General features: G+C 47.1%; 1 protein-coding gene across 1 annotated transcript; it reads left to right on the forward strand.

Annotated features, from left to right (window-relative positions):
* Positions 1-30,917: 30,917 nt before the first annotated feature.
* LOC119387412 (transcription factor Sp9) lies at positions 30,918-99,510 on the forward strand. Its single transcript, XM_037654799.2, has 5 exons — positions 30,918-31,472; positions 66,166-66,299; positions 92,848-93,106; positions 94,230-94,752; positions 95,502-99,510. Exons 2-5 carry the CDS (start codon positions 66,252-66,254, stop codon positions 96,076-96,078), a joined length of 1,407 nt encoding a protein of 468 aa, XP_037510727.1. The 5' UTR covers positions 30,918-31,472; positions 66,166-66,251; the 3' UTR covers positions 96,079-99,510.
* Positions 99,511-144,179: the final 44,669 nt, after the last annotated feature.

The following is a 144,179-nucleotide window of genomic DNA, read 5'->3' on the forward strand; positions in this document are numbered from 1 at the left end:
TCGCGCTTAATATTCAGGGCAGCGCATCCGTAAATTTACGCTCAAGAGATATATTTTGACAACACATTTTACTTTCATGACACCGAATACGTTTTCTGGCCAACTATTGTATATAGAAACACACCACGGCCATTACTTCATCGCCAGCCCACCATCTTGAATATTCCTCTTTCTTATTCGATTGGCTGGAATACCCGAGTTTGTGTACCATAGCCAAGCATTCCCAATTGGCTGTGGTGACTGCTCCGACCACCTTGATTACTTAAATAGATAAGCCTTGTCGGAACGATTCCTGTATAACTTGACCGTGTCGTATGTTTTATTTATTTATTCTATTTATTGAATACTGCAGACCAAGAACTGGTCCAAGCCGAAGAAGGACACAAAGAAATGCGACCCCATACTCGTGTATGAAGTGTTTGCTAGGTGCTCATCGCTAAGCAATAAAAAAGGTTGAACTCAACGCAACCATGCTTGTCGACTAACCGAGGGCGATCTAAAAATGAGCAGCCGGGGCAGGATTTATCCCAAATAGCCCGCACACAATGCAGCCACTGACCTTACCGCGCGGACCACTGAAATGTGTGGCTATATACATGCACGCTATACATGCAGTGGTCTGGACTCGCTCTAATGGACCGCGCATCGTTCTTCCCCCGCCGAGTTTCTTTCCTCCCTGGCTGTTTGCACTGGTGGCAAAACTGCTTGAGCGCGAGCGAATGAGCCGCGTAAGTGGACGGCGCCGCCATTGCGCACACACTGAGGCTTGATGGAGCGACGGCAGAAGATGAGGAAGGGGGAACAGGGGGGTGAAGGAGGGGGGGGGGGGTGCAGGCTCCATTCACATGCAAAGCGCGCGGCGCTGGTGCCACGAGACGCGGGCAGAGCGCGCTGCTCACCCATCCGGAATACTAAGTGGGCCTCTCCAGGCGGGGGAGCGATATTCAACCGCATCGCGCGCGCGCGCGCGCCTGACAAATGGTCCTCGTCTTTAATTCACTTTGCGGCCGCGCCGTGTCGACAGGGCGCTGCCGTCGCCGCCGTCGTGTCGCCGTGTCCCCGCACGCTGTGTCTGCTTGTCCCCGCCGCGTCGTGCGTCATCGTCGTGCTGTTGGCGGCCTCTTCTCTTTTTGCGCGGTCACATTGCAGCAATATATACAGTCGCGCTCCCACCAACAACCATGCGCTGAACCTGCACCCTCTTCACTGCCTTATTATGCACAGCGTTCGCGCCATGTGCTCGTGAAAGCACTAACAAAAGCTATAGTATACCCGCCATAAAAAGAAACAAAAAACAAAATTGTACGATTACAGTCTGCGTGGAGATTAATAAGAGATGAGAGGGGCGTTGTTTAATGATAAGGAGGAGTGGTTGAGCTATAGACCAGCTTGAAAGCCTATATCTACTGATGTGCATTGCGATCAGGAGTTAACGCAGGTAAAAACGTGCAGACGAATACAAGGACGTTTGAGAGCACGCACGCGAACTCGAGGTGAGCGACGGCGCCTGCCTGAACCCTTTGTTCCGCAAAGTAAGCATCGCTGCATGTCGTAATCGATATAGTCAATATGTCTGACACATTTAGTGCGTTGTCGTTCTTCATAAAGAAGCATGAAGTGGTGATAGGACCACTTTCGAAGAGAATGGGTGCTCAAGCGGTGCTGTATACGTTGAGTATCTAGCACCGTTTGTCTCCTTTAGAGATCAGTGCAATTCTTCTTAAGCAAAAAATGATGACGTCTTATAGTAATCACCACATCATCACCCGTCTTTCACATTTTGCGCGTCTTGTGTCCTGTCCCCCTTCTTTTATATATTCCCTCCAAGGTTCCGCTACAGATAAAGTACTTCATGTAGGTACATCACAACTACGATTTACCAAGTCGGATAAATTATCACAAGTGACTCTTAAACGGGTAATAATATAGGCACAATGCATATTGCTTTTTCTTTTTCCTTGAATTATCACCTATTCGCTTTAAATTTACGCCGGTGAAACATTACGGCATGATATTATAGGTGACAAGTTGCGGTCTGTGTTGTTATATTACCTGCAGAACAAAGTTGCACTAGCGTTACATTTTTATTGACGTATAACGCTATTAAAAATCCTAGTTTCGGCTCGAAATGCCGTATACAGTGCCAAGAGAGGTGTGCAGTAACATACTATATGCAGGATGAAAGTGGTGGGTGTCCACTACAAACTAGTCGCGCACGAGTATACAGTAAGTGCGCAAAGCACTATAGTGTATTTTCTTGTTTGTTTGTTTGTTGTTGTTTTTTTTTTCGAGTCGCGCTGCATTGATTTCTGCACGCAAGACAACTGAAAGCTCTCGCACTATGTGGGTCACGTCATGGCAGTTGCTGAATGATCACGCGCGCACACGTAATCACCGCGGCTAGAAGGTTTTAGAAATTATACAAATGTATACGTGAGGCTCAGATAGACAACGTAAAGCTTTTCGAAATTCTATTAAGTTTGGTTTGCCGCAATGCATCAGCCAAGTTCAGGGGCGCAGCCGACGTTTCGATAACGGACTGAATTTCCATAAAATGACGAAAAATATATCGATGCCCTTATTCATTCCTGTTTCTCAGAGCATAAACACTATTTCGGCAAATGGGCAACGCGAAAAATCATCGTATACTTATAGCGAGAGGACGTTTCGCGCATTCATGGCTCGCGTTAACGAAGCTGGAATACCACTGGCGGGAAACAGCACTGGATAGTTTATGGAGACAGTAATACTGGCTTAGGTGGACAGTTCACTTATGTCTATTGCCGTCTCATGCTGTCATACACAGAACCGCAGGCAGCGCTGTATTACACTGATATATCGATGTACCCCGGAACCGGCAAGTATACTTACACGTTGCTAAAGCGTGTGAACTCTGAGGACAACGGGACCTCATCTTTGACTCTTCCGTTCTTTTCTCCACTTCGTTGTATTATGAGTAGAAAATACGGCATCCTTTGAAGTGAGCATTCTATACGCGTCCTCACGCGCGCGGGAAGAGTCACAGACATTGATGTGACAGATGGCCCGCAAGGCAAGGGTGCACGGCCATGCCAGAAAGGCTTGCAGCAGAAGCCCTTCGGCATGAGCGGTTCGTCATTTGTCGTTGCGGACCTCGTTAGCCCTTCTATGCCGGCTCACGTGGCGTCCCGATGGTCCTTGATGGCGGAGACTACGCGAATAACCGAGAGCCGCAGTGTCGGGGAGGTTGGGGGGATCTGGGAAACGAAATCTCTGCCCGCGAACACGACCACGCATCGAAGGAAGGGCAGGCAGCGTCGGCCACACACACTGCGGTCAGACGTTTTGGTTTGTGCCCCAGGTCTGAGAGAGAGGAGGTGAAATGGGCACTGGGCAGCTTCGAACCTTTCCCCGTGCACGGCTGATTGGGTTTCCGCGGCAGGCCGCCGCGGGGTGATCTGACCGTCGGGGTAAGGCACCGCGTAACGAGAAAGTTTTGGGCACATGCTTAGTTGCTCACGTGTTTGTTGATGGAAACAGACCCGCCGATTTTGCGTCTGCATGCCTGTGCAGACAGTCACGTCCTCTTTCTGGTAGCACAAGTGAGGCCATGCGAATCGCGTTTTGTTTTTTGCGCGGCGGAGCGTTGGGAAAGCACGCGTAGGCGAAGTCTAGGTGGCCTGAAACATAATCTATATGGAACGTGTAAATATATAGGATGGCAGAGCACTGAAGTTTGATCGGTAAGATTACGGTCGATTTTATCAACATGCGACGTTTATTCTTGACGTTGTTATTGTGCGGCTGGTAGCGAAATCAATAAGTTCACAAGTGCGTGCAGTTATAGTGTTGACCCGGAATGTCTTCCACGTAAGGAAAAGCACATATGTCACGATGCGATAAGATGAAGTTGAAGGGATCCCTAGGAATGTGCGAAGTGCATCTTAGCGCAAACGCTGCATTAGTTAACTAGAAAATTATTACTTCGGACCAAAGCACGAGACAGATTCACAGCGTAAGGTTCGAAATATACATACAATTTCTTGCATCGAAAACAAGAGGATCTTTCATGCGAGTATAACGCGTGTCATGTCAGTGTTTTCATAACAGTGATGTATATAAACAAAATGTTTGTGTGGCTTCTTAAAGAGAAACACATAATTCACTTGCGTCTATGTTCCGTAACCGCGCGCAAACAATTCGACGCGTACTCTTTATCGTCTGGGTTATAGTAAACATAGCAAAAGCGCATAGCTATCGGCAAATCTCTCGAACTTCCACCGAAATATCTAACTCCGTCTATCTATGCCGAGGTTCCTTGTTTAATTTTGCCAGTCTATGTTTTCTCTATCCATTCCAAAGACACTGCATGCCAGACCGCGCGGAAGAAGTATGGACTTCAGCGAGCGGCATTCCCGTATGCGTAACGGCGCGACAGAGGTTGTTCGTTGCCGAGCCGGAAGAAGATTGCAGCAAAGATTTTGGGATTCTGTGCGCATGCAGGCCGGCGCGGTAGCGTCGTGGCCCTGTCACCGCAGCGGCGGACACGTGCCGGAGACAGCGCCCGTTCTCTCGATTCTGTCGCGTCGATCAGACGCGGTGGGATGGAGGAAGAGGAGGATGGGCGATGGAACCCGGGGTTCCCGCGACATCAGAAGCGGCGCGTTGGCCGCGCCGCGTCAAAGACAGGCTCGTCGTCGAGCGAGGAGCCGCCGCCGCCGCTCCTCTTCACGCTCTAGCCTTCCTCTTCTTTTTTTGTTTCATCCGCGATCTCTCGGTGCGCGCGATGCGGATAAAGCCTCCTGGCGCGTGCATAATAGCTCCTTGGGTTTCGTTACAGCGAGCGCCGGCGCTCGCTTCCTGACAGGCGCAGCGCGACGAGGAAAAGATAAAAAGAAGACGAAGAAGCACGTCGAGGCTGCCAGGGGGCGTGGCCGCAGCCGTGGAGTGGGCGTGGCGGCGGACGCCAGTTTCGAACTTGGCACTTGACGCCACGCGCATGCGCGCGGTGTGTATACGCACCGCCGCGGTCCCTGCGGGAGCGCTGACGTACCGCCACGTGACTGGCGAGGGGAGAACCTAGCGAAAAGACGAAATCAATGCCCCTGCCAACACGTAACTCGCACAGATTGCGAGCACATCATGGAACAAACGGAAACGCAGCCGGATTGCCTTTTTTGGGCCGCGTATTCCTGCGAACGCTTGCCGCGAGAAGCGCTGGAGCTGCCACTTGATATCTCTCTGCCCCCCTCCTTCGTCGGCGACACGGGATGGAATCTGTACTCGGCAGACGCTTCTGGAGGGCTTATTGGGTCCGCCCACTCCGATTTCTGCCTTGCTATACCTTGGAAGCGCTGGGATTCTCTGTGAAACGAGAACGGATGCAGATGGATGTTTGCAAGGCGAAATGCGGACGGGCTGAGGAAGCGATATTTTGCGTATTGCCGCCAAAACATTTGCATACGGTAATAGGCGCTGCAAGAGGGATATCTTTTAGGGAAAAGCGAATAGCACGTGATGCCAAGTGCACGTGTTTCTCTTGAGGGTTAGCCTTGTTTTTGGCTTCTCGTTTTGTACGAGCCGGGCTCTTTTCCTCGTCTGTGTTTCTGGTTAATCAGTGTAAAAAATTGCTCTCAGGTACGCGTCCGGCGCACATGGCGATGGACGCTTCCGCGGAACGCTCTCAGTGAGCAAGCTTAATTCGCGGTGGTTTAATAAATATTGTCCTATTCTAGGAATAGGGCCACGCAGGAAGCACAGACAATCCATATCAGTAGCTCTGTGTAATGAACTAACCAGAAGAGTTGTGTAGAACAACTCAGAAGGCAAGAAAATTGACTAACCACAATTAACTCACATGTGTTTCCGTTTAACCTCGGGCATTATACTCGGTCACGTTGAGCGGTCACATTGAGGGAGCACTGTTTCAAAATATCTGCGACGTGAACATGCCTATAGGCAAGGGACGCAACAATGAAACGTTAGTCTAAAGATATCTTGCTGCTTAAAATATATATATCAGTAAGGCAACGAAAGTGGCTATAGTTAAAGATGTATACCTTAATAGATTGAAATGAGTGACTTCTCAGGCGTCGCCATGGATGGACGAGACGGCGACTTTAGAAACGCCCGCACGCGATGACATTTCTCCGAGGAAGCTGCTGAGGTGAAACACCGCGAGGGAGCGTGGATCGATAGAACCAGCATCAAAGGCTCCCTCCCGGGGCGCGGAGCTCAGGCATGAGAGTTGAGGAGGCTAGAGACGTGGGCTGGCCGCTGAGAGCCGTGCTGGTGTGGGACCAGCCGCTCGTAAGAAATTCCATGGTGCTGCAGAACAATTCTTTCCACAGCCAGCAGAGCGAGCCTATGAGGTGACGAATGAATGAATGAATCTGACCTTTATTGAAATAAAAGGACGACTCTTGGTCGCTGTTGGGGATAAGGTGGGAAAGGGGTAAGGGGATTAAAGGGTGATGAACATCTTCACGTCACGTCCTCGCTCAAGTTAGCTCCTATACCACCAATACGGGAGGTGACGAAAAGCTTCTCGCGCGCAAGTTATTAGAAACGGTGGGGATCGCTCCATAGCAAGGCATCGCTAGTGGATAACGCGGCATTTTTTCTTGCGTAGAATGTGATGAAACTTGCATCGAACTCAGTGTGTAAAAATACAGAGGCAGTTGGCGAATGTTGCTTTGCGAGTGCATGGGATGAAGAAGACTCAGCAACAAGACGAAAGCGAACGCCACGTGTACTCGACGAAACGCGAGTCACGGCCAGCGGATGAAGTATATAAAATGGCGGCTTGCGGAGCACAAAGAGAGATGTCACGGCACGTAGTTGATGAAAAGGCTGTATACGAGCAGTGGCTGCGTACAGCACGCGCGTTGATCGAGAGAGAAGGAGCGCGCCGCGGCTTTCCATTGTGCGAGACGGGGCGCTGGCCGAGAGGAAGCCGAGGAGGACAAGAAAGACTGGTCGAAGAAGGTAGAGGACGGGGGTTCGGTCCTCGGCTGTGTCCGTCGTCCGCTTCCGCAGCCACGCCCTCCCGCGGTGGTGGCGGCGGCGGCTCACGCACATCCGCAGATGAAAGAGGATGGAGAGCAGCAATTGGGGAGCACCAGCCCAAGGAGGAGATGAAGCAACCGGAGGGAGATTCTGCTGCTGCTGTTCCTTCCTTTCCGAGAGAGAGAAAGTGGGAGTCTGCCTGCTGGTGGCCGGAAAGAACGTGCTCTAGCTGCCTCAATCTTTGGACCTTATCCAGCTCTTTGTGTATCTCATTCGCTTTCCTTTTTGTTCCCGTTTTTCCCCCGTTTTCCCGAGAGCTGCGCAGCGTCCTTACCCGTATACCCTGCCCGGAGCTGCTGCTGCCAGTGCGGCTGCGTTTTCCCCGTCGGAAAGCCCGCCATCTCGGCGGGTGCGCGCGGCAACGCCCACTACTTTTGTGCCAGCGACGTCCTTTCTTCCATCACTTTCCCCTTTTTGCTTCGCTTTTTCTCCACCTCTTTCTGACTATATATATATAAGGATATATATAGCTCCGCAGCTTCTTTCCCCCCTTCCTTATTTCGAGCCACGTCTCGCTTCATCTCTCTAGATATACGTTAGTTGTCCTTTTTTTTTTTTTTCCTAAGCCCCTCATCTTCCCAGTCTTCACCTCCCGGTACGTGTGCAGTGTTCTCCTTACTGTTTCTCAGTCTCCGTCGGCGCCGTGGTTCTTTGGCGATGGGCGCTCCTGCTGTGTATACGCTGACCGTTTCCATTTTTTTTTATCCCACAATTTTGCTTCTTCCCTTGCTAAGCGCACAGGAAGCAAGCGGTGTACTTCGTCTCGCGTCTTGCTGCAGACAGGCGGCTACGCCTCATCAGTCTCGCGTTTCTTGTGTAGTTTGCTGCAGTAGACGTCGCGTCTTGTAGAGTCGGTCTTTCCATTCTGTATGTCGGTGTCACGCTTGTTTCGCGGAGTTTCTGCGGTTGAGACTTTGGCGCAACCCGAAATATGGTTACGAGATCAACCGTAACAGGAAAATATCATTTTAATTTCATTTATTGTTTTCAACATGTTACACGTCAAGGGAGGGTGCTGATAAATGCAGATTAACTGCCTGAGAATAGCCCTACCACCCAAGCACTATTCAACAGTCGCGTTAACATCTTTAAGAAATTATACAATAAAAAGTGGGAGCACTGAGCGGAGAAAGAATTTGACTTGCACCATTACTGACAGTTGATCACTCACACAAAAAACCAATTCAATAATTTTTTTACAAACATCGTAAACCACGTGGTGTTTGAGGTCTTGCTTATACTACGCAGATACACAGGTCAACAAATCGGATTTAACAACACATTTAAAAAGACGTTCACATGTGTTCTTTCTCATTATTTAGAACTTGCGGTTGTTGGTTTAGAAAAATGGGTATTAAGTATTTCCTAATACCTAATACCTACTTTAACCGTTAGTCATCAGCTACTACTGCCGCACCTATCCTATGTTTCTTGTTAGTTCGCAAAGTTTGCTCTTAAATGCTCTTTAGGAACAGTGATGAATAAAATCTGTCGATAATTATTATTTATCTTGATTTTACTCCACCTTTCCTTTTCTTTACATATTCATCACTTGATTCTGGTGGTTGGCCAAAACATGGTGAATTAAGTGCAGGTGCCTGCTCTTTCATTATTAACTAATGTAATTTTCTTTGAATTGTAGTAATCAGCGTCATATGTAAAAATATATCATTACCGATGTTGAAGGAAAAATATTTCTTTATTTAAAAAATGCTCATTCCCGAAGACAGTCAAAAAGTTGGCTTTTCCACATGCATACTGCTACCGTGGAGAAGCCAGCTTCTGGACGTAAGAATAACGAGTCTTAAAAGTTACGTCCAAGGTGGCAATACAAATACAGCCCGTTAGACCTACCGAACCGATTGGCCTCAGTGGCGCAGCGGCTAGCGTGTCGTGCTCGGAACTGCGAGGACGTTGGTTCGAACCTCGCTGCTGGTGGTGTTTTTTTTTTTTATTTATTTATTTTTTTTTTGTCTCAGGTGTTGCTGAAGTCTGTTGCCAGAGAAGCGCGACGCGGCTCTTGGGTTACGTACGCCTCCGCCTGCCCCGAAGGGGCAGGCTGCGCGGGCTAAACAGCGCGTGGCCGCGACAGCGGCCAGTAGCGCGTGACCGTGACCCTGCCAACCGGCCATTGAGCGTTAGCGAAATGGCCGCACTCGCGAAGCGAGGGCGAAGCCACGATTAGGTTGCCGCGCCCGAAGGGCGCAGAGGGCCTTCACTGAGCAACAGGAAAATAATTTACTCACGTTTGTGGAAAGCCACATGACTAGAGTCCCTAGATTTTTGGGAACTGCGCAGCGAGCCCACGCACGCGGTGATCCTTTATCATCAGGGAGTTTTCGAATAGGGGCCCCGAACGTTTTAAAGCCACAGTGAAACAGTGTCGAAGGCAGTGCGCATGCGTGAGACCCACCCAGCGTTTGGGTATTGCATCTGGCACGAATTTAGGGGGAAACCCCGAAACGTGCCCCAGAAACTCTGCATGGCAGTGCTGATCAAAGCGACCGTAGAAAAGTGTCAAGGATATAACACGACAGGTAACATATTCTACTCATTGTGTAGGCGGCCACTACTCACAGCAACTCTTCTGAATATACCTCAACGTTGTCGTCACAATTTGCGCCCTAGGTATGCAGTTATGGTTAGGTTATCCCGCACGGAAACGCCAAATTTATGTTGCTAAAAAGCAGTGGATGTGCCTTCGAGTATTTTTAGGACAAAGGTGCGCATAATTTCTGCAGCGGAGCTCTTAAGTGTGCATTGATGCAACAAAAATCCCCCCCCCCCTCCCCGCGGGAAAAGAAAAGGAGTGTAGGCGGCAGCACAAACATTGCTCGTGTGACCTCCAAGCTTCTGTATTTATTTGATTGGTCGAGAACTACAAGTGATGGCCAGATGACGCTTGGAGGGAATATGAATAAAGCTACGGGCAATGCATATACAAACCTACTAATGAAGGTGGATGGAACTGGGGTAAGTTAATAACTTTTCATTGCGGTAGCGTGCGCATTTCAGCTAGTTGGTTCATGATTTGCTGTAGGAAAAAAGCAGAAACAACATGATATTACAAATAATGTATGACTTCCCTAGCTAGTCTCACTGGCCTCGATTTGATCTTTTTTTTCGCGGGCGCGTGTCATTTCACGCCTTGATGACACGCATTGCTTGAGGTGTCACAGAAAAGAAGGGGAGCGGGGGGCTCGCGGGTATTCATTTATTTATATTATTCTTAGCTCTTGCTCTCGTCTCTGTCTCAACTGCATCAATACGACCCTGCGCTTGGCTCCATGGAAGCTTACAGCCACCCCGCAGCCCACTCGAAACTGCTTCAACGAGAACACACGGATCATTGCACCGCTCTCACGTTTCGGGGTCGGGCAACAGTTTCGCCGGCTCCTTTGACACTGCATTCATCATATTAGCGCGTCACACACACCGCGCGCACGCCGCTGGCAGCACGGGACGACCTCCCGAAAAGTGTCGTGCAATTGCTCGAAAGCGACAGGGAGATCATGCTGACGCTGCCCTTCCTAAAGCAGTCAACCCCCTCCCATCCTCCTCCTTTTGTGAAGCGGAAGCATGACGCCCAGCCGCTTGCGCGGATGGATCGTGTGACAATGAAGGGCACTTTGCTCCTTCACATATAATTTGCTGGCGCTTAATCCTCTCTATGAAGCATCCCCGTCCCCTCCCGCTCTTCAGATTAGCTTTGACCCTCGAGTCTTGTTTGATCTTGCATAATCCGGCGCCCCTTGATCCGCTAATCGGAGGGGGATTGATCCGCGTATAAGCTGTCCTGCCTTTGGAAAGCGGGCGAGACCAGTCGGTGTCCTTTGACACTCTTTGTATCCCTTAGTTTGCGTACGTGCTTGCGTGTGTCTATCTGGTGCACGTCCGTGACGGGGTTGAAAGGCAGTATTAGCAAACAACGTCGGGACAACGAGACAGCTTCATAAACTTGAAAAGAATGCATGTTGGTATATGTTAGAGCCCTCGAGTAGCTCAGAAAGGTTGGAAGCGGAGCTCTGAACATGATTATTCTTGAGGCCTGAATGATAAATGGGTGATGCAGATAGGCTGGTGAAATTTCATGAACTATACTATCGTTTTAGGAGAAAGGTACATCCCGTAAATAAAAAGATATTTAGTCACTCCTAGCACACTACGTGCTAAATAAAGTGAACATCTGGTTTCTGGTTGTATATCTACTCCATATCACTTCTTTCCTAATGTCCCGCAGGAAGAATGTCATTCGAAATGTGCACCTTTACTTTATAGACTTTATATAGGGCACCACGTCACGTTTCAATGGCTGCCAAGTCACTGCGGCGTCATAGGGAACGAACAGGCCGATAATGCCGCTCGGACAGCTCATGAAAGCACACAGGAAGATACCATCCCACTTTCAAGGTCTGACGCTGCCAGCAGTCTTCGAGGCCTTGCACAGGAGATCACGCTCGCTCTATGGTGCCCACCAAGCAGCCAAACCAACCGGACTAATCGTCAACGCCACCTGTCCTCTTTGATGCATATCTGTATGCCAACTGGACTCCGCCGAAGAGAGGCCACACTGCTTTATCGCTTGTGGCTAGGGGTGGCATTTACGAAATCCTATTCCTTTCGAATTGGAATGGCCGACAACGCTCTCTGCGATGCCTGTCGTTGCGAGGAGACGCTACACCACGTCCTGTGCGACTGTCCGGTATATAATGCTCAGAGACAGTCATTGGCGTCCGTTCTAGCGCGCCTTGATAGTAGACCAATGTCTGTTCAAACAATACTTGCATGTTGTCAACAGAAGACATCACAACTGAAGGCGACGAAGGCACTGCTGAGGTTTTTGAGAGCGACGAACTTGGCCAAGCGCCTGTGACAGAAATGTCGCGTACCACGCAGGAGTGACCAACTACCACGCAAGAGTGACCGACTGTTTCTATGTGTGCTATGCTACCACGCAAGAGTGACCGACTGATTCTATGTGTGCTGTGTCGTGCTATCTTTTTATCTTTCTCTCTCTCTCTCTCTTTCCTCTTCATCTTTAAATCTCCCCCACCCTGTCCCCATGTGTAGGGTAGCAAACCGGTTGTCCTATACTGGTTAACCTCCCTGCCTTTCCTTCTCTACTATTTCTTCTCTCTTCTTTTTGCATGTTATAAGGTTCTATATATGTTCCCATGAGACAACACGTATAATCTTAATGACGGCTAATGCAATAATAGGGTTCTTTAATCCACAACTGTTGCACTACATGGTTGTCTTGCCATATAGCTTGCTAGGTCAACCAACTAAGCTACTAATGCTGCGATTACCTGAGAGAACAACAGACGCTATATGCTTAACGATTGTTACTATGTACTTTCGCATTTGATACAACAACAGCGGTTTTCTACGGAAGCCACGCCATGCATGTTGGTCGTGGTACGTTATAGTTGTGCGCGCAACGCTATATTGATTGCAGAAAAAAGAAAAAAAATACAAGAGGCATGCGAGAACTGCGCCTTTTTCACTCTAATAATATCTGGGGTTTAACGTCCCAAAACCACGATATAATTGTGAGAGATGCCGTAGTGGAGGGCTCCGGAAATTTCGACCACCTCGGGTTCTTTAACGTCACCTAAATCTAAGTACACGGGCCTCAAACATTTTCGCCTCAATCGAAAATGCAGCCGCCGCGGCCGGGATTTGATCCCGCGACCTTCGGGTCAGCAGTAGAGCGCCATAACCACTATAGACCACCGTGGCGGGGCCTTTTTCACTCTCTTCACCGTTTTTGTATGCGTATACTTGCAGGACTTATGTAGAACAGATTACCCCCGCCCAATTACGAAACGCGTTTCCTCTGTTCTAAGTTCATTTCGTGCCATCCTGGCGTATCGTAAGCGCATTCGTGACAGATTGCACAAGCGAAATCGAAGCGATCGGTTGTTCATATAATTCAGGGTATCTGTCGATGCCTGAAGTTTAAGATATGACTTCATTCAGTAATTGTGGCAACCATCATTTACATTACCGGGGAGGAGCTATTTAAAAAAGGGAACAGCAAGAATTACGATAACGTTGCTTTCAATCGCTTGCAGAAAGTGTCGTTGTTGACTTTTTCGCTGCAATGCGTGCACGGTTACCTCTTAAAGGAGTATTGTCTGCATGCATGCCTTGAGAATACGCTACAGCTTCCGTGCTTTTATCAAGTGAATGAACAGGAGTGACACCTTGGGATGCCCTATCAAAAGTATTTAAAAAAGGCAAAGTGTTTTAGTTTTTTTTTTTCAGTTTTGACGTTTCTCTTCTGTTCCTTAGTCGAAATTTTAGTCAGATTTTCTTCTCTCAATATTTGGGATGGACCCAAGATAAGAAGGTAGTCAGTATGACTTGACTTGATATGAGGCCACAACATGTTTAATCATATGGTATGTAACATGGGTGACATACTTTAAAATATGCATCGAAAGCTCACTAGCAGCCACACAATTTATCACAGATCTCTTTTCTCATCTTGCAAAGGGATGTTGGCAGCATGCAGCCGAGAAATATACAGCGTTCTTGCGTTCGAATACTTGTACCCCATCTGCAATAGACCCTATAGACGCAGCAACATTCCGCACCAAGCATCCTTCAGTGCCCATAGACAGTCAGATCATATTTCATGTTTTCATGCCTTTCCACGAGTCACAAATGAATCTTGACGTCGTAAAAAAATAATGGAGACTTAGTTCTCACGCTGAACCCCGCAGACTTGTTTTGTCTGAGGTCAATTTCGACGCGAGGTTGACTCGGGCACTCATTTGCGAAATAGTGTCTACATTAAACATCGTTCATCCGGATATGCTGGCACCCATATGGCAAGGATATGGCGGCAGCATACAAGACTCTCGTCCGTTCCCAGACACTGTATACACATATATGTACGCATCGCTTTGACCGACAAATGACCCTGAGCGCGTGTGATCTGCATCCTAAAGAAGGGCCTCGCGGAACTCCTGCGCTCATTAGCGACGCCCTCTCGTTCGAATGCGCGAAACACCACGGCGTTATACATTTTTACATTCCCGGTCAATGTAACGCTTGCAACAAGATGGGACCAAGGATGAGCAAAACACGCTGTGAATGAGTTCCAGCACATGAAATTATTTTACCCTTGTCGCGATTGCACCTCATAGTAAACTACGGTAGAACGTCATTAATTGTAAAGTTAAGGAAACACAAGAAATGTGTTCATAAAGAGAAACCTTTTGAAGTCTGCGCTGATTGCCTCATTCTACATCAGTGGCCACGTAGTTCTATATATCCATGTAGTTCTGTAGACCATACAGTTCTATATATAGTTGATATAATTACTCCACGCAATTTTTACCAAAATCGTCTCCGTTTCCCTCCACATCATGGTACCCGTTATTTTCTTATAGGAAGCCTTCGTTGATCTCTTTACATACTATATCTGATTGCCCCAACTACACAATTTACGATAAGTATAAGCTATACAAAGAACACCATACGTTTACCTCTGCTCAACTTTGCATTGTGTTTATTTTTTTTTTTCATGTGCCACTTGCAGAAACAACGTCGTCATTCGTTCGAAAAAACTGTGTTGTGCTTTGCCTTTTGCGATGAGTCAACTGATGCGTTAGCCTGTTATTTGATTAGCTGTTGGGCTATGTATACGAGAGAAAAGCCAACGGTATATTGCGAGCAGCAATACTTACAGGATCTAGGTGGAGTCTTCCGCTTGGCGCTATAGTAGGAAAGAACAATCGCGGTTGCAGGCGGGCCATCTGCGAATCATCACATACTGTCGCTATCATTGCAAAGTTGGACAGCTCTACAATTTTCATCAAAGCATTTGTCCAAAAAGTTGCGGAGACGGGGAATTAAAAAAATAAACATATATAGGAATAGTTTCATCTTCTGCGTATACATTTTTTTTTCGCTATGAAGGCTAGAATGCTGATAAGGAAGAGGCTTAGGTGGAGAATTTCGCGCCATGATTTCTAACACTCCTCGTTGTTCCATCTTATCATCTCACCGTTGTGCGCATCGATGTAGACAGCTTGTTTTTTTTTTTTTTTTTACAGCACTTCTCAGCCATCACATTTCATAAATCTATATTGCAACAATATACATAATTCAACAAAACCACAAACACAGTATCAGGAGGTAAGCCTTAATACGGGGCCCTTGAATGCAATTCAAAAAGACAACGAAATGACAACTTATTGTTATTTTTGTGTTTTCCTTGTTGCTCTGAATTTTGGCATTTTCGCGAATACGCGAGAACGGCAAACCAAATGCGATTTCACCCGAGAACATTCCGGCTATTGGATGCTCATTTCTTTTTGCTGTAAGCAAAAAAAAAAGTACAAAAGCGTAAGGAGGTGTAAGGAATGGGGCTTGAGCTAGAAAGGCTTTTTTATAAGGTCGTGTTTCATTCTTGCGGCGTCGCGAAATACAACTCCGGCACGGAGATAATACACCTCGAATTGCGTGCGTCCCCCGGTGAGACTCCGCGTTTATTTTCCTTCCATTTCCTGTTCTTCATCGTTTTTCAAACCACCTCCTCCTATTATTACACCCCTTTTTATTTATGTATATCTGATGAAGGTAAAAGAGAGAAAAAAAAAAATGAATCGGCAAACCCGTGGCGTTATTTTGCAGCGGTATGTAAACGCCCCCGCGGCACGGCACGCCTTCGAAACGGAGCGACTCCCCGAATGCACTGAGTCAATTCTTTCCATTCCCTTTCTATATCCCGTTGATTTTTTTCCCCCTTTAGAAAATGGTGAAAAAATAATACAGTATCCTACGAGGAAAGGAAGGACTCGAGCGTGCATCAATGGCGTTGCACGCCGTTCTGTTTTATTTGTCTTTTTTTATTCCGTGTACAACGATTGCCTATCAAAATACTTCGCTCCCAATTCTCCCGTTTTTGTTTTGTTCTTTCAGTTCCCCTCCATGCTCCAGGACGAGGCTGCAACGAAACGAAATCAGGTTCGCTCTTGTTTACGCCTTTTCTTTTTTATTTCTCTTCGATGTCTCATGTTTTAGTTTTGAGAAAAATAAAGCATCAGACACGCCATATATAAATACGACCGCGTCGCGAAGTGGCCGAGTAGAATGGAACGGCCGCAAAAAAAAGAAAAAAATGGCTTTGATTTTCGGTTGTTGAGAATATAGTCGCGTGAGTTGCCCGTTTGAAAAATGAAGTGCGCCACGAAACTGCCGGCATTCGTTATTCCTCCAGAACTCCGGCGCATGGTGGGAAGAGTGGGGGATGCCCGTATAAAATAGAAAGAAAAAATGGAGGGTACACGGGGATGGGTAAGGAGGACATGGAATCGAAGTCGGCGGGAGCGCACGACTTGGAGGATGGCTCGTTTCGTGGCACTCGATCCGACCGACTCCCATCCCCGACCACTAGCTATAGTTTCTTTGTCGATTGCCGTTCGTTGTCGATGCGCAACAGTAACCTGCTACGCTCTCTGCACGCTCTGGCACGCTCATTATCTTGGCGTCTTTTCCCCCCAGTTTCCTTGTTTTCTTCTGTCTTTTTTTTTTAATATCTTGAGGGTTAACGGACCAGCCAACAGGGTAGATAGGAATCAGAGGACCCGACGTTTGTGAGGCGTACTTATTTGCGCCTTTAATTTATGCCTGGCTCACGCCGCCCTGATTTACGGCCGCAGTGAAATATGGGGTGAGCATTGTTCGCAATGTTTGCTTATTATTTCTTCCGTATACACGTTCGAGGGAATTCAGTGCGCGCGCGTGTGTGTGTGTGTGTGTGTGTGGATAGGGGGGAGGGTGTGTTGCTTAAAGTATTAGAAGAACAATAAATAACCAACATCAGATTAATGAAACCTGAGACGTCACGTTATTATTAGCATCCTGTTGGGGAAATCGCCCTGAGAGCATTTCCTGCGCCCCTCATTGCAACCTTGTTTCACTTTCAGGCTGTAACGTTGCAACTGACTCGTTGCATTTCTTAAGACCATTACAGAAATGATTAATTGCACAGAAGTTATCCGCTACTTTAATTTCTTCGTTTGTTATGTACTCTTGTTTACCGGGCGAATGCTCACATGCTTGTAGGTGTCATCAGTTTGTAAAGTCGTCGCAGCGCAGTTTGTAAAGTCTGTTTCTTTGCATAACTGTCATAACTTGCAGAGAAGCGCGCTTGCAGAAGCCGCCATGTGGAATAAGGAACGCTAGAGACAGAAACAAAGTGAAAGAAACTCCCAGAACGATTTTCAGCTAGACCGATAGATAGAACACTAGACAGATAGCAAATAAAATATACGGTTTACTACCATAAACTTGAGGTGACGCCAAAAATTTCACTGAAATGTACTCATAGCTTTTTAGCTAAAAAAAAGAGACTATTAACTTGTTTTATTAGGTGCGAGCGCTTTATGGAAGTGCATATCGTTAATATGTACAAAAGTAACCAGGAGGTACTAGACGCAACGAACAGAGATAAAAATACAAACAATGCACAGTCAAGCGCGATGAAACGACATATTTGCAGTTTAAGCCACCGCGGTTACGGCTATGTTAGATGTCAACTAGTTACATATGCTATACATATGTGGTCTTCAAGGTTAAGATAGCACTGATGGTAATGAAAACGTGATGCTAGCTACGCAAAATACGCTTTCGCGGATGGTTTGTGAACACTGGCGGCCACGAATTTCGCGAACAGTCACAGTCAGGAAGCGCATAATTACCAAAATATTTTGATTAATTTTTTGTGCACTATTCAGAACGTAGGTGTATGCTTCTATTTGAAGCCTTTTTAAGATAATTTGACTTTGATTTTCTTGGAGCGCTTTTCTTCCGAGACATTCACGATTATATATATATGCAGTTCACATTGAAGAGCGAGATCTAAGCCCCAATGTATAAGATCCAACCCCCTGAATGTTAAGCCAATTTTGCATTCAGGGGCTTGTATCTAGACACAACGTCAAGCGTCCATTGTGACTTTCATTGCATATATTATATGTAGGCTGGACGAATGTGATAACCCTTCCACTGCTTCTCTCGGCTCGCTAAAATCAGCTTATTGCCTAATCAGCTTAATTACTTGACTCCCCCCTCCCCTCTTTTGTTTTTCTCTCACGCTGTCGTCCTCTCAGCGCTTAACGTTGTGTCATGTTATCCACATCCACATCCCTGAACACGACATCAGCTTAAACTGCGAAAAGTGTTTCTGGTCGAAGCGCATAAACCGTCTTGTATCGGCAGATACTGCGTTTTTAGTAAACGTGCTGTTAAATTAGTTTTAAAGATTATGTTACAGCAATAGTGCTTCAACGAAGCAAAATGGTTAGACAGCATAGTGCCTAATAATTGAAAACTGATAGCATCAACACAATTCCGGCAGCAAAAGTAAGCGCAAAGCCGCATGCTTAACGCGCGTGGAAGAGCTTTCAGTAAGTGTATATATATGGCAAATATGTAATACAGGATGGTTAGGAGATCTTCAGTCACTGATTCTTTTTCGATTTTTTTTTTTTTGGGGGGGGGGGGGGGATGTTAGAACCGTCATATACTAAACGGGGCATAACAATTTCCGCACAGAACAGAAAAAGAGGAAAAAATAAAGCAAGACCAATAACTTAATCTTGATATCGGTTCACATATGGGCATTAACTGTTCTTTAGGGAAGAACTAACCCCTGTTTATTTTCTTTTTTACAAAAGCATAGATATATTTGCGGAGCTTGGATAATCATCTTTCTTGCATTATAATATGCAAAAGTGGCCTTACATCAGTATCATCGAAATTAAGCGCAATCACTTCGACAACCGAGACACTTTTAATCGACATTTCTTCCTGGCTCCGGCAGTGACAGCTGAATCACGTGTTAAATGGAAAATGACAGAGATAAAAGAGGTTCATAACTGCACGTTCTAAGACAAAAAATGCGCATCTGCGGTGTCTTTCTGCCACATTACAATAATCGTCATCTATTCGTGCTTTCTTTTCGTTATCACCGCAGGCCCGGTACTTCTCCGCCGCGAACGGCTTGCGGCTATCAGCGTGACTTAGTACCCATTAAGAAAGTTGTGAGCGCACAGTTTTCGTGAAAAGAAGCGCAAGCAAGCCCCATGACAATGATCGCTGTGCGGCAGAAAGACGCCCCAAATTCTTCCAATTTCCTTAGCGTTTAGATAATAACGAGCACAAAAATAAAGATGAAATTACGAAAAATGCAGCCTTGATATCTCAATAATATAATAACTGATGGGGTTTAACGTCCTAAAACCACGATATGATTATGAGGGACGCCGTAGTGGAGGGCTCCGGAATCTTCGACCACCTGGGCTTCTAACGTGCACCTAAATCTAACTACACGGGCCTCAAGCAATTTCACCTCGATCGAAAATGCGGCCGCCGCGGCCGGTATTCGATCCCACGACCTTCGGGTCAGCAGTCGAGCACCATAACCACTAGGCCACCGTGGCGGGTAAGCCTCGATATCTACCTCTTTTCGTTCGTCCGAACACGTCGAGTCCGCCTAATATTGACTCGCACTGCGGTGAAGCCTACTTTGCGATGCAGCACGCCGCGGCGGGAGCGCGGCGGAGTCACGCGCGCTTCATATCCTCGCGCTTCGTAGTCTCGTAACTCCATCTAGCGGAGCTTAGAGGAAACTCTAAGCTCCGCTAAATCTTTTGCGCGCGCTCAAGACGAATGCAAATATCACGGTTCCGCGCGGGCATTCGGGCATTCCTCCTGCAGTAGGCGCCAGCTAGCGATGCCAGCATTGTATAACACACGCTCCAGAATGTTTCGCACTGCCATTTAGTTGAGTACGTTTTTTGTTGTTGCTGTTGTCGTCTCCGCGCAACGTATATGTATAATCAGGGAACAGTCACAGTCTCTATTTTTTCTTTTTTTCTTTTCGTGGCGCCACGCGAGGGATTGACTGCGCCTTGTAGCTTAATCACTATATATACGGTATACTAAGCTTCACGAGTTGTACAGTTGGTCGTTGCTATTCCAAGTAGTAGTGATAGTGTTGGGATCAGGTTATCAAATAACAAAAGAGGTGCAGTACCCCCCCCCCCCCCCAGAGAAAAAAAATGAAAAGAAAAGCTAGCCTTATTTAGTCGCAAACGCGCTCAAGATTTGATACACAAATTTAAGCTTGATCTATACATCGAATGTGTGAAAAGCTATATTGAATCATCGTTACGCGGAAAGTGGGAGGAAGTTTTTTTATCAGGTGACGGTTTATTTTCGCGTCAAGAGATTTCGCACAAATTTTTACTGTAGTTAACTACGCGTATGTACATTAAATTTACGAATTTGAAACCGGCAAAGACCGCTTCTAAATCATAACAGAAAACTTGCTGAGACAGCAGTCGCAAGAGCACGGTGAAGTCGTCGTGCGACGAGCACTGACAAGCTTCAATGTATGTAACCGATTCGTAAAGCATGTCTTGGACACAGCATACGTCAACCGTCATCATAATTTTATTATATGTGTATTTCGCGTCATTTACTGCCACTTTATTTTAGGCAACCATACAGCCATGTTACGCTACCATCAATATTCCACTATCTCAATGAAACTTCGTGATTACTCATTTACTCGCGTTCTAGGGCCAGACATTGCTTTTGCGCAGGCAAAATCCACGCATCATTATCACGAGAATGAAACGCACGATCCAATAAAAGATTCTCTGTTGACTTTTCGACGTTTGCGCCCGCTTTGTACTCTCTTGATTCGCGCTGTAATTTCAAGTCTGGATTACCAACGCGCTATGAGTGCTGTTCTTTTGGAGGCACAACTGAGTTGCACGAGAGTGGCACCTTTTTTGGCCAAACTGGAGGTTTCCTGTAACCTGGAGTAGTACGATGCCATATCTCCTCAGACACATTAGGTGTCAGCTCAACGTGAAAAATGTAACCTTGGTAAGTACTTCCTCAGTAGGCGAAAAACGGAACTGCGAAATGACTTTATCTTCCTTACTTGTTCAATACATTAGGGAGTAAAAAGAAGAAAAAAGAGAGGACAAAGCGCGAGTCTTTCACAGAAACGTGGCTTTGTGGGTGTACGCGTGCACCTCAGAGAACCCGTGTACGCCAACACGAGAACGTACACTGAGTTCCGAGTAGCGAACCTATATGTATACGCCAAGGTGCACAGCCGCCAAAGAAGCTATATAGTCTCTTCTTCACCGGAGGCATCAGTTTTCCCCGTCATTCTTGGTCCTCCCGCTTTTGTTCTCCCCCTTACTTACGGTGTGTAAGCTGTGTGCACGGGCCGCTGCCGAGAACCGCGTTCGCGCGCGCGCCCCAGAAAGCGGTTTCTTCTCCTGGCTCGCGTTTGACAGCAGTTCGGTTCATTAGTCATTGTAAGGCACAACAGAGCACGGCACGGCCAGCTGCCATAGCCACGGCGGGGAGGAGGATGGGAATAGCGCATGCATGAAGACTCCAGCGAGAGAGAAAGAGAGAGAGGACTCGAACTCCGGGCTAAGCTATATACACGAGAAAAGGGAGAGGAGTCAACATAACAAAAACTATGGGGATCACAGAAAGTGAAGAAAAGTTCAAAAACAAAAGATCATGAGTTTAACTAAGCCGGGTGTTCTCTATCTTGGTGCTTCATTCTTTCCAAGACGTAAAAGAAAGGGGGGGGGGGTGCTTCTGGAGGTTAGAGCGAAGGGGGGGCGGGGAGTTGGCAGGGGGGGGGGTGAAAGGAGGAGGAGGGAGGCGGGGGGTATTCTCGAGCGAGAGAAGCTAATTACTGCAGCTGTAGCGGGCGCTTTCCTGAGGCGTTGTAGGACCTTATAGACGCGCCGCGTTTGTGTTATTGGTTTGGTGTTGGCCACGAAGAAAAATTTGTTTTTCGCGTCGACCCGGAACCTGCTCCCAGAATGAACTCGCGTTACCCTCGGATCCTTTTCGGCGCGCGCGGCCCTTTTGCAGGTTCTGCTGCTGCTGCTTTGGCTTCTATGTAGCAGCAGTAGTCGAGGAGGATTGCTCATCTCTCCCGTCCTTGCACGTGAGAGCGTGAGTTTTCTCGGGAGTTAAAAACGAAAATGCGAGCACTTGGCCTCTGACCCGGAAAGCTTGTCTTCGCCTGCCTCGGCTACGTATAAGCGACTGCGGTGGTTTCGTAAATCGGTATTTGTCTTTGACAGAGGCGGTAGTTAACTCTTCAGTCTTAAGTAAAAAGCCTGGCCACCCCAAACCCCTCACCTTTCCTATTTTGTGCGTTCGAGCTGCTCTCGTTTTCAGTAAGCTTCCCTTTCTATATCTCAGTTTTCTTTTTGAGCTGTCGGAAAGATCTACGGCACGCCGTTCGCGGAAATATTTCTTCGTTGATGAAGCTATAGCCAACTACACGCTGCGGCGGCGCAATCACTGCATCGCTTTGCAGCTGAATGTGAGGTCGCTGCAGTGGTTCGAGTCTCAACTGAATTGGCTGCACTTCAATTGGGAGAGATACGATATAATGCTCGCGTACTTATGTTTAGCTCAAGGTTAAAAAAAAACCTCGAGTTATATAATCAAGCGACGCAGTTACAACGCCCTCCGTGGTATTGCGTGCCGGATAATCAAATTTTGATTTTGGCATGTAATTATAATTCTGGTACGTGATGACGCGAGCGTTGCTGAATTTCGACAACGTTTCTAAATGCGACCACAGCTGCTATACCTCGTGCTCGGCGCGTACTCACGCTGACTGGCGCATGTGTCATCGCCGGCACGGACGCGGGGCAGAACGAGCAATACTCCAAGTTATCCGTGGTGGCTTAGTTGAAGTCATCGGCGAGGCACGGGTATACAGTTGTTCTACGGACTCTCTATGTCTATAGCGTATAGTGTCCTTAAATAAAGAGAAGTAGGTGCAAGTTTTCCACACAGAGGACCTGCCCCCCCCCCCCCTCCCCGCTATTTCTTAATAACTCACTTTCAATCCATCAGTGCAAGTTAAAAAAAAAAATGCAGCAGTATGAGCGGCCTCGTCCGGGCATTTCTCTGGCTTTCTGACATGCGTTGAACTCTCACGCGTAGTCTCGTAGATATATACCAACGTCAGACGAAGGCAAGAGGAAGTCGCTTTGCGGTGAGTATAGGTATCCTTCCACGTCCTCGTGGAAGGCCAATTGTGAATGGCTGTTCTCCTGCACACCGATTCTCAACCGCAGACCGCTGCAACGAACGGGTACACGTATCTCCGAATATTATGACTTGGCTTCGTGTGTAGCATTCGTGGAGGAGAAAGACACCCACTATTTCAACGGCCCTCCTGTATACGGCATATCGTATATATACGCGGAAGTGAACTATACGCCAGGCAAGTGCGACGCTATGCGGAGAAATAACATAGAAACGTCGCGGCTTTTGCAGAGGAAAGGCGGAGTGCGAACGGACGAAGTGGCGAAGATTGTGCGTTATGCTTCTTATATATAGCTGCTGCAAGTTGGCCCACGGGGTGGCGATACTTGGAAGCATAGGAGAATATACGCAATAGGCGAGCCGGCTTCCTTCCTTGACGAACAATATCAAAGTATAGATAAAGTAAATCGAACAAAAGAAGCGAGAAGTTCTTTGTACGTGCATCCATGCGCAGCGTTCCCCTCAGCAGCTCTCTGACTGGCGCCATTGTTGTATAGTTTTCATCGGCGCGTCCGCTTGGAAGATGATAACGGTCTAGAAGATATGTGAAGAGCTACAGCGCGGTCTGTACGAAATGTGGTGCGAGAAACCGGCCGGAACCGGATACGCTCTACACAGCTTTCAGTGTATACACATACGAAGTCGGATTGCAGCACCCGTTGCGATCGCGAGGCAAAAAATAAAAATAAGATAAAGATCGTGCGAGCTCTCAGATCTCCCTCTTTCTCAGAGCTTCAAGCGATGAAGGGTTTGCAACTTTGCAAGATCTTTTTGAGATCACACTTCGAGCGGCTCCGCTTGGCTTGGCTGGCGCGCCTTGGTCCAACTCAGTGAGATGGGTGTGTATATTGCACCCTCTCACTTTCCCACCCTCCCTCTCTCTCCACCCACTTGCACGCTTCCTTCGTGTGCGGTTCCTGGCGGGTGATTATTGTTGTTAGCTGTGTCGCTTTGAGATTAGTGGGCGGATGAGATTGCCGCAGCACCTTCGGAGACGCTTTCAGAGACTCGCGGAAATATAGCCCGATGCTGTCGGCAGGGTAGACGTAAAGATCGCGCGGGCGGCTTTTTCCGTGTCTTCGATGTATAGCGCGCGAATGTTCACTGCATGAACGGGACCCGAGCGGGCCACGGAGCTTCACCGCGCGCATTTCCGTCTATCTCTCCCATTGAGCGGTGTTCTTTGTGAGTGAAGTCGGTTGAAGTGCTATAGTGATTGGAAAAGAGCGGGGTTATCTGACACTTCGTACACGGAAAGCTCGGCATTGGTTTTTGTCTATGTAGGTGGGCAACGAGCTTTATGGGCTTGTTGTTTCAATGCCCTATGGATAAATGAGAGCGGGAATGAAAGTGGGAGACCATCTTTTTGTTCTTTCGCGAATTGCGATAAGAAGGCAGAAAAGCGTTTAAAAAAATTAGCGCACAAATGTCATTAATATACATAGTGCACACTCAAAGGATAAATAAATGAAAACATTATAGTAGTACCAGTGTGTACACACACACACACACACACACACTATATATATATATATATATATATATATATATATATATATATATATATATATATATATATATATATATATATATGCGGCTAGGTCTCGGGCTTGTGAGCGTACAAAAAATCCGTTTCCAAAACTGACGAGAAGCTCGAAATAAGAACCACGTATGAGCCAATGAATCAGAAGAACAGGTATACAAGAAGCGGAGCGAAGCGCACAACGAGAACGCACAAGTGAAGCTCGGGGCTAAAGGTTCGCGTTGCAGCCGCTCTTGAGACGCCCTCCCCTCCTTCATCCGTGTCTCACAGGCGATCGACGCATGGTCGTCGACTCGAATGAGTGACAGTTTGACTGGCGTGCCGGCCTCGCTTCGGGAGGAATCACGGCGCCACGGTCGTTTCTCGGGGGTTCGCCTGTCGGCCCACTCGAAGCGAACCGATTCGCGACAGCGCGCGCCGATGCACGGCAAGGTGCCCGTGCTTACCAGGGTTTATCGCCCGGGGCCGGCAGTGCATGCTCGGTCGGAGGGGGTCACTCGCGTATTTTCTGCACGGAATTCAGCGGCCGTGCATGCTGCGTGGATGTGCGCGATCGTGTCTGTGCGTGTGTCTATGCTTGCACGAACGCAGGTCAGATAAGTTCCGAAGCTGTAAATGCGAAAGCCAAGGTATGATTATGAGGCACTCTGTAGCGGAGGACTCTAGATTAATTTTGACCACCTATGGTTCTTCAAAAGATACCCAAATCTAGGTACAGACGTCTTCTTGCATTTAACTCCCATTTAATTGCTGCCACCACGGCAAGGAATCGAACCCGTATCCGTATCCTTGAGCTTAGCAGCGCGACACCTTACCAGCTAAGCTACCGATGGTTAGTGAAGATCAGTGTGTGTGTGTGTGTGTGTGTGTGTGTGTGTGTGTGTGTGTGTGTGTGTGTGTGTGTGTGTGTGTGTGTGTGCGTGTGCGCGCGCGCGCGCGCGCGCGCGTGTGTGTGTGTGTGTGTGTGTGTGTGTGTGTGTGTGTGTGTGTGTGTGTGTGTGTGTGTGTGTGTGTGTGTGTGTGTGTGTGTGTGTGTGTGTGTGTTTGTGTTATAAACGAACTTTTTCAGTAAAGTTGCTGCTGCTTATGCCTTGGTTGGCGATGACCTTCGAGCGAATGAAATGACTCAAGGAAAAAAGGAAGATAGGCGCGCATCCGCCATGGTCGTCGGTCCCCTCATCCGGTGACTTCCGTGCCTGACGCGACAATCATTGGATCCAAGCCGTGTCAGAGTGATTAATACGGCAGGCGCGAGACGTCGACGTGCGCTGACGCAAGAGTGGCACTCCGTGACGTGAAGGCGCGACAACTCACTCGGGCCAAGGGCGATGACCGCACGACGGGCTCCGTTTGCATGGCTTTCAGGCATGCTTCGCTGTAGTGCAACAAAGCCAACTTCACCTGACGGTAGGGGCACTATTATAGCCCATCATAGGCGGGTGCACAGGGGGGGGGGTCACACCTGATAATGTAAGGGGGCTTGCTAAGTCTGCCACATAGGTTTACTCAGTCATACTTGTCCTACCATTCCCAGGAAAGCGGGGGACCATAGGCAGGCCGTTGTGAGAAACACGTCATAGCTTTATTTTTATTTTAACGTACATTGCAGAAGCTTGATTCCTTTCGGACTCGACCAAAGGGGCGTGGGGGGGGGGGGGGGGGGAGCAGCTGTAGGTGGGACTTCGATCCCCCTAATGTAGTACCCTGCGCACGCCTGTGTAAACCGTTATCGCTCCATTTTGCACCGAAAGCGAAGAACGTGTCTGGTTCTCTCCTCTTGTCTCTTTTTCTACACGCCTCACTAATTTTATCATGAAATAGCTCTGAGCAAGCCGAAAGCGTCATCCTAAAGAAACGAAGCAAGCCATTCTGGCTTCTTTATGTCACTGCTATTAAAACGCTCTCTCAAACGCAGCGTCTATACAAGACCACGCGCTGCCGCATACAGACCTTCCTTCTCGCGGCCAATGGGTGTGCGTGCGTACAGTGTCTGCGTGTGCGAACGCTGCCCACCTTTCCAAACTGTCACGTTTATATGCGCGAGAACAACATCAGGAAAAAAAGATAGATGTTGCCGTCTCGGCGCTGACAGCGAGACTAATGTGCTCAGTACGCGTGTAAAACAACGCGTATACATAAAGCATAAACAAAAATTCGGAGGATACGTTGCCGAGGTTCTTTTCTGTCTTTAATTTTTTTTCTAAATGTTGATGTTTGTTTCGTTGCCGAGGACGTGCACCGCGGCTATCGGGTGGCAGCCACGCGCGAGTGTGCATAGCGTGACTTTGCAACAAACGAGGCGATTATTAATAGCCTCGAATTTGACACCGCCCGTCCAACCCTCTCTCTCATGGCTCTCGAATCCCGGCGCCACCGCGTGCTTGTGCGAGCATGCCCTGAGGACAGGGTTACGGAGTGCATGTTCCTTCCGAGGGAAGCTATATAGCTGTGGCGATGCCAGGAGAAGTGCATGGGTTCGTGCGTGTGTGTCGGGCGTGCTTCGGCGCGTCGCGTTACACAGGATACACGAAAGCGTGCGCCTCCCTCGATCCATGGCGTGATCGCCCGCATCGCCTGCCGTGTCAGCGCGTTCTCGAAATCGGCTCGAGTGAGCTCGCGAGACAGATCGAAAGAGCCGCTCTGCCGAAAATCTATAAAGAAACGAACTTCGAATAAAGTAGATGCGGGGCTCAAGTGCGTGTTCTGTATATTGATGCACCTTCCTTTTTCTATATTTTTTATTAGCAATTAATGCGCTCTGAAACCACGCTCTGGAAAAAGCGATGCAGATACGCGAGCCACGCGGTATTCGTTGCATTTTGTGACCTTCTGAATACTCCTTTGTTTTTTTATTCTTTGTTGTCGCTTCCGCCCGCTTATATGCTGTTGCTGTCGTTGTTTATGTTGCCGTTTCCGGCGACTGGGCGTGGCTGCCGACAGCAATTACCTCCGTCCGCTCATTAAATTAACCTTCGTGCTGCTGCATCGGGTCATTAGGTTAACGCTGCCACCCGTAGCGTTGCATACGCTTCAGTATACACCTATATATACTGCAATGCTGGAGACTCACCGTGCCATGCGTTGCATGTTCACCGCGACATGCCTGCCTCTTGCGTGCGGACTCGGCTACAGCTTCGGTGACGCACGTGCAAATGCACCGCGGCGTCCATCATTTTTACTTCGTGGTGTCCTTGGTGTGGTGTTTATTTTTTCGTTTTTTTTTTTGTCACGAAAACACGTCGGCCGGTGCGAATCGTTATGATGCGCCCGGTTTCGCAGTTTTGTATATTGTTATTGCCGAGGTCATGCAAACGTTAGCTGGCGTGGTCGCCAGAGCCTGTAGGTGTCTCGCGTATACATCGCTGGTGCCGTAAGATTCGCGTCACGCGCCCCCCGGAGATGAAGCTATATGATGCGCACTGCAAGGAGAGAGAGAGAGAGATAAATTGATGATGGACATTTTAAGAAAGTGGCATGTATATATCAGACAACGGAGCTGGGCAGCCTTCCTCGTTTCTCTTTTTTTATTTTTTCGTTCTTTCTTCATCTCTTCCCTTTCTTTCTCTTTCTTTCTATGCTATATATGCTTTACTCTCTCCCACCCTCCTTTCTTTCCTCCTCACGCTCGCTTCCCGTTCGCTCTCCCTTGCAATACTATATACTGTACAACTAATACGAGGCTAGGCTTTGCTCTGCTATAGGACAGTCGAGCGGTTACGATGCTCGCGATCGGATCGTAGGAGCGCGGGTTCGAATCGTGCCTCGCCAAGAAATTTCTTGTCGCCAAGAATTTCGCTCTTTTCTTTCCCTCTCTTTCTCTATCTCCCTGTTTCTTTATCTACCTATGTACCCGCTCTCTCGCCCATCCGAGTTTTTGCATCCCACGCCGGACAAATCAGCGCAGCGGGAGAGCGCGCGCGCCGGGCGCACATGTTCGGGGAGCGAAGCAGAAGATGAGGAAGAGGACGAAGAGGGAGCGCGGAGGTCCAGTTATTGCGTTGCACGCGCTAGAAAGGTATACAGGCCATTCATGATTAGGACAGTTTTTCGTAAAGTGCATTACGCCCTCTCAGGTGACATTTCTAAATCAACACGGTGAATTCACTTCAATACTATTATTTTGTCGTGTCGTTGCCATAGCGATTTGATGATGATAGCTATTTAGCATGGCTCATGAGTTTATGCATTGAGATGTCGGAAGGCGTCATAACTGTTGGCGCTGTTACAGCTTACAGCACTTTCTATACTTCCCGCTCGTTAAAAAGGGGGGAGGAGAGAATACAATCGGTGACAACAATAGACGCGCTTGTCACGACGGATATGAAGTGCCAGTAAGGCCCTTACGGGTATAAAGTGCATGGGACTCTACTTTCTCTCACTCTCTCTGTATATTTTTTTATCTTATTTCCCTCGCCCCGTTTAGGGTAGCAAACTGGACGTAGTCTAGTTAACCTCCCTGCCTTTCTTGTATTCGTTTTCTACCCAGAAGCCCTACTAGAGAGTTTACACTATACATTTACTGCATAGGCCTATGAGAAATCGTTGAACAGAGAATGTCGCTGAGGCCAGCGTTTCGACAAGAGGATACGTTAGCTTCAGCGACATTCCCTGTCTAATGATTTCTTGTCGCTTCAACGGACCATCTTTCCATCAACTTCTGTCTTGTTTAGATTAGTAATACCATAAAAAACATATGGAAGGAAGATTTGTAGATAGATAGATAGATAGATAGATAGATAGATAGATAGATAGATAGATAGATAGATAGATAGATAGATAGATAGATAGATAGATAGATAGATAGATAGATAGATAGATAGATAGATAGATAGATAGATAGATAGATAGATAGATAGATAGATAGATAGATAGATAGATAGATAGATAGATAGATAGATAGATACCGCGGAGGTTGCATACCCATGCTTTTTTGGATAACCTAAGCATTGCTCCCTTCGCATGATGTGACCATGAAACTATATGAGCATATAGTGTGGAGGTTGACGACCCAAAAACCTTGTCCTGACAAATGATGTGCATGAATTCTGCAGGGGAGGTTAATCGATCACTATGAACGCCTTATAAAGGACTTCAAGTAGCCGTTCGAATGCTACAATTATTTTTCTTGGTGCTCGACCGAATATTGACAGAGGCGGGAAAAAAAAGAAGAGAAATATCGACATATTATCATAGTCGGCCTCCAGCAGGATTTGTCAGTCACTTTTTTTTATCGGTCTTTCTGGGCGTTAAGACATTCTACGGAGAGTCATGGCCTAACGACGATCGAAAGACGTGCCACGAACATTTCGCTTCTCAACCGCTCGTCGCACCCCGGGGAATTCACCTTTTTCCTCCGTCCCCGCGGAGTTCTTCATTGTCTCACACGTTTTAGCACATTACTCCCGCTAAATTGCCTCGTTTACGAAAGCGGCGGCTCGCGGAGTGCCGTAGCACATCTCCTGCAGACACACCACTCCTCCCCGTCGTCCTCCTTGCGTCACGAGTCTTTCATTTTTCTTTCGTATCTTTCTTTTCTTTCGTGCAGCTCACTTTTACTTTCTCGCCAGCACATAGCTCGATTCGCTACATCTGCGTGCGTGCTCCTTGCTGTTCGCTTTCCCCTCAGCGAAACGTCGAGCGCTTGGTGCGTGCGTGCGTACCGGTGCGTACGTGTGTTTGTGTATTTATTCTTTTCCCTGCACCAGCGGGAGTCAAGAGGGAGGCGAGGAAGGAGGGCTGAACGACCCCGCCCTCCATTGGTTCCCGTTACCGCCACTAGAGGCCGGCAAAATAGCCGGTGGAAAGGGGAGCGGCAGCACCCGTCGGTTCACCTCTTCGCGCTCTCTCTTCCCCCTCATGTCCTCTCTCTCAGGCTCCTTCCTCTTTCGCGCTTTGGTTTTCTTCTTCTTCATCTCGTTGTGTCCTTTTGCTTCTCTTCCCACCTCTCCTCCCCGGATCCTGCGATGCGAGGATGGGCGGGCACGGCCTAGCGCAGGCCGCCGCCGCTAGTCAAACAAAAGGAAAAACTACACAGAGCAACAACACAAAGATGGCGCCCGCCCACAAGGCTCCGCCCCGGCGCTGCCAACGCGTGCGTGCGCCGACATCTCATTGTGTGAGGGGTCTCTCCGCGTTGGCAAACAGCGTGCCGTGCTCTCTTGTTATGGTGTTGGTCGTTTGACTGCCGCTGCTGCTGCCGCTGCCGCCGATTTCTTCGGCGTTGCTGCGGTGCGTCGTACTTTCGGCACGCGCGCTCCCAGCGAGCGCTCGCCGCGCGGGCAACCGCCGCGCCTTGTAACACGAGCTCGCGATTAGCTAGCTCTTCGACGGTACTCGCTCTTAGGGCCGACGACCATGTCGGTGCCGGCACGACGAGCTCGCGTTGCCGGCAAGTGATGCAACAACACCGGTGCCACCGACGGTAGAGAGAAAGTCTGTCGAAGGGCTAGCGGGCGAGAGCTTCTTGTGTTGTTCGGCGCGAGCTTCTCAGTCGTCGCTGTTCGTTTCGTCTTCCACACTGCTACAAGATGGACTGGAGGCCGTCACCTCATCCGACAACTCGGCGTCGGCGTGTTCAACGGGGTGTGCGCGAACGTTGACCGATTGTCGCTTTCGTTTTTCCGTTCTCGTGCCGGTCATCCCGACCATCAGACCCGATACAGTGATCCTCCTCCCTCCAACTCTTCTGCTGGTTTGGATTGCGACAGGCGGCAAGCCCGCGCGGACCATGGCTCGCTTGGCACGCCAGGTAAGAAGAGGGCGCTCGGCCCGATTTTCGGACGCAACATGTGATTTCAGTATACAGACGCGTGCCTCGTGGATGTCCTGGCTTTCCAAGCTACTTGCATTGTCCTTGTTCCATTACTTGTTTCGAATCAGCCAAAACATCTAATTGACATTGCACGAAAAGAAATGATTCGCAACTCACGTAAATAATTGTAATCCACTCCTTATAAGACGTAATGAATTTGGAACATTGATATCAATAAGAATTTCCCTTCCTTCGCAACCCGGACCTCTTATATTTTAGTCTTTCCTTCGTCGTTGACGTCGTTACAAAGCTATGCAAAAAAGAATAAAATATAAAAGGCGGTCCGTTGTGTTATAATAGAAACTGCTGATGTTTGCTCACATACAGAGAAGGATTTCAATCATGTTTTCTTTTTTAATGCTAGAGCTGAAAGCACACCGGGCGTTTTAGTATGCACCGCTCTTAGTTGTCAGTAGGCCTATACCCATAATACTCCACCTACAAGTTAACATCGTTTCCTCTCTCCACAGAATTTTCTCACGAACTTCTTCATGTCACACGCACTGCAGCATGTCATAAGGTAGATATACCGAGTCAGCAGCCACTCCGTCAACAAAATGATGTCCACAATCCTTCTTTTCCCCTCTTTTTTTTTTTTAAACAGCGAGACAGGGGCAAAAGGCATTTTGCTTATCGCACGCTGACTATCAAGACACGTAACGTACATTTAGACAATCACGCTGCACAAGGGCATGAATATTGGGTAATCGGGATATATTTGCCGATAGTGTACAACCGTACGGTGCAGACAATGAAAATCATTCATTATTCTCCTCGTCGTAACACAAGAAAAAAATAAATAAATACGAAAACTCTATCGAACAACAGCCGGATCTCGCTCTCGCGCAGCTGATCCTTTCGTGCGGCACGTGTCGAAACAGAGCCCATATGTCGTCTTGAAAAGAATTTCATCTATCGCGATTTCTCCTCCGGCGTCCGAAAAGAACATCGTATTCTTCATTTCCCCAGATTCTAAATCGCTAAATGCTTAGCACGACGCTTAATATCCACACCGTCTTGGTAGGCGATGTCGCTATCATATTCAAGCGGTCGCACATGCCTTACTTACGCTCAATAATCTCATGAAAGACATGTTTTAGCATGCTTGCATGGACCTGCGTTTAACGCCGTAGGCATAGATGCGTGCATGGTTGTATTCGCGTCACCTGTACAAAAGAATAATCTTACCAAGCCCAGATCCTTGCCGATTATTATCAAAATTCTTTTATTATATCTAACTTTTAATATGTACATCTTTGTTTGTATTATTTTTCACTGTAGCTTTCGCTAAAGAAGCAGTTAATGAATATATGCATAAAAATTAGCGAACGAAGACGTTTAGCTACTTCTGTTAGTCTGTGAAAAGGCGTTGAAAACACTGTGTTGTTTATGACTATGCTTATAAGCAAGAAACGTTACGTTCAGTATAGACAATGGCCGACCATAGTTAATGATTCTCATAGAAAACTTGACACAACGTTTCATCATCGTGCATTGTGTGTAATATTTGCTCTTGACAAGCAAACTAAATTTAGATTACTCTGAAGTTCGATTTATCACTGTTTCACCACATCAGTTTTTCTCACCTTTCATGCGCCAGTTGGTCGTGTCGTGCATTGACATTACAGGCTTTTGAACAGTGAAAAGGTCCGATTATTCTGTGCATCAGAAGCTGAAGTGGCACTATATACACCTCACATATTGCACCACCATAAATTATTGTGGATAACACAGATTAATCTCACAAGGATGTATAGAGCTACCGCCTTTCAGATACTGCGGCAGTATAAACTTTGACGCGAGTGAAACCCTGTAGTCTCGAAATTTCATTACTTCGGTTGAACACGTTACGGACGCTTCACAAGCGGTCACCATGCGCTGCAGAGTTGAATAATATATGCGAACAGGAAATTTTGAGCAAGCGGATACGAAAGAGATCTATTTCAATAAAAGAAAGGTGTATCACACATCGCGGTTATCTATGTACAATGATGTACTTTGATTACCTCAAGTACAATTGTTCGGTTTTGTTATTCTCGCTTCATTTCACCGCCTCAGATTTAATTAGTCCCCGACAGGACGTATACTTCTTCGAGGCGGGCTGAAACGTGTCTGCGCATGTGTAACATTGCCCTTTAAAGCTGTTTTTGCCACATTAAGATGTTTCATGAGGAGAAGCTTGCCTCTGGAGTTGCATTTGTTTGAACGCGATAGCCATTACCACTGAAGCTGTGCGTATACATGCAGATATATTGCGCTGATACGAAACTGTAAGAATGTACTGCGCGTACGACGTGACGTGTTCTCGCAACTGTCTAACAGAGAGGTTTAGTACTGGGGATCACGAGGCGTTGGGGCCCCAAGCTTTATTTCTCCGGCCTGCTCTATTTCTCCGGCCACCCGCAGGGGGAGTACTAAAGAACGGAAGAGCTTGGGTACACAAGCCACTTGGGGGCCCCACCACTAAAGTTACGTACACGAAACGTCTGCTAGAGTATAGTCTCGAAAGACAGCTTAACCATCCAAAAATGATGCTTACCACTATCGAATCCAGAGAGATGGCGCCACGGTATTCGACTGACCTCGCGGATCTGTTCACCGGCACTCCTTCTTTCTTTTCTTCCTTGCGTCCGCACGTTTGTGTGTGCATGTGTGCGTGCGTGTGTGTGTGTGTCTGCGCGCGTGTGTACATATGGCGACTGTCGTCATTGAACTGCCTAGCGAGTATATGCAATGTCCCGAGTATGAGCCCTCCGTTATGACACTGGGACCATTGAAATCCACTGAAGGTGGTCTCTACCCATATGAGACGTACTTGAACATTATGACGTGGCATATGCTCGTTTTCATTATTTTATATGATTCATTAATATTGTCAGCTCTGCCGGACTATAAAAGGGGTGGACATCAGGGTTGAACATACAGCCGCCATTATCCGATCAGCACTAAAACAGCACGAATTGCTTGTACACATATTAAAAACAAACAATACGAGTATACATTTCCAGAATCGCAACACTCTTGCAGGTAAAGTCACACTCAATATGACTTGCGACACGGGAATGCGTGACCTCAATACTTAAAAGATTGCGCATGGCTTTAACATGCCCTCATTTCCACAACTAATTGCTGATCTCTCACTTGGGGATGGTCCTAAATGAGAAAGTATTGTTCAGTTTAGGAAATGAGGGCGAGTTGAAGCCATGTGCAATCTTTGAAGTATATATAGTGAGGCCACGCGCTCCCGTGTTGCAAGTCATATTGAGCGCTACGTCTCTTAAGATGGCTTTCAAGTAAAGATATTATGAACAGTTTTTTTTTTTCTAGGAAAATTCAATTTCGCGAGGAACGTAATGCAAAATAGGCCAACTCTTTAAAGCTTTTGGAGGAAATCCAAACAATGCTTAAAGCGATCTTCTAATAGCACCAGCATTGAAATGTCATAACGTGGCAATCTCTGAACATTTCTTTGCACTTAATTTGCATGTGCCTACCCTCTTTATGCACAGTTAAAAGCAATAATTTCAGTCTTTCACACAAAGGGCTGGAATGACGGGAGGCAATTGAGATCGAGAAGTTTGCAAAGCTGTGTAGTTGAATCAACTTTGGTGAAGCTTATTGCAAACGAATTTGGGCGCTAATTATCAAATTTTGTCTGTTTCGACGAATTTCTTTGAATGTACAGGTAACAAGCAATGTTCACGTATTCATGGGCCTGACCAGACTTTTATGAGCAAGATATTTTATTTTAGGGATCACTTAAGTTTCACCGTAGACACCACAATGCTTTGCTGGCTGTGATGTGAGCATTCTAGCGAATATTGGCGATGAAAGTATTTACATCCAGTGACTGTAATCTAGCGCTAACCAAACACAGTTTCTGTAGACCTCGATAGCAGTATATGTTCATCGGGCTGTGTGAAACACAGACTCAGTGACGAGGCGCCCATTGAAGTCGGAGGTATATACATTTTGGGGGCTTTGCCGCTTAATGTACTATCCCCTAATGCGCTTTACAATAACGTATATAATACCAGAGTGCAGATCATTTCAAAAGTGTTTAAACTGCATCACGTCGTGGGATATATACGCCGAGCTGCATGCTACTCTAAAATACGAGACTCTCTGAAGAACTTTCGGCGCTCGCAAATGTGAGTGAGATTAACAGTAATCCTCCTTGTTCTGAACTTCTAATAACCAGAAGCATTACTGGTTGGATTGAAACAGTTCGGTTGAAACTGCTGACAGAGACAGTATCTGTAACGGTGTGGTTTAGACATATTATTTGGGAGCTTTTCGAAACTGCCAAGTATCTGAATATTACATTAATAGTTAACTCTACATCTATATGTGAAAATGTGCAATACGCTTTGTAATTAAGAATTGAGAATAGTGTACGGATGTTTAATACGGTAACATATACATGAGAACATGCTTTTACTGGCTTATTACCACCTTTTTTTTGTATTAACAAAGTCTTCCGGTCTTGATGAACGAGACGGTACGTGCCAAAGAGATAAAGAATAAAACGTCTTCTTACGAAAGCAGCCTAGTTTTCTTTAGGACTGCCTTGCTCAGGCGAAAGCCTTAAATGCCTCATCAAACGCGAAATTTGAACGTCGGCATCGGCATCCCCCGGCGTCGGGAACGAGTAATGCAAAAAATCATCATCACGCGATGATGTCACCATATGACGTCACGATGACGCCGCAGATCGCCAAAATTTGTGACGCCATTGTGACGTCCCGTGACGTAACGTCCCCACGACGTAGTAGCTTGGTCAAAGGTTGTCCGATCACGGAGGCACTGCAAAATCAGGTGATGTGCCTCCGATCCCGGAGGCAGTGCAAAACTACGTTAGGTGCAGAAGGCTTTCGGAGGGATGGAGGGGCGGGATCAATACATCGCCTGAGAAGAAAAAGAAAATGGTTTTCGCCTTCGAGTGTGCTTAGGTGAATGCACAAGGGACCCCGTGAGTTTTATATTGCGCTTACACACAAAGTAAACGCATGCGTTCGCAAAGGCTATACAAGCCACAAACATAATCACCGTAAACAATTGTGGTATTTCTATGAATGTTCGTTAATATAGTAGAATATAGCTTCGAATTCGTACACACACGAACAAAGGCATGGACGACCAAGGAGAAAGAAACTATACGCAGTATCAAGTACGACTATAAAAGCGGCGATTCGTCACATGGGCTGTCAGAATTCAAGAATGTGCGATCCATGTTACGCACGTGTGTGCTATATATAGTATAAATAGTAGATAATATCTGCAATGTTTCATTTGAACGTTTCCCTCGGCCATAGTGCTTCAGATTCATAGATATTAGTTTTTATCTTTACAGATTGTTACCGTATACGTTACCCAGACATCAAAAGCGTATATACGACGCATATCTTTAGAAAGGGAATCGGCGTACTGCCTGACCATCATGCAAAACAAATTTTTTGCCAGTTTTTAGAAGTAATCGCCGTAACTTTCCCGAAGAGTTATGCAGACGGTACAGCTGTGTGCCTGCTGTTCGCTCACGCTTATACTAAGAAGCCTTAATAGAGGAGCGAACCTTCTTAGCATTTTAATAGAGTGCTCCAGGTGCGTCGCTTCTCCTCTCTTTGAAGTAGATCGACCCTTTTTATGCATGCCGTATCCCGCATACTGATACGCGTGGCAGGTCGCTTTATCGAAAAAGAAAGAAGAAGAAGAAATGGGAATAGAGAGATTCAAGTTTTTGGAATTTAATTCGCGATCAGGCATACATGCACGGCTTTCGCCAAATCCCCCCTATGGATTCCTGGACTGACTAAAAATATTTTAAACATAGTAACAGCAGGAGTTTCTTATTCTGTGCTCATTTAAACAAAATTGCGTCCGCTTTCGTGCTGCTATATACAGTGAACTCCTTTTTGACTGCTTCCTGTTTGGTACAGCATGCTTGTCCATGCATGTGGCCACCATTCTTCCCATGAATGTTTTTCCATCTATGTGGAGCTGTTCAAGAAAATACGCGCTAGACACACTTAGTTTTACATGTATCAGAGCCCCTTTATGTTCGCGTGAAAGAAATTTGAGATCACCTTCACAGACCGTTCATCTTGCGAGTTTAACATGCTGCGGGACTTGAGCATGCATGCCTCTGCAGCAGAGTCTGTATTTGCGGATCGCAGAGTTCGTTACAGACATGTTAAATAGTAAAGGTTACGTCATCGACCTCAGGTTGTTCACTTACTGGTGCACCTGATAACGTGTTTTTCTACGCGAAATGTTTGATAAGAACCTCTCACTTAACAGTGCATCGTCATTCCAGATCTATGATGCTAAGTATGCGCGCTCATGTTTCTTACTCACATTTTGATATGTATGACGATTATTGCAACTCTTGCGATACTCTGCAAGTCACCGTCAGTGCTGTATGTGTGCCTGTTCAAGGCTGCGTGGATCTGCTGGAATTTCTCACAAATATCCCTGCTTTGGCAGGAGTCAAAGTCAGACTAAAGAGAGCTGGCACTCGGAAAAAGCCGCTAAAAATACCACGCATCTCCACGATGTGAATCATGACGAGTGGGCGACGCTCTGGGTATCGTATACGGGTGAGTAACCGTACGTTACCCGAGCGTTGCCCCATATAACGTAAACTGAGTAACATAAAGTGACATAAAGGGACATAAAGTGACAAAGAGTCGACGACAAAGCAAGGTCCTAAGGTCCATAATGTCTACATTAAAGTTGCGGACTAGTATAAAGCGTTTGTGCTTGTAAATGTTTTATATTGTTCTGTAACAATACTAACTGATGTTCGTCTATTGTAAACCTTTTTCTTATTCACATACACACATATATGTTTCGACTATAGCAACGGTTTTCTATTACCGTGACAGCGGAGTGAGAATCGACGACAAAGCTAGGTTCTAAGCTCCATAATGTGTATGTTGAAGTCACCGACCAGTGTAAAGGGTCTGTGCTTGCAGGTGCTTTATATTGTTCTGGCCAATTATTATTAGTCTATTGTTAGACCTGATGTTTCGATTTTACACGGTGCTGTGCCATGCGCACGGACGCCATACGGACAAGCCTCGGCCTTAAGGTGCTTCGCCCCTAAAATTGCAGTGAACAGAAATTTCATGAAAACATTGATACATGTATAGCGAGTCACGTGACTGCTCTCACTTTCATGGATGCACCATACGTTCGGCCATAAAGTTTGTGTATGATAAAAAATATAATGCTATGCAACGGCGCAAAGACGCACGTCACAACGCCTGCGACGTTTACGCGTCTCTTTAATCTGTGTTGCGATTTGAGCTCAACTACGTTCGTACGCTACAACTCAATCTCTTTACGCATTTGCGGCTACAGGAACACGCTTCAGCGTTCATGCGGGGCTACGCGTCCTGACAACGACGCCGTATGCAACAGCTTCAGTCGTTATCTCTTCGAAAGGAAGCAATTCACTGGCACAGCTAGCTGCGCGGCTGCCTCGTGGCACAGACAGCGCGTACCTCGGTGGTGGATTAAGACCGCACGCGTGGGTATAGCTTTGTTTCACCGCCTGAAGCACGCACGCACCGCCGCCATCGCATTCAGACTGCGCAGTGGCACGCCATGCAGATAGAGAGAGGAAAGTACGACTGCCACTGCCGCCTTGGTCAGTCGGCCTGACAGCTGCAGGTCCATCGGCTTGCGTCTCCGAGAAAGCCATCGCCCGGAGGGTCTGCGTGAAGCAAGGGGCACTGCGTACCCCGACGGCGGAAGGCGCTCCTCGCCCACGCCACTGCTCTCTCCCTTTCATCTGTGCCGTCCAAGTATACACTGTGACGGATCAGATGTGTGCAGCATTGATGAAGCCGGGTAGCTGCAGTGCCAGGTACTTGTAAAGCGAATTTTGCAATCGTCACCGTGTCCAAGAGAACGACTCAGAGAGAGGCTTTGCCATATATCATAGGTCTGGCAATCTTAATTGGTCCGCGATGATTCATTTCTGAGCGCGAGCTCATTTGCGAATTGTATTCTCCGCATAACATCTCGGGGCAGTGCATTCAGATTGATCTTTCATATGTTAACTCTAGAGCGAGCCTTATATATGTGCATGCCACGCCCTCTCTGTTGTAGACCTCAGCTATATTTTATATTTGAGTCATTAGTGACAATAAAGACGACGATGGCGATAGCGATGACGCAAGCATCGTCTTTAAAGCAGAGGGGTGGCATATTTGAACGTAATTACATCGCATTTTCCTCACTTACACGCAGATGCTTAATTCGAACGGAAATTAACGGAAAGAGAAGAACGAGCAGCTGGACAGACATAGCGTAAGTTCCGGATTCCCAGGGCCGGGTCACTGTGCCGATCTTTCTTTTTTTTTTCAATTTTTTTCCGCTTTTCTTTTTCCGCTACTTGTGCGTGCCGATATACAGTGCTGTGTAATGGAGGTTAACTTTTCTGTTACTATCGTCCGCATTTTCATGAGCCGTGACCTCTATGATAACGGTGTTGCGCCGATACCGTGTACATAAACAAAGGGCGAACTGTTGGCTTTGAGTCAGAAAGGAATAGTTAGAAAGTATTTTGCGCAGTTCAAGCGGTTGACCCTACAACAAGAGGGTTACTCCAAAGCCATGAAACATGGAACTTTCGGGAGCGAAAACAAAAACAGCGGTATGAAGAAATAACTTTAACGAAGAGGTGCTCAGTTCAGTGCACTGTCGGTAGAAAACTGGACGCAGTCTAGTTAACCTCATTGCCTTTTTTGTATTCCTTACTTCTTCCGCATGCTGTGCACCCAGTTTCAGTACGCCGTGCCCAACGTATACGTTGGTAAATCATATGTGTACAATAATAATAGAGTGCACAATGTCAACATGATATAACATGATATAGGTACACCACGTGCGCAGGGACGATACAGACCAGTGTATATACCGGACATCTCACCAATACCGAGTCCGCAATAATTTTAGCCTTTCTGTATTATGACAGATTCAGTTAAGGTAACAATATCACATATGGTAAAGAACTCCCGTAAAGAATACTTTGCAAACCTCCGTTTTATATTTAAATTGAAACATGCACTCCAAATGTTATCTATGAGGTGCCTCCGTTATGCGCACATAGTCCGAGATGAATGCATAGCAGGAATATAATCGTTTGTCCTGGCTGATTATAGCCGACACGTGTCTCGCCTTGCGTAGTGTTGCACACATTTAAGAAGGGCCACATAGAGGGTGGCGGCGGCATCGCTGCCGGAATGCGCGTGTCCAATTGCCTCAGCGGGACACCGACAGCGGCGAGCCGCCGCCATCATGTGCACAGCGTGCGCATGTGTATGTGTGTGTGTGTGTTTGTGTGTATTACATACGTGCTGGCGCACGCGATATATATGCTACTGACTGCGCGCTTGGCTACCGTGCTACATCGCTTCGCCGTCGGCGCCGCGGGACCCTCGTTTGTTGCATGACCTCCGACACAGCTGTGATGGCTCTTGCACATATATCTGAGGACGCTCCTTGATTACTGTTTGGAGAAATACTGCACGTAGTGAGTTCGGCATCATGTTATTCTTGCTTCATGCTTGAACACACACACACATACTATATATATATATATATATATATATATATATATATATATATATATATATATAATATATATATATATATATATATATATATATATATATATATATATATATATATATATATATATATATATATATATATATATATATATATATATATATATATATATATATATATATATATATATATATATAGTTAAAAAAAAGTCAAGCACGTAGGAAAAATTGTGCAGTAAAGGACTGACTCCGACGAAGGCCGGTTCCGCGGCCGAAACGTCAGTCCTTTACTGAACAATTTTTCCTAAGTGCTTGATTTTTTTTTAACTTTTACTTCCGGGTCCTTTGTTAGCACTTCATTGTTTATATATATATATATGAAAAAGAGAAAGAGAGAAAGAGATAACAGTTGTATTTAACGCTAACCTCATTCCGAGTCCGCTGAGACCTGAGTCACATTAATGCGCTCCGGACTCATTGCTGGGTGTTGGTCATTAGTCATTGACAGAGCTTGCCTACTTGGTATTTTTCACGCTCAGATTAAATTTCAGCTGTTGCCGGGCCGCGACATGTACTACTGCCGACGTTTGATGAAGGATTAGGTGATGACCACCGTGAATGTATTATGATGTATACAGAACGAACAACGGCCAAAACGCAATAAATGACCTTTAAAGGGGTACTGACTAGAGCACTGCACGGGCTCGGGCCTACCCGGAAACCCGGGCCCGGCCCGGCCCGTGGGCCGGGCCGGGCCGGGTAAAGTAGTTCTCACGGCGGGCCCGGGCCGGGCTCGGGCCTGAATCTCTGGGCTTAGGGCCGGGCCCGGGTTTGAGGTGGCGGGCTCGGGTCGGCCCGGGCTTGGACTTTGCTGGGTCCTTAAATGGACACTACAGTGAAGCACTGAATCGGTTTAGAATGATAAAGTTGAGTCTAAGAACTCGAATTTCATTCATTTCACCATCATAAATTTATTATCAGGTGAGAAAATCAAGGTCAAAATTCCATTCATTAAATTTCGCGGCGAAATCTCCGAGCGTGACGCCACGTATTTCAAACTGTATTTGTCGTATTTGGGGACATTGGCTCTATAAAGTTTCCTGGGACTTGGTATGTTAAGTCCATGGCCCCTCAGAGGTCAATGTACTTCATTTTTAGTTATTAGGAACTACGTAGGACCCATTAGACGCCGTCACAATCTAAGATGCCACGGTGTCTGCTGCGCGAACCTAAAGGGGGCGTCGCCACCCGCATTTACGTTTTTGCGCGTTTGCTCACTTACCGAGAGTCTTGCACCGGCGAGCGCGGTGATTTAGGAATTGCTAAAGAGTAATTTACTGATAATAGAGAAATTGTTTTTCTTTCTAGTGTCCCTTCATGTTTGTTCCACATACGTTGTGCATACATACATATATGTTTCACATTTTCTCTCGAAATAAACGCTTTTTTTATGTGGGGCAAGCCATTTAGAGAAATTTTATTAGAGACAAGTATACTAAACTTCATTGCTCCTTGCATATGGGGCTACATGATTTATCTTAAACGGGCGAGCTAAAAGTAGATATACCAGGCGCTTATATAGTTAAGATGTCGTTATTCTGTGCTTTATTTGCATTCGTTATGATTTCATATCCGAACTGTTATTCTGTAATCGCAGTAATAAACGTAATATGATAAATATATACCTGTAACTTATCGCAAGAGCGATCATAGAGCTCCAAAGCGAGGAAACGTTTCTGAAGTTTCCAGCCCTACACTAAAACGAAAGGACTGCACGGAGTCTCGTTACGTAGAATTCCTATTCAGAGACATTCTTTTTCCGTGGCTTCGTCACGGCCCCAGTGGTCATGTGACGCGAGATGGACGTGCGCAGCCTGCTTGGTGGGCCCAATTTGTTAACATTTGAACTTTCGCCTTTTCCCGCTATATCGGAGGTGTCAAACCCACCTAAGGTAACGGGCCGAATCAGGAAAACTTACTCCCGCGAGGGCCAGGACAGCAACGCAGCTAAAAGCGCGAAGGGGGAGGGGGGGGGGTGTTGAGGGGCTAGGTCGTACCAAATGTCAGCCAACGTTGCCATTTAAAAGAACAACTTTCCCATATGTCACATATGTGTCGTTTCTGAAGGGTATTTGGCGGCAGGATTCCAACAACATATCGATACCTATCTTCAACATGACTAAAATCAGGAGGCCTATTTTGAAATATAGAGCTTTGTTTCACGGTTAGGTATCAACACATGGTGGCCGCAGGGGATGCCTCACGACAAAAAAGCTTTAGACCTGTCATGCCTGTGTAGCTTAAGAACATACTTATAAAGACAATGAAAAACTGGGACGAAGACAGTCATGTGCGGGCCGCGGGCCTCTATAGGGAGAGGCCCACGGGCCGCGTGTTTGGGTCCCCTGCGCTCTACAGAAGTGTGAGAGTTACATGACACTGCCACAACACCGTTGGAATGTGCAGGAATAGCATATAGGTTCAAACAGCATAAGGCGTGAGGCAAAATATATTCGGTTGACGAAATATCAGGCTTGAAAAAAGACAATTACGATTTCCTTGCCGGTTGATGTCCCTTTACCTCGAACCGTAGGCATCCAATGAGTAAACGTCGAGAAGCTTATTCGCGCCTTTATTACCAAACTGTAACGAACACCAAAAATAGATCGAAATCGCTTCGTCCACCTCCATCCAGTCCGATCCGCGTAGTGCAATGGTGACCTTCTACCAGTACAACATCGTTAGGAAGGCATAGAGCATTATGATACGCAAGAAAAGAAGAGCGCGGTGCAAGCCGTGCATTACATACACTGCTGAAAACTGCAAGCAGAAGCCCTCAAAGAGCAGTTTTATAGGTGATACTGAAGAGTGTCACGACGGCAACGCTCGGGAACGATAGAAATGAATGGATAAGCTGCACAGCTACGTTCATTCTGCACAGGTCCACAAATACATCCTAAATTTGCTTCAGTGGTGGAAGAACAACGACTGCCTGCGCCTTCATATTTCGCAAGGCAGATGTGCACCCCTGCGGAGCGCATGCAGTGCGAGATAGCGTGGCAGGATATGTAATACAACGTTGGATGGCGTGCTAAAAGCCGGAATATCTAGATAATTTGATTTTTTGCAGAATAACACATGAAGAATTAAACTATAAAATATGCCACAAAAGACTTACGGACTGTATATAGTAGCAGTGGTGTGATATATGAAAAGAATGCTACCACAAATACTTTTTTCGTCCTTTCGGCTGCCTACGTATCTCTAAGAGTACACGTGGTGCACACGGTTCGTTATAAATTTTTTTTCTAGGTTAGTGTACATACAGCAAGGTAATAAACTTGGCTAATTTCTTCCTCCATCTTGCTGTGACAAGGTGCCTCCATGCTGAAGACGTGTTACATATCCAGAAGGGTGCATGATTGGCTTTGTCGTTAGAGCATGTTTTAAGTTTCAGTAAAGAGCGCAATGAGAGCGTTGTCTTTTATTGCACTTCCTGTCGAAACTGAACTCATGCTGCAAATAACTTTCCTTGCTGCAATATCTGCTACGAAACGCTCTTGATTATTCCCGTTGCATTAGTAAAAAAAGAAAAAAATAGTTATAGTATACCATTGTCGAACAAACGTTCATTGTATACCCAGTATGTCCACTCAACTCTTTCCTCCGTGAGCACCTTTTTACACGAAATTACCGTACGTTAAAGTAGAATTGTTAGCGAAATATTTGCCAACAAAGCGCAGATATTTGCTACTTAAAACACTTTGCTGTAGATTCTATGTTCTGGCAACACCACCTATATTATTGGCTCGGGCCTCTGTCGGGCCTGATCTGCCGTCGGGCCGGGCCGGGCCGGGTAGGCGAAATTTTTTTTCGGGTTCGGGCCGGGCTCGGGTCGCGTATTGAATCACCGGGCCGGGCTCGGGCGGGTAACCTTGAACGAGTTCCGGGCCCGGGCCGGGCCCGGGCCGAAAATCACGGCCCGTGCAGTGCTCTAGTACTGGCTCAAAAATTTTGGCCTCTCGTATTTTTTTAGCTGCACTGTGTTGCTGGGGGCCTGTTAGTCATAACACGCCACATCGTTTGCTGCAGCGCGCGACAGATAATTAATTACAGGCTCCTCATTACCCACCAGTGTCAGTTTCGGTTTCAAAAACGACATGCCTCCGGGTGCAACTATCACCACCTAGCGGGTGCAGCGCTCGATCACGTCAGCACACAGAACTGTGACGTACTTCCGCACGGTTCGCGAGTAACCGCCGAGAAGCAGGCTGCTGGAGCAAACGCGGGCAAAAAAATATGGCGGCTTTGACGTCATCATAACTTGTTGCAGCGTGGTCACGTGAGGGAAGTAGAGGGTCCACAAGGGTCCCCTTTGAGGTGTCAGTAGCGCGAGGATGTCGATCGCTCACGCAAATTTCAAAATTCATTTAAAATAACTTCCAAGCTATATTCGCTGTTGGTATTTTGCAGATGATATGCGCATGTTCACCGGAATCGATCCCGCAGGCTATCTCGGCCGCGAAATATTGTGTCAGTACCCCTTTAAGGTCAGTGAAGGCCCAACAAATCCGAGTATTTTCTGTTGACCAGTGCTAGGTTACGTTAGGTTGGGACCGTTAGGTTACAACATGCTCTTGGCACTTCGCGCAGCTCGAAACGCAACTAAATGCAATAAGGAAATTGTATACCGTGACATTAGCTGTGACGTGCAAAATATGCAAGTTTTCTGGGAAATTCAACACAACATTCGAGCTCTCATTCCATAAGCTCATGATTGGTGGTGGTTTGTGCGCTGCATTACCTATAGACGCATAAAGTTTACCCGCCGTAAATCACTTTCCACAATTTCATCCTTGTCGTTTGGCAACTTATTAGTGATAGTCTCGATAAGACGTGTGTCTGCATGGGTCTTTCGACATGTATGAATTAAAGAGAAACCGTCATGCTTTTGAGCTTGAGAAGGAGTGCACTGAAAAGTAGCGGAATGTTATTGCGAATGTTGATAGTGCTTGAGGTGAAACTTCGCAGTGGAAGGTTTAGGTCGGCGTTAAATGACCGAACTGCAAAGGCGGTGAAGTTAACATCACGAGTATACTGTTGAGGTCTGTTACGTATTGTTTCTATAACATCGAGTATACTTTTAGCTCGAAAACGTGGTCTTGAACACTATAATTTATTCAGTCCCTTCAGCAAAGTCAATGTTGATGTGGTAAGTATAGTGGACAAGGTTGCGTCGTTTAAAAATGGACATTAAATATCCCAACGTTGGCTTGATATTTCTTATCCTGTGAACCCATTTGCTGCGATTTCACTCTTTTGTCTATGTCCTATAGAGAAGTCGTGTACATCGCCTCCAGCGTCATCTTGCGAGGAGAGAGACATATATGATGGGAATGAAAGAAGGCTTTACGATGTTCAAAGAACACTAATAATCATTTGCTCGCCAAGCTCAATAAAGGCATGCAGCGTCGATTACTGAGAAGCTCAATCAACTTACTTCTAATATGTATATACGAAACGGTCAAACCTGTCTTAGGCGTATTAGAAGAAGTGTGTTCCGGCACGCGGTGATGGCCACATTGCTCTACTGCGAAGCTATACAGGCGGCACGCCTTCTCGGCGACTTTGATGGCGCCTTCTGTGTCCGCGAGCTGTCGACATGGCGAGCAGTTTGCACACTTGCGGTGAGGCGACGACGGTGGCGGGCCGCCCGGGGCGTGTCGCCGGCGCCGTCTGCGACGTCTCTTTCCTCCTCTCGCCTTCGGCCCTCTCGCGAGATGGCGGTGTGACGCCGTCGCCAAGGTATGCGTAGCTCACACCGTGCGAGCCACCGGCGCAGGCGTCGCCGCTGATGGCCGCGTGCATGCCGCTGTCGCCACGGTCGTATATACGGTACACATGCGCGCAGCGCCTGCTAACCTTTGTCGAGACCGACGAAAGCCCGCGGCGGGACACGTCGCTGTTCCCCACTCTGCTGCACCTGCGTGAACCAGTTGCCACGCAACGACCATTATGGGCCGCGGAGAGTCACCCGAGCAGCTTAGCACGGATGTGGGAGTCGTAGGGTCTTACGTAACGGCGGTGCATGCGCTTAATGCTTTCTCCATTCTTGCTCACGTTAATGTATCGTGTCTCGTCGGAGAGTCCTCGTGGTATATAAGCCAAAAGCAAACTCTCGTAATTCGAAGAAACTGTCACCTCTCTCTATAAAAGAAAAAAAAAAACAGGGAACACGACGTTCAGACAACGCAGTATATATAGGCTGTCGGATCGCGGCAGGTACACGTGCGTCACACCTCCCTGTGTTGTGGTTGCTCTTTATACCACCGATACGCGGAGTAAGCGCAGGTTTGCGTTTGCAACAGTGGCTTTCTTACAGTTCAATTCTAGGCAACAGACACTACTTAGTGACCATTAATGGCGAACTGGTCAAGTTCAGGATGATGACAATGACTTTTAAAATCGTTTAGAAAGAAACAAGATCTCTGGTGAACCTGATGGCTAGAGGTGGAAGGTTTTGGAACCCTTCATGTTGTGTTTGATCAGGCAGACGGGCAGTGTCTCGTTATAGTTATGTAATACGCTCCCCACTCACAATAATCAGTTGCTGTAGACGATATACATGTTGCCTCTGTCTCCCTTGCCGATAATGGCTCGCGTTAGTGGCCCGCGACACAGTGACCTGTGTTTTGGAGCATCGAATAAAAGTTTATCCAATCCAATACAATCCAATCCTTGTTGTTGCCGCGTATTTCCAGCAGGATTCCGACCTTCAACGAAAGGTATGCCGTTCCATGTGGATATACCTTCATGCCTACAGTGCTCCTTAAACGACTGTTTCCCAACTCTAGATAGCAAGGTCGTCCCCGCGTACAGCAGTGTATAGTTGCACGTCCATCGCGAAATGTTCTAATCGTATATGAATACGTCTCGCTTACGTTGTATCGCTTTCGTAAAAACATATACAAAAGAAACATGCGGTACAATGGAGAGTTTTAGCTTAATTATTGGTGACTTTCTTATCACTTGTGGTTTACCGGTTTACCACTGCCGTAAAAGGCAGTGACTTGCTGGTAGTGGCGACATTTTGTCGCTGTCTCTCCAACTACAGTGAGTTGGAAAAGCGTTCATGTTGCACGAATGTTTTCCTCGAAGGAAAAACAGAATGATAACAGAATGGTAACGATTATGTCACAATACTTCAAGACTCCTTACACCAGCACCAAAGTGAAATATAGTGTTTATAATAATATCTTGAGATTGTACGCGCCAAAATCGCTATACGATTATAAGGCACGCCGTATAGTTGAGAGCTCCAGAGATTTCGACCACCTGGGGTTTTTTAACGTGAGCTTAAATCGTACATTACGAGGGCCCCTACCATTTCGCAAAAATATGGCGGTTCACTAGTATACAGTATTGTACGCATGCTTGTGGTTAAGCTCTGCGTGACATGAAGTTGCTACCAGCGTTTGTTGCTGGAATATATACGTGTGCCTCCGGCAACGCGATATTCCGAAAACAGAGTTTACGGAATGTGCAAGTAAAACTCTGCTATGACGCTGCATGCGTGGGATGTTTCAGTATGTAGGCCTATATGTATCTACATGTGAACTGTGGCCGGCTTTTCGCACGTACTACGTTGCACACAAGCGTTTGCCAAGCTGCATGTTCTGAGGAGGCCTGTGTAAGGTCGCTGAAGACGACGCCGTGGGCATGACAACTCCTCCGCGCGGCTCCGCTCGCGGTAATTAATTTTGTGCGCATACCTGCACCCCTCCCTTCTTTTCTTTTTTTTTTTTCTGTACGCGTCGGCACCTTTAGTGGCTCGGTTTTTCCAGTAAGCTTTTTATTCTTAATTTTCCTCTTTATTTCTATCACACGTACTACAGGGTGTGACCTTCCGAGGTCTTTCACTTTAATTTTTGCTTTCAAATATCTGTATACTTGTTTTTCAGCCTTCTTGGGCGCTGGCGTGAGCGTATATATTACATAAGGGGCCGCTTCGAACGAAAACGTCACGGCTCGCATGGGTGTATAGACCTGCTTCGTCCAAGCTTGTTCCTAGAAGGGAAATTTCAGTATGACGCATTCGAGGCATCTATACAGCTTACCGCACGCTCCTCGAAAATCTTTTCTTTTTTTCGCATTCCTACGTCCTGATGCATAGGTAGTATATCGGTTTTCTGAAAAATTACGCCAGTTTCGGCTCTTTTCTTCTTCATCCTTTTTTTTTCTGTTGCTGAAGTATGTACAGTCGCGCAGGCACGTAGCCAGGAGTTTTTTTCGGGGGTGGGGGGGGGGGGGGGTTGGGGGGGCAAAGCCTAAATGTTCGAAAGAAAGTCTTTCCACGGCTAAAAAAAAAATTGCCCAGGCATATAGAAGGCTGGACGAATTTCGGGGGGGGGGGAGGGCCTGCCCCCCTTGCCTACGTGCTTGCAGTCGCGCTCAATATGACTTGCAACACGGGAGCGCGTGACCTCGCGAGTCCAAAGATTGCGCATGGCCTTAACTTGTTTCCATTTCAGCAACTAAATGATATTTTCTTATTTGGAATCATCCCCGAGTGCGAGAACAGCATTTAGTTATGGAAATAACGGCTAGTGGAAGCCATAACAGTCATTGAACTCGTGAGGCCACGCGCTCCCGTGCTGCAAGTCATATTGAGCGGGACTGTAGTACTGTACTTACTATTCTTGAAATACTTAGGGTGCGCACTAAGCTGTTCCAATCATTATCAACCGTGGCTGCTGTCTATACAAAAACATTATTCCAGTACAGTTGTTTGTAATAGAAGATGTCATAACTAATCCTGATTTTGGGTATATTATTAGGGAAGACAGCAGGCGAATGGTCAATATTTTTTTAACAAACAATAGAACTTTGTAAACTTACCCCCATCACTCGGTCACTTAACGAGGTACTTGATGGTGACCACAAGATCACGATATTGCAATATTGAATGCCGCAGCTTGATATTATCCACAATGAAATGTATCGAGAAAAAAAAAGTTGAGATATTATATTTGCACCGTACACACACAGACAAAACGCTAAAGAATAAAGATTGATTGCACATTCTCTCTGAAGTATACGGGTTCGTGTGATGAATTGAAGCTACTGTGTTAACTACACCAGCACTTCTATCCTCGGCAAGTGACTTAAGTAATTCGTACAACTGCGCAGTAGATATGAGGAAGTTATTTTTCCGTCTGTGCATTATTAGGTCACGTGGACACAAGAAATTCCGTGGCAAATTGTTTATCAGCTAATTTACGCAGTAAGTGACCTTTATTTGACACCTATTGCTAGCCGCCGATTTCACGAAGCCACGAAGAAAAACCCCACGGATTTCATATAGAAAGAAGGCTTTCCCGCACTAGAACCCGGACTAGAACAATCTGACTCAGCCATGCTAGCCACCTGGTTAGGTAATGTGCAGCGAACTCCTCGAAAAGGCATTGGTCCCGGATTCGAATCTCATACGATGAAGACTTTTTCGTCAACTATGGGAGGCTTTGTTTCTGTGAAATTATATAACATATGAACATTATTTGACAGGCTCCACGCTACATAAACTGGCGGATGTCTGTTTTTCCTTTTCATAAATATACCGCTACCTTGCGAGTCTGCGCAGACTGCGACTTGTTATCCATCACTTTATGTACACTACATTGCTTTCAGCGGAAGCTGAAGTTAATCATCGTGCCTGACACCACGTCACCTGCGAGTAGAAGTTTATCCGAAGAGTAGTAAATTGCGAGCGCGGCCCGTAATTTAAGAGGAAAAAGTTTCTTCTTCACCTTGCTACCTATCAGGTTTCGGGGGATCATTTGGACTAGAGTTACAAAAAAGGTAGAAATGGTATAGCTAAGAGCCCGAGGGGTACACTCGAACACTCACATGCCTTGCCCATCTCCGTTTCACACATGACGGGAGTCGCAGATGATGACGAACTTTTTTCTCTGCGCACCTCATCGTCCTCCCTCCGTACCCGCAGCAACAACTTCTAACTCACCTAATCGGTCAATTTGCTTGTTAGCGCCATCGTGTCCGTTTCAGCGCGAAAACTCGCCAACTCAATTTGTGCTGACTCATCTCTCCCGCCTCAGCGACCTGCCTTTCGCTTGCGCGAGTACACACCGAGTTACAGCGTTCGCCCGGCACATTAGCTCCGCCTTGGCCTGGCGGCGATTTCACCGCGTTTCTAGAGCTTTTTTTTTTTTTTGTCTGATTCTCGCGCCTGCAGTTCCGTTTCGCTCTCGTAGTTGCGGATTTCTGCGGCCTTTTCCTAATTCGTCTTGACTCAGCGGCTGTTTCGCTGCCTACTGCAACTTGTTAGATACCAGCACATTATAGAACGGTATGTACGACCAAGCGACAAATCAGCGGACTTTTTTTATATTTTTTTCTCTTAGCTGCAGGAAGCACGCAGACGTTTACCGGGCACTCTGCAATGACTATCTTTCTTCGATTCGGTTCTTTCCTCGTCATTCGTCGCCGCATCGTGTGCCATAGACCTGCAGATCCCGCGGCGATGCACGGTGGCGTGCGGGGCGATAACGAAAGAAAAAATAAGTAGGTTATCGTTAAAGATCTTCACCGAAAAGTGCTGCTGGGGGCAAAAAAAAAGCAAGGACAAAATATAGAAAAAGAATATGCGTGCATATGTTTGAAGCAGTGAGTAGATTATACGTATAAGCGCATGACCATTTTCACATTAGTAGGGCCGTATGTATACAATCTGATTCACACTCCTCGGCCAGTCCTTCGTTTCAGCCATCGTGTTTTTTGTTCTTTTTTTTTTTTGCAGTAGTATGCAAAGACCGACGCCGTAATGGCACCAACCATAGACATAAAGCATGCTCGGTTCTTATGCTACGATTAAAGCATAAGCGGACGCTTGTAGCTAATGTGAGGTAGCAGCGCGCGGATGACGACAGCGTCCACAGCCACACGCTCGACCGATAGACAAATGTGATTCATATGCATGCACACTATACAGCTCTGCTCGACTCGTTTATATGACCAAATGCTGGGATTTCACGCATATATTTAAGTTTAGCATATTGCTTTTCATCAGATTAAACGGTATATGTACAATCTTTGTGAAAATAGCTCGATGTTGAAAAATCCGCGTCCCCGCATAATGGTGCTCTCGCGCTAAGTTTTTGTCACCAAACGGAACTTAATTCCGAAGAACTCGGGTATAATTAAACGCCATTTCGATGTCCACACATATCTGGTTCACCGCCTGTCGAAATCACTTCGACGTAACTTAAGCGTTGCGACATCAGCGTATATATTGCTGTCACTGGCAATAGTATGCATCGTGTGCGCAATTTTCAGGCAGAATCTTAAAAAAAAAAGAACAACTACTGATACGTTATTAGAAAAATGGCAATATCTTCAACCGAATTCACATCTGTGCATTCCTTGACCTATTGCTGCTTTCTGTGATGCGACACTGACATTTTATTTCGTTATTATTCCTGCAAAAGATGGCTCCAGGCAAGGCTCGGAACATTTGAAATTGAGATTTGAACAATGAATTAATTCTGCGAAGCTAACCTGCAAGGACAACCGCCGGAATGACTATACAATAAACGAAGGTTTTTGGGTGTCCTGAGGTGACGACAGAAATCGCCAGGTATATCCTGAAAAGTCAGAAGATATATTATATATATATATATATATATATATATATATATATATATATATACGAAAATGCTCCACACACACACACACTGTAGTAAGTGACTGTGAGCTGCGCAGAATTACGAAAAGGATAGCACAAAAGACGGAACACGAAACAGATCGGGTGCTCGGTCTGTTTTGTGTTTCTTATTTCGCATTGTCTTTTTTCCTAATTGTGCGCAGCTCACAATCGTTTACTGGAAAATGCATCAACTACCCATCAAGGTGTTATAATTAACATACTCTACAGATCTCTCTCGTAGTATCTGCGCGGACGTGCCCCTTTCAGAACAGATGTAATGCGAACATGGCGGTGTCTTTCAGCTCATCAGTCGTTGATAGGGAGCTCCCTAAGAGACGCGCGGTCGCTAAGATGCCTGTTCATGGAAGATAAAGCTGTCAGCGCACCGCAAGCTGGCACGGCCCGTCCCAGGCGTTCGAAACGCGCGCACAAAACACGCACGCTTCTGCAGTTGTGTCGCCACAAATCCGCACTGCACAATGGCCGCCCCCTAAGCCGACTTTGACACGTTCTGCGGTGGCTCGCGTTTACGGCGAACCTATTTGACGTCACTTCGTACCAAGTGGTACGCACGCAGATCGTGAGAGAGTGGGAGAGTGAGAAAGAATGGCGCAGTTCGCCCTACTCTTCCCATACCCTGTGTTGACGGCTGCTATAGCTACGCCAGCGGCGGCTTCAGCGGGTCTGTCGCCGCTGCTCGCGGATTTAATCCGCGGACGAAACGCTCTTAATCCGCGCGGCTTGCTCTGCATCGCTCAAGCGCTCTGCCACCGCGGTGCCTTTCTTGGCATGGCGCCTCAATCCCGCTCTGTGCCATAGTCAGCACCCCCCCCCACCTTCCAACATCCATCCACTCGGCTGCTTTCATAACCGCTATCCGCGGAAATGGACATCAATCTTCCGAATCGGACAAGCGGAAAGCATCCGGTTGGTTTGTACCGCGCTGACTCTTTTCAGGCTTTGCCATTCACGCTGGCGTTGTGCGACCCTCCTCTACCTCTTTTTCCACGCCCCTTTCCCACCTTTTTTGCCGCCCTCCTAGCAGCCCTCTTTTGCTTTCATTGCGCTCGCCACGGCCTGTCCTCGCTTTTCAGAGCACCCTGCGTTCGTTTCTATATGCCGGGCCTCTCTATTTATCCTCTCGTAGAGCGCGTTTTAAGAACAGTCGTTGCTCTCTGCAAATGCAGCGTACTGAGCCGTTGGTCTGCGTGAACGTTTCGTTTCTCTCTCTCCCTCTTCTCAAGCTTTGCGACGTTTTATTTTTTTGGTAGCATTAAGCGTGAATCAACAGGGAGTATAAGTGGTGGGTTTTGGGAGATGACGTATGGTTTTTTGCCTGCACGTTTCGTGCGACTTGTCGTGCACGCACGCGCACTCTGTGCCTCGTCGAAATGAAAAGTAAATTAAGCCAAAGAAAGCAAGAACATCGCTCACTGTTTTGTGGTGTTAATAAAAAAAAAGTACTTTTTTGTATCGTTACGTCTGTCTCATTTCTATTCTCTCTTTTTTTTCTTTCTTGTCTCGTCGCTTTCAATTGGTGCCCGAAATATTAACATTGTCTAGTTCCAACCAATCCGAAACTGCGCGTTCTATTTTATTTCTGGAGTAGCGATTTTCCCACCCCCTTCTTTTTTTTTTTTTTTTTGAGGGGGGGGGGGGGGTCGGTTGGGGGGGGGGACGCGTTGTGTTTTACGTTTGCTTGGTTTTGCACCACCTCATTCTTTAGTACGTGAAAGCGTAAAAGGAAGGGCACTGGGGCTATCCTTACGTGGTTTTCTCCATCTGTTAGTGGTCGACGTGGCGTGCACTGTGCCTGCATACTGTGCACGTGCGGCTCCCCCCACGAACGCAGTGGAACACGCTGCCGTTTGCCTTTACTAAACTCTACTCTCGGCGCAACGAACTTCGTCACGTATTTCACTAAACGGTGGCCAGCCGCTATCAGAATCCTGCTGTGATCAAATAAGTGGCAACGCCAACGAAAACATTTTCGGAGTGCGTCGTCATACATGAAGTGAAGGGCATGACGCCACAAGGTTGCGGTGGCGCTGCCATCAAGTTTCGCGCTCGCAAAACAACTTTTGCCGAGAAACTCTAATTTGTAGAATCTTCTCCGACGGCAAGACTGTAATAGGAAAATTTTCGTCCTTCTCCTAAGATTACTCAAGAAATTTTGCTCTTGCCACAGATGTGTTCTTGTTTAAATGTCCCATAAATATCACATTTTGTGGTCGGAATGGTACAGTATAACTCTTGGCGATGCTATACCGGCCTTGTTTTGGGCGGCAAGTGATTGATCTTTGTGTCACTCTTAATCATGCCTGCTTAAAGTTCTAGATATAACCAGGAAGCCAAGCCGTTTTCATCTGGTTTCCTGGCTATAGCCAGCACTTTAGCTGGGATCTGATTAAGAGTTATTTCCGTATTCTGCTATAGAAGGCAAAGCATGGCTTTCGAGATCGGTTCTCATTAATGGCTAGTGGGTATATCCAAGAGGATACGAAGACGAAGAAATGTTAGCATGTTTGCAAAGCACCCCTGTGTCTTTACGTCAGTTTTGTTTAGAAATGGAATCAATAGAGAATTTTCTTTTGTCATGTCGCCGCTACATATTACTAAGAAAAAGACATCTTGATATCCAATTTGCTAACCTGGGGCTGAGCGTAACAATTGACAATGTACTTACCTTCGGTGCTTCGGCTATGGGCCTCAGCCACAGGAACGCTTTTGATGCTGTTTGCAGTTTCCTTCACGAAACAAAATCAATACGACATTAAATTCCTATACTTGAATAAGTATTCTTATAATCGCAATGATTTATTATTTTTAAAAAGATGGGCAATATTTTTTTTAATTTCATTATTCTAATTTCTATTCGGGACAACGATTAAAGTGCGGTCTGAATGTACGAATGAACAATTATTGCACTTGCATTTTCGCGTGAGCTATTTTTTCCTGTTTTTATCAACAATTAATACTCAAAATAGCTAAAAAAATCATATAATCAATTCTTGGCCAATTCCCCTGCGTGGGTATGAGCCATATGACAGGGAACAACAACAAGAACATGTTTGCTCGCGAACGTTGCTGTGAAGTTTGAGCAAGAACAGAGCAACGGTAAGCGCAAACATATTTTTTTCCCGTGGTTTTAGGAGGATATTGCGCCTCCATGAATACATAGAAGTGACGAAGTTTTCAGCATCTCCTTTATTGTTTATATACCATGCACATATAGGTACCATGCACATATAGGTAGCACTGATGCAACATGAAGTGGCAAGATACACCGAAACCTTCTCAAGGTATTTTTGTTGTTTCTTTAAGTAATCAAAGACATTCGAGTGTACGGTGCCAGTGCCGCCAGGCGAACACCGCGAGCACGCACGTTTGCACGCGAGACCTAAATGAGCCTGACCAACTTCTGCCGTCTGCCCACAGTCGGTGATGTGTAACCACCAAGCGCGACACCTTCTAACGAGTGTTTATCCCGACGTGCTTCTCTATACCAAGGCGTAGACTAACGCCTTTGCATTCAGCGATAGGATCTTAACGCGTGTGAGCTTTAAGCCTCCCGAGAAGACGCGTCGGCCGGATCGAACCCGTACTTATAAAGAGCAGCCTCCGTGTAGATATATATATATATGCACACAAGCCATCACGGGCACCGCTTATATATAGTATAGATATATAAATACATATGCGGCGGGAGTGGCGGCGGCGTCTCATCGGCGGGTCTGGCTCGCAAGGGGCGTTATCTGCAGTTGTGTTCCTCGCCGCCGGCGCAGGCTTCGGGGTTGTAGCAGCCGCGGTCGTCGGTGTGGAGGCTTGGTACAAAAGGAGGACAAAATGGCCGTCACGCGAGGTGATGTGGCCTGGTCACGCGAGGAGCCCATCAGACAGGGCGAGCTGCTGCTGCCGCTCCTCGGATCCCCGGCGTCCGGCCGGCCGCGGCTGCACCGCTTGCATCAGCGTCGACGACTTCACTGCCGTCCTCCGGCCGACGAACGATGGCGCGTCGCATCGTTGGGCGGATGCTCCGCACTCCTACTCAGACGTTGTCTAGCTCCTTGCGACTGCTGTCCGCGGAACGCGCCGCTCGAAGGCATGAGTCGACGCGCAGTGGCGCGCGAAACTGTGCTTGTCGTGTGGAGGACAGAGCTTGGAGATTCACTTCTGTACTACTTTCCAGGGCCAGCTGAGTGCGTGTCGATGTGTACGGGGAACGGCCGCGGTCACGGCGTAGCAGGCACACATGAAACTAAAGCTTTGTTTGCCTCCTTGCAACATGCAGGAGAACGCTTGTCTTGACAGTACCGCGTATATATATACTATAGGAACGTGAGTGCCAAGTTTGCTTCTCCGCGCTACACTTTGACCTTGAGAGAAAACTTAGAGGGGAACACAGGGACGTTTACCAGTGAAATATCCTTAATTATCATCTTTACGTAAGGCCAAAGAAGAGTTCCGAGCTTCACAGAAATGCAAGAAGCGAACGTTCTTCGCTTATTGGTTATCATTAAAGGGGCCAAGACACCCAATTTTCGATCATAATCTGTGTTATGTGGATTAATCCTTGTGCATTCATAAATAAGCTGGCGAAATTTTAGCGCATTTGGTCGAGCACTTAATTTATAATCGAATATTTTTATGAACACACGAGCGGCCCTACAGCCGGGTAACACTGGTGCACTTGCGAGCCGTGACGTAACAAGCACCTATAGCTGTGCAAGCGTCTGCATTGCGGCGAACGATATTGTTCCATGGTCAGCTGCAGGTGATATCGAGATATTTTAGCTTTCTTCAGCTTGGCACTGAAATTGAACGATTTGCAGCGGCTGAAACTTTGGTAGAAGACGACGGCTCCGTTCCGCGCTGCACATGACGTCACACACGCCGGTCGCCGGCGGTGTGACGTCATGTGCAGCACGGTCGCCGGCGGTGGGCAGGGTTTACAACCTGCGACTTCTAGGGCTTGTTTTCCACTGAAATATTCTTTTACGGCCCACTTTTGAAATCTGTATAGGCATAATAGACCATCTACTACTAGTTTTCGCTGAAAAGCACAAATCTTTGGGAGACCGTGTCATGGCCCCTTTAAGAAATTCCCTTCGATCATGAGAAAACGCCTATATCAGCCGACTGACAAGAATAACGCCTGTAGCGCGCCGTGGTGCCTTCATCGGACGCTGAAGGACGAGGGGAAAAAGAAATAAAAGCGGAATGCACATGTAGCGGCCGTGGCACAGCTCCTGCCGCATCACTGCTGTCTTGCTTCCGTCTATTCTGAACCAGGAACCAAGTGTGAAAGGATTAGGCACGCAAATAGAACGCCGTACTTACTATAGCCGAGGCATCTCGCGGACTTCAAGAAGCGTGGAATTGATTTGAACTGGCCTTTGGCCAGTCGACCCGCAGAGCGGACGTCAAATCTTTGTTTGTACGCTGCCTTTTCGCGCTCGCCTCTCGGATAATAGCAAATCGGTAACCAACAAAAACCAAGGAAAAGCAATTCGAACCACCGCAAGAAAAGAAAGGCGAGTAGGAAGAAGAATGAAAATAAAGAGACCAGGTTAGCTTCATGCCCCCATCAGCCAGTCAGTCAGTCACTCACTCACTCAGCTCACGTGCGTACGTGTCCTGCAAGTATAGAGACCTTGCGTGCACGCGCCCTTCGCCGATTGTTCGTGGAGACAAATCACCGCTAGAAGTCGAGCGAGAGAGTGGCTCTTTACTGACGTATACGTCCGGCGGCGGACTCCCTGCCACGTTGAAAGCCGAGAACAAGAGGCGCCCATGTTCACAGAGGCGTCTGCTTCTCTTGTTCGGTGAAGACAGCCCTCAGTGCATAGACACACGTGCGAGGCTGCATCTCGCGAGCTTTCGGCGGCCGCGCTACCATCGCCGTTTTCCCTCCACGGCTTTGCGCACTGCCGCATGCCGTACTCCGCCACACCTTGCCCTGAAAGGCTGCTGTCAAGACAGCACTGAAAGGTGCGCGCGCGCGCGCGAACGGCGAGGGCTGTTGTGCCAAGTTCGTTTGTTCCAGTTTGCAGCATGCAGTTGCTCTGGCGATGGCGACCCGTTGTTCTATAGCTTTTATTTAGACTTGCCAGCGAAGCCCGCCATAACACGTAAGAGCCTTGCATTACGTCACATCGCATCCTGCTCTTCAAGTATTTTATTGGTTGCGAGGACAATAATAGTGGCGGTGCATGATCGAAACAAATAAAGTACGTAGAGAGAGAGAGTTCCTAGCTTGGCTACTCGTAGACCGCTTCTTTACGAGCTCCCAAAAGCACCGTGGCGTACACAAGATCGGCGCATCCTTCTCTTCTAAAGAAGTCTCCTCCTTATTGTGTTTTGTTCCCAGTCTTCGGTGCCCACCTTACGGCGGCCTTTCTTTTCTTTTGTTTTCTTTATTTTTTATAGCTGCTCATCCGGAAGAAAAATGCTCCCTTCTTTGTTCTGTGGCCCTTTCTCTTCCTCACAATTCCCCTTCCAACCTCCATCCACCTCACCTTCCCTCCGACGTTCGTTCTTCGCCCTCTGTTTGCTTACGCCATCTTCTCGAACCGTACTCTTAATTCACTTGTCGAAAAAGAAAGCATCGCGCTGCTGCTGCTGCTGCCAACTTCCTCCCTCTCTCCAGAAAGCGCGGCGATTTCGGTTTCCGCTTCGGTCTCGTCCCGCACAGGCAGCCGTCCTTGCTTTATTCTCGCGCACTCCGATTCCTGTCGTATGGGTTCTCGTTCCTCCGTTCGAACCTCTTCCTGAGCCCGAAGAAGAAACAAACTAAGCTGGATAGGAAGATAAAAAAGAGCGTGAAATAGACTGCGTTGAAAGACAGCGCAGAGGAAGGAGAGTGTGTGTGTGTGTGAGTGTGTGGAAAGGGTCGAGCGTAGACAAGGTTACGGTGAAGAGATTGGAGGGAAAGAGGAGACTGTTGAGATGACGACAACGCCGCCCCATCCATCAAAGCGAAAGCATCCCGAAGAAAGGCGACCTCGTGTACGGCGCGAGAAAGAAAAGAGACATGCTCGTCGGCGGCATAGTGCTTCTTGGCTTCTTCGGTGTGACGGCCGCCGGAAAAACTGGGACGGTTTCTCTCGCCCCGGAACACTCGATCCTCTTTTTTTTTCTCTTCTTTCGCTTCGAAGGCGCGGCGCACGTGCAAAAAAAGAGGAGCCGCTCTCTTTTCGCGCACCTCTCTTGTCCTACGCGGCCACGCCGACTGCGTGCGACTGTTCGCACCACGCGAGAATCTTTGTGGATTCGTTCTTACTCACACTAGCATTTAGTATTGTGTACGTTGCGTCCGTAACGGCGTTGAGTACATAAGAACTCCGTGTTTCGCATAGTTCGCATGAGCCATGAGCAGATCTACGGACGCACTCTGTGTGAAACCTGGTGATGAGACGTACGCAACGCCGTATAGGACGCAAAGTACGCACTGCTATATAAGACTTTATACCTACGTGAATTCGACGCGTGCTCGGGAATGTGCTGAGAATGCAGATTGCGCGTACAGCGCTTGCGTATATGAGCACCGCAGTGTGGTAATTGTTCGTGTTCATGTGCATATAGGAATAGCATACGTGCGTTGCCTTTACACTGCTCATACATTATGTCAGTAAAACCGCGTATTTAGTGCTACCATTAGTGAACATTTCCGCTGCCGAACGTCAGACATGCCTGTGCTACAAGATGTTGCTTACGGCCCTTCTAAACATGTGAGAGTGCATGTAAGCAGGTGGTGGCAACCACAGCATGCAGTGGCAGGGCTCTATAGTGTGAGCTGGTTACTGTTGGGGATTATGAATGGATGGAAGTGCTAGTGAGTTGTTTTCAAAGTCGATGCGCCATATATATATGTAGTGTGAATGCGACTAGGTCGGAGAAAAAAAGAGCGAAGAAACAGCCTTACATTGCCATATTGTCATACGTGTGTATGCGCTAGTTTATGCCTGTATAATGCACGTTGGTGAGTGACTGTGATTACACCGGACATCACTGACAGAGCTCTGGATTAGCACCTGCACTGAACTGCGTTGTCCGTGACTCTGGTCTCTTCCTGTAAATGGGAAACAGTCAGTGGTGTACCAGAAACGATGCAAATAATACTTTTAGTGGGCTTAATTGCAAAACAGTTAACTACTTAATGCCTATTGCTATTACGTAATCGTTTATGGCAGCTACTTCATGTGGCTAACTGGCTTGCTACGCGGAAGGAGCCAGTTACCCACGGAAGACGAGTGCATATACGCACTCTCGGAAGCCTTATACCCTCCATAACGCCATTATACCGCGTTTCACTTCCTCTGCTCACACTCTTTGCTGGAACGAGCGCCCGGTTTCCATGGCTGAGGGTGGCCACAGCGGACGGGGCTATACGTATACGCTTTATACAGTGCGCGGGCAGGGGTGTATGTGTACACGCCGTTCAACATAGCGCGTGCTCGCTCGGCGAAGCGCTCTGGCTTGGCCGTCACGCCTCGTTTTTTTTCAATGGGCGCCTCAGCGAAGCGTAGCGTGCGCGTTCATTGTTCCTGCGCATGCAAGGGAGAGATTAGTGCCGTACACCTCGACAGGCCTGGGCTGTCTGCGCACGCGCACAGGCACCCCCACGTGTGGTGGTGTACTGCCGTGCAATCCGGTGCCGACACGCTCACCGGCAGTCGTCGAGTCTACCAGAGTTCGGCTCGAAACACGTGTAAGGAGTGAGCAGGTGATTCCACAAGCTCTGTTAACTTCCTTCCGACCGCGGGCTTACGTGCTCGGACGTATAAGCGCCGGTATAGTTTCACGAGGCTGCACAGCGCGGGCTATGCGCGGCGTCCCGTGCAATTCATTATGCACAGTTTAGGGCAAAAACTGCACGCAATACGGACTAGAAGAGACGATCGACGGAGGCGCTCTGATAACGGCTAAAGCTGATGTTTAAAGCTGGTTTTTGAGAATCGTGTAAGAGCATCGAAATGCTCACGACAACGTGAGGGAGAGAGAGGAACAAGACACAGGCTTTACAACCGTGTCGATGACTGCGCTAAGCTGCTGCATTCCAATGTGTCCCTTCAATTGACCAAGCAACTGCAATCAGGCATCAGCTGAATGTTCTTACATGAGCAGTGATCAAGGCTTGTCTCTATATACTTGAGCGCCGCTGCAGCGCTCCATTCATTGAGTGCTGTCATTTCGTGCGTCAGCAAACGGACAAATTCACCCCATGAATTTCATGTTCTCCGTACGGATACGGCAAACTTTATTGACAAGAGTCCCAAAGGCAGCATGTCGGGCCTGTCCCTCGTGGTGACGGGTAGGTGAAACCTAAACTCCGTATCGTGAGCCCTCTGGAGGCCCGTAAATGAGGGAGTAGGTCCGAGCTCCGCAGATCGGAGCACCACTTTTGTTCGTTGATTTGATTGGGACCCCAAGCGAGGAGCACCGACCACCAAAGCATGGGATCTAGGCTGCTAACCTCGCCACGGGCCGGGCAGAGTGGGTTGAAGGCTTCGGGATGGATGATGTCAAGGAATGCTATAGGTTAGGATATCACTTGGTTTGAAGCATGCGGAGCGTTGATGCTCGTACTCTGTTAAGCTTTTTATGCTGGAGGGGATAGGTTCTCCTTCCCAGGTAGTACCATAATACGGTGAAATTAGTAGTACGGGTCAGGTGCACGAGTCAGTAACAATGACGTTATAGATGCAAGGACACGACAGCGAAGCGTATATGAATGCTGCGGCGTGAACCAGAAGAAGCGTGTAAATGGTCGACAAGAAACGCATAAAGCTTCAACTGGTATATAGCATCCAGTAAACTGAAGCTATGTGGCTGTTTAATTAGAAAGAACGGAACATTTTTTTTTACTACTCGAGATATATCACAGGTAGACCACGCATGCATACGTCTACCATTTCTACAGTCAACACTGAAAAGTTTGCGTAAACTGGCTAAAGATAGGGAAAGGAAAGGAACACAAACAATGCATGTGTCAGGTTTGTTACCCTGTGCCGCGGAGAAACGATGAGATATAGAGGGAGGAGAAAGCACTCGAGCTTTGCACGCTGCAAATTCATCCTGAATTTTTAACTGTTCTTCGCTTCGCTAGTTCGCTTAGATAGATGTAAATGCATGTTATGTGCGTGCTCACATACGAATCTCCTTCGCTGTATTTTGTATGTCTATAATTAATCGTGATATAAGGCGCACGGTGTGCGAACATAATAATATCTGGGGTTTAACGTCCCAAAACCACGATATGATTATGAGAGACGCCGTAGTGGAGGGCTCCGGATATTTCGACCTCCTGGGGTTCTTTAACGTGCACCTAAATCTAAGCACACGGGCCTCAAACATTTTCGCCTCCATCGAAAATGCAGCCACCGCGGCCGGGATTCGATCCCGCGACCTTCGGGTCAGCAGTCGAGCGCCATAACCACTAGACCACCGTGGCGGGGTATACGGTGTGCGAACATAACCCAGACATCGTCAAAGCCAAAGTGGCATCTTAGTAGGCGCATCGCAGATCCTAACACAGAATTTAGAAAATTATGTATCACGTGAACGGAACGTGCTATTTTAACAGTATTCCATCCTCGAAACTCCGTAGACAAAAAAAAAAAAAGAAAAAGAAACAGCAAGCATCTGTATATTCTCGGGCAAACTTCAATTTATTTTCCCTTCTAGGACGTGAGATATTACGTCTCTTCTATCGTTCTTGGGTCGATAATTTTACGTCTAATAACGGCGCATTCGTGTCGTACGTTCTTCTTTTTGCTGTGCTCTATTACTAACGCATTGTGGAGAGATACCTCGCGCAAACACCAAGTGCACTGCGTGGTTGTTTAGTCGGAGCGGCGTATATGTTTGTATATGCGCACCGGCAGCCACATATTTCGGGCGTGCATCCTTTTAGGGCCTTGTCACTGCCGTATATTTAATGGTAGACACGATTCAACATCAACGTTGTCTTCTATCCTTTGAGGCGGTTCCTTCATTCCTGCACAAAAAAAAAAGAAAAAGACGACAACTTGCCTGACATACGCCTTGCAAGATTTTAACATTGCTGCCACACCTTTCTTTGTCCTCTCTCTCTTTCTCTTCTCTTTCTCATTATCTTGATTCGCAAATGCACCTGCAGTGCATGCATTGTGCGCCATACCTATACCGAAGAGGCAATTGAGCACGGTAAACAGTTCCTATAGAGCAACAACATGATGAATAAACGAAGTCAAAAGCTGCAGGAGACGCACCGAAACGAGGCGGTTTATATAGGAGGGGGTTGGAGGGCAGGTGACGACCCAACCTATGAGGGACCACAGAGGGAGAGGCGCTAATCACGCCGACTTTATCATCACCGCTCCGTGAATGGCTCTTTCGACTGCGGCTCCTTTTGCGGCGGCTACTCTCCTGACATGGCACTCGCCTCGCGCGCGGTCGGGGCAGGGGGGAATCAGAAATAAACGAACCGCGCCAGGTCGCATCGTTCTTATCATCCTCTCGCATCTTATATACCACGCCGTGGCGGCGTTGAAGCCTCACTACAGGATAAGTTGTGCAGGCAGCTTTGAGTTGGGAAATGGGGGAGGGGGAGGGGGGAGTTGGGGTGAGGAGTTGTGGTGAGGGGATTGAGATCCGCCAAAGTAGAGATGGCAATCAGCAACAATCTCTTTCTTGCCTCCGTTCCCCAGTCGCCGGTTTATATACATCTACGTAGCCTCGTTCACTTTTCATTATTTTTCTTCGTATTACGCGGGCGATAAAAAAAAAAAAAATCTGCCGCAGAAATCGGCGCACCGATTGTTCGCCGACAATGCTTTCGGCTGCGCGCGAGGCACACCGCGAAGAATGGACAGCACTCTTTTATTTATTTATTTAAAACTACCTATCTTATAGTGTGTGCTTGTGCGTCGGCGGAGGTGGAAACTCAAAAGGACGACCGCGGTGCTGGGGAGGTCACTCGCTTCGAGATCCGCCATCTTGATAAGGATGTCCCCTCTCTTTTTCCGCGGTGCATGCCTCAATGCACGGTGCGTCTACACGCCCCAATCCACTCGATTAGCTGCGGCGGCACCTGCTGGGGACGCGCTCTCTTTAAACGCTTCGTCCTGCAGTGCCGTCCGTCAATGTGACGCCTCGCCAATGGGTGTCGCTGTCGGCGCCCTGTGACTTCTCTTTCATGCCATTTACAACTTGCCCCAGCTAGCGTAGCCCAGCGTAGGTTGCGCAACTTACGAGCAATGTATGAGGCGACGAGGGAAGCAGCTCCTGCTGAAGTTAAATCACTCGCTTTCAAGTATCAGCAATACAGACCACTCTGGCACGTTATATATTGCCCATTAAGTACACCTGCAAGCGCGTTCACAAAACGCTTTCGTTACCCCTAAAGATTGTCTCCTGTCTATTCGCTCAGTCACATATTGACCCAGACTTGAAACTCTCCATTATAATATATCTCTCTGATGAGTCCTTTGCGCAGTTAGCCAACGCAACAGCATTCATATAGTTGTTTCTTTCGGTGGTCGCTGTGAGAAATAGTAGCCGCCTGAACGCCGTCCAGTGAGGAAACGCTGCGTAAGAGCAGCTTTGTGAATACGGACCACGATCCATAGTTTTGTTTAAAAATCAGAACGAGAACCATGGCAATAAAACAAATATACATTTATCGACGTCGTCGAAATCATGCGTGGCACATTTATGCTTGCTGCCAGGGGTGTAGCCAGGGGGGGGGGGGGGGGGGGGGGGGTTGGGGGTTCAAACCCCCTGAAATTTTTCAATTTTGCTTGCGTATATATACACGCACACATACAAACGCACGCACGAACATACATGAAGTATGGTTGAACCCCCCCCCCCCCCGAAAAAAATTTCTGGCTACGCCCCTGCTTGCTGCAGTCGTTTGCAAGCTCGAAAGATTGCCGGTGAAAAAAAGAAAAAGGCTTTGAGAGCGCGGTGTGACTGATGAATGATAAATATCGACTGTGTTCCGCCAGATGAGTGCTTTTATAGGAATCTATAGCTTACATTTGAAAAATGGATAATCACTTGAATGTTTTGTCCCAAATGCCTAACCACTGAAAAAAAAATTTCATGAAGCATCCGGTTCTCCAGCTATGTATTTCAATAGCCACTGAACGCGTCCTTGCCTGCAGGAATGAAAAAAAAAAAAGAAATTGGAAAATATTAGTTTGGTTCTGTTCATTGTGATTTAATTCAACATTCAGTGGTACTTTGTTGCAGCGGGAAGTCTATGAAACACTGCAATTTACATTGAACTGGTTATTAAGTCTACAATTAACTTGATGTTTGTTTCTCTTTTCCATTGCTGCAGGGCATTGGTGGCGACGGGTGTCCGGGAACTACGTCATCGGGTTACGTGACAACGTCTAGTAGCAGTCCTAGTGGTTTGATCTCATCATGGAGGCCGAATTAAAGCCGTCTGTGGTGGATTTCGATTTCAAGCAGGTGAGTCTCCAGCATTTTCGCGTCACCTTCCCAACGAATATACTTAGGATAACGGCAATTAATTGGGCATGTTGGTAAAGGTTCATGACGAAAAAAGCGCAGTTTGCACGAAGACTCGGAAAGAACAGAGGACGGAGCGCTTCGTCCTGTGTTCCGTCCAAGGGCGTAGCTAGGGGGGGGGGGCACACCGGGCCCGTGCCTCACCCCGAAATTTTTTTTGCCATGGCATACAGAGCTCAAAATGACACTCGATCACATCTGCCTGCCCGACCCCCACTTCAGATCAAGGAGGTGCCCCCACCCCCGAAAAAAATTTCTGGCTACGCCCCTGGTTCCGTCCTGTGCTCTTTCCGAGTCTTTGGGCAAGTTGCGCTTTTTGTCATCACGTATATACTTGCGCGTTCGGATGACGTTATCTGCATCATTGGTCCGTCAATATATCCCCATTTCGCCGTCATAACTGATTACGTTTTATACTTCAAAGATAGGCGCATGCACGCGAATTATGGAATCACAGTGACAACCTGCATTACACGCCGCTTTGCGGGGACACGCTCCTAATAATAATAATCGCTGGTGTTTAACGTCCCAAAACCACGACATGATTATGAGGGACGCCGTAGTGGAAGGCTCCGGAAATTTCGACCACCTGGGGTTCTTTAACGTGCACCTAAATCTAAGTACACGGGCCTCAAGCATTTTCGCCTTCATCGAAAATGAGGCCGCCGCGGCCGGGACTCGATCCCGCGACCTTCAGGTCAGCAATCGAGAACCATAACCACTAGACCACCGTGGCGGGTAGGGGACACGCTGTTGGAGATTAGCGGATGCATAATTCAGGCGCCTTTAGGGAAAACATCGGTTTGTGGTTGAAGGCAACGATAGTTTGCCGACATAAGGCAACTACAGTATGTGGTAAATCGCTGTCGTGGTAATAGTGAAAAATATTCGATAATAATAATAATAATTGTTGGGGTTTCACGTCCCAAAACCACGATATTATCACGAGATACGCCGTATAGTGGAGGGCTCCGGAAATTTCGACAACCTATCGGAATCTTTAACGTGCATCAAAATCTAAACACACGGGCCTCTATCATTTCGCCTGCATCGAAATGAGTCCGAGATTTGATCAGCGATATGCGTATCGTCAGTCAAGCATCATAACCAATAGACCATCGCTGCGAGTGAAAAGTATTGGAGACAGTTTGTATTATTTGAAGTAAAGAGAATTTCGGTGGGAGATATTCGATGTAAACTGTGTCGTCCGGGGGTCGTGTGGTTTATGGACATATCCTTGATCCTGAGCTCCGTCGTTGAAAAACATTAAAATAGTTGCGCAGTCCGCTTCGGTGTTAGCCATCACATTAACTCGAGCATCACGTGGCTGTCGCGGCCGCGGACGCAGCAGTAAAACCATGTTTATTATTATTATTTTTTTTTTTTCTCGCAACACGCTCTCGTCCCGTTTCTACCTCTTTCGAACATATCGAACGTCACACGCTAAAGATCACACTATCCTCGCGCTTGGTTTTACGTGTTGTACATAAAGGCGAAGGTCGCGCTCAGGCTGGTCGTTCCTTCGTCCGCGTCGTATATGCGGCATAGAGGGCCCAGCACTTGACCTCGCCGACACGGCTGCCCCCCGCCAAGGTCTTGCCGTGATGCACGCAAATGAATCGCATGAACGGACGACTAGCGCGCGGTCCCACAATGCCGCTACTGCCGCGTCTGAACAGCCCAACGCGGCACAATGGAGGCGTCTCGCGGTCCCAGCTACGCTTGTGTAGTACGTTCGCTCCGCGCGCGCTTCGAAATGCGCCGTGCTGCTCGTCGCCTATTCGTACAATGGGGAGACAGACAGGGTAAGCAGTCTTCGCGGAGTTTTCAGCTGTGCTCGCACGTCGGAGCACACGTGAGAACGGTTCGCGTGCTGCAGTCCTCTCTCACTTGGCGTCTGCTCCGTGCGGATGTATAGCGGAAGGAAGAATCTGTGACGTTAGCGCATTGGTCGGGCGGTTAAAACGCGCTGGCCGATGCAGCCCGGCAGAAAATCGGCCGTCTTTCGCCACGCCTACACGTCATCGATGCGGAGAGCCAAGCAAGCAATAGTCTCGTCGTATATGTGTCTCTACACCCTCAAGGCGTATACGCATCAGATCAGACGCCGTCTTGACAGCGGGAAACCTCTTTTGCTCCGAGACAATAGACAATCCTCGTCGCTCAGTGTACTGACAGGTATACAGCGTTCGATTCGAAATTGGATCGCCCCCTTCTCACATTTCAATGGACACACGCACGCAAACGACCTTACCTGTTGAGATGTGCTGCTTATATGCCGGCTGATCCAGTGCTGAGGCATGCAGTAACGCAGCCTCAGGTGACAGCAGCCTCAAGTTGCATCTCGGCGGCGTACACAAACGTATAAGTGCGCCTTCGTCTAAAGGGCAAGTTGTTGTAATCTGGCACATGCGTCTAGGCATTTTAATAAATGCAATATTACGTCACAAATTTTACATAAATAAATATTTTGAAGGGAAGCTACAGCCGCAAGTGTCTTGAGGCGCAACGAGAAGACACTGCAGTGTATCCATGCGCGCAACCACGTCCGTATAAGTCGATGTCATATATCTATATTGCTTCACAATAACACCATTGCCTCAGCGTGCGATAGCTTTGAAGATTAGATAGAGGAATACGTGGATAAAGGTCAGCAACCGTTAGCTGCGCATTACAGCTTCTGCGCGAGAGTGACGGTGAACGAAGGCTTTTTCGCCTGTTCTTGTTCCCTATGTTGCCGCGAAGCATACGTGCACCGCGCATGCATACGTCTCGTGTACGAATTACTCATGCAGCACAAATACCGTGCTCCTTGCTGTCCTCCGTGCTGCACATACTCCCTGCGCTCTTGTCAAGCATTATTTTCCTGTTCTTTCGCGACGCGACAAGACGTATAGTACAATAGACAGTTGTACGAGACACTCATGTCAAACCACTCGCAGCTCTAAACGCTGCCAGTCGTGCACCGGAGCTTTGACACACCCTATATGCGCGAAAATCAGCAGCTTATAGTTCACGTCTGAGCGATCGTACATGCCGCGTACGCTTCCTCGCGCGGATCGCAGTGAAAGTGTCCGCGGAAACACGAACGGTGTTGAAGCTTCATGAACAGCGTTTGGAAGGCCCCGCGAGCGCCACACCCTGGTTCCGTTGTTCCCGTTTCACGCACCTCGTTCCCGTTGAAAGGCGCGAACGATCTCCATTGGTGTCAGATCCTTTCGCGAGCGCCGTACGTCTGTCGAGACGTACAAGAGCGCCCTCATTGTGTGCCCCGATGAGCCGCTATGTGTATGGCAGCGGGACATGTGTCGTCGCTTTTCTTATGCGAAGCTGCCGCAGCGTGTTTCACCGCCGCCTGGGCAGCAGTGAGGTGAAGTGCTCTTCAGACGGTGCACGGTGCTGCGCGCGGCTCCACGCGGCTGCATGCGGTTGAGATGTATACTGCTGCTATTGGTTGTTAAAAAGAGCTGTGTCGATCAGGGCCGTTATTTACCGCGTATGTTCTCAGTTGTAAGATTTAATAAAGTGCTAACTTGGGCTGGTTGGTGCATACTAGAAGAATCAGGTTACGGTGCTAGCAACGGGACAAACTGACTGACAGACGAAGCGCTGACTATCAACCACCTGGTTGATAGTCAGCGCTTCGGGTGGTTGATGGTTGTGGTTGACAAGCTGATTGATAGTCAGCGCTCCGTCTGTGCCGTTCCTTGCGCTGTTAGCGAATTCTTCCGATAGTAATATAATAATCGTTGGGGTTTTACGTCTCAAAACCATGATATGATTGTGAGAGACGCCCTGGTTAGGGCTCCGGAAATTTTGCTCATCTGGTGTTCTTTACGTGCCCCTAAATTGCAGCACACAGGCCTGAAGCATTTCGCCTCCATCGAAACGCGGCCGCCGCGGCCGGGATTCGATCCCGCGACCTAAGGTGTCAGCAGTCGAGCAGCAGAACCATTAGACTCCGTGGCGGGTAATTCTTCCAATAAGATGCAGTAGACCAATACTATAGGGTCTCGTTCGTTATAAAATGCACGTATTGTCGTCCGGATATACGAAGTTAACAGCAGGCTGAGCCTTGGAGCTTACATTTTTACCTCCTATTACGTGAACGGCTGAAACAACTATTTCACCAACTGCGCAAGTGCAGGGCATAACGGTCCTAATTAGTTTTAACACGAAAGTGTTTTATGCCGGGGTCCACCAAGACTTTCATAACGTATTTCCGTCACGGAAGTACGTCAGCAAAATGAACGCCACCAGATGGCAAAGAAAAAAACTATAGGAAAAAGTTCGTTGACGGGAGTCGAACCCATGATCTCTCGGTCCGCTACGATGGCTGGCGGGCGTTTAGCCCACTGAACTACCGCCAAACACATTACAGAGGTTACATGAACGCGCCTTTTATCTTTCACACTTTCCTCTCACAGTGCTCTTGGATGGATGGATGGATGGATGGATGGATGGATGGATGGATGGATGCTATGAGCGTCCCCTTTATAACGAGGCGGTGACATCTGTGCCACCAGGCTCGAAAAAAAAAAAGAAAAAAGAAACGCGACGTTGCTACGACCATCCCATTCGGCGCGTTTCCAACACAAGTTTAATTTTGTCAACGCTTTAACACACCGTGAGGTGACGGTTTTAGCCAAAGCCTCGTTCATAGCATCCATCTATGTCGAAAAATAGCTCTCAGACGCTCGCCTGGCTGTCGCACCGCGTTCCCCGCTCGCCCTGTGAGAAGTAACGTCCAGGCTATAGAGGGAAGACACGACGCGTGTAGCGTTTCTCTTTGCATTTCACGACGCTTTGAAGGAGAGTGCATATCGAGTATCAGTGTTTATTATGTGCTTGTTGATGCCATTTTTGCGCGGGATTCGCCATATGCGGTGTCCACGTATATGTTAAGAACTTCCGCTACCGGAATGGTCAAATCATGGTCATGGGCGTTATTCGTCGGTACGCAGATGTGCCACTAGGCGTCAACGTGAGTGCGATGCGTCAACATCAAGGGGTGCTATATCTGCCAAACAACAGTAGACATTGTACAAGCTATCATGTACCAATGCACTATAAACAATAAACTACTTCTGTGATGACACGTTTCACTTTCGTGTTATACCGATTCCTATGACGGAGGGATGAGCCATCTTTATTATTATTTTTTTCGTTTCAGGCGCGATCCTGCAAAGGATGTGATAATCTTTTAGAACTGTCAGACTTGCACTTCGCCTCCGTGACTGTTCTTACAACCGTTCGTGAGTGCACTGCTTACGAGCCGTTCCAGCTCCCAAGACAATGTAATACAGTTGAAACTTGATCAATGAAGTGATGAGGGCACTCGAATTATTTCGTTAAATCGAGAAGTTCGTAAAATCGAGGAAGAGATCTCTCGGTCCCTCGCAATCTAAAATTGTAACATAGCGCAGCACGAAAGCTACCGCGGCATTTTATTTGCCACTAATATACACACCTGCGCATGCAGAAAGTACGCGAGGTCAGCCCGACCATGAATTCCTCCCATGTCAGGTCGATACAGGCGAGCTAGACGGTCACGTTAAGCTACGACATGCTGCCGATATTAAAAGACAGGGTGAACGAATGCATTTAATGTGCGAGCAGGCATAGCAAGAAAGTTCCAAGGAGACGATCAGTGCCAGCTGTCGCATAAAACATTAAATAACGAAAGCAACCACCGTGTTCCTGTTGGAGTATTTGCAGGGACAACAAACCACTATACCGCCCAGCGACATTCGATATGCAAAATCGTTACCGACTGGAGCGCAGCCGCATCAAAATAAAACTAGTGTCGTGACTAGGGTGGCTAGATGTTTTAACGCTATAGCGTTACAGCGCACGTCGGAAGACAAAAACGTGTGCGTAAAAATTGGAAAGAAATCACCGCATTTTGCTCATTTATGTCAGAAAAAATTCTTTAGAGTTCACCGCCATGAAAGCTTCGTTAATTCATGTTGATTACAACATTGAGCCCTATGGGTACCTGTCGGGAAATGGAAATTTATTCGTTAAATCGGGAAATTCGTAAAATCGGGTTTCGTTAGATCGAGTTTTAATTGTACGTATATGTATGGAAATACGAATAGGAATAGATCATGGTGTGATTTCCTCGTAATATCGCCACATTTTTATAAAGAAAAAAAAATATTATACAGTGTTACGATCACTGCTTTTCCAGAGCTATCGAAGCCAGTTAGAAGGCTACAACAGTTGTCATGTAATAACAAGGCGCTTTTCAAGAACAAAGGATATCTCAAAGAACAGCGCGATGTGCATAAATATCTGTCGCTCATGGGGCGAGGACGAGACGCGCAAGAAAAAGACGCATGCTGTCAGCGAACAATACAAACAACTCTGACCCTTGTCCAGGTTTCGCTGGCCGCGGCTGCTGCTGCCGGTTGTTGCTGTCTAACCGAAATAGGTCATACTTTAAAGTTTGAGAAAAAAGAAATTGCAGGATGTCTAACGCGATCCTACCTAACTTCCGTTATGCCACTTGAATTCGGATTTCGATCTCTATACTTTCGGCCTGTTAAGTTCACTTCCGGTCATAACGAAGGCCAGTTCTGTAAGAAATTATTGTGAACATCGTGGACATCACCTGTCCGTTGCAGAAAGTGGCTGGAAAGGTCTCAACAAGACACGTCGCGTCATGAGCAACTGCAGCGTTGAGTCAAAGGCGAAGATACGACGGAGCATCGCTGTATGTATATGTATACATTCAAACAAGGCGCGTAGGATCTGCTGCAGTACGTGCATAACATATAAACAAACCAACGGACAAATAATACAATATACACGCACATTCCAGAGAAATACCCTTAGCCACCAACGTTGCCCACATTCTATGGTTCTGTCATGTTGTTGTTTTAATTACCACGCACACGCAAGCAAATGGAAACATCAGAAAAAGTCAGAAATCGCCGTTTTTGTCCAGCTCTGACACTGGCTTTAGAACGCCATTCGGCGTCAACCGAACAAGTGCACCGCGCTCAAGCTGCACGCAGCGGGACTTCGAGGCACGAAACGGACTGCACCGCGCGTTCACACGCACTCGCAGACCGGTGACTTGGCTTCACTTACACCAGGTTCTTCTCGCACCGGGATGTCTCGAGGCTGCGGGGCTTCGTCCCCGGCAACACTGGGACGTGTAAGCGGCCAGCACAATACCGTTTCTTTTCCCAGATCATTGCCTTTGATCACCGAGGTTTTGGTCCGTGAAAAGAGCGACGCTTTACGAGGTGGCTTCGTGACTCTGTGTTCCTCATTAGGGAGCCCTCCCCGAGCCCGCAGTTGGGAGCTTTTTTGGAAAGCTCTCGTTTCTTTGATTTTGTTTCCTTCTCTTTTCTGTCTTCTGACCTCCCGCTCTCAGCAGCCGCGTTCGAGAGGAAAGCCTCAGTGTCCACCAAGACGCGCGCGTGTATGAACGATAGGCCGCTGCCTTCTCAGCGGGTATACACACGCTGTTTTCACGTGACTTCTCGCCAGAAGCGGCAAGATCTTTTTTCTGGGGGAAACACAAAAGAAGAGGCGGAGGCCCGCTCACACGGCGCGCGTGCGTGTGTGGTCGTCATTACAAGGGTGACACACTCGCACACACCGCAGGGGTTACGCGTTGCATGGCGTCTTCGGACGAACGCGGACCGCTGCGCGGACAGTTTCAGGAATCGCTAATCATCCTCTGAGCATCTTTCTTCGACTCCTCCTCTTCTTCTTTTTTTTTCTTTTTGAGCGCTGATGCTCGTCAAGTCCGTGTCAGGCTGATAGGCCGGGCGACGACAGGCGGCGCCGGCGGATTGGAGACGCTATGACGAGTTCTATATAGGCTGCCCTTGCCATGACACCGTGCTCGCTCAGAGCCACCTAGAAAAAAATAATTTTTGCTAGGTGGCTTTGGCTCGCCACGCGGGGACAGCCGCGGCGGCTTTCGACTGATGGAACTTAGCTGTTCGTGCGGACGCCTTCGGCGACGTGCTCAAGGTATTAGCGCTGCGCGCAACAAGTGGCTAAAGAAACAAAGTATAATGCGCGAGCGTGTAATGAGTGCGTCATGCGGGGCGTTGCCCACCTCGTAGGTCGCGAGACGGATACGCTGCAAGGTCGCGGTCGCCCTTGAAAGTTGAAAGACACGCTCCTGCTCTTTGACTTGTGAAGGCATCTTTGTAAAACCTCACAGGGTCCCTTATGGATTCACCTAAGACGACTCGATGGCGAAAGCCATTTTCTTCTTTTTCTTTTCTCTCGGTGTATTGAACCTCCCCCGCCCCTCTCGGAGATATTTGTGCACCTCACCTGGTTTTGCACTGCCTCCGTGATCAGCCCACCTTTGACCAAGTAACGATGCATTTGATGACGTCATCATGTGGCGTCACGTTATGCGACGTCATGATGACGTGATTATGATTTCTTGCATCACTCGTGTTGACGCCGACGCCGCCGACGTTCAATTATTGTGTTTGATGAGGCGTCTGAGGCTTTCGCCTTAATAATCTGTGCATGCACACGTACGTACAGTCGCCCAAATCTTTTTAACTAGCGTGCGCGAGCAGCAATTTTTCCTTTTTGTCTCCGCCATATGACTGAATTAAGTTCCAGAGAAGGTGAGGGCAAGTACACGTCCATAAAGCACTTGCTCAGAAAACAATCTTTTGCGACTTCCTTCCATCATATGGCGCCGACACACAGAAAAGTCGCCGCAGCGCACGCTAGTGAAAGATTTGGGCGGCTGTACATACATACATACATACATACATACATACATACATACATACATACATACATACATACATACATACATACATACATACATACATACATACATTAGAACCCGCATATAACGAATTATTGTGTATATTGAACAGTTGAAAAATCCTCTTGAAATGTTTTCGATATATAAAATATTTTATATATTGAATTACCTATATGTAGAACTTTTTTGTGATCTCCTTCAGATTCTATATTGTATCCGGGTTCGACTTTAAGTAACGTAGGCAACACCTGCATGATCGAAGTTATGAGGTGCACCATGTTGGTAAAGTAAGGAAGAAGACCCAGATATTTTTGTTCAATAACAGCTCAGAAGTATGCCAGGCTCGTCTCTCTTCTTTGCCCATGCTCGTTCTCAATCGTGATGCTCTGTCTAGTGTCAAAATCACATTTCCGACTCGACTTCTGCTTTTGTTTTGTGGCCACAGCAACAGCCCGGTTCTTTCTCTTTACTTCGTCTGAGCAGGAGTCGTTATTATCGCTGACTGAGGCTACACCCTCCTTGGACGGCGATCAAATCTCGATTCAAATGGCAACGTAACGACGTCTGAAACTCGCTCAGAAAAATAAAATAAAATAAAAAAAGAAAGAGAGAATGAAGCCTCGCTCGAGGCTATACCGGCGGCCGTTACACTTTCACGATGTCCAAATGGGCGAACTCTTCCGTTGCCATGCATGCCGCAGGTGAGGGCACGGCGACGCGCTCTTCTTCCCCGCTGCGGCGGAAGCGCCGGAACAGGAGGAGCGGCGGCCGAAATCGCACCAGCTTCTTCTACAAACCGAGCCACCTCAACAGTGCACTCGCCTCCTTTGTTCTAAAGGGCTTCCTGCGAGCTTTTCCCAGTTACTGGAATACTGCGCCGTTCGCTCCAACCATCGTATTGTACGCGCCGCGCTTCCTTTCTTTTGATTTTGCTTCGGCCATGCTCTACCTAGAACAATCGGTTCAGTTTCTTTGGTAAGGGCTCTCCTCCCCGGCGCGTGCTGTGCGTTTTTTTCTTCTGCTTTCGCACAACCGTGTGACCGTTCGTGTGTTTGGGCGTAAGGACGCGCGCGCGCGCTCGTGTTGATCACTTTCTACGGTCATTTCTTTGTCCTCTGCTTTCTTTTGTACATTCGTCCACGCCGTCGAGTGAGCGAGAGGGGAAGAGAGACCATCATCATTACTTTTCCTCTTCGGCGCGGTGCGAGAAGCCAAAAGTCAAAAGCAAAGCGCGTCGCCGCCGCCGCCGCCGTCGCGCGGCGCTTTCCAGGGATCCCGTAATGAGCTCCTTTCTCCTTACCGTAGATCGTCTTCTTCTCGGTCTGGTCCGGCGGCCGGATGGCCCACTGAGCCAGCGAGCAGCCCTCCAGGGTGGTGGTGGTTGCCGCGGCGGCTGCTCGCTTTTCTCCCTTTCTCGCCGCACGGCTGCCCCTGATGCAGCTCATGATGGAGGGGGGGGGGGGGGGGGCATCCTTAGTAGAGGGGTGGGGGGCAACTTTCCCCTCCCTTCGACGCCCCCTCACCGATACCGGGAGGTACCCCTCCGGCCCCCTCGGTATAGGGGTTGAGAGTCGAGCCGATCAGCAGCGGAACGGGCCGGCTTCAAAGTTAACGCGCTCGTGCTCGCGTGCGGACGTCCTCTTCTCCGCTGCCCTGGAGGAAAAACAAAAGTCGGCCGCGTGAAAGGAAGGAAGGAAGGAAGGGGTGTGCACCGGCTCCACGACTACCACCAGTATATACGCACACCCCATCAGCGCATCTTCGTTGTCGTGTGCGGCTTGAGGCCCGGCCGTCCCTCGACGTCGCTTTTTTGTTTACCGCCCCGACCGATGCGTGCAGACGCCGGCCGCGGTCACGGTCATCGTCGTCATTGTTACCGCCTTCTCGACGTAGTCGTGTTGCGACCTCTCGCCTCTTCCGTCGGGACTCCGCGGAGTTTATCTCCGTCGCTCGCGGACTGAGCGATCGACCGGTGATACCGAAGTCGTCCAGTGATTCGTTCGACCGTCCTAATCCGAGCCGCACGAGCCCTTGCGAGAACCCCGGAGGCTGAGAAGACACCATGCTACTGGCAGGTTTGTTTTTGCTCTTGAAACATGGGCTAGGAGGCGAGGCACCTGTCGTTATCGCACGTTATCTAAAAGTTAGGATATTTCGAAGTTTATTTGGACACGCGTACGCTTACTCGAAGTGGTGGCATTACGTCTTGACGTGTTGTACTAGACGAACATTTGGCGGAATTTCTTGTACGCTTGGCCGTTCTCTAGGGAGACGCGCTTGCACTTAACCAAGCGCTTTGATTTTTGCGTAGTCTATAATTTACCATTACTACGGTTTAAAGTGGCTGGACGCCACTTCCTCCATATCTGGCCGAAATAGCGACTGTCTAAACCGTCTGTGTAGGTAGGAATTGTACTGAATTGTGAATTTGAAAAAAAATAGAAGAAAAATGGCGACGAAGATTAGGCTCCTGAACTGAATTTTCGTAGCGAGAGAGACGCATGAATCAATTAATTTGATCTTATCGCACACCGAATCGTATGTCCGTTAATAGAGTGCTTAATGAAAAGTATGATAAGCAAAAGACACAAAAAATATGAGAGAACTGTGGTGGTATTTTCGTGCCTATAAAAATATTACCATGCAGCTGGAAGTACATTCGAAATACACGTACTGCTCTACAGTTTACAAAAGTGTACTCCGTTTTGTCAAAGTACCTGCGTTCGAGTATCACAGAACACGCGTAATTTGTATTATTATAGTATGTTGTTTGGCAACTGAACTTAAAGCGCGGGCCCGCATATCCTGCCCGCATATCCCATGCAGCTCTGTGGCGTGACGCATTCTACAGCAACGTATCTGCCAGGTCGAATACATATAACCAGAGTTCTTATTCCCGCCATGGACTGTTTAATGCTATACTGCTATAAGAATGATGAGGTGTGATTTTTATAACTATATAGATTAGAAAACTGGAAGTGATACTGTTCTTGCCATTCCTAAGCAAGCTTCACCGAAACCCGCACGCGTCTGTACCGTCACGTCCTGCTGCTCGGATGTATATATATATCTCGCCCAACGGTGCGGGTCGCAGTTGTCTTGCCGTCGACGTTGTCTCGAATCGATGCGACGTGGCCTTGAGTCGCGGCCGCTCGCATGAGAGCCCGTTGCGGACGGACCATAGCTGTTGTACGGCCGCGCTATTCTCGACACATTGCGTCACACCTGGCGTGGTGCCAGCAGCAGCCGGCCATTCTGAAAGAGTGTTGGAGAGGGGGAGACTAATTGAAGCCGAGCAGGTGGCATCTATGTGTATCTGCCCACTCGCACCTTCTCCGCTGCATCCGTTCGCCAACGCGTCAATCAGTCGAGCGAGCTGCGCCGTCATGAGTATGCGGGACAAATGTTACATGTGCCTCTGTGTAACGTGCGATAAATTCTGCTGCGAAAAACGGAGCGCCGCGAGACGCAGTTTCATAATAAAAACAATTGTTGGGGTTTTACGTTCCAAAACCACGATATCATTATGTCGGGCCTCTGGCATTTTCGTCACCATCGAAATGTGGCCGCCGCGACCGGCATTCGATCCCGCGACCTTTAGGTCAGCAATCGAGAACCATAACTATACTATAGACCACCGAGGCTGTTTGCGAGACACATCTTCGGCATGAAAATGTTTCACATACCAATATGCGCGTGCAAACGCAACTGTTTCTAAACTTGAAGCTATAGTGAACGTTATGTATAACGCTGCGGCGGTGTGCTCTGAATGTATATATATATGCAGGTTGAGAAAAATATTTCGTCTCATTTCCTGGATGCATTAGTAGAAGTATAGAGTAGAGCATTGAGTATAGGCGTGCGCAAGAAGGCAGCAAAAACATAAGTTGGTAAAGTTTTGGAGTGCCGCATGCCGACGGGAGGCGCAAGGTATACACACTTGAAGCTTAGGTTATACTTGGGCGTTCGATGCGCGACGATGGAATAATACCGCGATTGGAAGTCTCGACACGATGCTGCTTCCTTCTAATGTGGCGCAAGTTTCCTGCAAGGACGCGAATGTAATTAGGAAGTCGATTTCGATCGTTTACACGTTTGACGATGAGCGAGCGCATGCGCGCTGTTCTTTTATTTGTGCTAAAGTATTTTATGCTGGATCGTTGAATTTGTTCTTTTGCGAGAGTTCAAACGCGTGACCGCGTGTTAATGCAATTTATAAATATTTTCGTGTCCATTACACTGAGGGCACGATGTGTCCTTATACACAGCACTGATATGTTCACTTAGGAATACGTTGACGCGGGCACCATGGAGCCATGTAATTTTTCGACTAAAGCCATTTGCACTGACAGCGAGGTTTGCCAGCTGCTTTATACACACGAATATTAGACCGCTTATACCCATGTCGCTACATATACAGCTGCTAACCATTTCGCTCCTTGTAAGCTGATCGCTTTTTAATGTGAAACTCAGTGACTAAAGTTATTTTACTTATTGACAAATGTACGTGCACGATACCCTTACGCTGAGTGCCTTCGTTTGCAGTCGAATTCACATTTTCAAGGAAGTCTGGTTCTGCACGAACATTTGAAAAATTCTGTACCTCTTTCAAATCTTCACATTTTTTTCTACTCGACAGCACAAACCAAGCCTTTCTTTTTTTACCATTATGGTCATCGTGTCAGCTTTCGTCAGCTTAAGAGAGAACATTATTTTATGGGATACGTGAGTCGTTGCATGGAGTAACAGAAGCGCCGCAAAATGTGTAGCAATGTTCGGCCTGCGAAGCACACAGTGCGTTCGCACATGATCTCGCCAGGATGAAAACTCGTATACGGAGCTTCCCGATACTGTACGGGCAACTAATCATGTTCGCCGTTCGAAAATTGCCGGTGGGGAACGTCAAAACCGGTCATTAAACGCGGAAATGTGTCCACTGGAAAAGCCATGCATGCAGAGTACGTATAGGGGTTCAACATATATGTTTAACGGCCGAGTGAAACATCGTGATGAGGTCTTATTGCTCACTTTTCCGCCGCTGTAGATGCTCGAGGCTTAATGGAACGGTGCGGCTCCTTTGCGCGGTGAAAATTATACGCATAATTTAATCACGCCAGCTCTTAATAGAAGAAAAGTGTATCCTTTAATAGGCAAACGTGATATGTATTTAAAAGAAACGACATACTATGTGTGGGATGCATGTGAACGTCACGCACTTTAATTACTTTGAGTAGACAACAAGTGTACTCATGGTAAATCGATGCACGTCCGTGATGAAAGCATACCAAATTTTAGAAGTACGATACCTCAGAAGACAACTGTCACATCACGTTAAGTTGGTTTAATACTAGCTTTATTACTCACTAATTAGTAAGATGTATCCACAAAAGCGATATTTATTTATTTATTTATTTATTTATTTATTTATTATTTATTTATTTATTTATTTATTTATTTATTTATCGAGTGAAACTTAATTTTCAACTAAAAGAGCGCATGCTTGCGCATGTTGGTAATCCATAGTATATTGGCGTACAAAAGAACATAGCACTGTGTCCGTGTCATCCGTTCCGTCGTGCGTTCTTTTGCGCGCTATAGCAGAGTTAATAAGAAATTCAAGATTTCTAAATGACGAAATAGAGAAGCACTGAAATCTTCGAGTAGCTGATAAAATGAATCAGTTGGGGACGCGATAGTCAGGCGACATTGTCGTTGATTTCCTCAACAGCTTTAAGAAATTTCCAGGAAAAATGCTTCACTTAGCTATATTGTACGCGGATAGAATAAATACTTTAAAAAGTTTATCCCAAGAAAAAAATGTAGGTCTAACGAAAATGAGCGTGGGAGACGGTATTACAGGTTGACAATGGCACATCGTTTGGAGTACAGTCAAGGGTGGGTTTCCAGCTTAAAAACAAACGTATAAAAATTGATGACGGTCTTATTTACGCCTCTTTTGTAACGCTACGATCGCATTATCTCTCAGTAAGCTGTGAAAATGACACGTCGCGTGCGATCGCTCTCAAAAAATAATGCAAAACAGATTTCGCGCCTTTCTGAAAATGTTCAAAGGGCACATACCTTAGTGTAAGTATGCGAATCTCACGTGTTCGTATACGTATACGTACCAGTACCCTAGCACTAAACAAAGCGGATCGTTTCGACGTAATCACAGTTCGTTTTGCGATTAACTTCACTTTAAGCGCGTTGTTTTGAATATAACTAATAGATTTCATTAGTAATCCATATGATTGGACAGTTACGAAAAGAAATAACGAAGCAATATACCTCTGTCGTTCGTCAGTGAGTTGAGATGACTTAGCCGAATATTAATCTTATTCACTCAGCCGATTATGGTGTTAATGTGTATATATGTACCCATGGCCGCGGTGTGTCGCTGTTTTAATCTCGAAGCTGGAATAAACTGGAACCTGCGGAATAAAAGTTAGAGTGTACTTGTAGGTCCTGTGATTGGAATAGTTAACAGGCACGGAATGTTAGGACGCAGCGACATTTGTAATAGTATCAAATAGCCGTTTAAAGTTGATACATTATACGGGCAAACAGAAACTTTAAATACAAGACTTGTTCATCGAACAACGTATTTTGCAAAAGTTTGCAAACAAATTCAAAAGGAATAATGCATAGAAGATGAAGTTTTGTTCACGTTAGCCGGTAACTGCAAGCTGCATAATACCCCCCCCCCCCACACACACACACAGCGATTTTACGCGTAAACACGGTTGTGGTGAGTCGCGGACTGTTCGTACTGTTAGACTTAACGGCGCCAAATTTTCAAACGACGCTGTGCAGGTGAACCAACGGAACGGCTTTAACGTGGGTCGCTCACATGTGTATAGTATATGTGTGGGTTTTATAGTTAAGTTGGGCTACGTAAACCGAGTTTATAGACAACGTAATATAAGACACAAGGTGCAGGGTTTATCGTCACGTTTCCTGTATTATTTCCGCACTGCCTTACGTGGGCAATTCTTTTTTTTTTTTTCTGGCTGCGTAAGCGAGATTCGACAGCTGGTTGGCAGAACAAAATTATTTGTTCATTTACTTTTTTTTCCGGTATCGCGAACGTGACAGGTGAAACTGAGTGTTCTACTATCTTCTAAATATTTGAACTTATTGAGCTTACTGTTTTGCTCACAGTGCGGGCCTGAAAAGTGCTTCACATTCTAACCAGTCGCATTTTCCACAAGAACAAAGGCACCAGTAAAGCAGAACACAGAGAAGAAGAACGATACGAGAGGAGTTACATCAAATACAACATGCGTCTTGCGTATATAAGATTATTTCATGTACAATAGTAAATATTAGACTTTTATTAAAGGTAGAAAATTACATAATACACCGCGTTGTTCGTCACGAAAAACTCATCCAACGAAAATTATTAAGCGGGACATGGATATCAATATCGCAGTATGACGGCTCCGCTTGCACTTTCTGAAGAAGCGGCTGTACAATGTTGATTTAGTTCCAAATTTAAATCTCCAGGGTACGTCATACCTGTAAGTGGTTACGACAGGCAGATGATTCCAGTGTGCGTAGATAAGAAGCTATCGTTCCATATAGCTTTTGGCTGAATTATTCACTTAATATAAACCGTGGTTTTAACACCGAGTTTTGGACATGCCGATTTGCGAATGGGATTTTTTTTTTGTCAGAAACATAATACAACGCGTCATATGTGGACGGGTACGCACAAGAGAGGAAAGGAGGTTTCGTTTCGTGGGTGTCGGTGAGTGTTTTTGTTTTGTTATTCTTCCTAAAGACCCGCTATAACATGCCCATGATCTCGCTACTTCGACCTTTCTTATTCGAACCTCGGATGCATACATCGCACTCGCGTAGTTATTAACGCAGTCAATAAGGCGCTTTACTTTAGAGTTCTAGAACACTCTATTTGCATGACGAGCATAGAGCATACGCGAAGCACAACCAATGAAAACGCATGCGTAGATCTTACGTGTACTTTCGGTTTCTATAGGCTCCTCAAGCCCACTTCAGCTTAGGCCTGCTACGTGAAGAATATCTCAGTTTTGTGCACACTGACGTCAAACTAACATGGTCATAAAACATTGAACGCATTCGTTACCACTTTGAATAGACCTGTGGTACCACGCATCTGGCTGTTAGACATAGATACGGGATTCAAACGTCCAGGTTCAGCACGTATAGTCTATGTAAGTTGCTGACAGTTGCAGCGCACGCGGGAAACGGAAGAAGATTTGACAGGAACACGAACGATTCGTCACGGACAAGGTACGGGGAGGGCTTGCGTGCAAATGCTCCCCATGGTCTTAGATTTCGCGCCGCGCCTTAATGTATCTGCCGTTTCCGCACTCGTCGAACGTTTTGACGGCCATCACAAGGGGCCGAACGAGCGAGCATTGTCAGCGCATCAACGAGTGCAGCCGAAGCGCATTGTTCGAGAGAAAAAAAAAAAAGCTGTCCCTATTTGCTCTTTATTTCTTTTTCTTCCGTTCGGCAAGAAAGCTAGCTCACCCCGAAAGAAAGTGCCCGCCGCGAGGTCGTGTAAGAGGCTAAAGAACAAAAAACAAACGTTGCGCCGTCGGGAGAGCCGTGGGCTACGCCGTTGCGGCGATGGTGGCGCCAGGGGTCAGACGATAACAAGACAAGCAGAGTGAGCGGGACACCGACGTCGTCGTCGACCTGGCCGATGCGAACGAAGGTTGGCGGGGGGTTCGCGAAAGCGTCAACTTATTTCGCCGGGCAGAACAAAGGCGGCCGCCGCCGCGAGGCACGTGTCAATCATCGGCCGCGACCACGCGGGAAAACAAGGCCGCCTGCCCGAGCCGGCGAAAAAAGAAAGCAAGCGAAGTGACTCGGGGCCGAACCAGTTCGCCTCTCGCTCGCTCGCCGGCGGCTCCCGGAACAGCGCTTTCTCGGAACGGCGGCGATCGCCGGCGCGCAGTTCCTGAGCGGCTTGCCTTCATCTTGCGGCCGCCAGTGTGGTCGGAGATGCGCGCGTGGCGCCACCTTGTGCTAGCGTCTGCAATCAGTGGTAGCGGGGGGCCACCCCACGTTACAGCGCTAGGGGTTTCTCGCGGGACACGCGGGCTTTTTGGACCGAAAGCGGATGGCGGAACTGGAAGAATGGAAGCGACGGGGTCATTTGCCAGGCGGCGTAGAAGAGACAGTACAGCTGGGTCTAGTAGTAGTACGTGGGGACTTCTGTCGTGTTGGCTTGCTTAGCTTTCGTTGCCTGGTTGATGAGTAAACTATAAAGGCGAAAGTGTTAGACTCCTCAACGAACGCGAAAAGGTACCGTCGGCGCGGCAACACGACTGACGCAAAAAAATCATCATCATGTGATAACGTCACTTCCATGACGTCACAGATCGCCAAAATCTGTGACGCCACCATGACGTCACTATGACGTCATCACACACGACATCGTCGCTTGGTCAACTGTGAGCCGATCCCGGAAGCACTGCAAAGCCAGATGAGGTGCAGAAAGCTTCCAACGCCTCCGATCCCGGAGGCAGTGCAAAACCACGTTGGGTGCAGAACGCTTTTGGGGAGGAGGGATAAATACAATCGACTGAGAAGAAAAAGAAGAAGGAGATGGCTTTCGCCTTCGTATCGTCCTAGGAAAATGCATAAAGGAGCGCGTGATTTTTTAGGGTTTGTTGAGCGTGGCCACAGTGAACTCAAGTCGGAGAAGAGCTTATCGGTCGTGTGGCTGGAGTGATGAGAAATTACCCCGTATAGCATGCCGAACACAGTTATGAAGTATATGATGTATTTATGTCGCTAGATGTATCACAGGTGACTGATGTTAGCAGCCAGTGACACATACGGTAAGTAGATGCTAGGACATGATCACAAGCGCTGAAGCTCAGTCTGTAAGCGAGCGTTATTTTTACATATAAGTTGTGAATGAGTAAAATGAAAGCGGGGCTTGAGCGTTCAGTTGGATTAAGTGTAGCATCTGAAGGCTTGTTCGTAAAAAGCGCAATTGGAACCCGATCACACTAATCGAAAACTATCGGACTACCATTCGTGCCTCATGCATGCAGCCTCTTACCAGTAAATATGACGAGTGAGCATGATGAGATAATTTCCTGGCGTTGCGGCATATCTTCAGAAACACAGGAAGCTCACAAGGTTGGAGATGTGTCGTGATGAAGTATACTCGGCAAGACTGTCTAAACCTTGTTTTTTGTGATTAGGTGGTGTTGTAGCTTTTGAGTTCGACATGCTTGCTCAAAAACCTTTGTAATACATTTCTTGCGTACACACGGCAACTCATGTGAGCCATTTGCTCGCTGCTGTATTAGTTTGCAGACAACACAGCAGGACAGAAAATAGAATGATAGGAACCAGGCTTACATTCGGTACCGTTTAGAGACATTTGCTACCTTTTAGCACGAGGAGCGTGCCGCCATGAAATGAAAATCCAAGTGGCAACGCCAACTGAAGAGTGTAGCGTGTTGACACAACTTGGGACTCGTTGACACGCCTATGGGACTACCTCTTGACAGTATTTTTACGTTCTGCGCAGCTCGCCGAGGTTGAGGGCGAAAGAAAAAAAAAGCACAGAGATACGGAAAACGGTCGCACTGTGAGCCCGCCAGAAGGCCGAATGACAGCGGAGCATTAATCACGTCGTCAACAATGGTGGCCCCTCTCACAGTGTTATGACACACGCGGGGGGCACACGCTCTCAGCTGAAAGGCAAACCTTATTCCAAAAGGGAATACTGGAATCACTCGGGCAAAAGCAAAACCGCGATCTCGTAGACCATGGGAGGCGAAAAACCTACGCAGAAGAAAAATATAATAGTAATGTAAGAGAGAGAGAGAGAGCTCAACGAGAGCAAAAGGGACCTGGTGTCTCTCTCCTCTCTCTCTCTCCTTCTTTCTCTTTTTCACCGCGAAATCTGTCGCCAGCCTCCAAATATTTCGACCCAGGAGCAGCGAACCGCAGAGTTAGTAGGTCTAGGGCCGCACCGAATCCCCTGCCGGAACACGCCCCGTTAAAGTAGTGGGCATTGAAATCGCTCGTTTAGCGTGCGTCTGCGTACTTTTCAGTTTATCAAGGGTGGCGCCTTTGAAAAAGAGAGAGCAACCGGGTGACACAGGAGCAGGAGAAAAAAAGAAGAGGGAGAAAAAAAACACCGAAAGCTTCCTTTTTTCGCCCAATTGTTATTACGCAGGTCTACAATGAAGGCAGTGGAAAGAAGGTAGCAGGGCGAAATGCAGCCTTGCGTGCGCACAATGGTGCCACTGGGTGCAGGGAGAAAAAAGAGAAAGAGAGTGAGCCCGGTGTGTCACGGACTATGGTGATCTTAAGGCCTCCATATTGCGTCGTTCAGAGGCGAGATGTAACACTGCTGTCATTGCACGCGTTCTTCTATATATGTAGAAAACCACAGACGTCATTCATTCCCCTGCCCCAAGCAAACCGTGTGCTTATCATTACTCTACGGCGGCTCTCTGTAACAGCCGCCGTAGCCCACTGTACGTTTCTCCTTCACATGCCTCACACCTTCAGCCTTGATTACTTGTTCGATTACTTACACTTTTCGATGTGATTCAGCTTTATTGTAAGTCACACTATAACGATCGATCACTCGTGTTTAGGCCATCATCATAGTGCGTATACACACCTCACGCACGACTAGCAGTCGACACCTCTTGACCTTGCTGCATGCTCCTCGACAGTGAGCGCGCCGCGAAAAAGACCCGAGCACCAACCACCTTCTGGCGCTCACGCCTGGAAGATTTCCAGCCGTCGCCCAAAATCATGCATTCGACAGCAGGGAGCGATCATTCGGTACCCGCTCTATGTGTGTGTTTATACCGCGCGTGCTCGGTGAGATGAAAGAAAAGAGGTGGTGTGAAATGGGGATTCGAGTCTAGGAGGGAGGAGACTGGGAGGACCCGAGCGCGCCCAGTCTTTTCACTCGCCTCGAGAATAGAATAAAAGGGGGGCCAGAGAGAAAATTTATGAAAGCGGAAGCAGCAGTATAAGGGCGCGGAAGAAGCGGTCGGAAGGAAGTAAGGAAGTACTACGAGAGGATATCGAGCGCATCCGAGTTGAGCACCGCTGCCCCGACAACTCCTCGCTTGCTCCGATATTCTTCGGGACGCGCACAAGAGGCCGCGATGAATCCGCATTGTGGCCGTGTTTGCGCGCCTGTTGAGTTCTTGCTCTCGCCGCCTTTTTTGCTGTGTAGCCGCGGTCGCCGCGTGATGGATTGATTGTCTTTGCAGGGGTTACGCGTCGCGCCGCCTCTAACAATGAGAAAGGGAGGCCACCGACCCGGACAATAGAGAGAAAGGGCGCGCGGCAGAACGGAGGATAAACGCGTAGAGGAAGCCGGCGGCGGGACAGAGTCGCACAGAAGCAGCATACGCGCACGCGCGCGTTTTTGTGTATCACTGTGCCCGTACGTGCTCGTGTGTGCGAACGTGTAGGAGCTCTTGTATCGGAGGCGGCGGCGGCGGCAGCGAAAAGATGCAGCCTCCGCGGGGGAGCATGTCCACAGAGGCGTCGCGGCCATTTGAAGGTGCCGAAGGTGACATAAATGGAGAGTGGGCAGATAGAGGAAACACGAATACACAGAAAAAGAGAGAGAGAGAGAGAGAGAGAGAGAGAGAAAAAAACGGCTCCAGGAAAGACGCACCCATGAGAGGAGAGAGTAACTACGCGCGATGGTGTGAAAAGGGAGAAGCGAAATGGGGCCTCGTTGCTCGCTTTCTTCACGGAGCCGCTAAACTTTTCAGCGCGTAAATAAATAGCGCGCTAGGTACCCCTCGAGCCCCCGTACCGAGCTTCGCACCGAGGCGCAAGAATACTGCAGGATCCTTCCCTTCTTCCTCGGGGGTTCGCCCCTCTTCCTCCCATTCAGGCTCGCATTTTTCCTCCTTCACAGTGAGTCTTCCTCCCCACCAACACATTTTAACTTGAATATGGCGTCGTCACCTCTCTTGTAAGGCACCGTGGTCGTGTCACTATTTGCTTGGACCTGGACTGAGGCACTGGTCTGAGCGCGTTGTCCCGGCGGCACTCCTGAGCTGCATTAAAGCTCCTGGCGATGCTTTTTCGCGGCGTCATAGCCTCGCGATTTCGTCGCATAAGGGAAGCGCTGATTGTTCCTTTTGCTCACCTTCTTTGCTTCCTCATTTCTATCTATATAGGGAGGCCCTTCTGTGGTTCGCTACGTTTGGCGTGCCGGGCTCTTTGGCACTTCTAGCTCATTGTAGCGTTCGTTCCCCCCTGTACTCCGCGCGATTCCCCAGAATGGAGTCACCTTCCGTGGCGGCGGCGTGTCGTCCATCATTCGACTTGGAGCTCCCGAAAGGCAAAGCAGCCGCGTCGCTCGCTTTCTGTGCGCGCGCCTGTGGACATGCGCATGCGTCGGCCAGTGAGCGCTCGCTATCCCCCACCAGCCTTCCACCCAATTCTGCTATAGCCCTCCTTTTGATCTGCGCTAGGCTCTCCGGAACGCATGCGTGTCCGCGGCGCTATACGCCAAGGTGTTTTGAGTCCGCGAAGAATAGAGAGCGGGCGTTAGTGAAAGAGGCGGACTGTCCGGGCCCCGCTGCGGTTTAGGGCTTGCAAGTCGCTGCGGCTTGTTGTCGGGGTGTAATGCAGCGTGTTCAACTTTGTCAGCAGCCAAGGGCTTCGGGCCTGCTACTCCGCGCCTCTTTAGTGGGGGCCTCCGCGCTTTGCCCTTTGCGGGCAATAGCCGTGGGTTAAGAGGGGGTGAGCCCGGCACTAGGTCCTTGTTTGGCGGGTGGGGGCCAGTGTGCCCCTGATATTGCAGCTGCCTGAAGACCGTAGAGAAAGGGCGCCCTTTGAAAGCGGTGGGCTTGAGAGCGCGGCCGCCCCGCTTTGGAGCAGTATACTGCTTGCAGCTCGACCAGAACGAGGGCAGTTCTTTCTTGCCGCGGTATACGCGTTGCGTAAGTGCTTACCTGTGCGTAAAAACCCACGTTCTATAGCTTCGGTGATGTATTTGGATTGTTGGAGCACGGGCGCACTCATTAGTCCCTCGCTTTATCAGTTAGTGTGAAATCAAAGGCAGCATAGTGCGTCCTCTTTACTGCTAGCTATTCATATAGCCGACCATATGTCCGAAATCAAGCGCTAGGATTGTTGGGCAAATAATGCTTTCGCTGCCTCGCAGTTTGCCAATATGACCAGGCCCGATACCTGAAGTCTGACACCCAAATCCGAGTATCGGGCGTCGACACCCATGCTAAGCTTGTACATTAAAAAATCAGGTGTGTGTGTGTGTTTGGGGGGGTGGGGGTGGCGGGAGGGTTAAGGTTAGGACCCCTTCGGGATTCTTCCGTGAACGTGCACACGTAACAAAGAACCTTTTGTGCGCTCGTCTCGTAAGCCAACAAGGGAGCTCACTCGCTTAATATTTTGGGGAAGATAGCAGTACACTCAGCTTAGAGGCTTCAGCCTCTAGCTTGTATCTTGCAGACCTATAGAACAGCTTCAGTTAATTCATACGTTTAGACTTCGTTTTGAATGCGTTCACAGAAATCAACGGACACATGACAGGACACTTACATCTACAAGTGTTCCTAAACGAGGAACTCGCATGTGTAATTCACAATGCAAATGTACGAGCTAAGTGATTGATCCGCATGAGAACCTGTTTACAAATTTTCTTCCCTCGCAGTTCACAATAGAAGAAAGAAAAGGCGATGGTGCGCGTAACGGTCACTTATCCATTACTCCGTTTAAGCCGCTTTGCACCAGTGGTCAGGGGAGCCCTTAAGCGGTCCTTTCCGTTAGCGCGCGTCCTCATCACCCGCTGCATGCAGGAGCAGCCGACGTGCAGTTGTTTCCCCTCAGTGGCGACGACCGAGCGTCCGGACAGTCGCGGGGTGCGGATGCGGCGCGGCGTGCGCGCATCGTCCGCGCTCGGGGTCACCCGCACCGGAGAGAGAGGGGGAGAGGCTGTAATTCAGCACTAAACAGCTGTTGGGCTGACAGTTTTCCCCGCCGCCGTGAATGGTGGTGTGCCGTCGCTTGTCCACAGCCCCGTTCTAGCTGCCGCCGCCATCACCGCGTCCCTTCGTGCACGCCGTTCCCCCTTTCTGTCGAGTCCCCACCACTCGCTGGTTGGAGAAGCCGTGAAAAATTCTTCTGTTCGTCTCCTACTGTACACGAAGTAGTAAATGTGCGTGTGTGCGCGTCCCGCTGTACGAGATGGAGAAGGGAGCGTTTAGCTTCACCCGCGCTCAAGCCGCGATGGATCGGGAGCGCGAAAACGGAGGGTGTATGTCCGGAGGAGCGTAGAGCTGTGCACGGGGAAGGGATAGAAGTTGCCGGAACGGCGGCCCCTTTTCAGGACCGTGTGTGACATGCCGCCTCAGCGGGACAGGTAGTGCGCGACAGCTGAAGCGTACGCGCTCCTCTGCCGCGGCCACATGTTCCACGCGGCGGCAGCGGTGCATGCAAAGGCGGCGGCGACGACAGCTTTTGCCTTCGGTGGCCAAACGCCGGCGGGGGTTCGAGAACGATGCGCGGCGCATTGGCTCTGTGAAGCCGCCGCACCGCTATACACCGCTGCTCTGCAGAGCTGTGCCCCTGCGGTGGCGGTTTCTGGGCCCGTCACAGCGGGGTGCGACACCCTACTCTTTTTACGCGGAACTCGCTTTCGCTGCTCTTTGCCTTTCGGTCTCCGCGCTCATTTTGGGGACATACATGACCAATAGGCCGTTGTTGTCATACTAATGCGCTCTTGCCGTCTTTGGCGGTTGCGCAGGTAAAGTACCCGTCGCTGTCCTGTCGAGTTGCGGTTCACTGACCGAACATAACGTGATTAGCACCTGTCACTATAGGCAGCCTGAGAACTTGCGCAGAAAGAAAAGATGCACTTTTGTTGTGGTTAGCATGGGTAGCGCAAGAGCTCGCACTTTCTTAAAGAGAGCGTAGGGCTCGGAAAGCTGCAATCCCAATGCTTCGCAACAAGGTTTGATGACAGTCGGTGGCTGCACCTTAGGATTCATCGATTCAAAGCTTATGAGCATGTTCCACTGCATGCCTTTTCATACCCTATTACCTTTATTAAGAGAACAGAAATTCTTACAGATGGACTGTTCTCGAGTGAAACAACAGTGATGGGGAAGAAACACGAGAATGGTGCGAACTGGTGCAGACCGATTTTGCGTGCAATAATATACCGGCAATCTATCTGCCCGAGCGTGGCCTGTTAAATTGTGCAAGACTAAGTATGCTACGCTACAGTGAAATATTACAGTTGGTAAGCAACTCCTTATAATGATATAATAAAATATTTTCTCGCCTCGTTAAATCGTTTTCTTCACTGCCTCAATAACCCTGCGTTGACAATGGGCCTAACCGTACCTAAGACCCTTTGCATTCTCGCGTATGAAACTGACAGGTCGGCACTCCAACCTTGGCGTTGGATTGACCTAGAATACTTTACACGATGCATTGCGTATAAGGAGGTGAGCAACACGAAGTGCTTCTTCTGGTTCAATCATAGCTCTGGTGTTGTACATTACAAAGATGATGGCTGATAGCATAAAATATAGGACTTCCTTTGTGAATTAGTAGCATTGCCAGAATGATTTGAGACAGTGCGCAAGGATGCCACACTTTTTTTGCTATGACACGCGATGAGGACTTCTAAAGTGTCGCGTACATTAAAGCCTCGTTGCGGAATGCGCGCAGTAACTTGAAGCAGTTTTTGCCTCTTTGTTCGCTGGCGTGCGGTGAACGTCACTAGGTGAACAGGAACGTTCTTTAGTGTCATAGATTTAGTTGTTACCGCCATAGCAGGGCCAGTCTGCTTCCAGTTCCGTCTAATTTGGTGCTCGCGCATTACGTTATTTATTCTCATTTTTCTTTCTCTTCTGTTTTCTTATTTTTATCGTCTTTGTTTACAATCACACGGTGCTTCTCCACAAGAATTTGTTTAATTGCGGTAGAGCCAGCTTCTCAGTTCTCCTGTCAGCAACTATATACTGCACTCACTCAGTATACGTCTTTATGCTAATTCATATGACTCTAACCATTATCTCGCAAGCAGTACGACGCGTCTTAGGGCATGAACCCTTCAACTGTGTGTGTGTGAGGCGCAGCATGAACCTGTGTCTCTCTATTAAGTTGCCCGAAATACATCGCTAGGAATATTCTTGCAAAGCGCGAAGGTTACGCTCAAGTGAGAGGAACTTCTGGACTCAAGTTTGCAGCTCGCACGGCTTATTTACTCGCTGATAATCCTACAAATTAAAAAAGACAAAAAAAATCAAGAAAGCTGGGTGGGTCGTTACTGATTCATGGGTTGCGCACAAAAGACACGGACGAGAAGTAAAGGGATGTATGATGCATGTATGTCCCTAAATTTCCAATATATGAATGCTTCGTGCAATCGTATTCCTCTTCTTCTTCGGCACGTACAAGTATAGCAGGCTGTTTTATAATCTTAGGCTTACGCGAAACGAGCGTTGTGCTGTGGAAGGTACTTGCAGCACGAGGCCATCTGCTGTTAGGGCCAGGTCAATGTCGGAGGTCCAAGCCACCTCCAGCTTTGTCGTCGTTAGGACCGACTTGCCATTAAGAATGGGTGGCGCGGAAGGAGTAGAACCACACGGAATGAACGTTTATATTAAACTGACTCTGGTGCTCACGTTTTGTTGCAAGAATCAACGGTGTCCGCGGACGTGCTGACGTTGCCATTTGTACTTGCAGGAGCGGCCGGGCGGCACGCCCCTGGCCATGCTGGCGGCTCAGTGCAACAAGCTGGCCAGTAAGAGCCCTCCGCCACTGGCGGACGCGGCTGTGGGCAAGGGCTTCCACCCCTGGAAGAAGGCCGCGCCGCAGGGCAACAGCTCCTCGACGCCTCCGCCGCAGCTGCAAACCTCGTCGGCGTCCGCACTCGGACAGCAGCACCCGAGGCTGGCGCACTCGGGCTCCTCGCCTTACCAACACAACCACCAGAGGACGCCAGGTATGCGGAGCCTGATGGCATAGTCCACCTACATTGACGTCCGGTCAGGATGAATGAATAACTCGTCGATTATACAATAGATGGCTTGCACAGACTTCGGTGAATCCGCCATGTTGGAGTACCAACGTGAGGGGACGCGCTGTTTGTGATGTTACGTTCAATGTTACCAGAAAACTACGTGAAGGTATTACGTTATAGATGCTCATAGGCCAAGAACGTTCCAGCGGCGTCGTTATCACATTGAAAAAGGGTTAACCACCACGTGATTATTTTCCTTGACGTCACCCAAGCCGCCATGCTATGGTACCAGTACATTAAGAACCTGCGTCCCTGACGTCACATGCAAGCTATTAATACAATCACCAATTAGTTGTCTAACGACTGTAACTTAATAGCCTAAGCCCTTTGAATAGCTATGGTGTTTTTAGTAAGTCAGTGAAACGCGAATTTTATTGCCCGTCTTTTTTTTTTAAATCACACATTGTCGAAATTTTCTACGATTATGAAACCCCACAAAGTACTTCTGATTCCGTCAAAGACTGCTTTTACAAATCGTACCACGTGGCGCACTTTTGTACTTTGTAAGAATTGCGTCGAACAACAGAAAACGTCGTGGCTTTTCACTCGGGTCAAGCTGTTCCCTGTGCCATGTTTACAGCCGCCAGGGTTTGCCAAAATCGAAATTAGAGAAAGAAAATTGGTATTTAAGTAACCCAGTGGATTTACATTGATGAAGACAATGTTGATGTTATAACAGCGTATAGCCGACATTAACCTATATATATATATATATATATATATATATATATTAGCCTGCATTAAACAAAGTGAGCCAGCGTTAGCCACTAGTTAGGCAGTCCTAGACAACATAAGCCAATGCGATAGTATGGAAGTAAATGCGGCATCTAGATAAGGAAAGCCTCTATTCGAGACAAGTTGATTTCGGCGAGAAATTATCGTCGACATAATCTCTGGCATCGTCATATCCTGTTATAGAAAGTGAATGAAAGAGGCCCAGAAGCACACTGTCTTCAAAGGCGTCACAAACAATGCAAAGTGATTATGTAACAACCATGCACGTGCGGCAGATGTCTAACCACGTGTGATTTATACGCATGCTCAGTGGTTTCCAGTGGCTCCGTGACGACGGCGACCACGACGCCGTGCAGCTACCCGTCCGAGTCACTCTTCTACCCGGGAGTCTCTGCTGCCGCCACGACCGGAGTGTCCTCAGCTGGCGCGGCCAGCGACTCCCTCCTGGCCAAGGTGGAACCCCTGGGCCGCATGTATTCCCACGCTTACTGCGACAACTGGCCGTACGCGGCGGCGGCGCACATCAAGCCCGAGGCAGCCAACGCGTTCAACTCGTCCCCCTGGTGGGAGGTGGGCGCCGGCGGCTCGTGGCTGGACGCCACCGGCCACTCGCAGCTGCCCAACGCGTACGCGGCCGCGGCCGCCGCCAGCTCCGACTACGGTCTCGGCTCGGGCCTGGCCGGCAGCCCGCTGCTCGGCTCCTCCCCTCTGCTGCAGGACACGTACAAGTCGATGCTTCCTGGCCAGGGTGCCCCCGGCGTCGCGTCGCCGTTCTCGCTGGCGCAGCCGGCGCTGCCGCAGGTCGCCGCCTCCTCTCCGCGGTCACAGCGGAGGTGAGTGTCGCGCTTGTGCGTTCATCTGCCGCCGCACGTATTGGTCTTCTCACTCGTACTTTCGTTTAAAGCAAGTAGGCCGAACTACTGGTCGGGTTGACACGTAAAAAACTATGACGAATACCACTAATACGCATACAAACACATCAAGAAAATGAGGAGTACGCATGACGGTCATTAACCTGCAGGTGTGCTCCATCTTTCTTGTGCGTGTGCTTCTTTCGTTGGTCTTCGACTTATGGTTCAATTAAGGCGTCTGGCAAGTATTCGCATGTAGTGTGATTAAGACTGGTGGATTTTCATGCAATGCCTCTTATACAGTCGTTCGCGCGTGCTGAAAATTCTGTTTAGTCTTTCAAGGCACCTTGCACTGCTACTCTTAGTGCTCTGTGAAATATTTTGCATGAGACGAATGCTACTATTAAACTTTGGCAGTGCCTATTTATCATTCATGGTCAATTGTTCTGCAATCGTCAGAGAGAAGATGCCTATATTGCCTTGGTATGTCTTGAAGAGCAGCACATATCGTTCAAGTGCCTGCGCTGTTTGATGAGATATTAGCGTGGCTTTGGCTGACCATACCATTAGGTCATTAAGCAGTTCACCCTGCAATAATTGTTATTAATTATCAGTAATTATGAGCATTGTTGTGGCAGTATCTCTAACTGTATTGGAGCCTGTCGAGACAGTGTACACGCGTCCTGGTTCGCTTTCCAACCACCCCTGTGACGACGCAGCATGGCTCGCAGGTACACGGGCCGGGCGACCTGCGACTGCCCCAACTGCCAAGAGGCCGAGCGGCTCGGACCCGCCGGGGCCCACCTGCGCAAGAAGAACATCCACTCGTGCCACATCCCGGGCTGCGGCAAGGTGTACGGCAAGACGTCGCACCTCAAGGCGCACCTGCGCTGGCACACAGGCGAGCGACCTTTCGTCTGCAACTGGCTCTTCTGCGGCAAGCGGTTCACGCGGTCCGACGAGCTGCAGCGCCACCTGCGCACGCACACGGGCGAGAAGCGCTTCGCCTGCCCCGTCTGCAACAAGCGCTTCATGCGCTCCGACCACCTCAGCAAGCACGTCAAGACGCACAACGGCGGCGGATCGTCGGGCGACAAGAAGGGCTCCTCCTCGGGATCCTGCTCGGACTCGGACAACTCGCAGAGCGAGGCGCCCCATCCGATGGGAGGCCTGCCGCCCTCACAGCTGGGCTCGGGCAGCCTGTCCCAGGGCCTCGCCCTGGGCCCGCCGCCTCCGCCGCACGTGCCCCTAGGAGTCCTAGGCGCGCACGTCGCTCCGCATCCGGCCGACGCCCACCGACACAAGTAGAGGACATGCATGCTGCGAGACGGCATTGCTGCTGCTGTTTCACTCGAATATGCCAAACGGTCATTTCGATGGCCGCCCGTTTCCCTCCACATTATTCAATGAGGATGCCAGGGGCCACCTTCACGAGAGCCCCACAGCGTTAGTCAAGGACGTGTTTATTTTGACTATTTAGTCGTCACTCCGTGCAGAGTATACCACATGGAATTAGAAGAGTCGTAGAAAACGATTCGACGATGGATTTGACCGGTGACTATGGCGTTCCTTAAAGAGCGTCTCTAAATTTTTGTTTAGGACCTCGTCTGTCCTTTTACAACCGAGGCTCTTTTATGCAAGGGCCAGAGCTCGAGTGAAACAGCAGCAACGCGCTAGTCTCCGATGCGGTGTGGTGTCCTCGCCACCGATATACAACAACGGGTGTAGTGAGTGTACGGTCGGCGGCAGCGGCGTTGTCAGCGCGTCCTGGTGCGCCCTGGGGTGCGTCGGCGCTTGTACGAAGGGCCTGTCGGTGGCTGCAGCACTCCGGAGAACCATCCGTGCCGTGCTCTGGAGAGGGAGGGCGAAGGGCCGACGGACCTGTGCGACGGTGCAGCGGGCGTCCTAAGACGTCCCGCGGATGTTGTGTGGTGCGCTGTGTGCGGGCAGCTTTCTTTGCCGGTTTGCGTCGGCACGCTGGTGGCTTGTACTCTGCGCTTCGGCTGTCTGCGAAGAACAAGGAGCTACTGGAACTGAAAGACTTGGTTGGGATGGGGCATTGATCATGTGGGCTGTTTGCAACGCTGGTAACACCCGTGAACGCGCGATTATGGGAAACGGTTACATTTCCAATTAACACTAATTGACACTTAACTTTCGTAATTTTCCGGCAGGTCATTCATGGATTTTGAATAGTTTATTTGCGTCTGGATGTTCAATAAAACACATTCAGGACCAATTTTTCATTAGAGGTTTTAAAATTTGCGCTAGTTTGCCTAAGCTGTCGCTATTTCAAACCAGATTACCTTTCTTGCTGCGTTTATTAGTTAAATTCGGCTTCATGTTTAACGTGTGATTTCTCTGTGTGGAGCATATGATGAACGTAGAATGTCGGTCCCCTATTCACTGGCTCAAGCGTTTTCCTTGACACTGAAGCCCTCGAATCCTAAGTTTGAAAAAAATTCTTGAACTGAACATCCGTCAAAATTCGAAAGCTGTCACACGATGTCCGGTGTTCCCACTTGCGCTGTATGTGACCGATAATGGTTCTGCAAGAGCCTTTCCAGAGAAGTCGATCTGATGATGATTAGTGAATTACAGTCGAAGCTCCGAAAAAAATAAGGGAAACTGGTTTTCACAATTGGTTTCGTGATCATGTTTTGGAAGTGACTGTAACAGCCTCGCGGTGCGCCCCAAGTCACCTGGCGGGTGACGCCGGCATCACCAAGCCGCGTATGAAAGACACGAGCCATAGCAGAAGAGAGAAAGCGAGCATCGTTTGCCATACGTCGCCTTCCTGTCAAGCCGACTCCGTGTGTGCCTCGTGACTTTCGAACTACTGGCAACACTGTGCAGCATCTGCGCGATGGAAACTACTATACTTCGTGGTGTGTGATTGTGTGTGTGTACTGCGCGCGAAATAGGTGTCTTTTTTTTTTTCTTTAGGCGACGATGTACGCGAAAGCGTTCGTCCCTTTAATAATGTGTGCGCGCGAAGAATCGCTCAGCTAGTAGGAGGTCTTAAATCGCGCGAATTTCACGCGCGGCGACCCATAACTTTTCTTGTGCTATTAGTAAAAAAAAAATGATATTGTCGTCGAGCTTTATATTGTACTACAGTGCGAGTCTTTCTTCAATGAAGAGACTATGGGACTAAAAGAGTTCTGCCACGGGTTTTCAGTGATCTAGGACGTTGTACATAGTGACTCAACAAAGGAAAGAACTCTGTGCAATTGTACATTTTTTTTTCGCCCACTTTTTTTAAACGGTTGTCTCTCGACGTCTTCTCGTGTCGTGTGTGTGTCTTGCGTGTGCATTATGAACGTTATAACAAGCGAAAAAAAAAAATTAGTCCCGGATATTCGAACTGCAGTGAACGTGCTCTCTGTGTAAAGATGGAGTGTGATTCTGGAGCGCACTCGAAGAGCGATTCTTAGCAGAGACTGGCGCCATTGTTCACGTGATTACATGGTGACGCACGCTGTTTCGGCGGAAAGCGGGGCTGGAGTGAAGCGATGTAAAACTGTCACGAAGCGAAAAAACAAACACATACACACAAAAACTCAAGTTTTCTCTATCTTCCGTGCACTGCTTCACGGACTATCGGAACTAAAAACGTTCATATTGTTCTTTGCTGGTAAGTGTTATCGTAGTTCCACTGGAAGATCTGTTACGCTTATGTAGCAACGATAAATATGCGAATGGAACCTGCTGTTCCGAATGGGATCATTGAAAGGAAAATGGCGCAGTGCCAAAGCAGTGGTCATATCTGTTTAGTAATCCAACTGGGCCCAAGCTAGCAACTCAATTTCAGTATTTGCACCACCGCTTAATTAAGAATCCAGGCCGTTGAAATTGAATGAGTCTGAACCCTGAAGTGTCACGTTCGCAAAACATTGGAGTAATAGCTGGTTCTCATTTTGATTGTATTGTGTTTAGTATTGCACTGGCACTTAGTATTACACTGCAGTCTAATTACAGAGCGCAAAAGAATCATGAACGTTCACCAACTAGCCCCGTTCATTGCAATGCTAAACGGCTGTTATCGCTCCGGGCAGTTTCAGTTTGCAAGTGCGTTGAGCTTCTTCGCTGCTCACAGGGTCTATGAATGTCTGTGTTACATCTCTTGATGAAACTGTCGATTTTACGACACGTGCGATACACCCGATTGTGCCGAAGACGTCATTTACAAATATAGCCTCGTAACAGTCGCCGTGAAAATTTGTACGTTTATCGAACTTCTTTAAATCTGAATTTGAAGCAAGGACGCCTCACACGTGGTGTAATGGAGAGCGGAGGCGTGAATTTTGATGGATATTCTCGTATAAAAAAAAAAGAAAAAGAAAAGGCAGACATGGAACTTCAGCTCTGAACTGCTTCCGTCGTAGCAAAGTTTTGCTTTGAGATAAACTTGTGAAATGGCTGTGCCTGGTTAGTCACTTGTGTAAGCATTGACTTGACTTCGGAAAGTGGTGCCATCCCAACCGCGAAAAAAAAATGTAACAAATGTGTAATTTCCTTGACCGTTCGTGTCGTTGTTGTGACTCCTTAAACCGATTGGTTAATAGCATAAAAAAGATTTTTTTTTCGCATGCGCTCAGCTTTCAAGGAGCGTTTAGACGCTTTTTTTGTTTTCTTGTTTCCAGTATTTTTTTTTTACTGTAATTCCTTACGGTGACGAGTCCAGTGCTATTGACAAAAGAAATAAAAAGAAAGGCAAATGCAGACGAGCATGTTCCTACAGAATTGCGAGTCTTGTGGTCATTCTTCTGCTTCAAGCGTGTGAAGGTCGCATTCCGTGCACCCTCTTTTTCTATATATAGCGAAGGGCGTGAGTACATTTATGCCATCCTATTGCCTTGCACAATTCAAAATATTAAGGCGAAAGTCTTATATTCCTCATCAAACGAGAGAAGTGACCGTCGGCGTAGGCGGCATCAACACGAGTGATGCAAAAAATCGTGATCACGGGACATCGTCGCTTGGTCAGAGTGGAACGATCCCGGGGGCACTGCATTACCACGTGAGGTGCAGAAAACCCGCGAAGTCTGGGATCTCGGTGGCAGTGCGAAACCACGTTAGGTACAGAAAGCTTCCGGGGTGTGCGGGAGGGATCAATACAATGAACTGAGAAGAAAAAGAAGACGAAGATGGCTTTCGCCTTCGAGTCTTCTTAGGCAAATGCATAAGTGATCGTGTGTTTTGTGTGGCGCATATGCAGATATGTTTCAAGAAGTGGTGTTTCAAATAGATCACTTTCCCGTAGAGATGCACGTTTGTGTCTCTGCTTTTAGATAATTAACTTGAGCGCCTTGGTAAATTTAGTCGGGGATTCTAACACCACTTCTAAGCCAAACATAATGTTTTAAAGCAGTAACGACGAACCTTTTAACTCATAATATGCATAGTATGGACCGGTGGCGAGTATAGTGGATTTATTCAATTTTTTTTTGTGGTGCCTACCCGTTTATGTAGGACCGTGACGATGACATGACGCGCCGACAAGGCGAAGACCCTAAGGTGCTTCGCCCCTGAAAAACGCCTCACTTGTCCCTCTAATCATTGTGGTGGTCAATGATGGTATTGCGGTCAAAGCGATCGTTTTCATATCTCTATTCATTGCCGTTCCAGTGTTGCACTCTTTGCATGTAACGGTGGACCATGGACATCCACGCATTCTTCGGGAAACTCGTAGCGTCACTTAGTCTAAGGACGGGAGTACTGCCGCACTGGCTTTATTCTAATGGTAGTTTCGACAGCCAAAGAGCAGTCCTCTCAGCCGCATCAAGGCAACCTAGACGACCGCTCTCTCACAAAGGACAAATCCAAGATCACTGGCCTACCCAGTCTGTAGCGCGAGCGGCAATTGGGACGTTGCTGCGGCTTCTCCGAGAAACCGGACTGAAGGACAAGTTACGACTGGTCTCAGAAAATGTTGGTGTATTGCTTTTAGACAGTGCTGTTGTCATGACTTTGTAGTGTAGTTATACAGACTCTAATCTCCTCGTTCATTCTTTCGCACCCCTTTCCCCTTCTCAAGTACAGGGTAGCCAACCAGAGTTCTTCTTGGTTAACCTCCCTGTCTTTCCTCTCTCTCTCTCTCTCTCTCTCGTTTCTAAAGAGGAATCTTTTAGTTCACTTCTAGATTGGCTGTGTGTAGGTTGTCACACAGGCTGTCTACCGTAAGTGGAGTCTTGCTCTCATATTCCTGGTAAGCAATACCGAACACACCTTGAATATCGCAAACTGAATGCTGAACATTTCCCGTGCTCACATGTTCAGGGGTTATCAAAAGTTCCCAAGCCGTGCTGCCATAGGATTTATTGGGATATCGGCCAGCGAACTTGTACCCACCCTGTATGCCTTTGCGCGGTTAGTCCTGGGTATAAAACACTGAACACCTCTTCCAGAAAGCTGGAACTGCAGAGACCTGCTTCCTTTCAGGTTCATGGTGACCGTTGGTCTGCAAGCACGGCAGTCTCAAGGCAGTGTGCGCCAGCGACAAAAAGGCCTCTCCCGCCGGGATGCAGTATCACTGTGTCGTTTACGAGCATATCAGAAACATTGGGAAGCGACCTGTACATTTCTATTTTTGAACTATGCAGACGTACCGTTGTGCCGGTATAATCACTGTATAATGTCGTCGTGCGCTTTTCACAATGAAAAAAAAAAAAAACACCAGAGCAAGAGAACAATGCAGAGAGAAAAAGTATATTCAGAACATTTCACTAGGAAGTCACGTTTCACAAAGAAAACATGGCATAAAGTTCCGAAAAACTTGGAGGACGCTTGATCTTCGCCTTCAAGAGTAGAACGCGATAGCGTGCTCCGCGCGCATCGCCTTCTCAAGTTCTAGCCTCGCTCTGGTTCTCGGTGCATGCCTCAACCGTGCCGTAAAGAAACTAAATGAATGTGTACGTAACATTGGCCGTTTCAAACTATCCTGTATATGCCTACTTCAAGTATGCGCTGACCCCGTCCCGCGACGCCATTGTGCCCGGCTTGCAAGACCTGTGGTGACATAGAACATTATTTGCTTAAGTGTCGTGAAGTTGAGAAAGATCGTGAATGTTTCTTTGAAGTGCTCCAACGTTTAGGCTCGCCACACGACAGTGTAAATAATATTCTCTTCCCGCGTGGTCACTAGATATTCAGGAAAGAGGTGTCGCGGCTACTGTTGAAATTTTTAAATGCTACAGACATCGCATGTGACTCGTGATGAGTGGCCCTTATATATGTTGGGGTGGGGTGTGCTAATATGGGGATCCGAGGGAGAGAGAGAGCTCTCTCTCTCTCTCTCTCTCTCCGGCTTGTGCATGGTCGCGTCGCGCAGCGCGCGACCTCTTGGTATAGCCTTCCCACGCTTTGCTTTAAAAATGACATTATTCAATATAATCTGAAAAAAGGAAAACGGGCGGGGCGATTGCCTGCAAATTTCGCAAGGCTAGATCCGCCGACAACCTCCAACATCCTCCTCCTCCTCATCATCATATTGCAAGTACAGTGAAGTGCCCCCCTACGCCATAATTCTTCCTTTTGCCAATCATCGAAGGGCCCACACGCGAACCTACGCAGCTGCATGCTCACTTTGTCGATGCTTTTACAGCTGATGATGGTTAAATATGCCTGAGCTCTTTGTAATGCATAGGCCTTTAAAACACCCATTCGTTGCGCAGTTCACATGTTATGACGCCTGGCGCGATTCTACGCTTCTGCCACTCAATATTACATGCGTTAAGGAGACTCCTTCCACTCAATGACATTCATATGGTGTTTTTTTTTTTTCCCGAAGCAGTTTGAAGCAAAGCGTGACTCTGTGGTAGAACACCTACTTGCTACGCAGACAGCCTGGGTTCGAATGTCACTCGAACCTAACATTTTTATTTACATCTTTCTCGGTTTTAGGTGCGAAGCTTCTTAAAGCGGCACCCGTTCGTCCCTCGTAGTTGTCGTAGTCGTAGTGCGTAACCAGTCGTAACGCTAGGACAAGATCTTGACCTCCAAGGTGGTGCCGGTGGGAGATTTTTCCTGTGCGTTGTTGAACAATAAAAAATTCGCAGCGTGCGCGTTAACTAAAAGCCGAATTCTTCTGTCTCTCATTCCCCATTAGCAGCCATTGGCATGTTCCAGTAGGAAACGTTAGTAGAAGTAGAAGTGTAAGTGTTAGCTAAAATCCGACTTCTTCTGTCTCTCATTGCCATTAGCAGCCGTTGTTTACCTCCAAGGTAGTGCCTGGTGAGATTTCTTCTGTGCGTGATTAAACAATAAAAATTTTGTTCAAAACGCCGTTGATTGATGAATAAACCAACGAAAGACGCCAGATGTTTTCTAAATGCAAAACGAAAAGACGTCAGCTGCTTAACGAAAGACGCCAGATGTTTTCTAAAGCAATGGTTTTCTAAACAATGAAAATTCACAGCGTACATGTAAAATTAAAGTGAGCTGCAAGTCGTCATAACTCATCGAACCTTTAGTACAAACGCGCCCGATCTCACGTCGGTGATGATGTACTGGGCAGAATTCACGGAAGATTCACGGTTTACCGATGAACCTCCGCAGCTTCGCCCACTCATCATCATTCACTCCGTGGATATGCTGTGATTTTTTTTTCGGTCGCGGACAAGTTGATGATTTTTCGCTCACAACCAACGTCGACGACACCGGAATTTTTGCGAAACGAGCTCTTTAACACTTTCGCGTCAATGTAGAAAACACATATTTCTTCTAATGCAGAGTTAGCGTATGGGACCGGCTATTAACACTTCTCATGTTAAATCGGCGGTTTTATAGCAAAGCAATAATGTAACTAACGGGAACGTCACCGTGGGATTAAACTACAATATATTAAAAACAACAGAAAATCCCACCAAGGCGCGGGAAATGTGAAAACTTGCATGACGTTATAAAGTGACGAAAAATACGTAGTAAGGAAATGAACCACAGAGCGCTTGTGGGTTGTCAGATGAACTGACTCGCAGCCGAGGTATACATTTACCCGAGTGGGTCGGCTTTCGGTACACGCGGGAGGCAATGCCTCTGGAAGCGTGCTACCATTGTGAACGAGGGATCCATACAGATCCCGAAATTTTATTATAACGCGACAGCATTGAAGAGGTCGTTTCGCAGAAATTCCAGTGTCGGTGGCGGTGACGTCTTTGGTTGTGAGCGAGAAAGCCGCGTTGGCCGTGAGCGAAAATTCGAGGTAGATGCAAATAAAATTAAGATAGGAGCCGGAGGGCATTTGCACATTGGCTTTCCATGTGGTACATTTTAGGTCTCCAATGCGAAGCGAAGGCAGGCTAACGATTGGAAAGGCGATAGTGTGTGTGTGTGTGTGTGTGTGTGTGTGTGTGTGTGTGTGTGTGTGTGTGTGTGTGTGTGTGTGTGTGTGTGTGTGTGTGTGTGTGTGTGTGTTTGTGTGTGTGCGTGTTTGTGTGCACATGTGCGTGCGTGTTTGTGCGTGCTTGTACGTGAGTGCGGATATCGCTGTCGCGTTAAACTCTGCAAGGCGAAGCTTAAGGGTCACCCATTTCTTAAAATTTTATTTTGACATTGGTCAGTTACCTGATTATTAAAGGGGTACTGACACCTTTTTTCGAAGGCGATTTTACTCTGCCACACCAACCTCCTGCAGGCAGAGACGGCTCTGGGCCAGTGTGAAGCTCAGAAAATGCTGGTAAGGTATTTTAATTTGATATTAAAATCAATTTTTCCATGGCGCACCTACTGACATCGACACTAGCTTGACGTCAGGCCACAGTACAAATTCTCGTGACTTCACGCAGCAGTTTGGCTAGTTGTGATGACGTTAGGTACCAAAACTTCGAAGATGGCCGCTTGTGCGTCCACGGCCGGGCTCGACTGCACGAAAAGAAGCGCGCGTGCGGTCTAGCCCGGCCGTGGTGCGTCATCAAAACTTCCAAAATGGCCGCTTGTGCGTCACCAACGGAGACACGTTGCGGAGCGGCCGTGGAAACGTCACTGTATATTGTGCGAACACGTGACGAGGAGCTCATACCGTGTTGTGACGTCAGGGTGCAGTAGGAATCGAAACTAGCTTTTAAAAACATACTGTAATTACTTTTTCAGGGCGAACTCGCGCCTAGCACTACCTTTTCTAGGCTCTTGAGGGCTTGAACTTTCATTTGACGCAAAAAAACGACAACTGAAAATATTCGTGTCAGTACCCCTTTAACAATGAACGTACTATTGCAATCTCGGGGCATGGGAAGCGGATGGAGAACAAAGTTTAGAGCGGAAGCATTACCTTGCACGAGATTATAGAAGCCTGCAAATGTTATTGAAATGTCATACGAGGTTGAGCATGCATAGATTCTCTCTGGGCCCAAGTAATCGCTATATGCAATGGGGCTCAGCCAGAATCGCGCGGTGCTTTTTCTTCGTGAACAATTTTTCTTCTTATATATTCCCAATTCAGTCACATGGAGCTCGCATACACACTTTATTTCTAGTACGTAAGTTATTTCGCTTCCCTCTTCAAGCATTTATATTGCAAAAGAAATTGTTGTAGTAAAACAGACTCGTAATCTGGTGACTTATTGTCAAAAGATATAGGCAGATATACGGGCAAGGAATTATAATTCAAGGGCGACAGAATGTTGAAGTGAGAACCATCGAATGACTTTGGTGTATGTCTGTTTATACTGTAATCTGTACTACGACTAAGACATTGTCTATGATTGTACTACCACTATCATTGTACTATCCCTAAAACATTGCACTATCACTAAAACATATGTGTATTATTATTGAGTGCACATCGAGTACCAGTGTTATGTACCTGCTAATGCCATCTTTGAGCGGGATCCACCATATGCTGTGCCCAGGTGTATGTTAACTACTTCAGATACCACAAGGGTTAAATCATGACCTTTGGCGTTAGCCATCGGCATGGAGTTGTGACACGTGGCGTCAACGTGGGTGCATCCACGTCAAACGGTGCAGCTGCCAAACGCCAATAGACATAGTGCAAGATCTCATACATCAACGTACAATAAACGATCAACTATACGCTTGTGAAGACACGGTTAACTTTCACAATATACCGATTCCTATGATGGATGAATCAAGAATGTTTCTTTCCCTTCACACCAAACCACGTATAATAATGTGCTCTTATGTATTTCCCCCGTGGCTCAATAACCTCAAAGGTATAACAAACGTAAGCGACATACACCGTGGCCTGTTACTATATTGCCGCATGCATGTTGCGAGAAAAACGACAACGCAAATACGCACATACTCTCTACAGAAGGTACAAAGAACAAAGAAGAAGAACTGTCTGGCACGTGGTATTGAAAAGACCGACCTGTTACTGTTCTCTCGATCTGTGCGTTACGCCCTCTGTTTTGACGTTGCTACAGTATACAGTATTTTGCCTTCAGTATAAACTGTATCTAATCCAATCGGACCCATTATTTGATGTGGTGAGCAGATCTTATATTAATACTGTGAGACTTAGTAGGTTTTAACGAGATGGCGTTAAAGAGCTCGTTTCACAGAAACTCCGGTGTCGGCGTCGTTGGTTGTGAGCGAAAAATCAGCGTTGTCCGTGACCGAAAAATCGAGAAAGATGCAAATAAAATAAGTAATAAATATATTTGGTTCGAGTGAGAATCGAACCCATGCTTTCTGCGTGGCAAGCAGGTGTTCTACCAAAGAACCACGCCATTGCTTGAAACAGCTTCGAAAAAAAAAAAAAAAAACACTACATGAATGTATTGTAGTGAGAGGATTCTCCTTAAAGCATGATGATACTGCGTGGCAGAAGCGTAGAATCGCGCCAGGTGCGTCAAAACGTGTGAATTGCGCAAAGAGTTGGCGTTTCAAAGGCCCACTCATTACAACGCGCTCAGGCATATTTAATCATCATCATCAGCAGCAAAAGCGTCAGCAAAGTGAGCAGCTGCGTAGGTTCGCGTGTTGCCTTACAGACGCGTAGTGGGCCCTTCGCTGATTCGCAAAAGGAAGAATTATGGCGTAGTGGGCACTGCACAACTGTACTTGCAGTATAGGTATTCTAGGACAGTTTGAAACGGCCAATGTTACGCGCACAGTGGTTCGTTTCCTGGCGGCACGGTTGAGGCATCCACCGAGAGCCGAAGCGAGGCTATAGCAGTTGAGAAGGCGACGCGGACGGGCCCAATTTACGCCATCGCGTTCCAAACCTAAAGGCGAAGCTCAAGTGTCCACCAAGTTTTTCTCGATATTTGTAAATATTTTCGGAGTTAAGTAGCAGTTTTATGACGATAGCTTGCTAGAACTTGAGAGCTGGTCTAAAAATTAACATTTGGAGAAACAGAATGTGATATGATTTTGATAATATCACATTCTTTGTCCTCGACAGCACTTTCAACCCTAAACTTAGAACCGCTTTCAGACTGCCTACGCACCGAATCCCTGCAGTTCTTGCACTGCATAATTAACTCCTCTAGTCGGCTCTCTTCAGGTCGTTACCTAACTCCTGCTGTACCATCTAATACTAGAAGCCACCATCACCTAAACATTGCGACTTATTCTGCCCGTACAGATCCTTTTAAGTACAGCTTTCTTCCTCTTGTAATCAAAAGCTGGAATTCATTTATTTTTACAAGCTATTGAATAGTAGGAACATTTATTTCATTTTGCTTGTTTATATTCATATTGTCTATATTGCTCAGTGTTCTGTATTCACACACAACCCGGCAATTGCGCACCAGCACTACAGTATGCACAAATAAATAATTATAAATAATAACAATAAATCATCTATTGAGATCAAGGCCTCGTTTAACGTGTACTTGTGTAGAAAACTTGGAGCTCGCTAAATCAGTTCAATCATAATCACTCGAAAAAAAATTCGGCAGATCCCACGTACCGTGGGAGTCGATGTTATGCGAAGCATGCGGCGTGTATGTGACTGTGGCGTAACTTTTTTTTACTGAGCGACACGTTACAAAATGACACTAAAGATTTGTATAAATTTTATAAGCACACATATATATGTTGAAGAGCCGCATATGTGTTATTTAACCAGTTGTTCACGGTTGGGTAACGCTGTCAATGGCAAGGTGGGTATTACCAACACCAGAAGCGCTAAGCTGATATGTAGTTCTTATACGTGTCTCGAGAACGCACGCACGTTTCACGAACCCGTGTGCGTGTGTGCAAGAAGTTCTTGACAGTTCTTCAACAAGGGCCACATCACCGTGATCAGTTAGCACCAGCAGCTGGTCATGACTTGTTATAGGATCCGGTCGTGATCGTGGTGACGAGGGGTCCATGTCTAGAGAAGTATGTGGTGTAGTAGAGCTGTTAGAATTCGTGGATGCCTCGGTACTTTCGTCGAAAAATTGTCTGTCGACAGAGCCGGCGACACGTCGGAACCTAAAGCCACCCTTCGCGTTGGTGAGGTATAGTCCATCGAGGCTGGTTGGCCTGGATAGCGCTACTTAGACCAACATCAGCGGATGGTGTTTGTCCTATTCCTAGACTTCCTGGGCGTATGTGGCCTGCGTAGCCTATTCTACAAAGCGGCTGTCAATCAATCTAGCATCATCCTCGGTCAGCATAAGGCCATCGCCCATCCTCGTAAGAAATGAAGAGGACACTGCGTCGTTCTGGCGGACGAAGTGCACTTTACGGTGCGGTGATGTGGATATCATATGTAACGTTCGTTGATGTATCCCTCCGGGGTCGAGCAATGCTTCAATATAGCTTGCTGAATCATAGGAATACAAAGGTAATGTTAATTAGACTACAATAAGAGCGGAGCTAACACTGGAACTACAGACGTTAATCTGATATGAGGCCTGTATCGTATGAGTACACATCGGAGTATCATGTAGTGTTTATTGCTTTCTTGTAAACATAGTTTATCCAAACCAGTTTATAGACCTGGCGTGGCTCAGTGGTAGAATACCTGACTGCCACGCAGAATACTTGGGTTCGATTCCTGCTGGGATCCTAACTTTCATTCTTTCAATTTGTTGAGCCAACGCTGCCGATGTTGGTTTTCCTTAACGCTCTAGCATTTAAGTTACCAATGTCTGTTCTCGCCGTTCCTGGGTCGATATAAACTGTCAATCACCTGTGGCGCATACCCGTACACCGTGGCCCGTGGTAAACGGGTATGTGCCACACGTGTCTAGTGGAAAGGGTTTGACGACGTACGCGACAGGGTTTTAACGTTATTCATGTCATGACCCGGCAATCATATTCGACAAATCCTCTTACCCTCCCATGCAAATTTTGGTCTAGACCTAGTTAAGGAGGCGATCATGAGAGCACCCAGACGTAGGCGGCTAGATAGATAGATAGATAGATAGATACGTAGATAGAAACGCTCAAAGTGCAAGAGGTTCGCTAAGAAATGCTTCGCATTTAAAACACGGAGAAAGAACCTGCACAACTGTTTCATTACAGAATCGAAGTTGGCGGACGCTGAAGTTATCTTGGCGAGGCACAATTTCAACGTTGATGCACTTAAGTCAAACAGGGCTGCATCCTTGCTCGAAGGGGGTCATCCTCCGCCCACACGGGTTGTATGTATGTATGTATGTATGTATGTATGTATGTATGTATGTATGTATGTATGTATGTATGTATGTATGTATGTATGTATGTATGTTTGTATGTATGTATGTATGTATGTATGCGTGAGAGGGGTGGGTATATGTGCATGCACCTGCAATCCACATACACATATCCACCCATATAGCTCTGCGAAGAAAATAAAAACTATGCGCAATAAATGTGATCTTTGTCGTTCGGTGCTACGAGTAGACTGGGAACATCATTTCTTTCAGTCCCTTAAGCATCTGCCAGAAAGCGCCAATGAGAAGAGTCACAAGTAAAGAAAAATTTTACAGGGCAGTGTATTGTTATCACGAAGAATTTTTCGTAAGAACAAAAGAAAGAATGACTGAAGAGGAATAGGTTGCGAATGCACTGCGCATCAATTTTTGTTGTTTTTGTCGTTGACGTAAGCTGTGCGGTGATATAAAAAGAAAGCCAAAAAGGTAGAAAATAGACTAGAAGTTACAGGTAGGAGAAGAAGAGAGACTCCTTTGGCCGACGAAGAAGCGAGCCAGCGTCGCATGCGCGACCTTGCGCTGCGTCCCCGACCAGGCTGGATGCGCCCATGCGGTCGTCAACAACCTTCTCGGGGCAACAATTCGAGAAACCTAAGTGCGTATCCATGCAACATTCGCGATCGTCCGGCCCTCTTCAAAACACGTTTCGCCAATTTACCGTCGACCCTCGCTCGACGTAATAGCCGGACGGCGCTGTTCGACGACTATACGCAGCGCCGTCCAGCAGCTTCTCGTCCAACGCACACTCACGATACGCACAGACGCCCGCTCACGCACTTTCTGATACGAAGGCAGGAGGAGGGGGGAGCGGGGGCATAGACGTCGATCGAAAAGACACTGAGAGTCCTCGCAGCGGAAACAAAGGAGCCAGCCTCGAACGGGGCAAGGGAGGCGAAGGCGTGTCCGGTGTCGGTGCTGAATGCGGAGCGCCGATCGTCCCGTTTCGAGACGGGCCGAGCATGCCATGCACGCTCGTTCGCTAGACGCTCGCCGTTTTGCGGCGGGCCAGGGAGGGGGGGGGTGTGCTCGGAAGACACGACGAAGAAGGACAAAAGGTAGCAAAGACGCAAGAAAGGCGAAGCACAAGAAACAAAACAACACGCCGCTGCTGCCGTTGGTTGGTGGTTGGAGCGGTGCCGCCGCGATACCTGATGACAGCTCGAGAGACTCTAGCTGCGTCGTTTCGGCAGTGGCGGCGGCGGTCGAATGGAGCCGCAATTTGGTCGTAATGGTGTGCGCCCGAGGGTTGGCGCCACCGGAACGATTATTCGCGCAGCGCGGGAAAAGAAAGGCACCCCGCGGGAGACGCCGGCGGCACCTCTAGCGGTCGCTCGCTCGCGGCCCTGGACACGGCAGGAACGAACGGGCGGGCATGGCGGCAGCCGAACGACTCTGTGCACGTGCGTTGTCGATGAGCTTTGCAGGGTGCTTCTGAAGTCAGCCTCGTTTAGACGACACCCTAGTTGAAATCAACTGGACGCTAGGTTAAACTCTACGAATACACTTAACATCTACGAGAAAAAAAAAATGCAACGGCTTGAAAAGTGGAAAATTTGGCCTAATTTGTGCCGCCCTTTGACGGAGAGGAGCTGAACCTGTTCGCTGAAAGCTCGATTCAGGCGAGAGGTTTGGTGACGATGCAGTTAAGGCTTCCCGATTTCGGCACCCTTATCACGCGCCCTTTGCAAACGGTTAGTAACAATAAGGCGATGTCTGGGGCTAGTTGGTTCATTTCGAAGTTGTCCCGAAAACCTCTGCCCCTCACTGTGTCTTCTTCGTTGTAACTATTTCAATTAGCGCGTATTAAAAACTTTGATTAGTAACAAGAAAAAGAAGAACGAAAGCACGAGGTTAACGCATTTTTGGGTGGAGTGAGTGAATAAACTTTATTTTGGAGACGAAACTGTTGATGCCAAAAGATGAATGGCCACATTATTCCACGTAGCAGTGCGCTTGTGCTGATAGCCTCGCACTGTTCGCCTGCCTTGGCTGGTCTTCAGTACTCGAGCTGTTCAACTGGGTCTTTCTGTGGCCTCCTACTGGTCTTTATTACTTAATGCAGAGGGTAGCTTATTCGCAGTACTTTAGAGGCCAAGGAACAGGATTTATACAAGGCCTTTAAATGTTGATTTCACTGAGCATCAGACGCGTTATTCGAAGGTCGCAGGTTCGGTCCCTGCCGGTGGCAAGCTATATTTTCGTCCACTTTACTTTTTTTCACACTTACATCATAATTACCACAAATAACATCCCATATACTTTCTTTGGTTTTCATGTCTGTCTGTTATTTCAAATCATGTAGCTTAATGTAATTGTAGGCTTTTCGTGCTTAAACAACGACACGATTATGTGGCACGACGCAGCGGGACACTCCGGATTAATTTCGAATAGGTGGGGTTCTTCTGAGTGCATTTTAATCTAAGTACACTGGTGTCCTTGCTTTTCGCTCCCATTTAAATGCGGCCGCCGTGGCCGTGAATGAAACCTGCGCCCTGCAACATAAGCAAACATCAATGTACGGGTCTCTTCGACATGTGAAAATTGGCACTTTAATTATTTGAGCCTAGTTCATACACGTCGCGTATGAGGCAAGTCTTTGGTTCCCGCTCACAAAGTAATGCCGAGATTAAGCTTCACGAAGACGATTAAGAAAGGAGGGCTTGCGAAAGAGCAATCAGTGTAAAGTAACGAACGTCACAACGACAATTATGAAATTTCCGGCTTATGATTTTTGTAGAGAAGCTACTTGCATGCAGTTTTCGAAAAAAAAAAATCTCGGAAGTTTGCAGTTGTGCTCATTTCATGTGACTTCATGCCCTTGTCTTTTTCGTGCCATATCACTCTCGATCAACATTATCGATTTGTTGGGCACTATACAGAATTTGAGCACAGTCACCTCTATCACCTCTATAGTATGCATCAGGCGACAGAGAGGACATATACAGAGAATAATTCTTTGAAAAATAACTTTAGTGTTAATTTCCTGGAATGCCGTTAGCTGCAACGTCACCGCATTTTTTACGTGCTCGAGCCAATATAACCGCGGCAGACGGAGCATACGTGTTGAAATGAGCCTATGCGTTGTTTTCACTCGAACCGCTCGTGGTATTTATGTCTCCCTTCTTTGCTACGAGTATGGCGAGGAGACGACGCGACAGTAATGCACCTGGCGAGAATTAATGGTTAGTTTCTAAATCCAGTCGCAGGCCCGTGTCGCCGGATGCTCGCACCAGAGCTCGCAAGGCGCACGAGGGTCTTGACGTCACTGACGCCTGCATGAAAATATGGGCAAGGAACGTACCACGTTTACCGGACCGGAAACCCGGTGTGCCGTAATGACCGGGAAGTTAGACGCAAACACTTTTCTTGAGGATTTCGCATTTGTTTTATTTCAGCGAGAAATACACCTGCCAAGAAATGGATGGATGGACGGATGGATGGATGGATGGATGGATGGATGGATGGATGGATGGATGGATGGAAAAACTTTATTATGCTTCGCCTTAGCTAAGCTAAGGCGAAGCTAAGCTGAGAAGAAACTAAGCACTACTGAGTAAGAGAATCAGGCAGTGAACTCTGTATACACATAAGAAGGGACACCACGGCTGGTGAGATGTAGCGGGTTACAGCGCAGACAGAGGTCCAGTCACTTACTTCGAAAAACGTATATGCGACTCGGGATAAGCAACGCAACGCCTTCATTGTTGTTTTATTAAAGCCTTTATTCCAGCTGACTTTTATATTGCAGTTAAGGTTCTCGTTTAGAACAAGAGCCCGATTCGCTCAAGTGCGTGTCGGTCACTTTACCAATGCATCGCTCTCGCAGTAGATGAACAGGAAAAAATATGAGCTCGTAATCCCGGGCAATATGTCTCTGTATGGTCAACTGCACGCCAACTTTAATTTCGCTCATTTCTTTTTAGAACACTCTGCGCAGCCATCACCTAAAGGTGTAGGAGAACAAAAGGAGGGCTCAAGGTGCTGCCGACATGTCATGAGAACCGCGTACGGCAGCAAACGCAGATTCCAAGAGAAAAAGAAGATCCCACCTACGGATAATGTGACTTGTTTCGCTGGTCTCAGAACAGTGCGCGAAGAGAATGGGGGGGGGGGGGGACACATGGGACACCCAGTCGCTTTGTTTCCAAAATATACTGCGGGAAGAGAGTCTCCTCGGTCGCGTTGTCGGCTCTAGCGGGAGTGGATGCCGGTAAAATACAGACGTGCGTGGCGACGACAGATCTCCCTCACTCTCTCCTTGTCGGTCTCGCCGAGTTATCTGTTCTTTATATGCCACGTTATGGGAGCTGTAGCTGCGTAGAAGCAGGCGATGGGTAAGGACGTTCTCGTGTCGGGCATATGTACCTTAGTAAGCGTGGCTGGCTCCAGTTCGTCTCTTCACGTCTCGTGTGTCGCGTTTGGCCGCCACGTGGGGGTGCCGAAGCGAAGCGACAGAACGAGACGACAACGTGGTGCGGCTGCTTAAAAAGAAGTACGTTGAGAGGGTCGGGACCGGGCCCCAAGCTCCACGATGTTCGGTGCACACACCGTGCGCTAGCTCGTAAGCGGAGATATCGCAATTTCGGTCCCTCTAATGTATACTTGTATAGCTGTGAAAGAGGAACTGAAGTGGGACGAGCATGAAGAAGCTCAAGAGTGCAAGGAAAAGAAGGAAATGAAAGCTGCGGTGGTGGACGGGATACGTATAATACCTTCATGTTGTCTGCAAGCGTCTCTGCACTGTTTTACGCTTACCACGCATCCGCTTCTATCTCCCTCTCTCTCTTTCGTTTTTCTTTTCTTCAAATGTCGTAGTCGCGGAAGCATGTAGGCGCGATTCTGTCTCACTCGATCATAAAAAACGAAGAAAACTCTGAAAGGGGGAGTGCCATAAGTAATGACTACCGCCTCGTTAGTTTTGCAGGAGGAGTAGGTTTATTTTCGGCGCTTAGAACGTCAGATCTGTTGATGCCAGCATTAGCGAGAAGCCGTCATCTCTGCCGCATTTTTGGTGAATGATGAGCTGCCGTTCGGTCGTGCGAAGTTCGCTTAACGTCGTACGGTTCACCTAATACCGAACTGTACAAGCATGCAATGCATTGGAAGTTGCTGTGACAACGAATGCACGCTGTTTACAGTAATAGCTATTAACTTGCTACCTCCTGTATCTCGTGTGCGTATAGTCTTATTAGTCCAACCATTTACTATATTTAGGTACAAAGCACTTGAAATGGCAGCCAGTTGAGATGGTGGGAACGACTTAACAGCCATGCATGGTGTCGGCTGCTGATGAAAAGGTAACACGAAGGAGAATTTAATCGAATTCGGTTCTTCGACGTGTGGAGCCAAAGGTGTTCGAACTAAATTCGGTTATACAAGACAGGGAGCCGGCCAGCGGTAAAGCCAATTAACCACCCACAAGCCGTCGCGCAGCGACAGGGTCTTTTCGCAAAGCAAACTTGGTGTCAGAGAAGACGCGATTTTGTATCGCTCTTTAATAGACGTAGAGGAAAGAGAACTGTCGCGAGGTTAAAAACGCAATCTCTGAGTTTGAAAATTGATAAAGAGACCCATAATTGAGCAACAGTGATGGTGCTCCCACTGGGGTCATAATTATATTATTTTTTGTATTAAATATGTTTAAGGAGAGGTTTAGTGCCTAGATATGGCTCCGGCTGCTCCTCTTCTCTTACTTAAAAATTTGCATTATGAAATTGCCTGTAATGGTTAAGCAATACAAAACTTAGCATGAAAATTTCCACTCACAACAACAATGTTCACACGTTATAAACAACGGATGTACTCCATTTGTCGATACTGAGCTCGCGAGATAGCACCTACAATACCAAGCATCAGTAACGTCCCTATTCGCGTCATGAAATGTGTTGCGGCATGAATTATTGTTGCGCGTTACAAAACTGCAATGTGCACTTGCAGACACTCCGTTTCTCAAGAAAGGAAAATGTCAGTACATAGCGATGTTTCTCTTCTAGGGCTGAGGCAAAAAGAAGCCATATATGGAAGTTTTCTAAAAAAAGAAAGGTAAGAGACATTTTTCTTGCGACATATCAATACACACACTCGCGTCCTCATATTTTTGTAGTTAAGCGCTAGTTTTCTAACTTTAGTCTATGTCATCGTCAGGGAGCAGATGACTGAAAAAAGAGAAGGATGACAAGAAAAAGCGCTAGTTTTCTAACTTTAGTCTATGTCATCGTCAGGGAGCAGATGACTGAAAAAAGAGAAGGATGACAAGAAAAAGCTGTTTGTGTGTGTGTGTGTCATGTTATGCTGCAGCGCAGCATAACATGACACACACACACACACACACACACACACACACACACACACACACACACACACACACACACACACACACACACACACACACACACACACACACACACACACACACACACACGCGCGCACACACACACACACACACACACACACACACACACACACACACACACACACACACACACACACACACACACACACACACACACACACACACATACACGCGCGCGCGCGCGCTCGCTTAGAGGCACTGCAGTTTGAAAATGTCCTTTCCTATATAAATACTTCATCTGAGAACAAAACGAAACAGTAGCAACACTTTCAAAGTACACATATTTTATTTGCAAGAACACCGAAGCCTGCCAACAGTGGGGGCTGCGAATCTTATACATTGTGCAAGGCATCTTTATGAGCAAGCCTGTCAAGAATGCGCCGAATGTTCGTTTTTCGTTCTTTTCCGTTTCCGCTCGAACTGTTCAATATCACCCACTATATCCCGCGTGCAGTGGAAGCCTCGCTTGGAATGCTATTTCGAGCAAGACGAGTTTACCGACTCGCAATCAAAATCGATATACCCAATATAAAGTAAGGCACAAGAACCACCGTGCCCTCTTCATTATTTTTTTTCTTCCCTTCACAACAGCGCGCGAACAATCCGGGTGAAGTTCAAAGGAAAAGCCGCTCTTCATTATATGCTAATTCTCTCCTTACACTTCAAAGCGCCTTTCGTAAGTTGAAATAAATAAAGACTCCACTGGCGCGAAGGCAGCGCGTGCGCGGCTTCGTATACCGGAATAAAGCGGGCTATGCAGCAACCGAGTCTAGCGAAAGTGCGCACTCTTTTTATGTGTACGCGAAGCGGAGTGTAGGAAGGTTTATTGCGTCTACCGGGGCGCACGAGATCTCTCACGGCTGAGTCGGCCAACGTAGAAAAAAAAAATACAGAAGGGAACCAGCTTCGATCCCGAAACTTGAAAAATCCTTTGGCCCGCCGCATCCATGAATTGGAAATCAGGACGCGTGCGCGTCGCGTGGCTCGTTTGTAGATACAGAGAGCGTCTGCGCATTAAATGCCACGGGTATAGAGGTCCCACATTGGACATGTATACGCGCGCACATGACGGGACTTTAAAAATAAAATTTATTACACTACTGCCTCTCTGGATTTCAGGTCTTAGGTAGGAGTGGGTTACAAGTCAGTACAGGCATCGAATACGCTCTAAAAAGGTACAGTAAAGACACGCAGATAGATGCAGGAATATACTGCAATACAAAGATTTCAATAAAAAAAGCTTAATCAGCAAATATGTACAGAGAGATGCCATAAATGAATATCAAAGTTCATGAACATATTGAGCTATGCGTTATTGAAACAAATACATCTAATTAAGATGATACCTTAGGGCTGTCGACTACTGCTGCGCGGAGTGAATTCCCTTTTATTATAACTCTCGGAAAGAAAGGATATCGAAATAGTTACATTAAAACTCGGTAACCTTTTTAGTGTTATGGGATCAAGTACGCCGTCGGTGCGTGTCGCTTAGATATCTGTCCTTCTTAATATTAAATTCTTTGCAGTATACTTGTCATGCTTCAGGTCTATTTCTCAGCTTATCTCTCACGGGTGCAATATATGCGCAGTTGTTCAGCTAAAGGTGTCACTGTTCCGATTCCATGGCACGCGTCTCTGTAGCGGCCACTCTTCGGGCAGATGACGGACGGCGACAATGGATAATAAAACTGATATTTAATGTTATAACCATCCGTAAAAAGGCGGTGCTGCCACACGGTGCAACACCAGTGGGAAACAAAAGAGAAAAGAGAGAGGGAACACAAAGTGCTGCGCACAAGGTGGACAGACCACGCAACGAAAACGAAACTGCAGCTGCGATGGCCCCGATAAATGGTTCTAACACAGTCACATAGTTACGGAATGCTTTGAAGATACTCACACAGATGGTATATGTGTATACTGTCGTTTAATGTGACTAGGTATGCAGATATCCCGCCAAACTGTCAGCGTCTTAACGACGCTCGTGGATTCGCGACAGATGTCAGCTGAAGACGCTGGGACAACATGGAGTTTTAGTGCCGGGGCCCCAAAGCAGATTGCGTATACGCAAGCCCTTGTGTTCCTTCGTATTCTCCTTGGGTGCGACTGGGAGTAAAAAAAAAAAAAAAAACAACAACACTCACGCCCACTACAAGCAAGTTATAAATTGTCTACTCCACACTCTGCCACGTAATAAATCACTGTGACAATCTGGTTGGTTTGTTTCAAAGAACACATCTTTCTCACTGCTCTCGTTTCTTCCGTGCGCTTCACCTGCAGGACTTGGATGAATAGAAAGTAGAGATAGTCGGCAAGGGCGTCTGTCTATACGGGGACACAAAAGCGTAGACTAGCAGGTGCACGCGACGAAACAGCCGGACCCATGTCCTTCTTCGTCCACTTCGTGTATGTTTCTACGGTCAGTTCATGCCACGTCTCGGTCAAACGAGCGCTTAGACGAAGAAAAAGAAAAGCCAGGCCGTCGGGTCGCTGCAGCCCTGCCGACGTGGTTACTTGCTCTGAGACACCACGCCGAGTTACTGCGTCTTCGATCCCTACGAAGAAGAAGAAGAAGAGGTAAAGCGCTTTCAGCTAAAGTACGCGTGTAATGCTGCGCCCTGTCGCCCGTTGCGTGCGACAGGGCGCAGCAGTTATGCGGCAGCAGAGGCGACGCAAACTTCCGCGCGGTGGGCCTCTCCCCTAGTGTGCAGCCGCCGCCGCCGCCGCCGGTGTGGATCGCGTGTACGCTTTCCCGTCTCGTGGGGCGGCACAGTTCAAAAGAGCGTCGCCGTCTCCTTCGGTTTCCTCGCACACGGGGCGAACGCGCGCCGAGGTATTCAGTTGCAAATGAGCGCCGCACGCCGAGCGAGGGTGTCAAGCAGTGAAGCCGCCCCGAGCCCGGAAAGGATACTATACGTACTCGGCTGCGCGTGGCGCTCGGACCACCGCCAGCCGGGCATACCGCACGCTTCCGAAGCTGCCCGTTCTAGCTTGCCCCCTCTTTCTCTCTGTTGCCTGTTTTTCCTTGCACTTCGTTTTGTTTTCGTATGCCTCCTCTACGCCCAGTACGTAGCAGTACTAGCTTTAGTTCGTATTGGTTGCTGAGTGAGATGACGCGTATTGCCATATTGAAACTCGTAGAAGCATGGTGTGGAGCTTGGTTGCTGGGGCGAAACTGATTGCACTTTAATGAACAAGAAGGTGGCGCTATTGAATCGTTGATAAGCCTGTTACGCAATGAAGTAATAGCAGCAGGTCGAGGTCTTTTTCTGTTTTTTCTGTCGTTTATTTTTCGTGAGGTAAATTAAAATGACGCTGTCCTTAAATGCCCCAAAGCATTTACGTTAACTTGGTACAAGAAGCACCGACAGCGCTCGTCCAGTCTATTGTGTTCCTGCGTCCTCGTCCTTTATTGCGCTGTTTTTCTCCAGCTAAACATGTACCAACTCGCCCAAATCAAAGTCTTGCTCAATAGGAAAGACTATAATTGTACAAACTAATTTTATTGTTCATGTAGTTACGCTCTACGTAATGAATGAAAGACAGCACCATCTTCGTTTTGGCACTTGGTGCTATAGTGGGCTCGTACATTTCGATAGATAGGCGAAACTAAAATTTGGGCAAGAGCTTGACAGCAGTTCTTGGATGCACACGGGTGTGAATTAGCTGTATGTCACAAATTTCCTTGATTTATCTTTGTAACTCAGGGTTTATTCTTTCTTATCAAGGGTGTGTTATATAGTTTAAAGGTTGCCACAAGTGTTGTGACTACTACGACGGAGTATCGTACTTCGTGATATGGTTAATGTATGAACAACACAAACTACTTGGGTTCATATGAGAATAAAACCTTCCACCATATTCGCACCACATGCCACATATGACGTTGGCAGGGAATCTTACCGCATTATTTCTGTTATTCAATAGTTTCAAGGCTCCGTGGTATATAATGGTCAAATTTAACTTCTTTTTTCCTCATACAGTGAGACATAGGATAATATGCTTAGAAAGGGTCTCCTTGATTGCATTTTTCACGCACTATAGAGCATAGTAGATGACAGCCATGGCTGTCATCTACTATGCTCTACTATTCTGACTGGTGCTACCTGCAGGTAGCACCAGTCAGAATAAATGAGAGAAAAACCGCTTGCACTAACCCTCGCAAGGTTGGGTCACGGCAATGATGGTGGGCACCTAGCTGGTCCGGGCTTGGGTATATGCTTTTACCCTCTCACCTCTCTCTTTCCCACCCCCTTGCTTTACCATACTATACAAGGCTATGCTTTGCTCTGCTAGCGTGACTGCGTAGTCCAGTGGTTAGGACGCTAGCCTTGGGATCGTGGGTATGCGGGTTCTAATCTCGCCTCGCCAAGGATATTTTTTCGCCAAGAATTTCTTTCCTTCTATCTCACTCTTTCTGTCTCTCTCTCCTTTTCTCTCTCTGTACTCGTTCTCTCGCCCATAAAAGTTCTTGCGTTTACCCCCCTCCCCCTCCCGGACAAATCGGCGCACGTGTTCTGGGAATTGAAGCAGAAGAGGACGATGATGAAGAACAGGAGGAAGACAGCATGTGCTGGTTCGTGATGATGATAAGTTTTTATCTACGACACACGGCGAACCTCCAGCAGCACAGCTCAGCTGTATAAAACGTTTCTACTGTTTTGGCGATCTCATTGTCTCTGCATACAAATAATGTTTTCATTATGACTTTAAAGAATATATATTTATATATATATGTGTGTAAGGTTATCACTCTAAAAATAAATAAACAACACCAAGATAGTGCCATTTCTTTTACATGTTACAAGATATGCAAGATAAAATGTAGCAGAAAAGATAACTTGCGTGCCAGAGCGATAAGTCACTCAAGTTATGCTAGCACTCAAGCCTGAACGCCGATCCGCATGGTCCCATCTGCTGATAGTATCTGGCTAAATAGAGACATATAGCAAATAGAAGACATGTTACTCTTTGTGGCGGCTCTCTAAGACACCGAATTTACGCCCGTACAATCCTCACGAACACGTACATGCATAGACCCTGTACCAGCAGCAGTGTGTACAAACAAACAAGCAAACAAACCAACCCTGCCGTTCACCGCACCGGCTATATTCTGATCAGTGGTCGCTGTCTTTTAAGCGTATCTTTTTTTTTTTTTGCATTGTTAGAATTTTTAAAACAGATCCGGCTTTTCTCTCTTGATGTTGTGCGGATGAAGAGATACCGCGGGATGCGGCTTGTTTACGCGGTCTCTTAAGAAGGCGATTCAACTTACAAAACAACAGCCCCCCACTGTTTCTCAACTTTCTGTTTTTCGGGCCTTGCGGCGCAAAATGAATTGGTTGGGGAGCAAGTCCCTTCCTGCTGCTGATCCCGTGCTCAGTATCGAATTTCAAGTAGGCGAATTTCGCACCCCGAAAAGTGCGTGCTTCTTTAGTTTGTTTAGAAACAAATCCCGCAGCGATATTCGTATACAGAACGAATGACGTTGTTTTTGTTTATTTCTCGTGCACCTGCACTGACTCATGATATAGCGTGTAAAGGCTTCAAAGTTGCTCCCTGAACAATGGCGCGAAACTGAGTGGAACAGCCGGAAGAAGCCGCGGGAAAGCTGTAGGATTAACGCCCACAAAACATGCAGGATGAAACGACTCATCCACGCACACGTGCGCGTGCTTCCATCCAGTTGTTGTTTTTTAGCTTTAAGTCATGATGCACCACTTCATTTTTATAGATCAGCGGCCCACGTCTATTGATACAGTTTACGGCGCGAGCCCCAGGTGGCAATAAAGCGTCTGTCCGTCGTGGATCAACATTCTGTATGGGATTTATTATTATTTTTTTGGCGTTTGTAATATGCGTTTATGGGGATAACTTTCTTAGTCTTGTATTGACCAGTAACAAGATTAGTTTATGTCAATAAAAATATTTGGGAACGACACGTCAATTTCAGCTGTTGGATTGTTGGTGTTGGGTTACATCACAGTTTGCAAAAATGAATAAAAAACGACAGTAAAAGAAAATTGACCGGATCTCAGGCGCATGTGGGAATCAGTTAATGGGAAGCTCTCTTTTATGTTTAAAAATTCTCTAGAGTTATCTTTCTTCAATTTTCTGCAGATCATGCCGCTATCGCTCAACATATTTTGTTCTTTTTAAATTTTTTCTACAGCAAGTTACAACTTTTAATGTCGGACTTTTCACTTTGTAGCCGAGTTCTTCTTCTTGCCTAATTTAGTCATACTATGTGGGCACATATTCTGTGGCAATATTAGCAAATTCTTAAAGCAAAGCTTTCTGCGTCTATTCACCTCACTCTGGGCTGTTGGCTGATGCCGTCTTATCAGCTCTGCAGTTAGGCAATTTGGTATGCGCTATGAATATGTGCCCATATGTTACAACACCGGTTGTGTGCTGTACTGAGTCTGCTGAAACAGCGTACGGAAACATCCTCGGCCAATCTTCCATAATAACTAGCGGGATGTCGACGAACAGAACACATAAAGATTCGCTGTGACAACGTGACATCCTAGATAAACTTTTGGGTTTCATCGTCAACATTTACATCATAATCATCATGTTTATGTCCCCAGAAGAATGCAGGGATTTTTCAGTGATCTGCAGTCATGCTCCTGTCTTGTGGCAGCTAGTTTCGCAAGCTGGTTTATGATTCTGTAGAGAGCTTGAGATTCTTCATTGCGAATGCTAAATAATACGATAGTATCTGTCGGGAAGGAGCCGTGTCATGAATATCACTAGCGTGCAAACTTTGCAAAACGATTGCACGCATGCATGTTTTTTCACGTTTGTTCGTTCTTGCACCAGGTTTTCTGCGTTTTGCTTCGTTGCGACATGACGCTACCTCCTTTTGTTTTACGCATATCAGTCGGCAGGAAGTGTACACAGTATTCACGTCGCGGAACGTAATAATCAACGTCCGTAAATAAACACAAAGGCAATGACATCAGTGCGTCTCTCCGGGCCAATGGGAAGAACAACAATGCGTGCGACGCTTCGAGAAAGCAGGCATGGACGGTCATAGTGGACAGCTTAATTGGCAGTGGTGCGCGCAGTGCTCTTTGCGGTCCGTCAAGCCCACCTTGTGTTTGTGTGTTCGTATGTGTGTGTGTGCATGTCATAGACGACTGCGCGGGCAAACTCACGCATGCGTTTCTGTCAGCAAAGGGCCGGCGTATGGAGTTGTCGACGTGCCGTCGCTTCCCTGTGCTCGGTGAGATTTAGAGAATCGATAGCAAATCGCGATACGTCTGCTGACAAGAACAATCGAGGAAGCTCACTACGTCTGAAAGTCTGATCACTGCGGAGATAAGGTTTACTCAGTTTCTGACGACGTGTACTCATGCAAATGGCAGTGCACGGGGTAAGATTTAAATGAGCGTGTTGTCGATTGAGTTTTGGAAAAAAACGCCAGGCCTGCGCTGAAACCGCAGCACAGTCACAGCGAAAGCTGGAAGAGCGGCATTTCTAGAGCCCGTTAAGCTCCCCTGGGGCTACAATACAAGTACATTAGAAAGATACCCACTACGCGATTAATCACAATTTTCGTGAAGTTGGGAAGCGCCTACTAAGCCATTATTCGTCATTCTGCGGAGAAGCGAGGCACCAGCTACACGTCTCTAAGGCATTATGTGCACTTTGTTGACGCGACGACTGATGACGATGAAGAATTATGGCTCAGCCCTTTGTAATGTGTTGGAAGCTTTAAACGGTCCACCAGTTATGTAATTTGCATTGGGTAACGCCCGGTCGCTATTTCCCTCTCCCGTCATGCTGTATAACATACGTTGACGTGGGAGAGAGACGGGGGGTGGGTGGCGAAGAACTTTACTGAGACCCCGAGGAAGTGGATCATGCGCTTATGGCCTTCCTTGGCAACCAATACAAGTGCACTTGCGAGGAACCCACTACGCTATAAACTACGCTACGGTATCTCCTATCTATCACGCTGTCATTGTAATTTTTGAGAAGTAGGGCAGCAGGCACTGTGCCATTTTTCGTCATTCTACGGAGAGCGTTGGTACTTGCTAAACGCATGTAAGGCATTATGCGCACTTTGTTGATGCTGTGCCTGATGACGATGAAGAATTATGGCAGAGCCCTTTGTATTGCATATTGCATATTGCATATTGCATATTGCATATTGCACGCCATATTGCATATGCTAATGTGGTTCCTTCCCGACATGAAGCCTGTATAGGACCTTTTTGCAAAGCAGTTTCAAGCACCGGCATGGCTCAGAGGTTGAATACTGGGCTCCCACGCAGAGGGCCCAGGTTCGAACCTCGTTCCATCCTGGAATTTTTTTCTTATTTCGTTTTTTTTTCTTATTTCGAGCGATACTGGTTACGGACACCGGCGGCGGCGGCGGCGGACAACTACAGCGCCAAAAACGGCCGGTGAAACGATCTCATAACAGCTTTCGCTGTAAAAGAAGATGAGCTTGATTTGGGACAAGATAAACATTTCTTTTCCCTGGTACTCTTTAATTGCTATAGACCGTAGATGACCTGACTGACAAGATATTAAGGCAACACGTCTTTTTGCCTTTGTTCTTGGTATATTGATGTGATGCAGTCGAGTCAATGACCCGCTGACTGTATCTGAAGCTGCTGACAAAGTATGCAAACCATGTACGACATGCATGCAACGTGGAAAACGCTATTACGTGTTCAGAGAATGCTCCATTATAGCCAATATTTCCGCGCATTAACTCATAAAGAAATTTACAATAAAAAAATTGGCCGCGTATGTGCGTGCTTCGCTGCAAATGTCGTCTAAAGACGATAGGAGAGGCGCTGCGTGAGATATGGACGCCATCTGGCAATACGTCGGGAAACATGAGTGCTGTGTTGCGGGCTGGTAGTCCCGGCGCAGCGGCAGGCGAAGACCGGTGGTGACCAACGTGACCAGTGGGGACGCCGGCCAGCCCGAACACGCTGTTTGGCGCGATGCGCCGAAGGAGAAGAAACGTCCGCACTCAACGAGTACTCTCCACAAACTCTCTTATTTATACGTCGCCTGGGTAAAACATCGATGGATGGATGGATGCTATGAGCGTCCCCTTTAAAACGGGGCGGTGACATGTCTGCCACCAGGCTCGAAGAAAAAAAAAAAAAAACCTTCCTTGTTTCATGTTGGCCTAATACCTTATCTACATTGATTAAATCTATGTTATTATACCAAAACAATATAAATTCACGGTCCATCTCTCTGACTCATAAGGCAGAATGACCTTATTTTTCCCCCCTTATTTATTTTTGTTCTTTATCTCTACTTTTCTGCCACCAATACTCTAACCGTCTCTTACTTATTTCTATCGCGGACTTGTGCAGCTTTCCATTGTTGTCCCTAAAACCCAAGGCTTCATGTAGACCCGTGCCCACACGTATACCTGGGTGAATATCGCCACATTCAATCAGTACATATTCCATCGTTTCCTTAGTTCCCCCGCAGCATGTACATTGTTCTTCTTGGTTACTGAATCTCGCTTTATAACTACGCGTTCTAAGGCAGCCCGACCTTGCTTCAAACAGTAAAGCGCTTCCCCTTGAATTATCATAAAACCTTTCCCTCCTTATTTCGTTTTTTCCCTTTCGGTAGTTACTCAGAGCCGGCTTCTTTTCCATCGCTGCCATCCAATAAGTCCTCTCCGCCTCTCTGACCTTCCGCTTAATGCTCCTTGTTGCCATATCGCCCGCACTGCTAGCCGTATATTTACTGGTGAGCCTCCTAGTTCTTTTTCTCCACTGCGTGTCAACGCTTTTTCTATACAAATACCTGAAAACCTTCTCTGCCCATCTACTGTTCTTCATTTTCCTCAGCCTCTCTTCGAATCTCATTTTGCTCTGAGCTTCCCTCACTTCAAAGCCTGTCCATCCCATATCACCCTTTACAGCCTCATTTGTCGTCTTCCCGTGAGAGCCCAACGCGAGGCGGCCCACCGTCCTTTGATTTACATCCATTCCGGATTGTACCTCTGACTTCATGCACACTACTGAGTTCCCAAATGTAAGCCCCGGGACCATCACACCCTTCCACAGCCCTCGAAGCACCTCGTACCTATTGTATCCCCATAAAGCTCTGTGCTTCATAATTGCAGCATTCCTCTTTCCCTTTGCTACCGATGCTTTCTCTTGTACCTCCATATATCTATCCCCCTCATTTACCCATACTCCGAGGTACTTGTACTCGCTTACCCTCGGTATTTTTTGGCCCTGTATAAAGACCACATGGTCTTCGTGATCATTGAATACCATCAATCCACATTTTGTCGCACTAAATCCTAGTCCTAGAGCCTCACATTCCCTTCCGCATATATCTGCCAGTCGCTGTATATCATCTTGACTGCCCGCAAATAAGACAATATCATCAGCATAAAATAGACCTGGAAGCTTCTGCTCAACCATCGTGCCGACCTGCTTGTGTGACAAATTAAATCCAATGTTACTACCTTCTAGCGCTTTTTCCATCCTCACCATGTACAGCATGAATAACAGCGGGGACAAAGGACATCCCTGTCTCAGCCCCTTGCTAATTTCAACGCTGTCCTTGCTACTTATTCCTTCCCATTCTATACAAACTGTATTTTCTCGGTATATTTCCCTCAAAAGCTGTATACAGTCGTCACCTATGCCCACTTCTTTCAGTATATCCCACAAAATTTCCTGATTAACGTTGTCATACGCCCCGGTAATATCTAGATAAGCTACGTATAAGGGCCTGTTTTCTATTTTCGATATTTCTATAAACAGGATTTCGATAAACAGGAATGCCAGAGCGGCGCCTTCTGTCATTCGTACAATGCAATACTGAACCGAAACCGAAACACAACATGAGCTTGTGCAGAGGACACGGAGGAAGACAAGTTTCAGCGCAGTCACATTTTCAGCGCAGCTTAAGAAACTAGGGTCTTTAAAATTGCGTATCTATATGCACCTCAGATATGCGTAACATTTACTTTTTGATCGACAACGTTCACAAGTGTGAACAGCCGTACAAGTTCAAGATGGGTGGGCGGTAAGCAAGTGGTTCAACTTTGGCCGGGTGGCTGATCGGGTGACGTGCCGACAAACAGAAAGACAGACAGAAAGACAGACCAAAGTTTCTGCGTTTAAGTTCCCCAAGAAAGACTATCGTCTTTAAAAGTGGACTCCAGGCCTGCGTTGCACACGCAGCACATCCACGGCTGGACGAGCGACCTTCTTAGAGCCTGGTACACTCTCTTATAGACAACTACTGCAAGTAGAGTTGCGAAGTGCCCGTTACGCCACAATTCTTCATCATTTTGCGAAGTAGCGAAGTAACCAGCACGCGTCTGTTAGGCAACGTGCATACCTATATACTCCTTTTGTTGACGTTGTGGCTGATGATCACGGTGAATTATCGCCAAGTTCTTTGTAACGGGTGGGCAGCTTGAAATCACCCACTCGTTAAACTGGCGCGATACGCTTCTGCCATTCAATACTACAATATTACTCCTCGATCGACATGACGCCTCTATAGAGTATTTTTACGAAGTAGTTTCAAGCACCATTGTGGCTTTGTGGTAGGGTAGAACACTTGACTACCACGCAGAGGGCCTGTGTTCAATTCCGGCTCGAACCCTGTTTTTTAGATGCGAAGTATCTTAAGGCGGAGCTCAATCCGGTGGTGGTGGTGGTGGTGTGCGGCGTGACCACACTTACTGCGCATGCACATACCCTCCCCACACACTCCTCTCCACTCCCACTCTCCCCATCCTTCTCTCCACTCACCCTCTCCCCTTTCCCTCTACCCTTATCCTCTCCCATTTCCCTCTCCACTTCCACCTCTCCCCTCCCCCTTTCCACTCTTCCTCTGAAATGCGGGCTAGACATGCCGAAATTCTCTCCTGCGCAACGCCGCGATGAGCTCGAGCGCATGCGCGTCCCCTCCCCTTCTCTCTCCTCTCCTACGCTGCTCCCCTCTCGCCCGCCTGTCGACCGCGTTCCCCGCTCGCCCTGTGAGAATTAACGGCCAGGCTAGATGGAAGATACGACGCGCGTAGCGTCGCTCTTCGCGTTCCACGACGCGAGGTCGGTAGCATGCCCAACGAACGCCAACGGAACGCGATCGTGCAACTGCTCCGGCTTCGCATCGGCACATGGTCCCCTTTAGCGGGAGATGGTGCAATTTTTTTCCCTCTCTCTTATGGAGCGTGATAGCTGCGACAGACACCGGTGGCGGCGGACGGCATCGCCACCATGATCGACTGTTGTTGTGAGCTCATAATAGGCTGGAATATAGTGGGTTCACTTTTTAGCAAATAACCTGCGCACCAGTAAGATCTTTATTATGCCACTTATTAGAAGGCGTTTCACTCCGGGAACAAATTCGCAATGCTTTTTTGTTCGCATGTGTTCCTTATAACTGTCCCTGTGACTGTCCTTGCTAATAATATGCACATCAAAGTAGTGCCGAGAATTTGCTCTTACGAATACTTCTATAGAAGGAGATGCTTTTGCGAATATCGACCACGGCCTCAAGAATTCAAAATGTCATTTTTCCTGCCATTGAATACGTAACACTTCCGACGTTGATGAGGACAGTAGTTTCGCATTTTTAGCACTGTTTACGGTTCTTGTGACTGCTACATGTAGTGGTAGCAACGTTACTACAAAGTTGTGGGTACAAGATTGTTACCATATAGAACCCTACAAGAGGGTTTCATTTATAGACTATCTCTCTTTCGAGTGCGGTTTGTGCTGCTGAGTTTTCTGTTGCGTTTTCAGCACTTCCTCGCATAGGAAGTGCTGAAAAAAAAAAAAAAAACTGCCATTATGAGGTTTTATATTCAAGCGTAAATCTGCCAGAAGTGAATGTTTGTAAGTTCAGAGAAGTAAGAAATATAGCGATAGATGGCAGACGGATAGGAGAGGCTTGCCTGCCAGCACCCCTAGCATACTATACTGCAGGTGAATGCGAGGACAAATGGAATGATACACGAGTACATAAAGTCAACATATATGACCACAGAGAACACAAGGTACAACGTACTTAATTGAGACCAATGCCATGTCTCGCAAAAAAAAAAAAAAGAGAAAGAAGTTAGAGCACCTTTGTAGCAATATAGACGCACAGGCGGCGCTACATCAGTTCACCTGTGCGCGGTGTTAAAATAGCAAGGCTTTCCTATACGTAATATAGTGTATTCACATGCAAGGGGGTGATATCGATGATGTGTCTTGCTGCCTTAATACCAATGTATACGAAATCTGTGTCTTAATCTTTTTTTTAACGCATGGCTGTAGCTCGTGAAATGATTTCTCCGTTGAAATCAGTTATACTTCTACGAAGTTTAATGACGGTAACGCTGCTAGCGAATAGTTAGATGCGCATGTCTGTTCTTACCCTTAGGTAGCGTAAAGTAACTACAGTCTGTTGTAGTACCTAAATGACAGTACACAACTCATCACGTCTGGTAACTGCTTTCCAGTCTAACCCCGTCAATTTTTTTTCGATGAAATCTAACAATGGTGGACGCGATATCGCCGCATACAAATGACAACCAAGGAATGCGAGCGGGGTGTACACTGGCCTCGCTATCCAAACAATCGAATCGCGTATTGCTGCGCGCATGCACATAGAGAAGCTAGTGGTGTGCTCAGGAACTGGACCGTGCCGGTCTGTCTACAACCGGGCCCGAACCAAGCTGTTTCCTCCGAGAATGCGTCGCCACGGTATACACCGCGACACGGATTGTCGTGTGTGATTATACGACGGCCATTTTGCACGTCTTGTTCGCACGAGCGGCGAGGAAGAACGGCCTCTCTCGAAGTGCGCAGCAAACGCCACTCGAGTACAGACGCCGGCACCTCGACAAAGCCTGCTATTTGGCTGCCGTCGCGGATTCGCTGAGTCCGGCAACTCAAGCGCGATCCCGACTCTCGTTGCGTTGCATGACGGCAGAGCGGCGGAACGGAGTCATTAGAGCGAGGCCACGACGGCTGCAACAGCAGCAGCCGCTTGCATGGTGCCGGTGGTGGTGGTGGAGGGGCTCACACACTCGGCGAGCGTAACAAAGTAGAAGAAGAAGGAAATAAAAAATAACGCCTGGATGGGCTCTCGCGTTTTGATTGGTGGTCACGCCGCGACGGTCTCTGGTCCTTCCGCCAATGAGGCCCGCCGGGGCCTACTAAACAATGCCGCTATCAAAAGTGGCCTCGCCATCTTTGGCCTAGCGGGGCGCACTGGAGCGCATCCTTCGCGCATTCAGGCCCCACCCCACCCCACCCCGCCGCCACCACGCCGTGACGAGAATGAACGCGCGCGCTCCTCTGTACAGGCCCGCTGCCTACTGCTACTTCGTGTAGAGCGGTCTATATACGTGGCCGTAGAACTGCAAACGGCCCGGCGCCACTGCGGCGCCAGTTTGGCCGGGGAACAACTCCGTCAAGTCGTGCTCTTGAGGCCAGATTCGCTGGTTTAGCAACTGGGGGGAGACTAAGAAGAAGACGAACGGTAGTATTGCATTCGTAGGCTGCAGTAACTTTACGCACGAAGGCGATTTAATCGGACAAGCGAAACTTAAACAGCACGCCTTCAAAGATTACAAAGGCTTCAAAGGCATCGTACGCCTATGTGATGCTATCGGTTGTGTTTGCAAAGTTTCTTTTCTCTTTCCTAGGAAGGAGGACACTTGGAAAAACTTATATCTGGAGGAGCATTTGTGTAGAAAACAAAAGTATCATCTTCGGGCTACGAAACTAGAGAGACGTAATGGACCTCAATAAAGCTTTTCCATACATCCATTTATCCATCTTATTAATAATGCTCCTTAGAATGGATAGTGGGATTAAAGGACTTATAGAGGGCTCACAGCTAGCCCCACGTTCGTACAAAAGTAAATAATTTATTTTCAACACGCAGTGAAAGTAGCCAAATAACCCTCGCTTCGCTGACAAGTTCGTTATCGCACGGGCACTTGTGCTTATAGAGGATTCCATGTTACGCAATGCTCACGGTGTTCCTGCAAGCACGCATTTTCTTTTGCTCTATTTGCACTCGCTAATCGATTATGTAACATTCGAGGATAAAATTAAGAGAAAATCAATGACTGTAGCCATTCTATCTCTTTCAACCATAGAGCATGTAAACTCGTCACATTCAAGCTTCTATGAAGATCCTTCAGACTCCCGTTTCTTGGCGTCCTGCGAACATCACACGAATTATCCTTTGCTTATCTCACCTGATGGACGTGCACAAGGGTGTTCGTGTGTGTGTGTGTGTGTGTGAAATAACTTTGGCAAAAGCTGTCACCGGAATGATTTGACAGCGAGCGAAATGGCACTCAACGGGACGGCCAATTGCCAATAGTTTTCATTCCGTCATCCTCCAGATGTCTACAGCATGGCTACTCTGCTCTTTGCGTCATCTATCAAGTGTCTGTATCTCTTGGATAATTTTATACGCTTAGCTCACACCACTTCTGAAAGTATTCATACGGAAAAGTATTACAAATAAAGCACCTCTTGCTTCGATATGTGTTATTGGAAAACCTAACCTAAACTAATTGGTCCCACGGATAACGTAAATGTATAAACAGACACTTTTGAGTCGACGTTGCCGTTTAGGCATATCTCGGTTCTTCTCTTTACTCTAATGCGTTTCTGGCAACGCAAAATCAGGTGCGGACGTATCGTCAATTAAGTGTACACACTTCCATTCACTGCGGGTTTGATGTATATGTGGTTTATGCCTGCGCAACCGCAACAGCCCAGCAGGGAAGCCCGAGTGATATATAGGGTGCTCCTGAAAGCACCCATAACGTGCCTTGATTAAGGAACATCTGCTCGCTCCTTTTGAAAGGGAGAGATGCGCAGCGTGGGGTTTTGCGCGATGGATGAACGGAGTCTTCATTATGCTGGCCCTTGTGCGTGTATACGGTCTCCCCGCGCATCCCCATTCATGGCTCTACAGTGTGTATATACCGCTCCATTCAGCTCTACACCCAGCGGCATTAGCGTCAAGAGGCATACACACGCGAAGCGACCTTTATTGTTGCGAGGCATATATGCTCGTTGTGGGGGCCTTTGTTTTCAAATGCGACCGTCCGGCCCTTTTAAAGACAGCCTCTGTTCGGAGTATCCGGATCTTTCTTTCGGTCGCTGCCATTCTGAACTGTTTATATATATATGCGTGGGGTGCACCATCCAAGCACGCTGATTTCATTTGTTGGTTCTTGCGTAGCTCACTGCGTTAAAAATGGATGCACTTAAGGGCAAATGGCTGAGTATGTTTGTATATATATCGTTCGCTGTTGTGAAAGCTGGACCCACACCTGCGCTGGGGATGTGGGCTTGTGAATTGGACGCAATAGTCAATTCATTTTATTTGCAGCAAATAAACTCTATAGGGATCTTTTGGAAAAAAGAAACGACACTGAGCAGCTCGACAAAAGCTCTACACATGGATAGGGTGCAGGGGCCTGCGTATAAAGAAACATAAGGTACAGGGTCAGACATAACTTCCACTTTGTTTCAGGTCCTTATATAAACGGACAATATATGGTTTGAGCTTTCTCAACTGTTCGAAAAAAGAAAGTCTTAAAAATGGCTGGTTTGGAACATATTTTTAACGACACAGGCACTCGTGATGCACCGCGTCATCACAAATTTCATAACTTTGTAAAGGTCTCTACCGCGCATTGCTCGTAAATGCCGCCAGTGCTCGGGGTCTGTGAATTGAGCCGTTGGTTGAGTGGAAGGTTCGGGATCGAAGTTCGAGCATAACACTCACCACCACTTGTAAAGGCGTTTATTGGACAGCGGCGTAAGGGTCGGCCGGTATACAGCTCAACCAACGGCTCATTTCATGGACCCCGAGCACGAGCGGCGTCCACGAGCAATACACGGTAGAGAGAGACCAACTACAGATAGTGCTTGAGAGGATGCCCCAATACAGCGTCCCTCCTCGCTACGACTTAGACAATTTACTCTGAAATTTGGAAAGCTGGTCGCGTACAATACGAGCAGCGCAGTGTAGGTTGTGTAGCTTTATTTTGCATGGCGTGGTACAACTTGTTCTCACCTATTATTTCTGTCTGTATACTTCGATATATCTCAGATTCTATCGGCAACTCATGTCTCTAGCTCCTTTCATGTTTGATGTTTTGGACTTGTATGTGACGGTTTTATTATTGTGTATTACTTTCTTAGTTTCTTTTTTTATGGGAAGGAGAAGTCATCATGATTACGCGGTAAATAAATCTTTTTTTTATATTATTTTTGAATCAATGAATAAGAATGACAAACTCGATGACTGTACAAAACATAATAAAAAGAGAGTACTGGACCTCAGGGCCTCTTTATTTGTGACGTGCCGGACGAGCGGCCGAAAACGAACCGCAGGAATATTCCACCAGCTGCGCTTATAGGATGTGCACGTAGCTTCTTGACGGCACTTGGCTACACAATCATTTTTACAATTAAATGCCATTCGCGATTAACTATTCGCATTTCGCCCATGTCGTACTATGTGTTATAACATCGCCTCGGTTGGTACGATCTCTTTTTTTTTCGCTGCCTTACAGTAAATACTCTTGTAAGGACCCTGAGATATGAATACGATTGCCGAATATTGTTCACTTTATGTATAGTAACGCGAAGGCATAAAGTGTATACAAACTTTTCTTTCTTGAATTACAATGGCGGTGTTTTAACAAGAGTGCCACCCCAAATAAAAGTTGATTTTTTATTTCGCGTCCTCCTGCAGGCAGGATGATTGAGAGAACAAAATATTAAAAAAAAATGGCCTCGTATCTGCGTGCTTCGCTGCAAATGTCGTGTAAAGACGATAGAAGAGGCGCTGTGTGAGATATGGACGCCATCTGGCAATACGTCGGGAAACATGAGTGCTGTGTTGCGTGCTGGTAGTCCCGGCGCAGCAGCAGGCGAAGACCGGCGGTGACCAACGCGACCGGCGGGGACCCCAGCCAGCCCGAAAACGCGGTTTGGCGCGAAGCGCTGAAGCAGAGAAACGTCCGCACTCAACGAGTACTCTCCACACACTCTTTTATTTAGACGTCGCCTGGGTAAAACAGGAACGCCAGAGCGGCGCCCACAACCGGCAGCCTGAAGGCCGCCCACAACGCTGCTTTTTCATTTTTTAAATATTTTTTTTTCACCTTCTTGGCCTTCTCAAAACTAAAGTTTTTCAACACCAACCCATGGCATTCGTACAGTGCAATACAGAACCGAAACCTAAACACAACAATGAGCTCGTGCGAAGGGCACGGAGGAAGCCAAATTTCAGCGCAGTCGCATTTTCAGCTTTATTGAAACAGCGCTCACTAGACGACGACGAAGTAAAAGAAGGCACACGACAGGCAGCGCCTGTCCTGTGATGATGATGATGATGATCCTCTACTCATGGCTCATACCCACTCTGGGGGATTGGCCAAGAATTGTAGATATGAAGATTTTAAACTACTAAGTTAACACAAAAGACAAGCACACATAAAAAGAACTAGTGCAATAATTATTTCTACATTCAGCCCAGACTTCTCATCCTAACTAAAAATTAGAATAATGAAATTACTGTGGTACCGAACGTCTTCTTTTTTTATTGATTTTTTTTTTCTTATTGATTCATTGCTATTTTCGGAACAGGTTTGCATTTAAGAACTTAAAAACACATTCGTTTTGTTTCCTGAAGGAAAGCAATTACGGCATCAAAAACATTCCTGTGGCTGACACCCAAATCCGAAGCACCGAAGGTGAGAATAGCGTCTATTGTTAAAATTATCCCCAGCTTAGCACAATGAGTTTCAAGAAGTCTTTTTCTTTGTAATATATAGCGGCGACACGATAAAAATAATGCTCTATCGATTCGATTTCTGAACAAAAGTGACAGAGGGGAGATATCACCAGACCAGCCCTGTGTGCATATAGATTCAACGGGGGCACTCGGCATCGTAATCTAGTTAATAATACTTCTAATTGTCTAGTTTGACACCACTGAATTTTCCATGGAAATTTTAGATGTCTAAATTCTGTCCATGAAGTTATTGATTCTATGGCGTCTGCTCGAAGGGAAAATTTCCTATACCTAATCGCAGTTATGCTGGCTACTTCAGGGAGGACCGAAATTATTGGACCGTTCAATGCCGCTCTCGCTAGTGTGTCAGCCATTTCATTTATTTCTAACCCACAATGGCCAGGTACCCATAATTTCAAAATTTTCAATTGTGGAGGCACTAGCGTAAGGAGCGTTTTTAAGGCAATTGATTTTGATGACATTGTTAGAGATGTACATACTGACAGGGAATCTGTTATTATTATTGCGCAATGGTCATTCAAATCTAGTTTTCGCAGCGCCAGTATAATTGCCGAGAGTTCCGCTTCAAACACAGGGGTGAAGTCCGGCAGTCTTAATGAAAATGACCAGCCAAGCGAAGGGGAGTAAATACCTACGCCTGCCTTTTCGTCAATTACTGAAGCATCTGTGGCTACTATATTTTTTGTTTTCGCGTGTGTAAGATAATCTTGCAGCCGACTATTTAACACCCTGTATGATTGAAATTTAGGCTTAGAGGGGAAAATCTCATCGAATTCTATCTTAAGATTTTGATTGGACACATTTGCTGCAGGCACATCTCGAATCTTCACGTTTATCCGGTCTAGCTGCTTCTGAACAAAAATAATCTGTGGTGTACGAAAACGTGGCCAATGAGCAAGAAAAAAGGAGTCTGGCTCATTTATAAAAGCATATTCGGATCGTCTTAACGGAAAGCTATAAAATTTTAAAAATGTCTGCACCGTCAGGATTCGGAATCGACAAGGCAATGTTGGCAAGCGCGCTTCCTGATACAGAACGTTGATTGCTACAAACCCAGGGAGTCCCAAACACAATCGCAAGGCTTCTCGCTCCAGCATAACCAGAGGCTTAAGTTTGTACGCAGGGCCACCCGAGAACAAGACACACCCAAATTCTAATATTGGGCGCATGTACATTTTATAGACCATCAAAAGTGTGTCCCTACGTAGTCCATATCGTCTGCTGCTCAGCCTACGTAGTATGCCTAAGGCACGTTGTGCCTTAGGTACGATACTCTCTATGTGTGGAGTCCAGTTTAGTGTCCCATTATAAATGATTCCCAAATATTTTAGCGACTCAACCTGCGGAATAGGCTCTTGTTTATAGAATATTGAAATTGAAATTGGATCTGCAATTGGAAATATCAACAATGCGCTTTTATTTACATTTAAGGACATGCAAATTGTCTCTAGCCATACCTCTAGCATACTCATATATCTCTGTAATTTCTGATATAGAGAATAAATATCACTATCAGCCGCGAAGAATGCAATATCGTCGGCATAAACATATACCTGCACATCCTGGCAATTGGGGATTGAGCTCATTAATACATTAAATAATACTGGAGATAACACTGCTCCTTGGGGGACTCCGCGAGTCTGTTTGAACTTTAATGATGCACAGCCGTCCTTATAACAATAAAATTCTCTTGCCCTCAAAAATTCGCCCAACCACGCAATGATATATTGAGGGAAATTACGCCTCTGTAAGTGGTCCAATAAAACTGAATGCTCCACACTATCATACGCTTTGGCGACATCTAACGTCACCAAAGCTGCGTGTTGCCTTCTTTTCCGAGCAAGTTGAATACGGCTTTCTAAATCGGTGTGTGCACACCATATAGAACAGTCTGCTCTGAAGCCAATTTGATTTGGATTTAACAATAAATTATCCGCCATCCAGATTGAAATTCTATTATGGAGCACCCTCTCTATGAGTTTTACCATATTAGAAGTAAGAGAAATAGGTCGAATGTTTTCTATGGTATAGCCTAATCCTTGTCTTTTTTGTACCGGAATTATTTTAGCTAATTTCCAATCATATGGAATCCAGGCATTTTTTAACGAATAATTTATTGTATTGATGAGGTCACACGGTGATAATTTGAATAATATCTTTATCATAGCAACCGTAATTCCGTCCGGACCTGGAGCTGACGAGGGTAAATCTTGAATCACTAGACCTAATTCTTCCAATGAAACTTTAGTAAAATCCACCGTTAGCGCTGGTACTTGCAAATTGTATAACTTAGTTGATGTAAATCTACATTCCAGGCCTTTAGCTATGCCTTCCAAAGATTTCTTCATTTCATCTGATGACATAATTTCACAGTCTATATTACTTGGTGATGGTAAAATTTTTCGTGATCTCATAAACCTAAACAGCGATTTTTTGTTCTTAGGATTCGATAGGTAATCATAGTGTTTCCTATCGTATGCTTCTTTAGCTAAAGAAACTGTGCGTTTAAATATTGCAGCGTAAAATTTGTAATCGGACCAATTTTGGGGGGACTGGTTATACATAAGCTTCTTCCAAGCTGCCTGTCGTCGACGGTAATCTCGTGTACAATCTGAATTCCACCAAGGACTACCGGAAATGGACTTTGCAGACTCAACAACAAATTCTGCTTTTTTGTACGTCCTTTTAATTAATGCACTTAGCCTCATAGCTTTTATATCGTCTCGCTCATCCGAATGTGTGGTCAACGCATTTTCTAGATCTTTTTTAAATTTGCCGTAATTTATAAATAGTCGAGTCTGAGAACAGGATGAAGTTACTGGACAAGCAATCTCAAATATTACTGGCAAATGATCGCTGTTGGTGGCACAGTCCATGGCTGCCCATGACAAACTAGTGAGAGACGAACTTACAAAGCTTAAATCCAAGGCTGAACGGGATCGCGCACGAATAAAAGTAGGCGTTCCCGAATTAAGGCAAGACAGGCTGTTATCTACTGTCCAATCCCACAATCGTTTGCCACAGCTATCTGTTCGAAAGCCCCAACACGTATGATGGGAGTTGAAATCCCCCACCAGAATTTTATCTTTACACGGAGATGTAACTGCAGAGTCCAAACACCGAGTATCTTGTACCCCTGTAGGAAAGTATGCATTTATCAACAAGAAAGGCAGGCAGCCTGGCAAAGTTATTTCTAATGCAAAAATTTCGCTGTCAGGTGTCATATGCTTATATGCAATTTTTGCCTTGAGGCTTATTCTATTATTGATAAAGAATGCTAGACCTCCGCCTTTCGATGGTCGGTCTAGCCGGAAAGATCTGAATCTACTTAATTGAAAAGGCTGATGCATTGAAAGCCAGGTTTCTTGTAGTGCAATAATATCTGGAGTGAATTTCGATGCCAAGTACACCAAATCAGTTACTGCTGAGTGAATTGATCGGCAATTCCAGTGAAGAATTTTGAGTGAACCTATGGTTTTGATAAAATAGACTCTGTAACTGCCTTGCTTAAAATGCTTTCTTTTAAGAAAGCGCTTTTAGTCAGGCTATCCTTCTGGTACTTCTTGGTCTTTGAGTGGGTTGGCGAAGTACCTTTTTTAGTCAAAGGGGATCTTGAGCGTTTTAACGATCGTGGATCCATCTCCATCTCATCTGAGTCCTGCACGTCATCTATATCTTCACCTTGATACTGTCTGGCAACGGCGGATGTACCTGCAGACTGAGTATCCTGAGATGAGATAACCGACACCTCCTCCTTTGATGGTCGTGAAGTGTCACTGTTTTGAGGTGTTAAGTTAACATTTTCTGCTGTGCTAACTATCTGTGCCATCTGGTTAGTGATGATTTGGGCCAGAGACTCGCAAAGTTTCCCAGCAAGGCGTTCCATCGCTTTTTCCATTGCCTTGTCGATCGCTTCAGCAATAGCAGCGGATAGAGACCCTTCCATTGATGGCATATGGCGAGCAGTAACACCAGCGTAACCTTGTGATCTCGTCTGTAATTCAGCTATTGCTTCTCTGCGAGAGCAACGTCTCCGTTCTGCTATTTCGAGAATTTGCAGCTCACGAGCCTTTGCGGCACAGCTTGCACAGTCTGCAGCATGAGCTTCGTTACAAAGGCAACACTTTTCTTCCTTACTTTGACAGTCACTAGAATTGTGATCCTCCCCACATACTCGACACCTGACATTAGACCTACAACCTCTTATGGTGTGCCCATAACGCCAACACTTTAGACATTGGAGAGGGCGAGGGGAAAGGGGTTCTACCTTGTAAATTAGAGGCCATGCCTTAATTTCTGATGGCCGAACTGTCCCTGCAAATGTTACTATGACAGTCTCGGTTGGTACTTTGTTCTTGTCTACCACACGTCCACACCGATAAACAGAAATAACACCTGCTGGAGAGAACAATTCTAGTATTTCAGATGGTGTCATGTTCACGTCTACGCCACGGACTAGACCTTTGGTGCATGCTAAATGTGGAGGAATGAATGCGCTCACCGAAGTGGATGCGAACATCGAACACTTTAGAAGGTCTTGCACACAGGACTGGTCTGGGGAAAAGCAGATTATACCCCCTCTGCCGAACTGACGGACCTCTGTGATGCTCTGGAAATGGGCCGTCACCGACCGCAATTCCGTCTGGATCGCTTTCGGGTTCTTCATTCGAATGACGCCGTCATTGGTAGGGATGAGAGCCACAGGAACAGAAGCGATGCCGTTACGCAAGAAAAGATCCACTGGCAACTCTTGGGGAGCAATGGAATCCGACCAGAGGAAAGTCCCTGGTCCTGGAGACGAAAAGGGCATCCTGTCCGGTCTGATCTGCACAAAAAAACCCAAAAAGCAGCTACTCAATTCTTGGCCACTACCCCAAGAGCAGGCGAGCAACCGAGCAACCGAGCAGGCGAGCCCTCGTGCTTCTTTTACTTCGTCGTCGTCTAGTGAGCGCTGTTTCAACAAAGATGAACGCATACCAACTCGCTCAAGCTTCCATTCTTATGCATTTTCAGCGCAGCTTAAGAAACTAGGGTCCTTAAAATTACGTATGTATGCATTTTCTATTAAAGGAACACGCCACCTAATACTTACCTAGTGATGTCGCACCTCAGATATGCATGATATTTACTTTTTGATCGACAACGTTCACAAGTATGAACAGCCGTACCAGTTCAAGACGGCTGGCCCTTGGGCAAGTGGTTCAACTTTGGCCGAGTGGCTGAATCGAGGGACGTGCCGACAAACAGAAAGACAGACAGACAGAAAGACAGACCAAAATTTCTGCGTTTAAGCTCCCCAAGAAAGACTATCGTCTTTAAAAAGGCAGATCCCACGTGTTGTCGGAATCGGTTTCATGCGAAGCAGTCAGCGAGTACCTCTGTGCTGTATATTTCATGGCTTTGAGCAAAGCGTTACGAGGTGGATCGACGTGTTTTTGTAAGCGTATAGTTGTCTGCACATGGTGGGCTTACCAGGCAAGTCGGCAACACTGGCGTTTAAACGGTAACTTATGGTGCGACGTAACGTCAGCCCTCACGTTAGAGCCCATATCAGTGTTATCGAAACTAAGTGCACTTTATGGTGCAATCATGTGAATATCACAATTCCTCCGGGGTCGAGCAATGCTTCAATATAGCTTGCTGAATCATAGGGATACAAATGTAATGACTTCTATTCTATAAATGTAATTAGACTGCTATAAAAGCGGAGCCAACACTGGAACCACGGATGTTAATCGGATATGACACTTGTATCGTACGAGTACATATGTAGTGTTTATTGCTCTCTTCTAAAATTAGATAGCCAGCACCACAACCACAACTGACGTTGCACCCTCATTACGACTGCATAGGCCGTTTTCCAAGCCAGTTTATAGACCTGGCGTGGCTCTGTGGTACAATACCCGATTGCCACGCAGAATGCTTGGGTTCGATTCCTGCTGGGATCCTAATTTTTATTCTTTACATTCGTCGGGTAAACGCTGCCAATGTCGGTTTTTCTTAACGCTCTCGCATTTAAATTACCAATGTCTCTTCTCGCTATTCCTGGATAGATATAAAGTGTCAATCACCTGTGGCGCAATACCCATATCTGCGTCCCATGGTAAACGGGTATCTGCCACACGCGTCTGGAGGAAAGGGTTTGACGACGTACGCGACAGGATTTTCACGTCATTCATGCCATGGCCCGACAGTCATAATCGTCAAGTCCTCTTACCCTCCCGTGCCAATTTCGGTCTACACCAAGTTAAGGAGGCGATCATGAGAGCATCCAGACGTAGGCAGCTAGATAGATAGATAGATAGATAGATAGATAGATAGATAGATAGAAACGCTCAAAGTGCCAAAGGTTCACTAAGAAATGCTTCACATTTAAAAACGTTTGCCCTGAACGTGTTAGGAAGTTGTTTGATCTACAAACTCCAGTAAAACGAATCCACGGACCAAGCGATTACATTGCACAACCAATACAGAGCACTTAGTGACACACTTCACTGCTGGTGTTTCTCCGATATGATGAAAATCTGAAATAAACTACCAAATGCTATTCGGGAAGAACTTACTGGTAAGATAGGTGGTAGCTCATCTCGATGAAATAATTTAAATGCAATCCCACAAACTCGCGCATGCGCGCACGCTGCACATGCAAAACGTTCACAGGTGCCTGCGAGTTTTAAATTTGTGTGTGTGTGTGTGTGTGTGTGTGTGTGTGTGTGTGTGCGTGTGCGTGTGTATGCATGTGTGTGTACGTGCGTGAGTGCGTATGTCTTGAATTGCGGTTTAATTGCTTTACCAAACACTCTTATTGCATTAAAAGTTTAATTTGACATGCCGGGAATGCCTAATTACGCCGCGAATTTGTTATTTATTGTGCCTGCACGTGGCTTGATGTGGATATATCACATAATGTAATGTAAGTCTTGTCCCCTCTGTTGTGGCCCTCAGCTTGTGGTTGAGGAATAAATAAATAAATAAATAAATAAACTGGTATATATATATATATATATATATATATATATATATATATATATATATATATATATATATATATATATATATATATATATATATATATATATATATATATATATATATATATAACACATACTACTTCTTCCTATTCTTCCTACACGTATATACCAGGTGGAAAAAAAAAAACCCTTACGGGTCCCGAAACGTCTCTGTGTTTTCGCCTTGACTTGGTCAGAGACCGCATCTCCTTCCTCATCATGTTACCTGACCAGACGAACTTTCGTCGAACTCTTGACTATACATAGGTAGTGTTTCCTACGATGTTAACTATGAAAAATAGATATTGTTTGTTGAATAACTAGCTACTAGTTCACTGAATGTTCCGTTTATTTCGTCATCATAAATGTTGTTTTCTGGATTGATATTGAGCATGTGTAATCATGTATAATTCACAGCTTCCTACTGATTAGATATTTGTTAATAATCCCACTACTGGCCTGTGATTATAGTGCCATCCAACGCGCGCACACAGCTGTGGTGTTTTCTTCAGAAATAAACTTGAAACTTGCACAAGGGGCATTTACTTCAATTTTCAGATGATTAAAGTGTCTGTTGCTTCATTGCCTAAACATATATCAGTCAAAAACATTTTTTCTCTACTTTAATCGTCGTTTTTAAAGAGAGATAACACTGAGATAACGATCTCATACATTCACACTCAAGCAATAATACAAACCGTATTGCTTTTCGACTGTGTGCATAAAATATTATCAATAAATTGCTTGTGGCTGCAACATCGTCTGTCTGGAAATATGACGTCGTGACCAAGAAAAGTGATCGAGGACACGAAGTAACTTTGTCTATAAACGTCCGCCTATATAGCCAGCGTAAGAAATACGAAAAAAATTTACGCGAGAACGTATAAAAATAAAAAAAATAGATCCGACGTTGGCGACAGAAGCTGCCCCGTTAAAATCGAAGCTCCAACGGCAAACAGACGGCCAATGAGATAGAACTAGGAGGTACACTGCGGCTTTCCTGTTGACAGCAGTTGGCATAGAAACGACACACGGGTGATCCATATCGCAAACTAAGGGGCGGTGGCGCGTCGAAGTTAACGGGCCGGAGGAACCGCCTGTCACGTGATTACGAAGTCGCGCGGCCAATAGGGACGCGCTACACGGTTGAGGGGGACGAGGAGAGTCCCTCTCCGAAGCGGTCATCAAAATGGACGGTGTAGCTGTATACATGCGACATGCCTCTCTGGCAAAGACGATGATGTCTGGCACCCCCACCACCCTTTTCCACACACTCTATGCATCGTTTTAGCTATATATGCTGCGACGCACGTAGAGCACATATATAATACCTTTACGAAGATACGCGCCCAGGATACCCATGTTTAGTTTCTTTGTGGCTTCATATTGAGTACGACCTACATTTGGGAATCCCAAAGTTAACTCTCCAAATAGGAACTCTGTCTAATAATCCCTGCACTGTATACGGATGGTTGTGCGGCAATCATGAGCTTGAAGTGAAACGGCGACAGGAGCATGACAGTTAACGAGGCGAAGGGAGTGTGTCCGGCACAGGGGAAACAAGCAAAGTGCAAAGTTTATCTGAACGACATAGAGTAATGAGAATATAATGACAATCATATATATATATATATATATATATATATATATATATATATATATATATATATATATATATATATATACACATATACGTATATATATATATACGTATACACATTGTGAGCTTGTGAGCGCGGCAAATCAGTGACTCTTCTTTGTCATCTCGACATATCAACGTCATTTGTGCAACTTGCTCATCTGTATATATCATTATCATTGTAGAACAGCTTGAACTAGACAAAGCGGTTCCTCCTAAGTATATCTAACACAATATATCACAATATATCGAAAGCAATATATACCTCACAATATATATAACCAAGCTACATACATGCAATCACTGAAACGCTGTGTTTCAGCGGAATACGGATCGATTCAACCATGGTATGCCAGGAGAGCAACAGGGAAGAGCCTGTAAGTATAGAGAATAACGAATGAAGGGCGAAAATGCTTTTTATAAACGAACTTCGAAACATAGATAAATTTTGCCAACCATATACGATGCGCTTTGCGATCATAGAGCGCGGCAATGTTTGGGTATGAAGAATGAGCGATCATCAAGGACTGAGGTGTGCACCATGCAATTGCACATACCGCACTCCTTGGTGATCGCTATGTATACATACCGTCTCGCTATATAGTTACTGCATTGTGACGAAGCATCGGTGTGCTCATAGCAAAATCGGAAGACGCTTATTTTCCAGCTTGAAAGATATGCATGAGACAATCTGCGAGACAATCAGCGGGGAGCCCAAAGTGAATCATCTCCTAAGTATAGTATACTTATACCTTTTTTTAAAGCTGGTTGAGGTGACGTTTACATAGTCGATTAGCAAATTGATTCCCAGTTGAACACGGGGAGCAGCCTCCGTGCAAATATATACGTGATAGTAGACATTAAAACATAACCCTTATCGCGATGCCTGTTTACACGCATAAATATTTAGGTTAGCTTGTGCAAGCACTGCCTTCTCCGGCGTATTATACCGTATTTAATATTGGAAAATAAAAGTCAACTATATGATAGAAAACGAT

This window comes from Rhipicephalus sanguineus, chromosome 3 (assembly GCF_013339695.2).
Source record: "Rhipicephalus sanguineus isolate Rsan-2018 chromosome 3, BIME_Rsan_1.4, whole genome shotgun sequence".
Taxonomy (NCBI): domain Eukaryota; kingdom Metazoa; phylum Arthropoda; class Arachnida; order Ixodida; family Ixodidae; genus Rhipicephalus; species Rhipicephalus sanguineus.

Bases quoted from the DNA above. Each gene is read 5' to 3' on its own strand.
- LOC119387412 (XM_037654799.2), top strand. From the start codon at position 66,252: ATGGAGGCCGAATTAAAGCCGTCTGTGGTGGATTTCGATTTCAAGCAG. The intron at 66,300-92,847 runs GTGAGTCTCCAG...TTGTACTTGCAG, and splicing joins TGGATTTCGATTTCAAGCAG to GAGCGGCCGGGCGGCACGCC. The intron at 93,107-94,229 runs GTATGCGGAGCC...ACGCATGCTCAG, and splicing joins CAACCACCAGAGGACGCCAG to TGGTTTCCAGTGGCTCCGTG.